The sequence below is a fragment of the Eucalyptus grandis genome, chromosome 10 (assembly GCF_016545825.1).
Source record: "Eucalyptus grandis isolate ANBG69807.140 chromosome 10, ASM1654582v1, whole genome shotgun sequence".
NCBI classification, from domain to species: domain Eukaryota; kingdom Viridiplantae; phylum Streptophyta; class Magnoliopsida; order Myrtales; family Myrtaceae; genus Eucalyptus; species Eucalyptus grandis.
The window spans coordinates 31,066,483-31,175,593 of NC_052621.1; the positions used below are offsets into that span (position 1 = coordinate 31,066,483).

At 40.4% G+C, this 109,111-nt stretch overlaps 6 protein-coding genes and 1 pseudogene across 9 annotated transcripts; all 7 read left to right on the plus strand.

Annotated features, from left to right (window-relative positions):
- Positions 1-2,862: 2,862 nt before the first annotated feature.
- On the plus strand, positions 2,863-4,390 carry LOC104428844 (thiosulfate sulfurtransferase 18). Its single transcript, XM_010041775.3, has 6 exons — positions 2,863-3,056; positions 3,210-3,290; positions 3,413-3,492; positions 3,624-3,694; positions 3,808-3,861; positions 4,066-4,390. Exons 1-6 carry the CDS (start codon positions 3,040-3,042, stop codon positions 4,219-4,221), a joined length of 459 nt encoding a protein of 152 aa, XP_010040077.2. The 5' UTR covers positions 2,863-3,039; the 3' UTR covers positions 4,222-4,390.
- Positions 4,391-8,950: 4,560 nt separating this feature from the next.
- Positions 8,951-15,405, plus strand: LOC104422775 (MLO-like protein 4). The gene is made up of 15 exons (XM_010035201.3): positions 8,951-9,403; positions 9,731-9,788; positions 9,888-10,102; positions 10,679-10,795; positions 10,875-10,935; positions 11,200-11,297; positions 11,651-11,725; positions 12,113-12,198; positions 12,874-12,923; positions 13,393-13,433; positions 13,542-13,712; positions 13,804-13,839; positions 14,438-14,505; positions 14,593-14,653; positions 14,743-15,405. Exons 1-15 carry the CDS (start codon positions 9,287-9,289, stop codon positions 15,151-15,153), a joined length of 1,665 nt encoding a protein of 554 aa, XP_010033503.2. The 5' UTR covers positions 8,951-9,286; the 3' UTR covers positions 15,154-15,405.
- Positions 15,406-16,741: 1,336 nt separating this feature from the next.
- On the plus strand, positions 16,742-21,320 carry LOC104422776 (26S proteasome non-ATPase regulatory subunit 4 homolog). 3 transcript variants are annotated; one of them, XM_010035203.3, is made up of 11 exons: positions 16,742-16,901; positions 17,061-17,174; positions 17,443-17,548; positions 17,980-18,094; positions 18,191-18,400; positions 18,488-18,800; positions 19,703-19,826; positions 20,191-20,294; positions 20,402-20,470; positions 20,835-20,906; positions 21,019-21,320. In XM_010035203.3, exons 1-10 carry the CDS (start codon positions 16,890-16,892, stop codon positions 20,877-20,879), a joined length of 1,212 nt encoding a protein of 403 aa, XP_010033505.1. In that variant the 5' UTR covers positions 16,742-16,889; the 3' UTR covers positions 20,880-20,906; positions 21,019-21,320. The 3 variants fall into 3 exon arrangements, with proteins under 3 accessions (XP_010033505.1, XP_010033507.1, XP_039159662.1); XM_010035205.3 differs by having other exon boundaries at positions 21,024-21,320; XM_039303728.1 differs by lacking the exon at positions 20,835-20,906.
- A 1,838-nt stretch (positions 21,321-23,158) lies between these two features.
- Positions 23,159-33,085, plus strand: LOC104423985 (alpha-mannosidase). The gene is given in 30 exon segments (XM_039303727.1): positions 23,159-23,698; positions 23,816-23,899; positions 24,937-25,025; positions 25,108-25,282; positions 25,585-25,704; positions 25,794-25,877; positions 25,972-26,043; positions 26,180-26,293; positions 26,595-26,695; positions 26,797-26,890; positions 26,998-27,165; positions 27,258-27,347; positions 27,521-27,586; positions 27,660-27,716; positions 27,814-27,933; positions 27,935-28,034; positions 28,366-28,502; positions 29,461-29,529; positions 29,645-29,704; positions 29,854-29,925; positions 30,513-30,560; positions 30,765-30,884; positions 31,275-31,340; positions 31,485-31,597; positions 31,689-31,779; positions 31,864-31,974; positions 32,050-32,145; positions 32,215-32,262; positions 32,604-32,672; positions 32,796-33,085. Coding segments are annotated over 30 exon segments (3,036 nt in total). The 5' UTR covers positions 23,159-23,485; the 3' UTR covers positions 32,985-33,085.
- A 1,491-nt stretch (positions 33,086-34,576) lies between these two features.
- LOC104422779 (alpha-mannosidase) lies at positions 34,577-44,869 on the plus strand. The gene is made up of 29 exons (XM_039303726.1): positions 34,577-35,078; positions 35,198-35,281; positions 36,266-36,354; positions 36,438-36,612; positions 36,875-36,994; positions 37,083-37,166; positions 37,260-37,331; positions 37,465-37,578; positions 37,877-37,977; positions 38,079-38,172; positions 38,507-38,674; positions 38,772-38,861; positions 39,030-39,095; positions 39,162-39,218; positions 39,310-39,529; positions 39,858-39,994; positions 41,003-41,071; positions 41,193-41,252; positions 41,403-41,474; positions 42,152-42,199; positions 42,413-42,532; positions 43,007-43,072; positions 43,220-43,332; positions 43,424-43,514; positions 43,594-43,704; positions 43,780-43,875; positions 43,961-44,008; positions 44,350-44,418; positions 44,529-44,869. The coding sequence occupies exons 1-29, from the start codon at positions 34,866-34,868 to the stop codon at positions 44,715-44,717; spliced, it is 3,036 nt and encodes a 1,011-aa protein (XP_039159660.1). The 5' UTR covers positions 34,577-34,865; the 3' UTR covers positions 44,718-44,869.
- A 1,086-nt stretch (positions 44,870-45,955) lies between these two features.
- Positions 45,956-56,464, plus strand: LOC104422777 (alpha-mannosidase). Of its 2 annotated transcripts, none has more exons than XM_039303724.1 (29): positions 45,956-46,148; positions 46,298-46,465; positions 46,585-46,668; positions 47,760-47,848; positions 47,932-48,106; positions 48,402-48,521; positions 48,607-48,690; positions 48,782-48,853; positions 48,994-49,107; positions 49,421-49,521; positions 49,619-49,712; positions 50,049-50,216; positions 50,315-50,404; positions 50,578-50,772; positions 50,864-51,083; positions 51,498-51,631; positions 52,612-52,680; positions 52,803-52,862; positions 53,013-53,084; positions 53,764-53,811; positions 54,025-54,144; positions 54,561-54,626; positions 54,772-54,884; positions 54,976-55,066; positions 55,146-55,256; positions 55,332-55,427; positions 55,503-55,550; positions 55,902-55,970; positions 56,080-56,464. In XM_039303724.1, the coding sequence occupies exons 1-29, from the start codon at positions 46,104-46,106 to the stop codon at positions 56,266-56,268; spliced, it is 3,105 nt and encodes a 1,034-aa protein (XP_039159658.1). In that variant the 5' UTR covers positions 45,956-46,103; the 3' UTR covers positions 56,269-56,464. The 2 variants fall into 2 exon arrangements, with proteins under 2 accessions (XP_039159658.1, XP_039159659.1); XM_039303725.1 differs by lacking the exon at positions 45,956-46,148 and having other exon boundaries at positions 46,202-46,465; positions 50,578-50,643; positions 50,716-50,772.
- Positions 56,465-56,577: 113 nt separating this feature from the next.
- Positions 56,578-72,982, plus strand: LOC120286391 (annotated as a pseudogene).
- Positions 72,983-109,111: the final 36,129 nt, after the last annotated feature.

A 109,111-nucleotide genomic window follows, 5' to 3' on the forward strand; every position in this document is an offset into this window, starting at 1 on the left:
AAGTCATTTGAAAATTGATATTCCGATATGCAAAAAGCTTGATTTACTGATCACGCTTTCCAAGATACTTACTGTATCATTATATTAAATAAAAAGCACAAGTTGATTGGATAGCCTCGAGAAATCATGAATTATCACGCATTTCTTTTTAAGTTAAAGGAACGGGTCACTGGAACAAAAAATTACACAAGTGAGGAAAAAATATTCGGGACCCATTTTCTTCATGTTCTTCATGACAATTTCGAATGATAATTGAGGATGTGGAAGACTAAGTTTATGTTGAGAAAATAGGACATGACTAATTTCAAGATATTAAATCATCGCAATGTGAATTTATATAATAGAATAGTGTCAATAATCATGATTTATTTCTTCCAACAAAAAGTAAAATGCCTATTTTTTAAAAAAAAAAACAGTTACCCAATACAATAAACAATTAGAACTTGATTGTTGACAAATATATCCGCGAAGTGCGACTATCACTTATTATTACTATTGATAGTATTGTTTTTTGATGGGCCATTTTTGCATCACAAAGCTAAGGTTTTCAAGACATAAATCGGTCGAGGAAGGGGCCAAGATGATCGAGAAGCTTTGAGATGGCTAAGCATTATCATGAGTAGTATAGAATATTCTCAAGAGTACTATAGGTATTGTACACTTGTATTTTAGAGACTTCTCGTAATCAATTAGACCTATCAAAATGTGTCAATTTTTTTCTTAACCCATATTTGATGGGTTGAGTTATTATATGAGTTAGTTATATTCAATAAATGTGTTATAAATTGATTTAAAATGGTAAAGTCCAAAATAATATGTATGTAAAATGGGCTTACAACTTAACCCATCTTTATGATTCTCTCTCGCCCTCACTCGTGTTATATTCTCACCTCGCTTGTTTATGAGTTTTCTTATATTGTGTTAAATATGAAAATGTTTTAGTAAAATAGATTGGATTAGGTATATGTTGGGCATGTGTTAGTAGATTTATATTGCATAAAAATGAGTTAAAACAAACTAAATGCATCAATTTGGGTTAGATCATTTTTGATCCGATCCAAGCCACACTCAACCATAAGTTTGACGAGTGTATAATTGATGGTGTATGTAGTAGACATAGAGGTTGGATGTCTATCGTTGGATCAAGCAGAGATCTACAGATATAACTAGAAGGGTTTTGAAAAAAAGCATATGTAGGCAATCCCATGAGCTACGTTTGGTCGTTCGGATTTCTAAGTAGGATAGAATTGAATAGGATATGATATGAAATTAAGAGATTTTGCTATATCTTATCCACCATTTGATAAATCGTAGTAATGAAATCAAATTTGTTTACATCATATCATTTACATAAAGAACCTAAAATTCTTACCTTTACCAAAAAAAGAAGAAGAAGATGTAAATGAACCTAAAGGTTTACAAAAAGAGGTGATAAAAATTTCTCACGACACTCTTGCCTATTTTATTTTTATTTGATTTTTTATTGGATTATGATCTTTTTAAAATTATTTTATTTTTTATTTAATTTTCCCCTTCCATCATTCTCTAATAAAAGTTAATTAAATAATAAATTGTACTAATATATCTAAAATATGTAATGAATATAAATATAACAAGTCCATAACGATCAAAGTCGAATCGTGAGCCTATTAATGAAGCAAATTCAATGAAACAATAATTGGTACCATAAAGAAACAGCTATAAACTAGAGAGTTATGATCAATTTGAAAGATCATTTAATGTAGTTGAAATAATTGGATTTTGGGTTGTTCAAGCAAGTAAGGGAAATTCTATGGAATTCATAACCGTCTCAATGTCATTTTCTTTTTTACTTTTTTTATTGTCTGAATATTCAAGAACTAAGAACATTCCAATGCTCATTTTCGCCATGCATAAATTAAACCAACAATTTAGTTCTTGTATGGAGGGTTTGTTCAGTGGCCACTCTTTTAATACATGGAAGGGGTTTCAACATGGAAGGGGAATGTTTCGTTTTAGGAGGATATTAGACTTGTAGGAATAAAAGTGAATATTAGTATGATCAATAAAAAAAAAAAACTAAACCAACAATTAGGATAAGCATGAAAATTAAAGCTTCTATAAATACGATACCCAATACATTGAAACTCATTGCCCATGGATAAAGAAAAAGTATATATTTATATATTGAATTTATATTATAATATATAATTCAATTCGAATATATAAATAAAAATAATAATAAATTGAAAAATCATATTATTTTTTTTGTTATTTTGAATTTCTTATATTAGAATTGAAAATTCATTTATATATAAATATAATTTCAATTTTGTTAATTTAAGAAGTTCCTTATTAAAAAAATAACATTCTAATTATTTACATTAAAAAATCTTGTCCACTTTCATTCCACCTCCTCATGGAATAATTTTTATCTTGCATATATCTCTTTTATATACAATTTTTATGTGTCTTGAGTGGAATCAAATGTAAGACAAAATAAATTTTATCATACTCTAAATTTTGTCCTAATCACCAAATGAGTCATAATTCCTACTCCCACACAATAAAAAAAAGATAGAGTAGATCAGGGGGGAAAGCCAAGTCTACGGTAAGGAGCGAATTAGCGGAAGGAAGCTTACGTGGCCCGACGTGGCGATTACGACCGCGCGGCCCGCGAATTGGTCGTGGAATCCACGGCGATTCCCCCACTTCGGTCTGGTCCGGACAACCCGAGTCCGACAAGAAACTGTGTCGTGTCCGGGTTCAGTTGGGACGTCACGTCGGGGGGCCCTCGGTCGTCCCCGGATCCACGTGGCGCGACGCGATTGGCTCCTCGTCCCCCGGAAACCCCCGCCCTCTTCGAAGCCCGAGCCTTATCTCTCTCTTTCTCGCACAACACAACCAGAGCAGCGAGAGCGTCTTTGATCTTGCTCGCGAGCTCCGGCGCGGCGAACGTCTCTCTACGCTGCCGACCCGCAAGCACGCCGCCGGCGACCCGGATCCGGAAACTCTGCCCCGGGGAGTAGAAGAGCGCTCGGGAGCTTCTCGGTCGGGTTCATGGCTTCTCTCGAGAGGTACGAGGCGGGGGCTCGATCTTTCTTGATTTTTGCTCGCGAAGCTCCGTGGAATTCCGAAATTGTCCGACCAACTTCGCCGGAGCTGGTCCTCCTTCATTCTGTTTCTTTCCTAATTTTTGTCCCCGGTTTCTCATCGTGCTTGCCTCGCAGCTCTGGGCCGGAAGTGGTCACCATCGACGTTCTCGCGGCCAGGGATCTGGTCAGCACCGGCCACCGTTTCCTGGACGTGAGGTGAGATAAGAGCCGTCCTGCTCGAGAATTAGTCGGAAATTCCTTCTTGCTTCTGCGCGTCTTCTTATCCACGGACAAAGTTTAACCAGAACGAATTCATCGTCTGAGTGTCGATTTCTCAGGACCGAAGAAGAGTTCAAGGAGGGTCACCCCGAGGCGGAGGACGTCTTGAACATTCCCTACCTCTTCGTTACCCCGGAAGGTGATGGATCATGAGAATTTGTCATCTTCTTTCTGGTTATCGACTGATGCTGAAACTCTCTTGAGAATCTTTAGCGGAGTCACCGTGCTGTTCTTCTTCCTCTTCTTCATCTTCTTGGTGGGGTTTTTTAGGTAGAGTGAACAATCCTCGGTTCCTGGAGCAAGTTTCATCGGCCTATGGATTGGAAGATCGCATTGTGGTGGTAATGTTTCCTTTTTCTGTTCTCCATTTTTATTGGGTCTTTCAAGAAGTTCTGCATATACCCTGAAAATGTAACTTGTCAAGTGATGGGTGGGGGTTCGATCGGCCTGACAGGGATGCCGGAGCGGAGCCCGATCGCTGTCTGCCGGCGCCGACATGCTTAAAGCCGTAAGTTTCCTTCGGCTCGTTCCCTTTAGTTCCTGGAACTCTTAGGTGTCCCGGGAAGCATGACTGTCTTCCTCATCCATCTAAGCAAATATCGCTCGCGCCCGCCCGCTCGGAACTCTTCTCTCTCTAATTTCTTCCATGTATGGATGCGGTTATACTTGATCGGATAAAACCCGGGCCGACGATTGAGTGAATTTTGGGCAGGGATACAAGCATGTGTGGAACATGGGAGGAGGTCACCTGGCTTGGGCTGACAAGGGATTGCCCGTGAAGAAGCCACTCGAGGAGGAGATGAAACTTCACCTTGACCCGAAGGCTGAAGGAGTCACCAAGGAAGAGAAACTTGAAGTGGCTATTTAATTAGTTAATTAAGCAAGCGCTAATGTCAGATTTGGTGCATTGTACAGTACTGTTCGTGTTCATGTGATCAAGCTTGTAGCCACGTTTTCCATTTCTGGCTTCAGTTCGTCTGCTACTAAGAGATATTGCCAGATCTTATTTATCTATAGTGGACTCTGTTCGTGTGATTGCTTAGGGGTGTGACCACGTTCCTTTTAAAAAACTAAAGGAAGAAAGGGCGAAAATGATACTGGTCTCTCGATTATTACCCCATCAACGGAAGGATCGTGCATAGGAGGAAAGAATGCTTAGAGTGCCTTTGGTATTTATGTTATTCCCGAGAACAATTTCTACTAAGAAGTAATTTTTCTGATTTTATTTCTAGACGAGTTTCTAAGTATTTGAATGTGTTTGATAATTGTTCAAAATTAATATTCCCAAAATAGAGAATATAAATGCATTTGATATGACTTTCAATTTTTTTCAACTTAGAATTTCTTTTGTTTTTAATAATTTAATAATTTATTATTTATCTTTTTCCTTTAGTTGGTCGTTGGCCCTTGGAAAGACCAAGCCTCATCGACCCTTGTTTGGCCGGTCACTGGCTATGGCCAAGGCCGACAATTTGTTAAAGGAAGAAGAAGAAGAAAAAAAGAATAGAGAAAAAAACAAAATCGTTTGAGTTTGATTCTTGGGATGTTCTTAGGAACAAAGAAATATATATATATATATATATATATATATTATTTTTTTATTTTTTGGTTTGTTCTAAATTTATTTTTAAGAATAAAAAGTTACTAAATGGATTTCTATATATATATATATTTTATAATAAATAAATGAATAGAATCGGACTTGCCCTTAGTCGATTCTAGCCAGGTTGAATAGTGGACTAGGAAACATTGTCCAAACTGGCGCATGATGCGACGCTAGAATGCTTAGGTTGGACCAAACTCTAGCGACGACCATTTTTCCATACTAGGCTTGTGCCGAGAAGGTTCAAGAAAAACATAATTAATAATTTAATATGTAGGTCTATTCGAGGTATTAATAAGCTGATTAGACTGTTCGGTAATTAGGTCTATCACTCAGCTAAAATCCTCACCGGTTCAAATGCTTCTCCAATTCAAATAATTTATTTGCATCGCGTGCTTTTTACTAGATCGAATGTCCAAACATCTCGTGGTCTTAACGTTCCTTCCTTTTCAGGTGCCTTCTAGTTTGATTTTATCCCTATCATTATGACTACCAAAGAAAAAATTATCAAAAAAATTATAAACTTAGGGTGTGTTTGGGAAAGACTTTCTCAAAGCCCCTTGGGCATGCAAAGTCCTTTAGGGCAAATAGAGTATGTTTGGTAATTTTTTTTTTGAATCCCATTTCTCAAATACAAGCCTTCCAAAAACTAAAAGCTCTGGGCAGGTGAGGGGGTGCCTCGAGCTTTTGTCTTGTGGGCATGTTGAGCTACTGCTCATATTCTCATTCTTCTTCTCCGTTGAATTGGATTGGCATGATTGTGAGTGGTTGCTGATGAATGGCAGGCAGCCGGGTGACCCTCGATGACCTAGCGTGACCTTGCTGTGACCTAGATCTAGGTTGCCGGAGGTCACATGACCTCGCCAAGTCCATCCTAGATTTGGGTCGCCGGGTCGCCAATCATGCAACCCACCTCAGGCGATTAAGATTTGGGTTGCGGCAAGGTCATGCAACCTCCGGCAACCCAGTTCAAGGTCACATTGGGTGGTTGGAGGTCGTGCAACCTTATTGGGTGAATCCCAGATCTAGGTCGTTGGGTTGTCAGTTGTGTGACTCACCTTCGATGACCTAGATCTGGATTGCCAAAGGTTGCACGACCTCCCTGGGCGCGTCCTAGATTTGGGTTGCTAGGTTGCTAGTTGTGCGACCCACCTCCGACGACCTAGATCTAGATCGTCGGAGGTCACGTGACCTGGCCAAGGGCAACCCAGATGTGGGTCGCGGCAAGGTCCCATGGAGATCATGACCACCTATTGGCGTCCTCGTCGGGGGTCTTCAGGGGTTGCTCGACCCCAAGCGGCCCTCGCCCAGTGGTCTCTGGGGGTCACCCAACCTCAGGCGGCCCTCGTTGGTTGTCTTTGGGGGCTACCTAAGTCTTGCAACCTCATTTGTTGGCCACTGACGATGGATTTCGATTGTCGGCCGACTGCTTGCTTTTGTCGGCTAACTTTTTTAATTTTTTTTGGTGATTTTTTTTTTTAATCACAAAAGCCTTTTGTAAATATAATCTTCGCAAACATTATTTTTCTTAAAAATACTTCATAATGGATTTTGATATTACAATTTAACAAACAAAATTTGCATTTTGGAAAACTCCTTTAACTTAAGGTCTTTTGTATTTTGCCAAAAGCTTTTCTCAAAAATCCAAATAAACACACCCTTTATTATACTTGTGCCAATTTACTCTTAAATTTTTTAGACGATTTGTTGATATGGTCCTTTTGGCCAATTTTGACTGAAGAACACCGATAGCGCATTTGATTCAGCATTTTAAAAACCCATTGGGCAAATGTAAAACAATTTTCTCTAAAAGGCTTTGGGTAGATTTGAGAAGTAATTTTGAGATGTTGTTTGATAGAAATCACATTTGAAGAGTCTTGTGGTGATTATTATTAATTTTTTCAATTTTTATTTGTTTAAAATCGAAAAAAAATCATATATACATAATTAAAAAAGAAAAAAAGACCAAACCTTTTGCAAAAATAGCAAAAGGCTATAGCCGGCGGTGAGCCAGATCTGGCATCGGCGATCATCGATCAAGGTTGTCGGATGTCATATGACCTCTAACGAGGGTTGCGCGACCTTGGGCAACCCAAGCGGCAGTCGCTTGGGGTGCGCGTCCCTCACTGAGGGTTGCCCAAGGTCGAGCGACCTCAACCAACAACCAGTGACGCCAAATGTGGCTTGTCGGCAGCCGTGGCCTTTCGTCGAACTAGCGAAGGGTTCTGGCCCTTTTGTAATAAAGAAAAATAATGAGGGACTAAATTAGAAATTTGAAAAATTGGTGAGAGTAGTTTTGGAAAGAAAAATGAGTTCAACATTTGATCAAATCTTTGAAAGTCCAAAGTTAGTCCCTACTAACATTAGGCTTTCACTAGCATTGGGCTTTCAACTTTCTTAATACTAACTTTCAAGTGAAAGCTCATTTAAAATACTTTTCTCTAAGAAGTTTTGAAGGCCGAAAGCCTTTTTGGAATGTTGAACCAAACGCATTAGTAATAGTTCAGTTAGTGTCGGTTATCCTATATAGTATGATCAGTGTTGATGTGAATAATTTTTTGAAATTATTCTCTTTTTTCTTTTTTTTTCTTTTCTTTATCGTCGGTGGTGAGGGATTAGCCACAAGCGATGATCAATGAGGTGTTGCTACCCTTGCCAACAATCAGGTCGCTAAGTCCTTGTTGGCCACAATAAAGAAAAAAAAAGAAAAGAAAGAAATCTAAAAAATTTCAATTTCTTAAAAGAATTGTAACAATTGTCAACATCAAGATTGGCGGTCCCAAACATAATGATTGATGTCTACATCATCAATTTTCGACCAAAATTGTCCAGATAACTACAATAACAAATTGTCAAAAGACTTAAGACTAAATTGACCAAATTTAAATATTTAAGACCAAATTCACACAATCGAATTCAGTGTAGAATACTAACAGTAATTTTTGATACGTTATAAGAATATAATTCGAGTAAAATAAGATTTATCAAGAGTGACCGAACCAATTACACACATTCACAAGTACACGAGTTCACACATTCTTTTTAACTCATTTTTGGGACGTGTTTAACTCAGGGAAACTTTGCGATAAAGGTTTTTCAAAAATTATTTTGAAGGAAAACGCTTTTGATTTCCATGAAATAATTTTCCCTTTTCAAATTAGGGATCTCTCTATCCATGGATCATTTTTTCAGCAAATTAATCACAAGAAAGTCCAATAAGCTAATTCCCGAAAATCACCTTCGCTCAAATGAATGCGCCTCTTAATTGGAAAGACCGGTAGAATTATCGACACTACGGCGTGAATGAATCGTCAACCCTAACTATGAACGCGTGATTTCTGGCATGATCTCGTCTCGAATGAAAGCGGCCTGGAAAATAGAAACCACATGCTCACATATGGCGACCACTGATCTTTTAACTGCTCTTTCGCCAACTTTTTATATAGTCTTAATCCTGATCATACATTTTTGTCTCTTTCCTCCATATTCTTCCGGGGAGGGAATCATCAAAAGACGTGAAATTCCCCCGCCCCTCAGTCAGAAAAACAAGGCCAAAAGCCAAAGACTTCATAACTTATACTTACTGATACAGAGAGAGAGAGAGAGAGAGAGAGAGAGAGAGAGAGAGAGAGAGATAAAGGGTCAAAGCCAAGAACTTTATAGCTTATACTGTCACACTGCTACAGAGAGAGAGAGAGAGAGATAAAGGGTCAGAGCCAAGAACTTTATAGCTTATACTGTCACACTGCTACAGAGAGAGAGAGAGAGAGAGAGAGAGAGAGAGAGAGAGAAGGCCACAGCCAGAAACTTTGTAGTCTATACTGTTACACTTACAAAGAGAGCAAAGCCAAAAGCTTTATAGCTTATACTGTTACAGAGAGAGAGAGAGAGAGAGAGAGGGAGGGATGGAGCGAGGGAGGGTGGGAGCGAGGGAGGGTCGGTCACACACCTAAACCACGAGGTCGGCACGAAGACAAAGTTGAAAGAGAAAGAAAAGAGAAGAGCAGAGTCGCTTTCCGAAAGGCAAACCCGAATTGAACTGGCGGCTGCATGTGGTGGAGTGGAGATCTTCGCCAACGCGTGGGGACCCACCTTTGCCCACTCCGTCCCTAACACCCCATGCACGTCTTCTTAAATGTGTTTTTTCTTTCCCCCGTACTGTTTCACTTCATTGCTCCCACCAAACGACCCGCCATTAACGCGACCCCTCTCAGGAGTTGAGACCTTCCCGCGGGCTGAGTCAAGGAGAGTGGGTGTCTCTTTCTTTGTGTCAGTGGGTTTGGAGATTTAAGAGAAAAGGGAAGAAGGGAGTTCCTGGGTTGGCGTTAGAATGGAAGAAGAAGGGAGATCGCTGGCTGAGACGCCGACGTATTTGGTGGCGACCGTGGTCAGTGTCTTGGTTGCTCTGGGTTTCTTCTTTCAAGGCTCTTTGAAGAGGGTCGGAAAGGTCTGGACTTTGCTTTCTTTTCTGGGCTTTCTCTGTTTATCTTTTGCATCCTTCAAATGTTCGAGAAAGGTTGGAATGAGGAAAAGGAAGGAGAATGATAATGCGTTGTCAGTTGTCACGAGAACCTTTTTAAATATTGAAAGGAGAATCCTTGCATGCGTGCACACGCACACACAAGAAAGAGATGATTTTGCAGTTTGTTTAGTCCCCTTTGCTTGGTTGAAAATTAGAATGATATTTTGCTTTTATGAAGCAAAAGAAAGAGGGAAAGGGATGAAAAGGCTCTTGAGAATTAATGGTCGACGTTTGCGTCGTGTCTCATTGTAGTGGTTAGACAAGACTAAGAGGAAATCTCTCCTTGCTGCTTTGGAGGAGATTAAAGGAGGTAAGAAATTGTGACATTTGGAGAATTAAGTTCTCTTGTTTTTCACCCGGAAGCTGTGAATTTCTGAGTTTAATTGATGTTGCCATCATCTGCGAGCAGAGCTTATGCTTTTTGGGCTCCTGTCGCTGCTGATGGGTCATTGGATGGGACTTGTGACAAAGATCTGCATCAAATCCTCGGCCTTAAGCAGCCGATTTTATCCTTGTGCAAGAGGTGACTTTAGAACCAGGGACCATGTTCTCTTTCCGAATTCAGTTTACCCGAACAACTCGAAGGAGCAGGTGATTGCTCGGGAGAATAATTTCTGTCCTGAGGTAAGGACTAGTTGTTCAACTCCAATTGCCAATGGTAGTTGTGTTAGGGGGTTAAGTTAGGGTGTTTGAGATGCTTAGCCGCAGTCATGTTTCTTCATGCTGTCACTATGTTGACATGAATTGTACTTTACGTACTGCCACATGTAGTGTTAAGAGCAAGCCATTATATAATGTTTATGTTTCTCAGATAGACTGAGTTATTCAAGGTAAGGTCTATTGGTCTTGAAGTTGCCTTTCTAGTCACTAATGGATGGACTTTTAAAGAAAGTCATCTCCTAAGCATCACTTCCTATTGGTTTGGGCAGTTTTGCTTCTGGTATTATATTTGGCTGCCTGTGAGGTATGCAGAATGTTTAGCTGTCGTTGTCATTACCCAGGCAATATGCTCTTATTCTGACAATTTTTTTAGATATTCTAAATCATTCTATGCTTCTTGAATGGCTTATGAGTAGATTTTTCTGCAATGATCTATATGATTTCTTTGGCAAATACTGTTGATGCTCATTGGAAAAGACTCAAGACTGAATGCAATACATTATTTGAGACTCTTTTAACCTACTTTTAACTATTTTTCAGGGTCATGAATCTTTTGCTTCATATGAAAGTCTTGAGCAGCTTCACCGTTTCTTGTTTGTCCTGGCGACCGTCCATGTTTCTTACAGCTTTGCAGCAATTGTGCTTGCTATGATTAAGGTTGTATATCATGCTAGATCACCAACACAGTTTCGTATTTTCCATGAACTCAATGTGCTTGCCTTGTGTTGTCATGTAGATATATAGCTGGAAAGTATGGGAAAACCAAGCAAAGACGATGTCCACCCAGGGATTACGAGGTCCACATATGTATCTTTTATGTCACCATTACTTAAGCAGACTAATGGAGTTGTAGGCAATTCCTTTTGTATTTGTGAGAACCTTTTGAATCAAGTATTTTAGTTGTTCAGATGATTCTGGACAGCTTAGATGAAGTAATTTTATCTTGTGGTTCTACTTATCTTTATTTGGTGTAGTTAACTGTTTAGCCCATTGTATTTTGTCATAGTTTCACCTTGTTACATTTTCCTGACTTTTGTTCGGAACTCATCTTAATTTACCAGGAGAAGCTTCCAAAGATATCAGATTGATGCGGCTATCTACTTTCATTAGTCACCACACATCACATCCATGGAGCCAACACAAGCTTCTGGTTTGGCTGGTATTGTCACATTATTCTAATCCTTGTATTTCTACTTATAGTCATGTGACTTGGCTCAATGTTTGCATATTAGATAGTAGATACGTCCCTTGTACTTCTCGTACTTCAGGAGAGCTTAATTGACACTTTTTACTTGCTAGAAATTCTAGTAAACTCGTATCTTTGAAGTTACTTTAGCTGCATCCTAAATAAACTTCTCTTTCTTTCTAATGTAGATTTAAGAATTATGGCTTTATATACCAGCTTATGCTTCTGAAGGGATTGGTAATGATCCCACGTACTTGTACTCTTATTCGAGAGTTCTAAAAGATTACACTTTAACGAACTCTGATGCGGAATCCTACTGTGGTCAGCTTTGCTTTAGTCGTCAATTCTGGAGTTCGATAAACCGGCCTGACTACCTGGCACTGCGCTTGGGCTTCATCACGGTGATTTCTCTTGAAGGATCTCTACATTCAAATGTATCTTTAAATGGACATGAAATTATCACATGCATCTCTTTTACTTCATTTGCTTTATATCTAGGCGTGTCATGTATACTGATTGATAGGGAGAAAAGTTACAGAATCTCCAGTTAAGTAACATTTAATCATGAAAACGGTGGAATACTTTTGTGTTTGGGTGGCAAAGATTGAGACTGGTTTTGAAAATGTAGTCGTCTGAATTAAGAAGTCGCAGTTTCTAACCACTTAAAAGTGATGCCTAAAATCTTACTAAAGGAGAATGCCTTTGATAATGGAGTAACAGAGCTTGATGTATTCCATCATGATATATTCCTGAATGCTCTTCCATTTTTTGTGTGTTGTGAGTTACAGACTCATGAACTCCCTCTATCATATGACTTCCATAATTATATGCTCCGCAGCATGGAGGAAGAATTTCGCGATATTGTTGGGATTAGGTAATATCTCCTTGCCCTGCCTTGAATTTTGAATTGAAGCGTCTACTCCTACCAAGTCTATTCTATATGATAGTAGAGGTTATAACAGGAAAGGAAGCTGCTTTCTCTTCAGACAGACTTAGTTGGGACAATTTTAGATTGGAACTGTACCTTAAAACCATGTTGAGCCAATGTATTGTCCGTGACCATTGCACATGCTTGAAGATATAGCTTTCCAAGTGTAAGATGTGTAGAGCGTACTTATCTACCATATTTGACCTGATGAAGCATCTCATCGGTCTCGACAAGGAAGCTGCTATGATGAATTTACTAGAAAATTATGGCTTCTCACCCTGGAATCTGGGCTAAATGGTTTCTTTATTCCAAAGTTGGATGATATTTTCGTAATTTGTTTTAGGTGTACCATTGAATGAAACAACTGAAATGTATCCCAAATATCTCATTCACTACATAATACAGTAAAACACTAGAGAGGAGAGACTCACTAAAGTTAATGTGGGTGCACAGGAATCTGTATGTCCAAGAATTATGACTGCTTCTAATGTTGTAAACGAACTAGATATGATTAATAAAAACTGGAGTCTTTCAAAATGTGAAGTTTGGGCTCACAACTCGACTTTTTCGGAGTCTTTTCCAGCTATTCATGCAGCCATTTGTTTTGCTCTTCTTTTGCAGCGTGCCGCTCTGGATATATGCCATTTTCTGCATATTCCTGGACTTCCATGGTAATTCTCTTTAGATCTGGAGTGTAAATTAGAAGCTACATTTTGTTTCGGTAATTCAACACATTTTATCCCATCTGTTGTATTTTCGTTTTTATGGCCTCAGCTAGTACGTTTCTTTTCTAAGACATTATTAGGGCAGTGTCATGTCTGCATCAAATCGGAGGATATGAGTGTCCACTGAAATGCATTTATGTCTCTTCATACCGAGATATGATCCATGTTACATTATTAGAAAGATTTGCGAGATGTTCACTGGTTCATTCTACTGAAGTGCTGAGTCAGTGATGGAGTCTTGGGAGTAAGACATAAAACTAAACTTTCAAAGGAGAAACGTGAGTGCTACTGATGAGTTAAGATTTTGCGCCAATCATTTGATTCTGATCCTTAAATGCATCATTTGGTTGTGGGTTTATCTTAAGGGACAACTCTTATGTTTTTTTTTTTTTTTTTTCGCTATTTTTTCCATCAGGAAGCAACATCTATTTTTGGATTTCCTTCCTTCCATCAATTGTAAGTCGTAGCCTGTCATGTTATTGGTCTATATGTTCTTTTTTTCCCTTCTTTTAGAATTCAGATATCACTGACTGACTTTACTTTCCTCTCTGTCTCTCTCAAAAGTTGATCCTGCTGATGGGTACCAAGCTTCACCATGTTGTTGTGAAGTTGGCTGTTGAAATTATGGATTCATGTCCCCCGACAGAAAATCGTCAATTTAAACTGAGGGATGAGCTCTTCTGGTTTGGGAGGCCACGGCTTCTTTTGTGGCTGATACAGTTCATATCTTTTCAGGTGAGCAATCGGGGAAACCAGCTATCAATTGTTGCAGTTGTTTTATACACCTAATTGCTTATCCATTCAAGAACCCTTCTTTATATTGCAGAATGCGTTTGAGATGACAACTTTTATCTGGTCCCTGGTAAGAAACTGACCCTGGCCATAGTCAGTTCCTGTACATGTCTTTGTTGCATTGCATCTGAGGTGAACTTTCCCATTCTGACATGAGAATCTAAACCAGGAAAGTGTGATGGTGTGAAGCGAAGTTTGACTTACCTCTTGATGTGCCACCAGTGAATTCTTTTCGTGTACTTAGATGACTTTCCCAATGGCATAGTAATCCGCTGACGAATAACCTTAGTTGAGCAATCTGAACTAGCCTAACTCTTTTTTGTCTGTACTGTGAGATAGAGCATCTTCATCATTGATACTACTTACCTCAACAATGCCTTGTTTAGATCAATCATTATAACGGATCATTGTTGGATTGCTGCTATCATCCCTAGAAGTGTATCTGCACAGTTTCTAAGTGTGCTGTCTCCTCATTGCAAATATATCTAGTATTTGTCACTAAGACATGTGGTTGGGGAAATCAAATAGACATGGCTGTGTCATCTCGGAACTTGAATCCAACAAGTTTTTCATTTCTGCGCCAGAACAAAATGCACATCATGTTCTTGTAAGGTTCCTATTCTGCTGATTCGATTGATCATCCAAAATGACACAATCTTTATTTGCAGTGGGAGATAAGGGACACTACTTGTTTCATGAGTAATCGCAGCTTGCTGGTGACCCGATTAACGTTCGGGTGGGTCTTCCTTCACTCACCTCCTACTTCCTCTTATGATTAATCCTGAGATATTAGCTCACACAGACATTTGGTAAATTTATGCAGGGTTGTCTCTCAGTTCTGGTGTAGCTTCATTACTTTCCCTCTATATGTCATTGTTACGCAGGTTTCTCTCTCTCTCTCTCTCTCTCTGAACTGTGATCAGTCTGAGTCTATTCACTTGACACCTCTCAAACTCGAGGTCATATGGTGCAGATGGGTTCCAAATTCAAAAAATCGGTGATCTCCGAAAGCGTGAGGGCATCGCTGCACGGATGGCAGAGGAGGGCCAAGGCCAAGCACAGCTCATCCACTCCGCTCCTTAGTGTGGCGTCAGTCACATCCCTGGATTCCTTGGCAGACGACATGGACAGATTCGATGGTCTAGGCCACCACCAGATCGGCATCGAAGGAAGCTCTCTGGATGCAGGAGATACGTCGTTTTCACATCACAATGAGTCTGAGGGACCGAGTTCCAAACCGGCCCTACAAAATGACTATGCCCTGGGCCGAGTTTGTTCGGGTCCTATTTTTGACATCTGCAGCAGTGATGAGGACCGTGATCTCGATGCATACAATGACACAGAAGACGGGTCACATGGCCCTTCCACCATCCTAACGATCTGAGAGTCATTGTCAACATGGAATCTCCAGAGGAGCAGAGATTGCCATGAGGGAACTCTGGAGGACATTTTTATTTCGACCGTGTGCTCCATTTATGCTCATGATGTTTGGACACATGCTGCGAGCGTCCCTTTCATGCCAGATCGCTACAGCACTAGATGCCGAGAGGATCGTACCATGTATATAATCTATAGCCGCATTATTCGAACAGCTCTAGATGGCTTTTTTCGAGGTGAAATCGAGCCATATTCGCAGCATTCGTTTGCTAATGTGGGAACTCGTTTACTTGATCAAATATAATGCATGAGGTTTTGTCTTTTGTCACGATGAAATAGAATAAATGGATAAGTGTTGTGGATAAAACTTGTCACGAAAATGTAATTGAGTCCTAAAATTTACAGAAAGTGCAATCAAGTCATAAAACTTGTCCAAAATAATTCAAGTGAGTCTTAAAGTTAACAACGTCGTTTATTGAAAAATGATGATGTGGCATTTTAAATTATTTTTTATTTTCCATTTTTTAAAATAATTTTATTCAAAAAAAATTATATTTAAAAACTAAAATTCATTTTTTAAAAAATTGTTAAAAAAGAAAAAAAAAAAAAAAGAAAATGGCAAGAGGAGGTGGCCGCCCATTGCCGGAGGGGTTGGTGACGGTTGCCGCCCGCCGCTGACCAAGGTGAGGGCGCCTAGATCTGGGCACGCCGGCCTTCACGGGGGGCCGGCGACCATCGCTCACCCTAGGCGAGGCCTCGCGACCCTCACTTGGGGCCGGAACCATTGCCGCCCCTTGCCGGCGAGGGCCGACGAGGCCTCATCTTGGTTGGGTTGCCGGCCCCTCCGATGATGGGCGGTCGGCAACTCTTGCTCTTTTTTTTTTTTTAAAAATGAATTTTAAAATATAATTTTTTTAAAAATTGAATAAAAATTATTTTAAATACTACATTAGCGCCACGTCAGCATTTTCTGTTAATAAGACTAACGATATTAATTTTATGACTCAATTGAACCATTTTGACAAGTTTTATGATTTAATTGCACTTTTTACAAATTTTAAGATTCAATTTCCGTAACAAGTTTTATGATTTTTGTAGTCCTTATCCCTAAAATAAAATGACCCTTTTCACTTCCATAGTATCTTCTAAAAAAGAGTTATAATATGCGAGAATTGAAAGTCTCTTTAGACAATAATTTTTCCAAAAAAGGGAAAAATGGCCGTGAAAGGACATTCTCATCATATTCTCTCGAATTTCCATTTCAAAGAACTTTTATGTATTGATTTCAATCACGATCTAAAACTTATAGAAAAAGATGGCATGGAAACCATTTTCACCTTCAAATTTCAGTGAATTTAAAAATTCCTTTCGAAATAAAATGTGATTGAAAACCCAAACGAGGTACAATGCATCGTATGGTGTAAGAAATGATCAAAATCAGGTAAAAGGCGCAAAAGTTCGAAAAGTTTCGGGGGCGGCAACGAAAAACGTTGAAGTTCAGGGATCGAGGGCGATTCTCGCAAAACTCTCCGCACCCAAGATTCAAACGTGGCAACTTCTGATTGGACGGCAGGCGGAGGAGCATCTTTAAAGTGCTGATCGCGACCGTGCAGGATCGCAGCTCCCGCTACCGTCTTAACCAAGCAAGGCCCCTCCCAAGCTCCCTCAAATTTCACCTTCACCTCTTTCGTGCTCTCTGCAAATTCCGATCTTCGCTTTCGGAGCTCAGAAAATCCGTCAATCATGGTGCTCGAGGTCAGCTCTCCGCGATCCTCCTCTCTCCTCTCCCCGAATCCCCCGATGCCCGCGATCCCGATGTGTCCTCGCATTCGCGTCGCGGATTAGGGTTTCGATGTGGCTGCATTTTACGTGGCTGATCAGATTTTGTTTTTGTTTTTGTTTTTGGACGGGCAGGCGACGATGATATGTATCGACAACTCGGAGTGGATGCGCAATGGCGACTACACCCCCAACAGGTTCCAAGCGCAGGCGGACGCCGTCAACCTCATCTGCGGCGCCAAGACGCAGGTGCGGTGATGCGGCCTTCTCGTTCGAGGCGTCGTGTTTCGCTATGTTAGGGGGGGAGGGGATGGGGAGTTTGATTGGGGAACGCGTGAATCCATTCTGAGCGACTTACTCGTGGTTTTGTACGGGGGATGTGCGCTGTAGGGTTTGTGTTTTGTCTGTGGTTTGATCAGTCCTTCGAGAGATCTGCGGTCGGTTCATTTTTAGTTTACTAGGTGCGGCTATGGAGGGGAGAAAGTTTTTTGAGACGTTGTCCTGGTTTTGTGTGCAGTCGAATCCGGAGAACACTGTTGGAGTCCTAACTATGGCGGGGAAAGGAGTTCGAGTCTTGGTTACTCCGACTAGTGACCTTGGCAAGATATTGGCTTGTATGCACGGTGCGTCTCCTTTTGCATTTTCTCAGGTGTTGGGTTTATTTTGGGTCTGTGGTAGAGGAGGGTCGTCTGCTGAAATGCCTCTGGTCTTCCAATAATTTGTCTGCTTGTACAACTGTGTTTGTGTATTTGCTGTGGCTTTGCATGAAGGGTGTCTGTGTCCACAGGTAGAGTTGAGCAATTGTATTCCCAACGAATTTGGCATTGTCAGTAGATTATTTTATTTAATCAAACGGTTTGGAGAGTTGTTCTATGGTTTCTTTTTAATCCTGATATTTTGGGAAATTGGCTTTTGATAGATTGTTGTGGCCGTTGTTTTTTTTTTTTTTTTTGGAAGGGGGGTGAGGTTAGATCATACCCCTGAGAAATTTTGTTGGAATAGCATGAAAATTATGTTAAAGACATTTTATGTCTCATTTATGTGGAGAATTTAGGCCTGGAAATTGGCGGTGAGATGAATCTGGCTGCGGGAATCCAGGTGGCTCAATTGGCACTAAAGCATCGCCAAAATAAAAAGCAGCAACAACGAATTATAGTCTTTGCTGGAAGGTGCTGGGAGTTTTGTTTTTTTTTCCCTCCCTGTTCTCCATTCCTCAATGTCATGCTTTGCTTCTTCAATTGGATATTGATATTGGGTGTTTTCAGTCCCATCAAACATGACAAGAAGTCACTGGAGATGATTGGAAGGAAGTTAAAGAAGAACAGTGTAGCACTTGATATTGTCGACTTTGGGGAAGAAGATGAAGGGAAACCTGAGAAATTGGAGGCTCTGCTTGCTGCTGTGAATAATAACGACACCAGTCACATTGTTCATGTTCCTTCTGGTCCAAATGCTCTTTCTGATGTTCTGATAAGGTAGGCCATTATGATTTCATCCTAGAAATTTCGTTGTCAACGCTAGAACATGTTGTGATTTTCCTAATGTATTTGATTGTGTTGTAGCACTCCTATCTTTACTGGGGATGGGGAAGGTGGAAGTGGTTTTGCGGCATCGGCTGCAGCAGCTGCTGCTGGTGCTGTCGCTGGTTTTGATCTTGGTGTTGATCCCAGTCTGGATCCTGAGCTGGCCCTTGCTCTTAGAGTTTCCATGGAAGAGGAAAGAGCGAGGCAAGAAGCAGCAGCTAAGAAGGCTGCTGAGGATGCTGCTAAGCAGGAGAAAGGAGGAGAACAACAGCCATCATCACAAGATGCAACCATGACTGAAGGTGCCAGTGGTTCAGCTTCTGAAGTGGATAACAAAAAAGATGATTTAATGGTCAGTATCATTGTTAATCCTTTCAAGTTGCCTGGTGTTATCAAGCCCATTTCTCAGTCAATTAAATTTAGAGCCTAGGAAGATCCCAAGCTATCAATTTTGAAGAAAATGTCCAGTTTTTGCGATTTTTTATCCCATATGCCAGGATAAGTATATTCTTGTTTAGAATTTATGCAATTATCAGAGAGAGAGAGAGAGAGAGAGAGAGAGAGAGAGAGAGATCCCCTGATTTTTTATCCCATATGCCAGGATAAGTATATTCTTGTTTAGAATTTATGCAATTATCTGACAGGAGAAAGAGTCTCTGTAGGTGATTGATATCTAGATGATGATTTCATAAGCAAGGGTGCTTTTATTTTCCCATCTGGTTTACATCCTTGACTTTATGTGAGTTTTAAGAATATCACAACTGTCTGCATACATTATGAATATCACTCTTGTCTGTCTGCATACATGATTTAATGCTTTTTAATGTCTACTTATTCTGTGTTGTTAAAAAATGAAGCAGCTGCATTTTAAATTTGATGCCCAATTTGGGCTGCCTATTTTGGGCTGCCTATTTTTGGATTCTCACAAAGTCACAAATGTTTACTGCATGATGGTTAAACTAATTAACCCCATCCTCTATGGTCATGATTGGCCTGTTTTACCTTACTTTTTTGAAGGGTTGCAATGCACCGAACAGTTATCATAATTAAGTGGGGGATGCAATTTGCAAAAAAACGTGTCATCATACTTTTGTCCTCTTTTTGTAATCTGGGATTGCACTTAACGTTATTTTGCCAGCTGCCACTTTTCTTTCAGGGGAAATATTGAATTTTACTTGTAAGATTATTTGTTTGTTGGCCCTGGCTCTGCACTTGTACTGGTTGGACTTGGACTAATATCTGTTTACATGGCAGGATGACGAAAATGCTTTGCTACAGCAGGCCCTTGCTATGTCGATGGATGATACCACCTCTGGCCATGATCTGCGAGACACTGACATGTCAGAGGCAGCTACAGATGATCCGGATTTGGCTCTAGGTTAGATCTTGTGACTAAGTCTTAAGTCTTGTGTCCACCCCCGACAGATGGGTGAATGGTGTTCACCTGTCGTCGTGTGTGCTATTGTATAGAAGGAATACTTTCGGAAACTCACACTGTCTTACGGTATCATATGGAAAAGAGAGAAACTGCACTGCATGTTGACATCTTTCAACACTAGTTATGCCTTCTGTGAATTCCCTTAGAATCGATTTCCTTCCTGGCGGGATCTATTGTGGAGAGAAATATGGATTGGCATGCTATCTCTAACTTTTGTTGCAATGATTGTCAGAAGCATATTAAAGACAATGTTTTTCCTTCTTGCGGGTTGGTGGTTTAATACATTCCTGTGTGGTGCTTGCAGCTCTTCAATTGTCGGTCCAGGACAGTGACAAAGATTCATCAGGCCAGACAGATATGAGCAAGTTGTTGGCGGACCAATCCTTTGTGTCATCTATTATTGCATCGGTACATATGATGCATCTTCCATTCAAACCTTGAATTCTTGGTTTTTAAGATGGAATAGAATTGGTTGCCTAGCTTCCATATATGATGATGATTTGTTGCTCCTGCAGCTTCCTGGAGTGGATCCAAACGATCCTTCTGTCAAGGATTTGCTTGCTTCCATGCAAAACCAATCTCAGGTGCGATTTTGACAGTAATAGAAACCCTGGTGGAAGTAAGATCTTTTGTTGCTTTTGTGTATCTGATATAGTGCATCATAGTGATCCATCAGTCTGGTGCTTCATTCTTGGGTTTTGTGTGCAAGTGAGGATGTAAATTGGCTGGAATTTAATTAAGTTCGACTTGTATTGTCTACATGATTACTTACGGATGTTCCTGAATGAGTATCGTAGAGCATGCTATATTTTTTCCTCAACACTTTGGTTCCTATGTTAGAGCTTCAGCTTATGCAAGGAGTGCATGTTATAGCATATGTGCTATGAGCCTTTGGCTATAGAGTGATTATTTGCTCTTTGACAAACTGCCATGTTCTCTCTACTGCAGAAAAAGGATGAAGACAAGGGGCCAAATGAAGAGGAGAAGCAGTGATTTCTGTAGTTATTATTTTTCTTTCAGGTTATTTTTCTTGTGAAATAGTTGTAGCAACATGCGATCATCTGTGAAATGTGAACTTACAAATGGAATGATTGGTTCTAATGAAAACCTCATTGCTGCGGGTGTTTGGTAGGTTAGTGATCCTTCCTCTGGAGCCATAGAAGTGCATGTTCACATGGGAAGAATTCAAGAGGGCAAAGAGAGCCGAAAAGTAGTTACAAAGTCAAGCTGACAACTTTTATGGGGTTATTGAACATTGAGCTTGGCTCTGTAGTTTGCTAGGGGTTTAAAGCTTTCTGGAACTTTTATGTTGTGCTATTTCACCCCCCTTTTAATCTCTTTACAAAAGCAGTTCATTACAGAAATTGGATGTCAATATTTTAAATGATCATGCTTTGTCTGAGTGCTATTTCATTGATATTTGAGATTTTTTAAGCTCTGTATCGTCTGTGTTGTAACCTGTCTAGATCGGTCGTCCAATAATCTCACGTTGATCCTCAAGAATCCTCTCCCCTGGTCAACATTCCTTCCGAAAAGCTTAAATTGATGAGTGTACACAAGAATGCCATTCGACTTAAGCTTTAATTTTCCTCCAAACTTGCTGGTAGCATGGACCGAGAATTGCAGAGGAGCTGGAAGTTCGTTGGGGATAGACGAATGCTTGCTCAAGCTTTTCTTCAGTAGTTTGGCTGGTGTACTTGTTTTTTGGTGCCAATGTACTAAACCTCTCAGTGCCTCCTGTGCTGTGAGGCTGCTTAATGTCACGCCTCATAAGTCTCTGCAATGGCACCAGCACCCGAAAAGCAATGAATTCACAGGAAACTGAGATGTTAATAGGTCAAAGAGGTCCTGTCGTGGTGTTGAAAGGTTTTCTGTCAATGCTCTATATCAACCACCATACATGACAGCGAGAGAACTTCGTCCATACCGTCGAAAAAGGCTCGTCGGTAATTGCCACAGGCTTTTTAATGTTCTTAGGTTAATTGCCATCATGGGAATGAAGGAGCCTCGTTCCAAAATCTGGGTAGCTTCGAGTTTAGCTTGGGGGGATTAGCTATGGTATCATCTAATGATCAGAGGGGATCATTGGCTGGAGATGAGCTCTGCATCGAATTGGCATATGGATGAGATTGGACAATGGGTTTCATCTATTGATAACTGATTCGATCACACCTCTAAGCATTTTTTCTTAACAAAATTAGGAATATTAAGATCGGCGTGTAAAATTTGATAAATTTAAAAAGATAAGACGGATTATTAGGGAAAAGTAGCATTCTAACAAGGAAGCAATACTTTTCACACCAGTTGAATCCGGCACCGAATAACGTTATCGAAATATTCCTTTTATAAATCAGCTTCAGCCCCACTGCGACAGCGACTAAGCCGGTCGCTGCATGCATAAGACAGCACGTCGTGTTCGGTTTGACGCTTCCAGCTTCCGCATCATGTACCAAGTCTTCCACTTGTCTTTTTGCACGATGAATCAACCATTATCCTCGTCCGGTTCAAAAACGTCTCCCCCGTCTCCTCTCTTTCCGGGCCAGCTTCGTCCGGTCTCTTGGCTCTGGACAAAGTCCCCACAGCTTCTTCTCTATGGAAGTTCATTCGTTGCTTGGTCTTGTGCAAGTCTTTTTGTAACTGCTCTTTTGACGAGATTCAATTTGGCACGTTGCATCTGTCTGTCGTGGGGTTCGTGAGTAAGTTTGTCCTCGCTTTTGGTCAATCTAAGGTCATTCCATTCACGTTCTTGTCAAGAACCGTCGTGTGAATGACGGTAGGTGGTCGGATGACATGGCCTAAAATAAGATGTAACTTCCCACAAACGTCGAACTGGAGTCGAGGGACTTCTGGTGGAATTTACCGAGGATCCGCAGAGGTTGCTCTGAATCAATCATTTCCTCGAGGATACCATGTTGGTTCTCTCCTACAAGGGACGAGGGAACCGGTGATAGGATCTCTTTTGACAAAAAGGAACCAACAGACTGACTTGCATGAAAATAGAGATGAAGTTTGATAAGTACGTATTCAATTCACCCGATTATACTGCTCGCACTGACAACGTAGGCAGATATTGTCAAGGTTGTCTGACTTTTATAGCCGTACGTGATCATTTTATCCAATGCTCTCTACCTGGGTTTTGCATATATCAACTCACAACTCCCATTGCCTGTGCAATGTCTGAGTTTTTTGTTTTCACATAAACAAGTGTATCCACTGCATAGTACTTGCCGCAATTTGCACGCTTGCTTTTGGCCTCACTGGATGGAGTTTAATTAACCAATGTGCCCAAGCATTGAATGATGACGCCCAAACAAAGAAAGTGACTTTGCACTTTCTACTATAGAAAGAAAGAGTGAAGCAAAAACTGTAGGCCTTTAATGATATACCATTTTTGAATCTGTGCCAAAATCACAGTCAAGAGTCAACAGGGCCGGGCAGTAAAATCCAATATAACCAGACGAGCTCCACCTGTCATCACTCCATCACTGGTCCATCTCTTTGGTGATTCCATCATTCATCAACCTTATAAATTCAACAGTTACTGAGCACATTAAACAGAGAGAAAGAGAGATTGCGAGTGTGTCATTGTTGTTGCTGAAATGGGTACTCTTGTGGCTTGTTGGTTTGCAGTCATGATTTTGGTGATTGTGGGTTTGTATGGGGGAGTGGATGGTGCTTACGTGAAGTACAACACTTGTGCTGGGGTTGTGGAAGGAAAGTTGAACGTGCATTTGGTCCCACATTCGCACGATGACGTTGGATGGTTGAAGACCATCGACCAGTACTATGTCGGCTCGAATAACTCTATCCAGGTCCTTAAATATTTGGGATTAAAGAGTGAAATGTAGTTTGGCTATGTCGTTCAGTTGATGAATCATTATGTGTTTAGGTGAATGGAAAAATGTTTTTGTGCGTTATTGGTTTTGCAGGGTGCTTGTGTCGAGAATGTGCTTGATTCTGTCATCGAAGCATTGGCGCGAGATCCCAATAGGAAGTTTGTGTTTGCCGAGATGGTAAATTCTGCCAATTTCAGCCTCTCTCAGTATGTGTGTTTCATAGCGTTATCTTGATTAGAAAGCATATCTCTGAAGGCTCATTTTTGTTTTGATCATCTCCAAACCCTGCTTTTAGGCTCTCTGCAATCAGGCAATTTTTCTATCTCAGGCTTGAATCTAGTCGATCAGCTTGACTCCGCTGGTCTAAAGCATTGTCGTAAAACTTTAATCTAATTTCTACATATCCATTAAGGTTGACACGAAGATACTGATGGATTTGGCCTTTAAGAAGCTAAAACCTTGATGCAATTTTGCAATCCAATTGCATCAGACCAGTAACTGAACTTCCAGCCATGCCACCAAGACACACTAGACAGAAGATATTGAAGTCCAGCATAACAGTCCCAAATAACATCAAAATGGCAGTTGCATGATTCTCATTTTATAATTTCATGACGATGACCAAGGAGTACTTTGGCCAGATGAACCTTTGGGATTATGTGGCTGCATGCTTTCTCTGTCTTTCATGCTTCATGAACAATAAATTCGATAGCACCTGCTACCAATTTTTCCCCATGAAAGATGGTCATTACTCTGCAGTAAGGGCGTCTACCATTTATTAATCTAAAAACAGAAGAAAGATTTGATGCCTCAGAAAATTCAATCTTTAGAATTTCATTCACCTATTCATTTATGTTCTTGTGGACTTGCATACTAGTTCTCTTAGTTTTATCAGCCTGAGATTATCCCCCTTAATTGCTCATTCTCAAAACCCTATTCTATTACCCTCAATCCATGGCTAAAATTCAATGTGCAGAGAAAGTGTAATTTAGCCAAAATAAATTTTAATTATCAAACTTTTGTATTGCAACGTGTACACTTTATCATTGCACTTTGAAGTATTTATTTATCTTGAAGTGTACCTCACACATTGTTTGCTCACAAATTGTTAGACACTCGTGGTTTCTGTGAACTAACAGTTGTTTTTACTCCACTGTCCACTTTCGAACAAGCTTAGCTTGATACGGCCACTAATGAATTTCTGAAAATTATAGGCTTTCTTCCAAAGATGGTGGTTAGAGCAAAGTCCAGAAATGCAAGAACTAGTGAGGAAACTTGTGAATGCTGGCCAATTGGAATTCATGTATGCAGTCAGGAAGCTTGTACTGTGTCTATGGCAATTTCTGCACTATTACTGTCCTGACAATAATATTGGCAATTTGCAGAAATGGTGGATGGTGTATGCACGACGAGGCAACAACTCATTACATTGACATGATTGACCAAACAACTCTGGGTCATGGCCTGATAAAGTCAGAATTCAACAAGGTTCCTCGAGTTGGATGGCAAATTGATCCGTTTGGACATTCTGCTGTGCAAGCTTACCTACTCGGAGCTGAGGTAGAAGATTCTATCTAAGGTTTCCTCAATGTTGTCCTTTTCTTTTTTCACTTTCCAATCAGTCTTAAGAGTATGTGCGGTTGACGTTTGCACACTATGATGCAACTGTTACACATTTACAAGTATCATGTTGTCTAACTTTCTATGTCCTCAATTGGAATGAGTATGACACCCCACCCACCTCCCCCCCCAAAAAAAAAAAACAAAGAAATTGGGATGAGAGTTGCTTAGCATGGTTGTTTTGCCTCATAAATTGTCCATGCTTTGTGTCGTATTTCCTATGACAGTCACAAAATTTGCAGGTTGGATTTAATTCCCTGCATTTTGCGAGAATTGATTATCAAGACAGAGCAAAACGCAAGGATGATAAATCTCTTGAGGTTATATGGCGTGGGTCTAAAACATTTGGTTCTTCATCTCAGGTTTGAATTGAAAGCAGCCTGATTACCTTCATTTTTCTTGGTTACTTAGCTTCAACGATTAACATAATGCACTTGTCTGTGCCCCGCAGATTTTCACAAATGTCTTTCCTGATCACTATGGTCCACCGGAAGGTTTCAGTTTTGAAGTGTTTGATGATTTTGAGCCTGTTCAGGTGCTGAGATTCAACCAAATCAGTCATCTTCAAGTTTTTCATTCTGTTCATTTTTCTAGCAGACGGATTCACAATTGCAATATTTATACTGCAGGATAATACTCTCCTATATGACTATAATGTTGAAATAAGAGTGAATGATTTTATTAGTGCTGCAATGACACAGGTATACTCTTAGCTTTTTGCAGATGGGCTTTGTTGTATCTTGGTTTGTCTCTGACTGAGACAGACAACTATCGAGTAATTAGTTGAGTAAACATCTTTGAGGTACACATTTAGGAGCTCATTTTTCTTGTGAACAGGCGAATGTGACAAGAACAAATCACATTATGTGGACCATGGGTGAAGATTTTACCTACCAATACGCTGAGTCTTGGTTCAAGCAGATGGACAAATTCATTCATTATGTTAACAAGGTCAAACTACATGCTCTATCGTTTGCTTTTATTATGTTAATAAAAGAGTGGTTATGCTTCAAAACACTTAAAGTTTTGCAAGAACTCATTTCCAGTCCCAGATAATTTGGAGACGTCCCTAGGCATGGTACTTTCCCTTGTTTCTTTTTCTTTGGATGTAACCTGAAAGGATCTATAATCAGTTTAGAATAAGACTTTCCTAGCTTACTCTGGAGAGAAGAGATGCTTTTGCCCTTTCCTTTTCTTTCAATGCATTTGACATAATTTTCTTTTCCTGTTCCTGTTATTTCTTCTCTCTCAGGATGGTCGGGTGAATGCATTATACTCTACACCATCTATTTATGTCGATGCCAAAAATGCAGAGAATGTATCATGGCCTTTGAAAACTGATGATTACTTGCCGTAAGTACCACCATTTTACCTTTCCCAGTTGCCTCTATTCAATATTTCTATTTTAATCACCATCACCTAGATATATGATGAGCGCTTTCTTCTGTGTACAGCTATGCAGATCGTGAAGATGCCTATTGGACTGGTTTCTTTACTAGCCGGCCAGCCCTGAAACGATATGTCAGGATGCTAAGTGGATATTATTTGGTATTGTCTCTCTTTTGGAGCTCATACTTTAACACAACACTGTATATCCCTTCCTGTTGTTGGCAAGTAGAATGCCCATGACACTTCAGTGTCGTTTGTCTATATAGGCAGCTCGCCAACTTGAATTTCTTGTGGGGCGAAGGTCCAGTGGTCCTAGCACTTATGGGCTCGGAGATGCCTTAGGAATAGCACAACATCATGATGCACTCACTGGTACTGCTAAACAGCATACGACCAATGATTATGAGAAGCGCCTAGCTATTGGAGCTTCTGAGGTCAGATACTAAATCCCATTGAATTTTCCCTTTTGGGGTTTTTCTCAACTCTTAATTTATTTCAAAATGCTCTTTGTTCTAAAATTGATTAGGCAGAAGCTGTTGTTGATAATGCTCTCTCGTGCCTAGTTAGTAAGAAACCAGGAGGTCAATGCTCATCACCTGCTTTAAACTTTAGCCAGGTAAGTTTTAATTTAATCCCTTCAGTTTCTGACTAAAAGGATTTGAAAATGTTCTTCAAACTATAACATAAGCAAGTCAGTTCATTGGGACTTAAATTTTGTCTGAAGACTAAATGTTTCACTTACTCAAGATGACCTGTATTCATCTCTTGTTTCTGTCACTTCCTTTACAGTGCCAATTGCTCAATATAAGTTTCTGCCCAGCAACGGAGGAAGATATCCTGGATGGAAAGAGTCTGGTAACTTTTTGGTTTTTATGCTGTAATCTCTTTAAATAAATATGTATGTTCTAATAGAAATTTTCTGTATCAGGTTGTGCTAGCATATAATTCACTTGGATGGAATAGAACTGATATTATAAGGATCCCCGTGAGTATTTGCTTCTTTCCTGTTGTGCCAAGAGTTTATGCATCAAGATATTGATAATTGCTCTTCGATATGATTTGGCAATGACAATGTCTACCAGGTTACTGATTCAAATTTTGTTGTCCGTGATTCTTCTGGATATACCGTTGAAGCACAATTTGTTGATTTGGATAACGTTACAATCAACTTGAGGAACTTCTACGTTAAAGCCTACTTGGGACTTGTCGCCAAAGCAGGTCCCAAAGTACTGGCTTCTATTTCAAGTTTCATTACCTCCATTGGGTTGGAACACATACTTCATTTCTAAAACAGCTAAAGAAGGTTGGTATTTACATATTAATTCTCGTTTTCAAGCCTCTGAGATTTATATTTATATCATCTGCCATGACTCAATAGAGTAGATTTCAAGAACAGGAAGTAGAACAAATAACGAGTCAAAATTCAAACCCATAATAATCAGCATTAGGTAAAATGCATTATGTAGGAGTGGAGATGATCCTAGACATGCTCCAAAAGTATTCAGAACCCATTTGTAGTGCATGTGGCCGGAAAACCGGTCAGCACAATTATATTGACACAGCTGCATAGTTGTTAGTGAGCCATGTTGATGTTTAAATCTATCTTGCCTTCTTTGGGCTTCAAAATGATGCAGGGAAAACTAAAACCAGTTTCGTTTCTACACTGGGCAATCCACAGAATGACACCATAGAAGTTGGACCAGGGGATCTGAAGATGCTATTTTCGTCAACCTCTGGGCAACTTGTCCGGATATACAACTCTAAAATGGGGGTGAGTATAGTGAACGTTATTGATTTTTGTATAGCGGCAAGATTTTCTTCCAAAGTGTGTTCACTGTTCTGTTACCATTTCACTATGCATAAATAATTCCGTTGAAATTATCAATCTCATTCACTTCTTTAAAGTTCTTTGGACCAGAACCATACTAGCAACTTTTTTCGTAGAAAGAACTTGCTCTCTTACAAAGATAATTTACAAGCTGAAATACCTGGCTCTAAGAAAAGGGCTTATTTTTTATACTACCAAAAGTATGTTTAAGAACATCTCAGTCACCAGTTTCTCTTGAAATCCAAAAACCATATGTACACTAGTCATGTTGCTCATTGACAGATATATCGGGTATCCAAACAAAAATGGGTTCTGGAATGCAAGTGGCTGTTTCAGTTTTGTAGCTTAGTTCGTGTGTTCCAAATAATAATTTTGGATGCCTATTGATTGATTTACTTGTTCTATCTTCGTTTTCCACTGAGGATCAGTTGAGTCAATCATTTCTGTTATAGGGCACTATCTCATCTCCGCATTCTGCCTTTTCTTTTACTTCTTGGATTGTGTCTCGTGGTTGGCATCTTAATCTACTTTATTAATATGTCTTGGATATAAACGTTTGCAGCACCTCGTTGTCCTCTTAGGACTTGAGACGAATGTGTAATTCCAGTTTGAAGGATCATGGAACAATCTATCAGTAAATAGGAAGCGTCCATTCATAGTAGCAAAAGCAAGATAATGATGAGAACTTGTAAAATCAGACGTTTCAATTCTTGTTTGACAAGAATTCAATGCTCTGCAATATAAAACTTCTTGTCCTTCCTTTACTATTGGATTACCTTCCAGTGGATTCACAAGGGTTTCGTATATGCTACTGCGTGGCTATGCCAAATTCACTGCATAGCATTTTTAGTTTTTTTTTTTTTTGGGATAAATCTTTAGTTGGCTGACTCAAATTTACCAGGTCGATGTACCAGTACAGCAAAGCTATCTCTACTATGCCTCAAGTGTCGGAGATGCAGATAATCCTCAGGTAACTCTTTCTATGCTTGGTTTGTGATGTGATGCAGTCTAGGCCTATTCACAACACAAATCAAGGAGGGGTAGACAGATAAGTGCAAGTGCTCAGCAGAGTTCTTTTGTCACAGGCTTCTGGTGCATACATCTTCCGTCCAGATGAATTGCGTCCAACTATTGTTTCAAGAAAAGTAAGCAGCTTGCCATTACTCAGCTGTGCATGCTCCAACTGACTCTTGGAACATTAGAATACTACCTATTCGGCAATGTTCTCTATTAAATCTTTTCTAACAAAAAGATTGGACACATAAAAGTTCATGACCTATTTCAACTCTCACAGGTGCCCATGAAGGTTGTTCGTGGACCACTAGTCGATGAAGTGCATCAACAGTTCAGTTCATGGATCTATCAGGTCATTTGTTTGATAAATAATGTCCAAGCCCAGATTGTTCTTGCTTATCCCAATAATTTGCTTTGCTGTCTCTCTAATTTTCTTTTCAAGAACCTATGGGTTTTACTTTTCATGGGCTTACAAATCTCAAGATACTTGAAGGACCAAAAAATGTCCAGAATGTAGATGTTTCAGCAAAGAGTTGAACTGAAGCATAGTAGCATTTGGCTTGAATAGCTAAGCTACTGATCAGAAATGTCAGTGAACACAAAAGTAATTAAGTTTTTTTGTACTCAAACAACCTTGCTACCTTAGCAAACAAAAAAGTTTAAGGATTTTGATTTGATGGTAGAGAAGTAGAAGTTAATTTACTTCTATTATGCCCCATTTTTCATAGCTAATTCAGATCCACTATGTCAACTTACAATATTCATTCCAGAACACTCAAAGCAAGAAATCAGGACATTCTTGAAAAACCCTTTTTGCCCCTTTGGGTATGAATTGCTGCTATGAAGTGCTTCTTATGAAGTTTTGAACCGGCATAATGTTATCATGAGTCAAATGGCTTGATTCTCTGACATCTGATTTTACTTTTTTCACTTAATTAGGTCACGAGATTACACAAGGACAAAGAGCATGCTGATGTTGAATTTACAGTGAGTTGCACTTTTCTATTTTTGTTGTTTGTAAACTATGATTTTCTACATATGAGAGAGTTATGCAACGAAACAGTTGATGAATTTTCAATGCTTTGCATGCAAAGTCAATGGATTTATTGTCACTGAAGTCTACGTTTGAAAGATTTAGCCTCTTCAGTCTACAAGAAATCCTCCTAAGATTCTTGCTTTGAAACTTTGAAGATTGGACCAATTCCAACAGATGATGGAGTTGGGAAGGAGGTGATAACACAAATGACAGCGAATATGGCAACGGAGAAGACTTTCTACACTGATTCTAATGGAAGGGATTTCATAAAACGGGTAAACTCTGAATCTACATTTCCTGTAGATGCCGCCTTTGAAATAATTGACATTCTCAACAGATAATCTGCATATCAGTACTGGCAGATGGTACGCAATGTTTGCTACACTTGTTATTGTATTCAAACTCACTCCATTAAGCATTTTCCTAGTTTTAGATTTATTAATTATGATGTTCTCTGAGCATTTCAAATTCCAAATGTTGTTTAAAAGAAAAGTGAGTTCACTTATCATTGAAAGACATGAGCTGGAATCTGCATTTTCCTACTTGCTGAAAAAAAGAAATGGTGTGCAGCGTATCATTCTCTTCCAGTCACGGTGATTCATCCAACGGCCATCTTGCTTGATTGTCATAGGCTGATGCGAAAAGGCTTACTATGATTCGTGCAGGTGCGAGATTATAGACCAGATTGGTCCCTCACTGTTACTGAACCTGTTGCAGGAAATTACTATCCAGTAAGTTCTTTCATTAAACAATTTAGAAAATGATTTTTAGTGATGTTTGTCCTTCAATAGATGAAATTTTATCTACCGACATCATAGAATCATAAATATGTTTTTCCCTAGAAATGATCCTCTCCTTTACACCTATGCCCTCAGATTAATCTCGGAATTTTCACCATGGACAACAAAACTGAATTCTCGGTCTTAGTGGACCGTGCCGCTGGAGGAGCCAGTATCAAAGATGGGCAAATAGAGTTGATGCTTCACAGGTTCGACATGCTATTTCCATGCTTTGCCCCATACGAGTACTTCCTTTCTTCAAATTAAAAATCTTTTACCTTCTCTTGCTTTGTGCACCAGGCGAATACTCGCTGATGACAGCAGAGGAGTGGGTGAACCTCTCGATGAGATAGTGTGCATTGCAAATAATAGTACGTGCGAAGGACTAACGGTACGTTATGTCGTATAGAAGTTATCTGTGGACGAACAATTCTTTCTCCTTGTTTGTTTTTCCTAGGTGAAGTTGTATTTCCAGGTACGAGGACACTACTACATAGGCATCAACAAACCCGGGACAGGAGCTCGCTGGCGTCGGACTACCGGCCAAGAAGTGTACTCACCTTTAGTTTTGGCTTTTGCACATGAGGTAGGGATTATATGAATTAGCTTTTTTTGGTCCATGCTTAAGCCTTTACCTGAGCAAAAGATAATGATCCTGCAGAAGATGGAGGACTGGACAGCATCTCATGTTACCACAGCGACTACTATGGATTCGAGTTACAGTTTACCTCAGAATGTCGCATTAATCACTCTGCAGGTAATTGAGTGTTAACTCAAATACTCTCTCTCACTCTCTCTGAGATTAATTGACCTTTCTGTTTCGCAGGAGTTGGATGATGGAAGTGCACTTCTACGTCTTGCCCATCTTTATGAGGTGAGAAAACTACTTAGTGTACCCTTTTAGCCTGCAAAGAAGGAGCTTCGTCGACCTATTTCATTCGAATGCAATGTCATTTGGGCTATGATATGAAAATCCATGTGAGATCTAGAATCAACAGAACTGCGAATCTTCGCAAACCCACAAGGAGAGAGTAGTCCAACTATGGAGGCATCGCCTCTTGGATCAACTACACCGACTCTTTTAGGCTATTCACTCACTACACTTTCCATCAATTCGACACACTCATTAGTCATTTGGTCCAACTTCAATCAAAGAGAGGTGATTGACAGATACCACACTGTATTCACTTCCATCTTTCTTGTGAATATATGTAGCCTGGTGAAGATGCCGAATATTCGACCTTGACTAAAGTCGAGCTGAAGAAGATGTTTGCCGGAAGGACGGTACGTTAAGCCTTTACAGCTCTGTTCCAATTATTCTTTCTTAGTATCTGCATACCACACTAAAGTAGTTTCTCATACTGATGGACATAATTTGGTCATTGATATGTATGGTCGTGAGTTCAGATAAAAGAAGTAAAAGAAATGAGCCTGTCTGCGAACCAAGAGAAGTCTGAAATGAAGCGGATGACATGGAAAGTCGAAGGGGAAGTCGTGGCAGAACCAACGCCCCTGAGAGGCGGCCCTGTCGCCATGTCGGATCTTGTCGTCGAGCTCGGTCCCATGGAAATTCGCACTTTCTTGCTGAAATTCTAAGCATTGCAATACTGTCTCTTTTCATGGAATCAATCAAACTTTCGATGTCTCTTTCAAGCATCTTATAGTAAAGAGATCAACCAGTGCCCGAAAGGGTCCGATTTAGCGTAAGAGCACTCATAGTACAAACGGAGAAAAAACTAATTTAAGCTTTGTTTGTTTTGGAAAAAATTAATATTTCTTGAAAATCTTTTCCAAGAAGAAATTTTCTAGAAAAATGATAATACTTTTTGGTGTTCAACTAAAATCTAAAGGTAATTTGGACATGAGCACTCGGGAAATTGGGCATGACATTTGGGTCCTTGGCATAAGACCCTGCCACTTGTGCGTAGGTCCTAATTGCTTGAGCCCTAATTTTGGGAGACCAGGCCTGGGACCTTGGTGCCTATGCTTGAGTCCCTAGTGACTAAGCCTATGTCCATCGTGGTAAGGCCCAAGTGCATGGAGGCTAGACCTAGGACCCTAGTGCTCGTGTTTGGATCTTGGCGCTCAAGTCCGAGTCCATAAAGGTAGGGCTCAGTCCATATAGGCCAAGCCAAGAAACCAGCGCTTGTGTTTAGATTCCCGGCACTTGACCTCGAGTCCATCGAGGAAGGGCTTGGGTCCATAGAGGTCGGCCTAGTGCATCCAAGCTTTGCCCAAGTCCTTTAGAGAGTTCCATGCTTGGGCTCGATGGCCCCGACTCGAGCATCAACGATCCAAGCAGGGGTGTCGATGTCTCGGGCTTGGCCTAAATGGATTCGAGCCAAGGCTTGGCCTCAATGGACTAAGATCCTACCTCGATGGGCCCATGCCCAAGTGCCAAGGAGTCGGGCCAGGCAAGTTTCCATCTAATGATGTTGCTAAAGATATAGTGTTATTCCATGTTGTTTCTCTATTTTGTTACTAATTTATCTTTACCTTATTTTATTTCATCTTCTTCATTACGACAGCTGCAATTCCTCAAACTCATAAAGAGAGATATAGATGTACATGTGAAATGACATGTCGGAACTTTTAATAGCATTAGCGGATGGAGAAACTTGATGGGGATCGGAATTTGACGACTGAGATGGGTAACTTTATACGAGAAGAAAAGCAATATAGGCCAAAATTTAGACTTGACTTAAAATGAGCGCTTTTAAAGTATTTGATTCAAGCACAGCATGAAAAAGCTATCATTTTTAACTTGAATTTGCTCATGTAATTACAGATGCTTCAAATGTCGTGGTGCTAAACATTGAAATATATATAGATAAGGCTCATTGAGACAAAAAGTTAATTTTTTGTCCTTAGTGACACGAGATAATACCAAAAATAATGAAGAAACATTTAGTTTTTCGAACGGTTCGAGGAATATCGATTTTTATATACACGTGATAATTGTCTTGTCGACTTATCTGTTACGTCACCAATGGATCAATCACTGATCTCGTCCGGTCCCAAAAACAAACGACAAAAGATCTCGACGAACGTGCCTCGCGATTCGTCCCCCTTGTTTTCTCTTCCTCGGCCGTCTCCTTTGACTTCCTGGGATGAAAAGTCCCGGCGACTTCCTTCCATTGGAAATACTCAGTTTTTTTTTTTATTTTTTTTTTATCACTCTTACTCTGGTTCTTGTCAGATTACGGTCTGCATATTTCCTTTTGTAATATGCCATTCATGGAGGTCCCTCGTACGAGTGACCCGTGTCGTGAATCAATCGTTTTTGTCCTCACAACCCCCGACGAATTACAGGCTGTCCACTAAAGCCCAATATAACTGGCGGGGATCCACAGGTCACTCAATCAAGTCCAGCTCTTTGGTGAGTTCACCACCTACAAATTCCTAATAATACAGTCCCTAGCCGCTGAGAGAGAGAGAGAGAGAGTTTGTCAGCGCGCACGCGCTGCTGTTGCTGAAATGGGTACTCTTGTGGCTTCCTGTTTCGTGGTTGTGATTTTGGAGACTGTATGGTTGTATGGAGGAGTGGCTGGAGCTTACGTGAAGTACAACACTAGTGGTGCGGTTGTGGAAGGGAAGTTGAACGTCCACTTGGTCCCGCATTCCCACGACGACGTCGGATGGTTGAAGACCATTGATCAGTACTATGTCGGCTCGAACAACTCCATCCAGGTCCTTAAACTTTCAAGTTCGAAGAGCATAGTGAAGTTTGGTTATATTATACTGTTGATGTATAATTATGCGGTAACGTGGATGGGAGAATGTTCTTATGTGTGCTATTGTTAGTGCAGGGTGCTTGTGTCGAGAATGTGCTTGATTCTGTTGTCGAAGCATTGTCGCGAGATCCCAATAGGAAGTTTATATTCGCCGAGATGGTAAGTTCTGTTAATTTTAGATTCTCTCTGATGCATACCTCTGAAGGCTCATTATTGTTTTGATCATCTTCAAACCTTGTTTTTGAGTTCACTGCAATCGGTCAAATTTTCTATGTCAGGCTTGAATCTAGTTGATCAGTTTGACTCTATAGCATTGTGGTAAAATTCAATCCAAATGACCGTCGTGATATTAATCCTTTTCATATTTATAGCTAGCAAATCTGCAAATCCATAATGGCTGACATGAAGACACCGATGGTTTTGGCCTTTAAAGAAGTTATAATCTTTGTGCAATTTTTCAATCCAATTGCATCAGAAGGGTAACTGAACTTCCAGGCATGCTGCCAAGACAAACTAGACCGAAGATATTTAAGTTCAGCATTACTTTCCACATGAAAATTGCCATTACATGATTCTCATTTTTAATTTCATGTTGATAACAAAGACTACTTTTGAAAGATGAACCTTTGGGATTATAAACCTGCATGCTTTCTGTCTTTTGTGCTTCAGGAACACTACATCTGATAGTACCTGTTACCATTTTTTCCTGCGAGTATTGGTCATTACTCTGCAGTAAAGACGTCTAGCATTTAATAATTAAACTTTGATGCTGCAGTAAAGACAAACTTTAGCATTTAATAATCTGAATATTTATAATGGAGAGAGATAGAAGAGACAGACATTTAACCAAGATAAATTTAAGTTATCAAACATTTATGCTGGAAATTGTTTACTTTGTTGTGCTTGTAAGATGGTGCACTTTGTAAGATCAGTTTATCTTGATAGATGGATCATAGTCAACTTCTGCTTCCTTTGAAGTGTACCTTTGCTCGCGATTGTTCAATAATCATGGTTTGTGTGAACAAACAGTTTGTTCTTAGGCTATAGCTTCTTCACATCAGGCCTTCCATCATCCCCTCCACTGTTCACTTACAAACGAGCTTAGCTTGATACAGTCACTAACGAATTTCATGAAAATGATAGGCTTTCTTCCAAAGATGGTGGTTAGAGCAAAGTCCAGAAACAAAAGAACAAATGAGGAAACTTGTAAATGCTGGCCAATTGGAATTCATGTATGCAGTCAGTAAGCATTTAAATTGGTCTATGGCGATTTCTGCACTACTACTGTGCTGACGGCAATGTTGGAAATTTGCAGAAATGGCGGATGGTGTATGCACGATGAGGCAACAACTCATTACATCGACATGATTGACCAAACAACTCTGGGTCATGGCCTGATAAAGTCACAGTTCAACAAAGTTCCTCGAGTTGGATGGCAAATTGATCCGTTTGGACATTCTGCTGTGCAAGCTTACCTGCTTGGAGCTGAGGTAGTAGATTCTATCTAAGGTTTTCTCAATGTCGACCTTCTCTGTTTTCACCTTCCAATCAGTCTTGAGTGCAGCTCTGAGTTATTTTTTGGTATGATCTCTGCAAACTATGATGCGACCATTAGACTTTGAGAAGTATCATTTTGTCCAACTTTCTCTGTCCTCAAATGAAAAAGGACTTGCCCAGCATGGTTGTTTTTCCCAATAAATTTCCATGCTTTGCGTTGTATTTCCTATGAAAGGACCATCACCATTTTTGCAGGTTGGATTTGATTCCCTGCATTTTGCCAGGATCGACTATCAAGACAGAGCGAATCGCAAGAATGATAAATCTCTTGAGGTCATATGGCGTGGCTCTAAAACATTTGGTTCCTCATCTCAGGTTTGAAATAGAAGAGAACTCATTACCTTCATTTTCTTGGTTACTTTGCCTCAGGATTAATATCATGCACTTGTCTTGACCCTTGCAGATTTTCACAAATGCATTTCCTGTTCATTATAGTCCGCCGGATGGTTTCGATTTTGAAATGTCTAATGATTTTGAGCCTGTTCAGGTGTGTGCTGTTATTCAACCAAATTAATCACTTTCAATTTTCTTTTTTTTTCTTCTGGCAGACGCATTCACAATTGAGATATTCAATCTGCAGGATAATATTCTCCTCTATGACTATAATGTCGAAAAAAGAGTGAATGATTTTATTAGTGCTGCAATGACACAGGTATACTCTTAGCTTTTTGCAGGCAACAGCTTTGTTATGTCTTGGTTTGTCTCTGACTGAGACTGACTATTGTCAAGTACGTGTGAACGTTATTGAGGTACACATTTAGGAACTCATTTTTCCCAATGAACAGGCAAATGTGACAAGAACAAATCACATTATGTGGACCATGGGTGATGATTTTCAGTACCAATACGCTGAGTCTTGGTTCAAGGAGATGGACAAATTCGTTCATTATGTTAACAAGGTAAAACCACCTGCTCTGCTATTTGCTTTTATAATTGTAATATGTGAGTGTTTATGCTTCAAAACACTTGAAGTTTTGCAAAAACTCATTTTTGGTCATGCATAATTTGGAGATTTCCCTAAGCATCAAGGTTATGATACTTTCACCAGTATCTTTTTATTGAGAAGTAACCCAAAAATCTATAATTAGTTTAGATGAAGACTTTCTAAGCTTACTCTGGAGAGGAGAGTTTTTCCTTTTCTTTCAATGCATTTGCCATAATTTTCTTTTCCCATTCCTGGTATTTCTTCTCCCTCAGGATGGTCGGGTGAATGCATTATACTCTACGCCATCTATTTACGTTGATGCCAAAAATGCAGAAAATGGATCATGGCCTTTGAAAACCGATGATTACTTTCCGTGAGTACTGCTTTTTCACCCATCTCAGTTGCCTCTATGTGATATATCTCTTTTAATCACCATCAACTAGATATATGACCAGCACTTGCTTCTGTGTACAGGTACGCAGATAGTAAAGATGCCTATTGGACTGGTTACTTTACCAGCCGGCCAGCCCTGAAACGATATGTTAGGATGCTAAGTGGATATTATTTGGTATTGTTTCCCTTTCTTGGAGTTCATACTGTTTCAGAACACAGGATATCTCTTCCTGTAGTTGCCTATTTCAAGCCAAGGGGAACACCTGCGACTTGAATGATTTTGTCTTCATTGTGTTTACATCTTTGTGACTTAAGTTTCTGGAGGGATGAGTTGTGATAATTTTTAATTTTCTTGGTGCCATGGGCAGGGTTAAATCTTAAAATGACTATCTGAGGAGATAATGTGTTTTTCCCCCTTGCTTCGATGATTAATATCATCTAATCCACATATATACTATGTATAGCACCATTAAACATTGCCATGACTGTGCTCTCTTTTGTCTATATAGGCAGCACGCCAACTTGAATTTCTTGTGGGGCGAAGGTCCAGCGGTCCTAGCACTTATGGGCTTGGAGATGCCTTAGGAATAGCACAACATCACGATGCTGTCAGTGGTACAGCTAAACAGCACACGACAAATGATTATGAGAAGCGCCTAGCTGTTGGAGCTTCTGAGGTTGGAAACTGAAATCCTGTTGAATTTTCCTTTTAGGGTTTTTCGCTCTCAACTCTCAATTTGATCTCTAAATGCTCTTTGTTTTAAAATTGATTAGGCAGAAGCTGTCGTCAATAATGCTCTCTCGTGCCTAGTTAGTAAGAAACCAGGTGGTCAGTGTTCATCATCTGCTTTGAACTTTAGCCAGGTAAGTTTTAATCTAATTCCTACAGTTTCCAACCATAAAGATTTGTGATGTTCTTCAAACTATCATATAAGCAAGTCAGTTCATTGGGGCTTAAATTTTGTGTAAAGACCAAATGTTTCCATTACTCAAGATGACCTGTATTCATCTTGTGTTTACATTTTTTTACAGTGCCAATTACTCAACATAAGTTTCTGCCCAGCAACAGAGGAAGATATTCCAGATGGAAAGAGTCTGGTAACTTTTTAATGCTATGAGTTCTTTAAAGAAATGTGTATATTCTCATTGAAATTTCTTTATCAGGTTGTGGTAGCATATAATTCCCTTGGATGGAATCGAACGGATGTCATAAGGATCCCAGTGAGTATATACTTCTTTGCACCAATAGTTTATGCATCAAGAGATTGACAATTGCTCCTAGATATAATTTGGCAAAGAAAATGTCCACCAGGTCACTGATTCAAATTTTGTCGTCCGTGACTCTTCTGGAAATACCATTGAAGCACAATTCATCGATTTGGATAGTGCTACAATCAACTTGAGGAACTTCTACGTGAAAGCCCATTTGGGATTGTTGCCACAGCAGGTCCCAAAGTACTGGCTAATATTTCAAGTTTCAATACCGCCATTGGGTTGGAGCACATACTTCATTTCTAAAGCAGCTACAGAAGGTTGGTACTTACATACTTGATTCTCGTGTTCAAGCCTCTGAGAATGATATTTATATCATCTGCCATGGCTTGTCAGAGTAGATTTCACGAACATGAAATAAAACAAATAACAAGTCAAAATTCAAACCCATAACAATCAGCATGATGTAAAATGTATGCAGATGAGCCTAGACATGCTCCAAAACTATTCAGAGTCCATTTGAAGTGCATGTGTCTGAGGCCATAAAACTGATCAGCACAATTAATTCAACACAGCCTCATGGTTGTTAGTAAGCCATGCTGACTCCTTTAAATCTATTTTCCTTATCTGGGCTTCAAAATTATGCAGGGGAAAGTAAAAGTACCGTTCTCTCTACACTGAGCAATCCACAGAATGATACCATAGAAGTTGGACCAGGGGATCTGAAGATGCTATTTTCATCAACCTCGGGGCAACTTGTCCGGATATTAAACTCTAAAACTGGGGTGAGTCAAGTTAGTGTCATTGATTTTTGTTTAGCAATGAGATTTTCTTCCAAAGTGTGTTCACTGTTCTGTTACCATTTCACTGTACATGGATAAATCCATTGAAATTGACAATCTCATCTTATTCACTTCTTCAAAGTTCTTTGGATTAAAATCGTACTCGTGAATTTTTTGTAGAAAAAAGGTGCCCTCTACATAGTTCTTCTACAATTTGATAAAACTTTCTCTAAGGAAAGGGCTATTTTTGTACTGCCAAAATAGATAACTGCAAGTGTTCAGCTGGAATGCTTGATAGATAAAATTAGATTGTAACTGCAAAAAGACAACTGAAAGTGTTGAGCTCTTGAACTTCCATGAACTTCTGTGTTGAAATATTTCAATTTTCAATCAACAGTTCCTCTTGAAATGCGTTGCTCCTTGACAAACACATTGATTACCAACAAGTGACCACTATGAAAATGGGTTCTGGAATGGAACTTGGCTGCTTCTGCTTTCTAGCTTCAATCATGTCTTCTAAATAATAATTTTGGACGCTTAATTGATTGATGTACCTGTTATATCTTCACTGTTAATTGAGGATGAGCGTAATCAATCTTTTCTGTATAAAGCACTATCTCATCTCTATATTCTGCCTTTTCTTTGGCTACTTGGATTGGGTCTTATGTGGTTGGCATCTTAACCTACTTTATTAGTGTGTCTCTTACTCCAGTGTTTACAGCACCTCTTTGTCCTCTTAGGACTTGAGATGAATGTGTAATTCTAGTTTGATCAGAACAACAATGAGAACTTCTCCTAAAATTAAGACGTTTCCATTAATACAATAACATTAGCTTTTCTTCAGGTTTGACGAGAATTCAATGTTCTACTTTTATAACACTTTTTGTCATTCTGTTACTTTATTTATTGGATTATCTTCCAGTGCATTCACAAGGGTATCTTATATGCTACTGTGAAGCTCTGCCAAATTCACTGCATAGCCTCTTTAGTTGACTGACTCAAATTTACCAGGTTGATGTACCAGTACAGCAAAGCTATCTCTACTATGCCTCAAGTATCGGTGACCCAGTTGATTCTCAGGTAACTCTTTCTGTGCTTGATTTTGACACGATGTAGACCAGTATCTAGACCTATTTACAGCACATACCCAGGAATGGTAGATAGATGACTGCAAGTGCTCAGCAGAGTTCTTTCATTGCAGGCTTCTGGTGCATACATCTTCCGCCCAGATGGTGCTCGTCCAACTATTGTTTCAAGAGAAGTAAGTGGCCTCTATTACTCAGCTGTGCATGCTTTAACTAACTCTCGGAACATTGATTAATACTATCCATTCAGCGATGCCGAATATTAAATCTTTCCTAACAGCAAGATTGGACAGATAAGAGTTCATGACCTATTTCAACTCTCACAGGTACCCCTGAAGGTTGTTCGGGGACCACTAGTTGATGAAGTGCATCAACAGTTCAGTTCATGGATCTACCAGGTCATTTGTTTAATAAATTAACTCCAAGCACACATAGCTCTTGCTCATCCCTATGATTTGCTTGGCTGTTTCTCTTTCTTTTCAACAACCTATGGATTTTAGTTCCTGTGGGCTTACAGAACTCAAGATACTCGAAGGACCCAAAGATGTCCAGAACGTAGATATTTCAGCAAAGAGTTTGACTGAAGCATTGTAGCTAACATTGGGCTTGAATAGCTAAACTACTAATTAGAAGTGTCATTCATTTAACCAGAATCCTTGACCCAGAAAAAGAATGACGCTTGTTCATTGTACATTGGGCATTAACATTAAAAGCTTAAGTTTTCAAGTTCGATCCAAGTTTAAGTTTGCTTTTGTACTCTGAACCACATTGCTACCTTAGTAAACAAGCAATCATAAGGATCTTGATTTGATTGAGAGAACAGGTGGGTAATTTACTTCTATAATGCCCCTTTTTGATTGCTAATTTAGATCAAGTATGTCAATCAACCAACTTCATCCCAAAACACTTGGAGCAAGAAATCATGAGATTCTCAAAAAAACCCTTTTTTCCCCATCTGGTATGAATTGCTGCTATAAGTGCTATATCTTATGTTGTTTTGGACCGGCACAAAGGGAACACACGAGACAAATGGCTTGATTCTCAGACATCTCATTTCTCTTTTCCACTTAATCAGGTCACGAGATTATACAAGGACAAAGAGCAGGCTGATGTCGAATTCACAGTGAGTTGCCCTTTTCTATATTTGTTGCTAAGCAAACTATTATTTTTTACATATGATAGAATTAGTAAATTTATTAACAAAACAGTTCATTGAATTTTCAATGCTTTGCATGCAAAGTCGATCGATTTATTGTCACTAATGTCTACGTAGTAAAGAATTAACCTCAAGTCTCCAAGAAAATCCTCCTAAGACTTCGTCCTTCAAACTTTGAAGATCGGACCAATTCCAACAGATGATGGAGTTGGAAAGGAGGTGATAACACAAATGACGGCAAATATGGCCACGGAGAAGACCTTCTACACTGATTCTAATGGAAGAGATTTCATAAAACGGGTAAACTTTAAAACCTACATTTCCCTCAGATGCCATCTTTGCTTATTTTTGAAATTATCGATGTTCTCAACAGATGATCTCAATATTAGTACCAGCAGATGGAGAGCGAGGTTTGCTAGACTTATTATTGTATTCAAACTCTCTCTACTGAGCAACATCTATCCAAGTGTTAAGTTATAGCTTGTGATGTTCTTTGAATATTTCACATTTCAAAGGTCGTTTCAAAGAAAAATTGGTTCACTTAACATCAAAAGACATTAGCTGGAATTCACATTTTCATTATCAACTGAACTACATCTTCAGCTTGTTACTAAAAAAAAAAAAAAAAAAAAAAAAAAAAAAAGAACTACATCTTCAGCGAAATTATGTGCAACATTGTCTTTCCAGTCACAGCGTTAAGTCAGACAAAAGCCATCTTACTCATTCATCACTTGTCCTAGGCTGACGCAAAATAACTTATTATGGTTCATGCAGGTGCGAGATTATAGATCAGATTGGTCCCTCACTGTTACACAACCTGTTGCAGGAAATTACTATCCAGTAAGTTCTTTAAATTTAACGATTTACCAAATGACTGTGAGTAACAACATGGTGCTTGAACATATGAAATTCTATCAACCTGTAACACAGACTCCTGAATATATTTTTCCCCTAAAAATGATCCTCTCTCCTACGCTATGCTGTCAGATTAATCTCGGAATTTTCACCAAAGACAACAAAACTGAATTCTCTGTCTTAGTGGATCGTGCCGTTGGGGGAGCTAGTATCAAAGACGGGCAAATAGAGTTGATGCTTCACAGGTTCGGCGTGTCCTTTCTGTGCTCTGCCCCATATGAGTCCTTCCTTTCTTCACATTAGAAATCTTGTACCTTCTATTGCTTCATGCACCAGGCGAATACTTAAAGATGACAGAAGAGGAGTGGGGGAAGCTCTTGACGAGATGGTGTGCATTGCAAATAACAGAACGTGCAAAGGACTAACGGTGTGTTACATCACCAGAAGTTATCTGTGGACGACCAATTGTTTCTCCTTGTTCGTATTCCAAGTGATTGTATTTCCAGGTACGAGGACACTACCACATAGGCATCAGCAAAGCAGGAGAGGGAGCTCGCTGGCGACGGACGACTGGCCAAGAAGTGTACTCGCCTTTAGTTCTGGCTTTTGCACATGAGGTAGGGATTGAATGCATTAGTTTATCGTGGCCTATGCTTAAGCCTTTTAACTGAGCAATAGATAATGACCTGCAGAAGATGGAGGACTGGACAGCTTCTCATGTTACCATTGCGACTACTATGGATTCAAGTTACAGTTTACCTCAGAATGTCGCTTTAATCACTCTGCAGGTTATTCAGATTTGTCTCAAATACTCTCTCTCTCCCTTCCTCCCTCCCTTCCTCTGTGAGATTAATTGACCTTTCTCTTTTGCAGGAGTTGGATGATGGAAGTGCACTACTACGTCTTGCACATCTTTATGAGGTGAGAAAAGAACTTCATTTACCCTTTTAGCGCAAAAAGAAAGAGCTTTGTCAATCCATGTCATTTGAATGTGATTGGGGCTGTGATGAAAACTCCATGTGAGATCTAGAATCAACAGAACTATGAATCTTCGCAAACCCAGGAGAGACTGTAATTTAACTATGGAGGCATTGCTTCTTGAATTGACTAAACTCACTCTATCAGGCTATTCACTTACTGCCGCACTTTCCATCAATTTGACACTCTCATGAGTCATTTTTTCATATTTCAATCAAAAAAGAGGTGATTGATATATATCATATCGTATTCATTTCCATCTTTCTTGTTGTGAATATATCTAGTCTGGTGAAGATGCCGAGTATTCAACCGTGGCTAAAGTCGAGCTGAAGAAGATGTTTGCGGGAAGAATGGTATGTAAAGCTTTTACTGCACTAATGCCAAGGCTCTTCTTAGTGTCTGCCAACCGCACGAAGTACTGTCTCATACTGATGGACATTGATATGTATGGTTATGACTACAGATAAAGGAAGTAAAGGAAATGAGCTTGTCTGCAAACCAAGAGAAGTCTGAAATGAAGCAGATGACGTGGAAAGTCGAAGTGGAAGTCGTGGCGGAACCTATGCCTTTAAGAGGGGGCCCTGTCAATGTCTCGGATCTTGTTGTCGAGCTTGGTCCCATGGAAATTCGTACTTTCTTGCTCAAATTCTAAGCATTGTACGTAATGTCTCTTTTCACGTAATCAATTAACTTCCAGAGTCTCTTTCATACATTTTTTTCATAAAGATGTTAACCAGTGCCCAAAAAGGGTACCATTTAGCTCAATATGAAACCAATAAGTGCAGGTTTTTTTGGCTTTCCTAACAAGTGCACTTCCAGCATCAATAAAGGAGAACGGTAGTTTAATTACTTGCTTAGTTTATTAAAGCAAACAGACAACGGCCTTCACAAGTTTTCTCGGTGAGTATCGTAAAAAATTAATTGTTAACAACTACTCACCCGGATGATCGCCAGTTCAAATGTACAGAACTGTGTCCTTCAGTGGCAGTCCTCTTCTCTGCTTTGGACCACGCGAAGAGTGCCCATCTCCAGGTTGCATCAGTTATGAGAGATTAAGAAAAGGAACATATAAACTTACCTAGGAACATCTCACGTTCGATGTCAGCGTGTGTTCAAGCTGAAAAATTACAGCGATGTTGCCTAGGTAAGGGTTCTATTCATCTTTTTCTTTTTAATAAACAAAACTAGAGATGCCGAAATCAGTGAAGAAAATTCATATTGGAGACGACCGAATCATTAGTGAAAAACAAAATTCAGATAAGTGAGCAATGTTCACTAGTGTGACCATGGAGAAAAATCTCAACGAGTGTCAGTCAGTATCCTCGTCCCGATCCGGAAAGAAACAGACAAATGTCTCAATGAACTTCACTCGCGATTTGTCTCTTTCCTCTTCTCTTCCTTGGCCACGCTTCGTCCGTTTTCTTGGCCTCGGATGAAGTCCCCACAACCACTTCTTTTCAATGAGATGCTCGTCTTATTACTGTTATTCTTGTTTTTGTCAGAATAAACTTCCGCATATTCAACACCCTCTTGTCCGAAAATTATTGAAGATCCCCTTAGGATCACATCGAATCCCACGAGCCCTTTATCCATTACCCGGGACGATTGCTTTCTTTCTTTCTTTTATTTTTTAAAAGTGCGGTCTGACTTGCATATAGATAGAAATGAAGTTCGATGAGTACATGTTCGATCTTTGCCGGGGTTGATAAAGAAGAAGCCTGACCATCATAACCGGACACAAACATTTAATCGAAAAAGATTGATTTTTTTTTTTTTTCCGTTTACATAAACAAGTGAAACCGCTGCATAATTCCTACTTTGGCCTCACTGGGTTTTAGTTACCCAATGTGCTCAACTATGGAATGATTGCACCAACACAAAGGACGAATGTTTGCACTTCTAACTAATAGGAAGAGAGAATGAAGCAAAGACTGTGGACTTTGATGGAGTTCCATGGCAGCATCTGTGCTAAATCACAGTCAAGAGTCGATATCCTACACACACCCCACAAATTACAGGCCGTCCACTAACGTCCGATATGGCTAAGATCCGCGCACCACTCAATCATTGGTCCAACTTTTCGGTGAGTTCACCATTTATCAGTTGCATCAACTCAACAGTCACTCTATGTGTGTGTGAGAGAGAGAGGGGGATTGTGAGGGTGTGTGCATAGTTTTTGCTGCTGAAATGGGTACTCTTGTGGCTTCTCTTTTTGTGATTGTGATTTTGGAGATCGTATGGTTGTATGGAGGAGTGGATGGAGCCTACATGAAGTACAATACTGGTGCCGGGGTTGTGGAAGGGAAGTTGAATGTGCATTTGGTCCCGCATTCCCATGATGATGTCGGATGGTTGAAGACCGTCGACCAGTACTATGTTGGCTCAAACAACTCCATCCAGGTCCTTAAATATTTGGGATCGAAGAGCATAGTGAATTTTCACTATACTGTTTGGTTGATATATAATTCTGCAGTTATGTAAATGGGAAAATGTTTTTATGTGCGTTATTGGTTGTTCAGGGCGCTTGCATTGAGAATGTGCTTGATTCCGTTGTCAAAGCATTGGCGCGAGATCCCAACAGGAAGTTTGTGTTTGCCGAGATGGTAAATTCTGTCAATTTTAGACTCTCTGATGCATATCTCTGAAGGCTTCTTTTTGTTTTGATCATCTTCAAACCATGTTTTTGAGTTTTCTGCAATCAGTCAATTTTGCTATCTCAGGCTTGAATCTAGTTGATCAGCTTGACTCTGCCGGTCTAAAGCATTGTGTTCTAACTTCAATCCAATTGACCATCACGATATTAATCCTATTCATATCTGTAATCAGCAAATCTGCAAATCCATTATGGTTGACAAGAAGATACCGACCAGTTTGGCCTTTATCGAAGTTAAAATCTTTGGGCCATGGTGCAATAAAATTGCATTAGAAGAGTAACTGAACTTCCAGGCATGCCACCAAGATGTCAGCATTACAGTCGCACTTAACATGAAAATGGCCATTACATGATTCTCATTTTTCGTTTAATGTCATTACAAAGACGTATTTTGGCAAGATGAACCTTTGGGATTATATAGCCGCATGCTTCCCGTCTTCTATGCTTCATGAATACTACATTTGATAGTAACTGTTACCATTTTTTTCCCGTGAATATTGGTTGTTATTCTGCAGTAAAGACATCTGGTATTCAGTAATCTAAACAAAGAAGAAAAATTTGATGCCTCGGACTCTACAGTCATTACTCACCTTTTGCATTTATATTTTCATGGACTTGCATACTGGTTCTCTTAATATCAGCGTCAGTTTATTCCCCTTATTTGCTTATTCTCAGAGCCCTCTTCTGTTGCCCTCAATTGAGGCATAAAATGAAAAAAAAGAGAGCAGATAAACTGTGATTTAACCAAAATAAATGTAAATTATCAAATATTTATGTTGGAAATTGTATGCTTTGGTATGCTTGTAAGACAACACACTTTGTGATACTTGTTTATCTTGATAGATACAGATCATAGCCAACTTCTGCTTCTTTTGAAGTGTACCTCGCAAATTTTTTGTTCACAATTGTTAATTTCTGTGTACAAACAGTTGTTCTTATGCTATAGCTTCTTCACTTCAGGCCTTTGCTCATTCCCCCCGCTGTCCACTTCTAAACAAGCTTAGCTTGATCCAGTAACTAACGAATTTCATGAAATGATAGGCTTTCTTCCAAAGGTGGTGGTTAGAGCAAAGTCCAGAAACACAAGAACAAGTGAGGAAACTTGTGGATGCTGGCCAATTTGAATTCATGTATGCAGTCAGCAAGCATTTAAATGGGTCTATGGCAATTTCTGTGCTATTACTGTCCTGACAGTAATTTTGGCAATTTGCAGAAATGGCGGATGGTGTATGCATGATGAGGCAACAGCTCATTACATCGACATGATTGACCAAACAACTCTTGGTCATGGCTTGATAAAATCACAATTCAACAAAGTTCCTCGAGTTGGATGGCAAATTGATCCGTTTGGACATTCTGCTGTGCAAGCTTACCTTCTGGGAGCTGAGGTAGAAGATTCTATCTAAGGTTTTCTCAATGTCGACCTTTTCTGTTATCACCTTCCAATCAGTCTAAAGTGTAGCTCTGAGTTATTTTTTGTTTTGATGTCTGCACACTATGATACAACCATTAGACTTTGAGAAATATCATGTTGTCCGACTTTCTTTGTCCATAAATTATATATATATATATATATACATACAAAACACACACACACAAGTTTCTCCCTATGGTTTTTTTCCTAATAAATTTTCTATGCTTCGTGTTGTATTTCCTATAAAAGGACCACCACCATTTTTGCAGGTTGGATTTGATTCCTTGCATTTTGCGAGGATTGATTATCAAGACAGAGCAACTCGCAAAAATGATAAATCTCTTGAGGTTATATGGCGTGGGTCTAAAACGTTTGGTTCCTCATCTCAGGTTTGAAATAGAAGCAACCTTATTACCTTCATTTTCTTGGTTACTTCACCTCATTAATATCATGCACTTGTCTGTGCCCTTGTAGATTTTCACAAATGCATTTCCCATTCACTATAGTCCACCGGAAGGTTTTAATTTTGAAGTGTCTAATGATTTTGAGCCTGTTCAGGTGCGTTCTGTTATTCAACCAAATTGACCACTTTCAAGCTTTTCTTTTTCTTCTGGCAGACAGATTCACGATTGAGATATTCAAACTGCAGGATAATACTCTCCTATATGACTACAATGTCGAAAAAAGAGTGAATGATTTTATTAGTGCTGCAATGACACAGGTATGCTCTTAGCTTTTCGCAGACAACAGCTCTGTTGTATCTTGGATTGTCTCAGACCAAGACTGACCATCGTCAAGTAATTATATGTGAATAAACATCACTGAGGTACACATATAGGAACTCATTTTCCCAATGAACAGGCAAATGTTACAAGAACAAATCACATTATGTGGACCATGGGTGATGATTTTGTGTACCAGTATGCTGAGTCTTGGTTCAAGCAGATGGACAAACTCATTCATTATGTTAACAAGGTAAAACTACCTAATCTACTATTTGCTTTTATGATTGCAGTATGTGAGTGTTTATGCTTCAAAACACTTGAAGTTTTGCAAATATCATTTCCAGTCACCAATAATCTGGAGACTTCCCTATGTGTCAAGGCTGTGGTACTTTCACCAGTATCTTTTTCTTTGAGATGCAACACCAAAGGATCTACAGTTAGTTTAGAATAACACTTTCTAAGCTTACTCTGGAGAGGAGAGATATGCTTTTTCCCTTTCTTTTTTCTCTCAATGCACTTGCCATAATTTTCTTTTCCTGTTCCTGATATTTCTTCTCTCTCAGGATGGTCGGGTGAATGCATTATACTCTACACCATCTATTTACGTCGATGCCAAAAATGCAGCAAATGTATCATGGCCTTTGAAAACTGATGATTACTTACCGTAACTATCTCTCTTTTACCCATCTCAGTTGCCTCTATGTGATATATCTTTTCCAATCACCATCGACAAGATATATGACAGACGCTTCTTTGTACAGGTATGCAGATAGAAAAGATGCCTACTGGACTGGTTACTTTACTAGCCGGCCAGCCCTGAAACGATATGCTAGGATGCTTAGTGGATACTATCTGGTATTGTTTTTCTTTAGTGGTGATCATACTATATCAGAACACAGTATTTCTCTTCCTGTTGCTGTGTTATTGTAAGCTGAGTAGAATACTCACAACTTAAATTATTTTGTCTTCAGTGTTTTCTTACATCTATGTAATTTAGGTTTCTGGAGGGATGAGTAGCGATATCTTCGAATTGCTTATGTGCCATGGGCAGGGTTGATTTTTCAATTGAACATCTGAGGAGATATTGTGTTTCCCCCCTTCCTTTTATGATAAATATCATCTATCCCACAAATGTACTAAGTATAGCACCATTAAACATTGCCATGATTGTGCTCTCTTTTGTCAATTTAGGCAGCCCGCCAGCTCGAATTTCTTGTGGGGCGCAGGTCCAGTGGTCCTAGCACTTCCAGGCTTGGAGATGCCTTAGGATTAGTGCAACATCATGATGCTCTCACTGGTACTGCTAAACAGCACACAACCAATGATTATGAGAAGCGCCTAGCTATTGGAGCTTTTGAGGTCGGAAAATAAAGTCCCGTTAAATTTTCCCTTTTGGGGTTCCTTGTTCTCAATTCTCAATTTAATCTCTGAATGCTCTTTCTTCTAAAATCAATTAGGCAGCAGCTGTTGTCGATAATGCTCTCTCCTGCCTAGTTGGTAAGAAACCAGGAGGTCAGTGCTCATCACCTGCTTTGACCTTTAGCCAGGTACGTTTTAATCTAATTCCTACAGGTTCCAGCCAGAAGGATTTAGAGATGTCCTTCAAACTATCATATAAGCGAGTCAGTTCATTGGAGCTTAAATTTTGTCTAGAGACCAAATGTTTCCCTTACTCAAGATGACCTGTATTCATCTTTGGTTTACATCACTGTTTTTACAGTGCCAATTACTCAATATAAGTTTCTGCCCAGCAACAGAGGAAGATATTCCAGACGGAAAGAGTCTGGTAACTTTTTGGGTTATATGCTATGAATTCTTTAAAGAAACGTGTATATTCTCATTGAAATTTCTTTATCAGGTTGTGGTAGCATATAATTCGCTTGGATGGAATCGAACTGATATCGTAAGGATCCCAGTGAGTATTTACTTCTTTGCACCAATAGTTTAAGCATTAGGAGATTGATAATTGCTTCTGGATATAATTTGGCAAAGAAAATGTCTACCAGGTTACTGATTCAGATTTGGTCGTCCATGACTCTTCTGGAAATACCATTGAAGCGCAATTTATCAATTTGGATAGTGTTACAATCAACTTGAGGAACTTCTATGTGAAAGCCTACTTGGGATTATCACCACAGCAGGTCCCAAAGTACTGGCTTATATTTCAAGTTTCATTACCGCCATTGGGTTGGAGCACATACTTCATTTCTAAAGCAGCTACAGAAGGTTGGCATTTACATACTTGATTCTCGTATTCAAGCCTCTGAGATTGATACTTATGTCACCTGATGTGGCTTGCTAGAGTAGATTTCACAAACAGGAAGTAGAACAAATAATGAGTCAAAGTTCAAACCCATAACAATCAGCATGAGGTAATATGCATCATGGAGGAGTGGCAATGAGCCTGGACTCGCTCCAAAATTCAAACCCATAACAATCAGCATGAGGTCAAATGCGTCATGTAGGAGTGTCGATGAGCCTAGACAAGCTCCAAAACTATTCCAAGTCAATTAGAAGTGCATGTGTCTGAGGCCGTAAAACCGATCAGCACAATCAATTCGACACAGCTTCATAGTTGTTAGTAAGCCATGCAGACACGTTTAAATCTACTTTCCTTAGCTGGGCTTCAAAATGATGCAGGGCATGAAACTACTGTCCTTTCTACACTGAGCAATCCACAGAATGATACCTTAGAAGTTGGACCAGGGGATCTGAAGATGCTATTTTCGTCAACCTCGGGGCAACTTGTCCGGATATTAAACTCTAAAACTGGGGTGAGTCAAGTCAGTGTCATTGATTTTTGTTTAGCAATGAGATTTTCTTCCAAAGTGTGTTCACTGTTCCGTTATCATTTCACCATGCATGGATAATTCCATTGAAATTGTCAATCTCATCTTATTCACTTCTTCAAAGTTCTTTTGACCAAATCCAAATTAGTGACATTTTTGTAGAAAAAAAGTGCTCTTTCCAAATTACTTGTACAACCCCAATAAAACTTTGTCTAAGAAAAGGGCCATTTTCGTATTGCCAAAATAGATGACTGTGCTCAGTAGGATTGCTAGATAGATAAAATTGATTGTAACTGCAAAAGGATAACTGAAAGTGCTGAGCTCTTGAAATTCTACAAACTTCTATGTTGAATATTTCAACTTTCATTCACCAATTTCTCTTGAAATGTGTTGCTCCTTGATGAACACATCGATTACCAAACAAGTTACAACGATTAAAATGAGTTCTGGAATGCAACTTGGCTGCTTCAGCTTCCTAGCTTCGATCACGTCTTCCTAATAATAATTTTGGATGCTCAATTGAATGATGTACCTGTAATATCTTCAATGTCAAGTAAGGATCAGCTGAATCAATCTTCTCTGTTTACAGCACTCTCATCTCCACTTTCTGCCTTTTCTTTTGCTTCTTGGATTGGGTCTTGTGGTTGGCATCTTAACCTACTTTGTGAGTATGTCTCAAGTTGTAAGAGCACCTCAAGGCCCTCCTACGATTTGAGATGAATGTGTAATTCTAGTTTGATGAGGATTTCTCCTAAAACTTAGACGTTTCCATTAATAAAATATCATTAGCTTTTCTTCAGGATTTGACAAGAATTGAATGTTCTACTATGTAAGACTTCTTGTCCTTCCGTTACTTGACCTATTGGATAACCTTCTAGTGCAATCACAAGGGTTTCTTATATGCTACTATGAAGCTATGCCAAATTCACTGCACAGCATTTAGTTGACTGACTCACATTTACCAGGTTGATGTACCAGTACAGCAAAGCTATCTCTACTATGCCTCAAGTATTGGCGATACAGATGATTCTCAGGTAGCTCTTTCTGCGGTTGATTTGTGACACAATGTAGACGGGTATCTAGACCTATTCACAGCACAAGCCCAGGAATGGTAGATAGATGACTGCAAGTGCTCAGCAGAGTTTTTTTATTGCAGGCTTCTGGTGCGTACATCTTCCGCCCAGATAGGGCTCTTCCAACAATTGTTTCGAGAGAAGTAAGCAGCCTGTATTACTCAGCTGTGCATGCTCTAAGTAACTCTTGGAACATTAACTAATACTATCCATTCGATGATGTCATATATTAGATCTTTCCTAACAACAAGATAGGACAGATAAGAGTTCATGACCTATTTCAACTCTCACAGGTACCCCTGAAGGTTGTTCGGGGTCCACTAGTTGATGAAGTGCATCAACAGTTCAGTTCATGGATCTACCAGGTCACTTGTTTGATAAATTAACAACAAGCACACATTGTTCTTGCTTATTCCTATGATTTGCTTGGCTGTTTCTCTTTCTTTTCAAGAACCTATGGGTTTTAGTTGCCATGGGCTTACGGAACTCAAGATACTTGAAGGACCCAAAGAAGTCCAGAATGTAGATATTTCAACAAAGACCTAGACTGAAGCGTTGTAGTTAACATTTGGCTTGAATAGCTAACCTACTGATCAGAAGAGTCATTCATTTAACCAGAATCCTTGACACAGAAAAAATGCTACTTGCTTATTGTATGTTGGACATTCATATTAATTGCTTAAGTTTTCAAGTTCGATCCGAGTTTAAGTTTGCTTTTGTACTCTGAACAAGGTTGCTACCTTAGTAAACAAGCAATTATGAGGATTTTGATTTTGATGGTAGAGAACAGGATGGTAATTTACTTCTATAATATCCCCTTCTTGATTGCTAATTTAGATCAAGTATGTCAATTGACCAACTTCATTCCAAAACACTTCAAGCAAGCTATCATGACCTTCTCGAGAAACCCTTTTTGCCTCATCTGGTGTGCATTGCTGCTAATGAAGTGCTATATCTTATGATGTTTTGGCCTGGCTCAAAGGGAACACATGAGACAAATGACTTGATTCTCATACATCTCATTTTTCCTTTTTACTTAATCAGGTCACGAGATTATACAAGGACAAAGAGCAGGCTGATGTCGAATTCACAGTGAGTCACACTTCTCTATATTCGTTGCCTTGTAAACTAAGATTTTTAACGTACGACAGAATTAATAGATTTAGCAACAAAACAGTTGATTGGATTTCCAATGCTTTGCATGCAAAGTCCATTGATTTACCGTCACTAATGTCTACATATTAAATATTTAACCTTCAGTCTCCAAGAAAATCCTCCTAAGACTTCTTCCTTCGAACTTTAAAGATAGGACCAATTCCAACAGATGATGGAGTTGGAAAGGAGGTGATAACACAAATGACGGCAAATATGGCCACGGAGAAGACCTTCTACACTGATTCTAATGGAAGGGATTTCATAAAACGGGTAAACTCTGAAACCTACATTTCCTTTAGATGCCGCCTTTGTTTCTCTCTCAAAATTATCAACATTCTCAACAGATGATCTCAATACTAGTACTAGCAGATGGAGAGCGAGATTTGCTAGACTTATTATCATATGCGAACTCTCTCTACTAAGCACCATCTATCCGAGTGTTTAGTTATAGCTTGTGATGTTCTTCAGAAATTTCACATTTCAAAGGTCGTTTCAAAGAAAATTGGTTCATAACATCAAATGACATTAGCTGGAATTTTCATTTTCATCATCAACTGAACTGCATCTTCAGCGAAATGATGTGCAACTATTCTTCCAGTCATGGCGTAAAGTCAGACAACAGCCATCTTGCTAAATTCATCGCTTGTCCTACTCTGACCCGAAATAGCTTACTATGGTTCAAGCAGGTGCGAGATTATAGACCAGATTGGTCCCTCACTGTTACGCAACCTGTTGCAGGAAATTACTATCCAGTAAGTTCTTTAAATATAACGATTTACTAAATGACTGAGTAACAATACGGTGCTTGAACATATGAAATTATATCAACCTATAGCATAGACTCCTGAATATATTTTTCCCCTAAAAATGATCCTGTCTCCTACACTATGCTGTCAGATTAATCTTGGAATTTTCACCACGGACAACAAAACTGAATTATCGGTCTTAGTGGATCGTGCAGTTGGGGGAGCCAGTATCAAAGACGGGCAAATAGAGTTGATGCTTCACAGGTTCAGCACGTCCTTTCTGTGCTCCGCCCCATATGAGTCCTTCCTTTCTTTGCATTAGAAATCTTTTACCTTCTCTTGCTTCATGCACCAGGCGAATACTTAAAGATGACAGCAGAGGAGTGGAGGAAGCTCTCGACGAGAGGGTGTGCATTGCAAATAACAGTACGTGCAAAGGACTGACGGTGCGTTACGTCGCCAGAAGTTCTCTGTGGACAACCAATTGTTTCTCTTCGTTCATTTTTCCAAGTGATGTATTTTCAGATACGAGGACACTACTACATAGGCATCAACAAAAGAGGGACAGGAGCTCGCTGGCGACGGACAACTGGCCAACAAGTGTACTCACCTTTAGTTCTGGCTTTTGCACATGAGGTGGGGATTGAATGCCTTAGTTTTTTGAGGTCTATGCTTAAGCCTTTACCTGAGCAAAAGATAATGACCCTGCAGAAGATGGAGGACTGGACAGCTTCTCATGTTACCATTGCGACTACTATGGATTCAAGTTACAGTTTACCTCAGAATGTTGCTTTGATCACTCTGCAGGTTATTCAGATTTGTCTCAAATACTCTCTCCCTCCCTCCCCCCCTGTGAGATTAATCGACCTTTCTCTTTTGCAGGAGTTGGATGATGGAAGTGCACTACTACGTCTTGCACATCTTTATGAGGTGAGAATCATTTTCCCTTTTAGCACAAAAAAAAGAAAAAAAAAAAAGAGATTTGTCAATCCACTTCATTTGAATCCAATGTCGTTGGTGCTGTGATAAAAACTCCATGTGAGACCTAGAATCAACAGAAATATGAATCTTTGCAAACCCACGAGAGACTGTAATCTAACTATGGAGGCATTGCTTCTTGGATTGACTAAACTAACTCTATCAGGCTATTCACTTACTGCCGCACTTTCCATCAATTCGACACTCTCACAAGTCATTTTTTCCTACTTCAATCAAAAGAGAGGTGATTGATATATACCATATTGTATTCATTTCCATCTTTCTTATTGTGAATATATCTAGCCTGGTGAAGATGCTGAATATTCAACCTTGGCTAAAGTCGATCTGAAGAAGATGTTTGCCAGAAGAACGGTATGTAAAGCTTTTACTGCACTAATGCCGAGGCTCTTCTTAGTGTCTGCAACCGCATGAATTACTGTCTCATACTGATGGACATTGATAAATATGGTCATGACTACAGATCAAGGAAGTAAAGGAAATGAGCCTGTCTGCGAACCAAGAGAAGTCTGAAATGAAGCGGATGACATGGAAAGTTGAAGGGGAAGCCACAGCGGAACCGACCCCTTTAAGAGGGGGCCCAGTCAATGTGTCAGATCTCGTTGTTGAGCTCGGTCCCATGGAAATTCGTACTTTCTTGCTCATATTCTAGGCATTGTCCGTTATGCCTCGTTTTATGTAATCAATTAACTTCCAAAGTCTCTTTCAAACACTTTTTTCATAAAGATGTTTATCCAGTGCCCCAAAAGGGTACCATTTAGCTCAAGATAAAACCAATAAGTGCAGGTTTTTTTTGGCTTTCCTTACTGGTGCACTTACAGTATCAATGAAGAAGAATGGTAGTTCAATTACTTGCTTAGTTTATTAAAGCAATCGGACAACGGCCTTCACAAGTTTCTCAGCGAGCACTCGTCCAACGTTAATCTTTAATGAGTACTCGCCCAGATGATTGCCAGTTCAAATGTACAGAACTGTGTCCTTCCTGGTAGTTCTCTTCTCTGCTTTGGACTACCCTAGGAGTGCCCATCTCCAGGTTGCATTAGTTGTGAGAGATTAAGAAAATGAACATATTAACTTACCTAGGAACATCTCAGGTTCGATGTCAGTGTGTTCAAGCTGAAGAATTACAGCGATGTTGCCAAGGTAAGGGTTCTATTCATCTTTTTAAAAATAATAATAATATGAAACAAAACTAGAGAGGCTAAAATCAGTGAAGAAAAGTAATATAATGGACAGATTGATTATCAGTGAAAAAAAAAATATTCAAGATCAGCGAGCAACGTTCACAAGTGACCATGGCGAAAAATCTCAACGAGCGTCAGTCAGTATCCTCGTCCCGCTCCGAAAAGAAACAGACAAATGTCTCAACGGACGTCCCTTGCCAGTTGTCTCTTTCGTTTTGTCTTCCTTGGCCTGCTTCGTCCCGTCTCTTGGCCTTGGACGAAGTCCCCACAGCGACCACTTCTTTTCAATGGAGATGCTTGCTTTAGTACTGTTATACTGGTTTTTGTCAGATCGCACTTCGCATATCTCAACACCCCTTGTCTGAAATTATAGAAGATCACCTTTACGAGCATGTCGAATACCCGGGACGATTGCTTTTTCTTTCGTTGAAAAGTGCGGTCCGACTTGCATATAGATAGAGATGAAGTTCGATGAGTACGTGTTCGATCTTTGCCGAGGTTTATAAAGAGGAAGTCTGACCATCATAACTGGACCGGACACAATCATTTTTATCGAAAAAGATCGTTTTTTCTTCTTTTTTTTGTTTCGTTTGCGTAAACAAGTGAATCTGGGGCATAATTCTTACTTTGGCCTCACTGGATTTTAATTACCCGATGTGCTGAATTATTGAATTATTGCACCAACACAAAGGAAGTATCTTTGCACTTCTAACTAATAGAAAGAGAGAATGAAGCAAAAAGACTTGGTCAGAATCTGTGCCAAATCACAGTCAAGAGTCAATATCCTACACACACCGCTATGAATTACAGGCCGTCCATTAAAGTCCAATATAACCGGCGGAGATCCACCCATCACTCAATCATTGGTCCAACCTTTTGGTGAGTTCACCATTTATCAATCGTATCAAGTCAACAGTCACTGAGAGAGAAAAGAGAGAGTAGTTGGGGTTGCTGAAATGGGTACTCTTGTGGCTTCTTGTTTTGTGATTGTGATTTTGGAGGTCGCATGGTTGTATGGAGGAGTGGATGGAGCTTACGTGAAGTACAACACTGTTGCTGGGGTTGTGGAAGGGAAGTTGAACGTGCACTTGGTCCCACACTCCACGATGACGTCGGATGGTTGAAGACCATCGATCAGTACTATGTTGGCTCAAATAACTCCATCCAGGTCCTTAAATTTTTGGGTTCGAACAGCAGAGTGAAATTCGGCTATACTGTTCAGTTGATATATAATGATGCAGTGATGTGAATGGCAAAATGTTCTTATGTGTGTTACTGGTTGTTCAGGGTGCTTGCGTTGAGAATGTGCTTGATTCCGTCATCAAAGCGTTGGCGCGAGATCCCAACAGGAAGTTTGTGTTCGCCGAGATGGTATATTCTGTTAATTTTAGACTGTCTCTGATGCATATATCTGAAGGCTCGTTTCTGTTTTGATCAGCTTCAAACCATGTTTTTGAGTTCTCTGCAATCAGTCAATTTCTCAGGTTTGAATCTAGTTGATCAGCTCGACTCCGCTGGTCTAAAGCATTGTGGTCAAACTTCAATCCAATTGGCATCGTGATATTAATCCTTTTCATAGTTATGATTGACAAATCCGCAAATCCATTATGCATGACCTGAAGACACTGACCGGTTTGGCCTATAACGAAGTCAAAATCTTTGTGCAATGGTGCAATACAATTGCATTAGAAGAGCAACTGAACCTCCAGGCATGCCACCAAGACACACTGGACAGAAGATATTGAAGTTCAGCATTACAGTCCCACTTAACTTGAAAATGGCCATTACATGATTCTAGTTTTTAATTTCATGTTGCAAAATGAAGACGTACTTCGGCAAGATGAACCTTTGAGATTATGTAGCCACATGCTTCCTGTCTTTTATGCTTCGTGAACACTACATTTGATAGTACCTGTTACCATTTTTTCCCCGTGAATATTGATTGTTATTCTGCAGTAAAGACAACTGGCATTCAATAATCTGAACACAGAAGAAAAATTTGATGCCTAAGACTATGCAATCTTTACACAACTTTTGCATTCATCTTCTCGTGGACTTGCATACTGGTTCTCTTAATCTTATCAGCGTCAGTTCATGCACCTTAATTGCTTATTCTCAGAGTCCTCTTCTATTACCCTCAATTGAGGCCAAAAAGGAAAAAGAGAGTAGAGAAAACTGTGATTTAACCAAAATAGATTTAACTTATCAAGAAATTGTATACTTTGCTATGCTTGTAAGATAATGCACTTTGTAATACTTGTTTATCTTGATAGATGCAGATCATAGCCAACTTCTACTTCTTTTAAAGTGTACCTCACTAATTTTTGCTCACGATTGTTAAACAATCGTAATTTCAGTGAACAAACAGTTGTTCTTATGCTGTTGCTTCTTCACGTCAGGCCTTCACTCATTCCCTCCACTGTCCACTTACAAACGAGTTTAACTTGATAGAGTAACTAACGAATTTCATGACTTAATAGGCTTTCTTCCAAAGATGGTGGTTAGAGCAAAGTCCAGAAACACAAGAGCAAATGAGGAAACTTGTGAATGCTGGCCAATTTGAATTCATGTATGCAGTCAGTAAGCATTTAACGGGGTCTATGGCAATTTCTGCACCATTACTGCCCTGACAGTAATGTTGGCAATTTGCAGAAATGGCGGATGGTGTATGCATGACGAGGCAACAACTCATTACATCGACATTGTCACAAAACTGATTAGAGAACCCGCAGCAAGTAGAAAGAGAGAAAGAAGGAAGAGAGAAGGAGGAGAAAGAGAATGTAAAGAAAGAAAGAGAGGGCTGTAGTTTTCTGTAATCACAGAAACCCTACACCCATTGTATTTATATTGAATATAAATTGTATATAACAATAATATCCTTATGTAAGTAAAAAGGAAATAAAACTCTGATAATAAAGGAAACTCAATTAAAGTAACTTAACACTCCCCCTCAAGCTGGAGCATATAGGTCACTCATGCCTAGCTTGGAACAACTAGCAACAAAAGCAGGACGAAATAATGCTTTGGTAAACATATCAGCAAATTGATCTCTAGAGGCAACGTAAGGAGTAGCAACCAACTTCTGCTTCACAGCATCACGAACAAAGTGACAGTCAACTTCTATATGCTTAGTTCGTTCTTGAAAAACAGGATTCCCAGCAATATAAATGGCTGCTTGATTATCACACATCATGTCAATAGGTTGATTAATAGAAAATCCAAGCTCCTGGAGAAGAGATTTCAACCACAACAATTCAGCCACAGTATGCCATAGCACGATATTCAGCCTCTGCACTAGACCTGGCAATGGTAGTTTGTTTCTTACTTCTCCAAGTAACCAAATTACCACCAATAAAAGTGCAATACCCAGTTGTAGACCGTCGATCATATGTTGACCCAGCCCAATCAGCATCAATAACCAACCAAAGTAGAAGAACCATTAGATTTATAAATGAGTCCCTTACCAGGAGAGCTTTTAAGATATCGAAGAATGCGACATACAGCATCCCAATGAACTTTCTTAGGTGACTCCATAAACCGACTCACCACGCCAACAGCAAAAGAAATATCGGGACGTGTAACAGTAAGATAAATTAGTTTCCCAACTAGACGCCGATATTGATGCTTGTCTTCAATTTCTTTTCCATCATCAACTCCAAACTTTTGATTTGGATCCATAGGAGTATCAACTGGCTTGGAAGCTAGTGTACCTGTCTCAGACAAAAGATCAAGAACATACTTTCGCTGAGACAAATTAATACCTTTTTTACTTCGTAAAACTTCAATTCCCAGAAAATATCTAAGAGTTCCCAAGTCCTTAATCTGAAATTGCTGCTGAAGAAAGGACTTAATCTCAAAATGCCAGTCACATCACTACCGAGACAATTATATCATCCACATATACCACAAGAATGACTACCCCGATTCCTTCTTGCGAACAAAAATAGAATGATCAGAATAACATTGGTGGAAACCACATCTGAAATCACCGAACTGAATTTTTCAAACCATGCTCTTGGAGACTGTTTCAACCCATAAATTGCCTTATGTAACCATGCTCTTGGAGACTGTTTCAACCCATAAATTGCCTTATGTAGCCGACATACTTTACTATGATTCTCCCCCTGAGCAACATACCCAGGAGGTTGCTCCATATATACTTCTTCAGACAAATCACCATAAAGAAAAGCATTTTTGACATCTAATTGATATAATGGCCAATCGAAATTCACAGCAAGAGAAATAACAACACGAACAGAGTTTAGACGTGCCACAGGGGAAAAAGTCTCAAAATAATCCACTCCATAAGTTTGAGTAAAACCTTTAGCAACGAGTCGAGCTTTAAGACGCTCGATTGAGCCATCCGGATTGTACTTGATAGTGTACACCCAACGACACTTCATCACATCTTTCCCAAGGGAAGATCAACCAATGACCACGTTTGGCGAGAGACTAGAGCTTCCATTTCCACATCCATAGCTTTCTTCCACTCAAGGCGAGACAAAGCCTCAGTGGTAGAAGTAGGAATTGTGTGAGTTTGTAATGATAAAGCAAAGTCATGTAATGGAGAAGGAAGATGTGAGAGAGACACATAACGCTCAATAGGGTAAGCCAAAGAGGATTTTTGTGTGCAAGACCGAGTACCTTTGCGAAGGGCAATAGGAAGATCGTCCTGGACCCGGAGACAAGGAGGAAGATTGATTGGAGGGCATTGAAGAGCTGGAGACGGTGGTGCCGTAGATCGCGCCGCCGATACACCCGCAAGGGAGGAGATACTAGAGACGGACTAACAGAATCTAAGGGGATTTGTTGTGGGATAGGAGGATCAGCTACAATGTCGCTGAAAACTCTTTACCCTCGCAGAATAGTATGGTGTGCCCTCGAAAAAAGTAACATCAGCACTAACATATTGAGTATAAGTTGTAGGATCATAACACCGATATCCCTTTTGTGAACGTGAATACCCGAGAAAAATACATTTAGTAGCACGAGGAGATAGTTTATCAGAACCGGGACGTAGGTTATGAACAAAACAGACACACCCAAAGACGCGCGGGGTAAGAGAGAATAACAGCTTATCAGGAAATGCAACACTGATTGGTGACTGATGATTGAGGACAGTGGAAGGCATACGATTTATGAGGTAACATGCGGTAAGGACAGCATCACTCCAAAAAGATTTTGGCACATTCATATGAAATAAGAGTGAACGAGCAACTTCTAGAAGGTGACGGTATTTTCTCTCGGCCACACCATTCTGCTGAGGGGTATAAGTACAACTTGTTTGATGTATAATGCCAAGATTAGAACAAAACAAAGAAATTGATTTCTGTGTATATTCTAGAGCATTATCTGTTCGCAAAATTTTCAGAGATGTATTAAACTGATTAGTAACCTCATGATGAAATAATTGAAAAACATGTAAAAAATCAGAGCGGTCATGAAGCATATAGAGCCATGTTAAACGAGAATAATCATCCACAAAAGTAACAAAGTACTTAAAACCATTTCTACTAGCAATACGGGAAGGTCCCCGATGTCCGAATGAACAAGTTCAAGTAAAGTAGATGCACGAGAATCATTACGATTAGGAAAGGAACTACGATGATGTTTCCCAAGTTCACAAGCCTCACACTCAAGAGTAGAAATTGATTTACACTCGGGAATTATTTGTTGTAACTTAAATAAAGATAAATGCCCTAAACGAGAATGCCATAATAGGGGGTAATAGAACTAGCAGCTAGACCATTGGCGTCGGCAAAGGGAGACACCATTGAGATAGTAGAGTCCATCACATTCATGCCCTCCACCAATCATCTTCTTTGTCGAAGGTCCTGAAAAATGCAATGAGATGGATAAAATGTAACCGAACAACTAAGAGCTTTAGTTAACCGACTAACAGATAACAAATTTAAAGGAAGTTGGGGAACATGTAAAACAGAGGACAAAGATAAGGAAGATGTAAGTGGAACAGTCCCTGATCCAACCACTTGAGTCGATGAACCATTAGCTAAAATAACTTCGGATGAAGGACTAGAATTAGTGTGGGAAGAAAATAGTTCTTGCTTACCCGTCATATGACTAGAAGCCCCCGAGTCAATGACCCAAGAGGCGTTAGGAGACAAAGTAGAGAAAGAGCCATGTTACCTGTACGTGCAAGAGTAGCAGTGGATGAGAAATTGGAAGCCTCTAGTTGTTGGACACGTTTGATGAGTTGTGCAACCATATCATCTCGAGCCGTAGACTCAGAAGAACTACCCCCAGGTGGGAGAGATGGGTTCATGTCGTAAGACACATTTCGAGCACTCCCTTCAGACATAGCAGTATTTGCAATAACTGATCGTTGAGCCCACTCAGGCTTGCCATGCTTGGCCCAACAAGTGTCAACAATATGACCGAATTTGCCACAGTGTATACACTGACGGCTGTCTCGATCAGAACTTTGTCCATTACGTCCACCACCACGACTACGATTTCCCCCGAAACCACGACCTCTATTGGAAAATCCACCACGACCACGACCACCACTACCAGCCACAAATGCTGAATTGTCTTTAGATGAAGTAGAAGACGGAGGGACAATGCGCTGAATTCGACAAAATGCTTCATTCATAGAAGGAACTCTCTCTCCAGAAGAAGCTGACTCTTCACAGTGTAAGTCAGCATTCAAGCCGATAAAAATTTGGCCACTTGAAATTCAGATCGTTGTGTCTTTAGTCTCTCAAGATCGGTAGTGATGGGCTGATAAAGATTGAGTTCTTCCCACATACCTTTCAAAGCACTATAATATTCTCCAAGAGACTTGTCTTCCTATTTAAAATTAAAGATCTTCTCATGTAGTTTATAGACTCTAGACATATTTTTGTCTTGTGAGTAGCTCTCCATAAGATCATCCCACAATCCTTGAGCAGTTGTGTGGAACATGACATTAGCAACGATGGATGGTTCCATGCTATTCCATAACCACACCAAAAGTGTATCATTCTCTCTCATCCAATCAGTATAGTCTTTAGAATTTTCAGCAGGAGGGTCTATAGTAAGATAATGAAGTTTCCCTTTGGCATTAATATAGACCTTCACAGCTTGGGCCCACAACAAGTAATTGGAGGATCCATTTAATTTAATAGTGGTAATTTGAACGTTGACACTATCTGTAGAAGCCTTAGTATCACTCATGATGATAATCTCAATATAAGTATATCTACCACTAATCAAGGAGGCTACTTTAGTGCAAGTAACAAAGCAGCAACGCTAATGTATAATCAGATGTAATTGGCTCCATCAATTAACCAAAGGGATATGCTGAAAACTCATAAATAGAGACTGCTGTATAGAAGAAAATATCTGACCAGAAATCTCGATTCAAATAATTATATGTTTGACGGAAAGCCAGCAAGACTAGTCAACCATAATCAATAGAATACTCTGATTCTTGAATCCGCTGATCAGCAAGTGTTGTAATCCATGTTCATAAACCGAACTTGATGAATCCGATATCTTCTGATCTCATATGTATCGAGACTTGAAGAGAAAACAGATAAAAATTGCAGCTTTAGGTGGCTACGCACCAGAGAAGAAGTAGAGTTACTAGGGGACTCTCAAACCAGCAATATGATTAAGTAATCAGATAGTTAGACCCGCTCTGATACCATGTCACAAAACTGATTAGAGAACCCGCAGCAAGTAGAAAGAGAGAAAGAAGGAAGAGAGAAGGAGGAGAAAGAGAATGTAAAAGAAAGAAAGAGAGGGCTGTAGTTTTCTGTAATCACAGAAACCCTACACCCATTGTATTTATATTGAATATAAATTGTATATAACAATAATATCCTTATGTAAGTAAAAAGGAAATAAAACTCTGATAATAAAGGAAACTCAATTAAAGTAACTTAACAGACATGATTGACCAAACAACTCTGGGTCATGGCCTGATAAAGTCACAATTCAACAAAGTTCCTCGAGTTGGATGGCAAATTGATCCATTTGGACATTCTGCTGTGCAAGCTTACCTACTTGGAGCTGAGGTAGAAGATTCTATCTAAGGTTTTCTCGATGTCAACCTTTTCTGTTTTCACCTTCCAATCAGTCTTAAGTGTAGCTCTGAGTTATTATTTTTTTTTTTTGTTTCGATGTCTGCACACTATGATGCAACCATTAGACTTTGAGAAGTATCATGTTGTCTAACTTTCTATGTCATTAAATGAAAAAAGTTGCTCAGCATGGTATTTTTCCCAATAAATTTTCCATGCTTTGAGTTGTATTTCCTATTAAAGGATCATCACCATTTTTGCAGATTGGATTTGATTCAATGCATTTTGCGAGGATTGACTATCAAGACAGAGCGAATCGCAAGAATGATAAATCTCTAGAGGTTATATGGCGTGGGTCTAGAACATTTGGTTCCTCATCTCAGGTTTGAAACAGAAGCAACCTCATTACCTTCATTTTCCTTGGTTACTTCACCCCAAAGATTAATATCATGTGCTTGTCTGTGCCTTTGTAGATTTTCGCAAATGCATTTCCCGTTCACTATAGTCCACCGGAAGGTTTTAATTTTGAAGTGTCTAATGATTTTGAGCCTGTTCAGGTGTGTGCTGTTATTCAACCAAATTAATCACTTTCAAGCTTCTTTTTGTGGCAGACAGATTCACATTTGAGATATTCAAACTGCAGGATAATAATCTCCTGTATGACTACAATGTCGAAAAAAAAGAGTGAATGATTTTATTGGTGCTGCAATGACACAGGTATATTCTTAGCTTTTTGCAGACAACAGGTTTGTTGTATCTTGGTTTGTCTCAGACGGAAACTGACCATTATCAAATAATTATATTTGAATAAACATCATTGAGGTACATATACAGGAACTCATTTTTCCCAATGAACAGGCAAATGTTACAAGAACAAATCACATTATGTGGACCATGGGTGATGATTTTGTGTACCAGTACGCTGAGTCTTGGTTCAAGCAGATGGACAAATTCATTCATTATGTTAACAAGGTAAAACTGCCTGCTTTACTATTTGCTTTTATGATTGTGAAATGCGAGTGTTTATGCATCAAAACACTTGAAGTTTGGCAAAGCTCATTTCCAGTCACAGATAATCTGGAGACTTCCACCAGTATCTTTTTCTCTGAGATGTAACATAAAAGGATCTACAATTAGTCTGAAATAACACTTAGTTTAAAATGACACTTTCTAAGCTTACTCTGGAGAGTAGAGATATGTTTTTGCCCCTCTCTTCTCCTTTTTTTTTCCAATGCACTTGCCATAATTTTCTTTTCCTGTTCCTGATATTTCTTCTCTCTCAGGATGGCCGGGTGAATGCATTATACTCTACACCATCTATTTACATGGATGCCAAAAATGCAGCAAATGTATCATGGCCTTTGAAAACTGACGATTACTTACCGTAACTATCTCTTTTTACCCATCTCAGTTGCCTTTATGTGATATATCTATTTCAAACACCATCGACTTGATATATGACTGACACTTGCCCCTGTGTACAGGTATGCAGATAGAAAAGATGCCTACTGGACTGGCTTTTTTACTAGCCGGCCAGCCCTGAAAGGATATGTTAGGATGCTTAGTGGATACCATTTGGTATTGTTTCTCTTTATTGAAGCTCATACCATAACAGAACACAGTATATCTCTTCATGTTGTTGCGCTTTTGTAAGCCAAGTAGAATGCTCAGGACTTAAATTATTTTGTATTCAATGCGTGCTTACAACTATGTAAGTTAAGTTTCTAAAGGGATGAACTGTGATGTCTTGGAATTATTTATGTGCCATGGGCAGGGTTAATTCTTCAAACGAACGTCTGAGAAGATATTGTGTTTTCCCCCCTTCCTTCTATGATAAATATCATCTATCCCACATATGTACTAAGTATAGCACCATTAAACATCACCATGACTGTGCTCTCTTTTGTCTATATAGGCAGCGCGCCAACTTGAATTTCTTGTGGGGCGCAGGTCCAGTGGTCCTAGCACTTACAGGCTCGGAGATGCCCTAGGATTAGTGCAACATCACGATGCTCTCACCGGTACTGCCAAACAGCACACAACCAATGATTATGAGAAGCGCCTAGCTATTGGAGCTTCTGAGGTCGGAAAATGAAGTCCCATTGAATTTTCCCTTTCAGGATTCTTTGTTCCGAACTCTCATTTAATCTCTATATGCCTTTGTTCTAAAATCAATTAGGCAGAAGCTGTGGTTGATAATGCTCTCTCCTGCCTAGTTAGTAAGAAACCAGGAGGTCAGTGCTCATTGCCTGTTTTGAACTTTAACCAGGTAAGTTTTAACTCAATTCCCACAATTTCCGACAAAAAAGGATTTGTAAACATTCTTCAAACTATCATATAAGCTAGTCGGTTCATCGGGACTTAAATTTTGTCCAAAGACTAAAGATGACCTGTATTCATCTCTTGCTTACGTCACGTTTTTTACAGTGCCCTTTACTCAATATAAGTTTCTGCCCAGCAACAGAGGAAGATATTCCAGACGGAAAGAGTCTGGTAAGTTTTTGGGTTTTATGCTGTATATTCTTCAAAGAAATATGCACGTTCTAATAAAAAATTTCTTTATCAGGTTGTGCTAGCATATAATTCGCTTGGATGGAATCGAACTGATATTTAAAGGATTTCCGTGAGTATTTTACTTCTTTCCTGTTGTGCCAATAGTTTATGCATCGACAGAATAATAATTGCCCCTCGATATAATGTGGCAATGACAATGTCCACTAGGTTACTGATTCAAATTTCGTCATCCATGACTCTTCTGGACATACCGTCGAAGCACAACTTATCGATTTGGATAATGTCACAATCAACTTGAGGAACTTCTATGTGAAAGCCTACTTGGGATTATCGCCACAGCAGATCCCTAAGTACTGGCTTGTATTTCAAGTTTCATTACCACCGCTGGGTTGGAACACATACTTCATTTCTAAAGCAGCTACAGAAGGTTGGTATTTGACATACTTGATTCTCGACAACAATCATTCAAGCCTCTGAGATTGATATTTATATCATCTGCCAAGGCTTGCTAGAGTAGATTACGTGAACAGGAAGCACAATGAATAATGAGTCAAAATTCAAAACCTTAAGAATCTGCATGGCCCGAACTGCATCATGGAGGAATGGAGATGAGCCTAGACGTTCTCCAAAACTATTCAGAATCCATTCGGAGTGCATGGTTCTGAGGCCGTAAAACCAATCAGCACGATTAATTTGACACAGCTTTGAAGTCGTCAGAGGGCCACGTCGACTCAGTTAATTTTACTTTCCTCATTTGGGCTTCAAAATGATGCAGGGAAAGTAAAACTAGTTTCCTTTCAACACTGGGCGATCCACAGAATGATACCATAGAAGTTGGACCAGGTGATCTGAAGATGCTATTTTCGTCAACCTCCGGGCAACTTGTCCGGATGTTCAATTCTAAAACTGGGGTGAGTCTAGAGAAAGCTACAAATTTTTGTTTAGCAACGAGATTTTGTTCCAGAGTGTGTTCACTGTTCTATTACCTTTTCACTGTGCATGCATAAAATCCATTGAAATTATCAATCTCATCCACTTCTTCAAAGTTCTTTGGACCAGAATCATACTCGAGACTTTTCTGTAGCAAAAACTTGTTCTTTACAAAGATTTTGTACAAGCCAAAGTAACTGGCTCTAAGAAAAGGCCTATTTTGTGTACTGCGAAAAGTATGTTTATGAATATCTCACTCACCAGTTTCTCTGAAATCTAAAATTTACATGCACACCACTTTCGTTGCTTATTGACAAACACATCTTCTGGTATCCAAACAAGTTATTATGATGAAATGGATTCTGGAATGCAACTTGGCTGTTTCAGCTCTCTAGCTTCAATCACGTCTTCCAAATAATAACTTTTGGACGCTTGATGTACCTATTATATCTTCATTTTCCATTGAGGATCAGCGGTATCCGTCTTTTCTGTTTAGAGCACTATCTCATCTCAATATTCTGCCTTTCTTTTGCTTCTTGGATTGGATCTCATTTGGTTGGCATCTGAACCTACTTTCTTAATATCTCTCATATTACAATGTTCCCAGCACCTCTTTGTCCTCTGAGGACTTAAGAAGAAAGTGTAATTCTAGGTTGAAGGGTCATGTAATCTATCAGCAAATAGAAAGTGCCCATTTATAGTGGCTAAAGCGAAACAATGATAACTTCTCCTAAAATTTAAATGTTTTGATTCATATAATGACATTAGCTTTTCTTCAGGGTTTGACAAGGATTCAATGTCCTGCGTTATATAACACTCTGTCTCCTTCATCACTTTTACTTATTTGATTGCGTTACAGAGCATTCACAATGGTTTCTTACATGCTACTGTGTGGCTATGCCAAATTCACTACATAGAATGTCTAGTTATTCAACTCAAATTTACCAGGTTGATGTACCAGTACAGCAAAGCTATCTCTACTATTCCTCAAGCATCGGCGGTACAGATGATTCTCCGGTAAATCTTTCTGTGCTTGATTTATGATACTATGCAGACCGGAATGTGGACCTTTTCACAGCACAAACCAAGGAATGGTAGATAAATAGCTGCAAATGATCAGCAGAATTTTTTTATTGCAGGCTTCTAATTTGTATATCTTCCGTCCAAATGGGGCTCATCCAACTATTGTTTCAAGAAAAGTAAGCAGCCTGTCATTACTCGGCTGTGCCTACTCCAGCTCACTCTTGGAACATTAAATAATACCTTGCATTCAGTGATATTGTACATTAAATCTATTTTAACAACAAGATTGGACACATAAAGTTTGTCCCCCATTTCAACCCTTGCAGGTGCCCCTGAAGGTTGTTCGGGGACCACTAGTTGATGAAGTGCATCAGCAGTTCAGTTCATGGATCTATCAGGTTATTTGTCTGATAAATTAAGTCCAAGCACATTTACTTCTTATCCTGATGATTTGCTCACCTGTTTCCCTTACTGTCTTTTTTAGAACCTATGGGTTTTGGTTCCCGTCAGCTTACAGAACTCAAGATACTTGAAGGACCCAAAACTGTCCAGAATGTAGATATTTTAACATAGGGTTAGACTGAAGCATAGTAGTTAACATTTGGCTTGATTAGCTAAGCTACTAATCGGAAATGTTGTTCATTTAACCAGAATCCTAGAACTAGAAAAAAAAAAAAAAAAAAAAAAAAAAAAGAGGACCTGTTCATTGCATGTTGGACATTCCCATTAGTAGCTTAAGTTTTTAAGTTTGATCCAAGTGATGATATCCAGTAATTAAGTTTGGTCTTGTACTCGAACATTGTTGCTCCCTTAGCAAACAAACTATTATAAGGGTTTTGATTTGATGTCAGAGAACTGGAAATTAATTTACTTCTATTATGCCCTGTTTTTATTTCAAATTTAGATTCAGTATGTCAAATAACTAATTTCATTCCAGAACAGTTGGTGCAAGAAACCATGACACTATTGATATACTCTTTTGGCCCACTGGGTATGAACTGCCGCTAATGAAGTGCTTCTTATGAAGATCTGGACCAGCATAATGGCATCACATGAGTCAACTGGCTTGATTTTTAGACATCTGACTTTACCTTGATTTACCTTACTAGGTCACAAGATTACACAAGGATAAAGAGCATGCTGATGTTGAATTTACAGTGAGCTGCCCTTCCCTATTTTTCTTTCTTTGTAAACTGTGATATTCTACAGATGACGGAGTAATGCAACAAAACATTTGATTGGATTTTCCATGCTTTGCATGCAAAGTCAATGGATTTATTGTCACTACTGTCTCCGTAGTATCAGCCTCTTCAAACTCCAAGAAATTCTCCTAAGACTTCTTGCTTTGAACTTTGAAGATTGGACCAATTCCAACAGATGATGGAGTTGGGAAGGAGGTGATAACACAAATGACGGCAAATATGGCCACAGAGAAGACCTTCTAAACCGATTCTAATGGAAGGGATTTCATAAAACGGGTAAATTCCGAAACCCTAGATTTTCATTGGATGCCACCTTTCCTTATAACATTCATGACTGATAATCTGAATATTGGTATAAGCAGGGGGAGTGCAAAGTTTGCTAGACTTACTATTGTTTTTCAACTCGCTCCCCTAAGAAACACTACCCTAGTGTTATAAATTTATGATGTTCTTCGAGTATTTCAAATTTCAGATGTCATTTAAAAGAAAAGTTGGTTTGAAAGATGGTCCCTGGAATCTGCATTCTCATTATCCACTAAGTTACATCTTAGTCGAAATGATGTACCACATATTATTCTCTTCTAGTCACAGTGTTTATTCATACAACAGCCATCTTGCTTGCTCGTCAATGGTCCCAGGCTGATGTAGAAAGCTTGCAATCGTTATTGTAGGTGCGAGATTATAGACCAGATTGGTCCTCACTGTTACCCAACCTGTTTCAGGAAACTACTATCCAGTAAGTTCCTTAATTTAATGATATAGCAAATGCTTGCGAGTGATAATATGGTCCTTGAATAGATGAAACGTCATCAACCTATAGCCTGGACTCATGAATATGTTTGTCCCCTAAACATGATCTTCTCCTCCAACACTATGCCATCAGATTAATCTTGGGATTTTCACCATGGACAACAAAACCGAATTCTCGGTCTTAGTGGATCGTGCTGCTGGAGGAGCCAGTATCGAAGATGGGCAAATAGAGTTGATGCTTCACAGGTGTGGCACCTCATTTCTGTGTTCCACCCCATATCATTACTTCCTCTCTTCGTGTTACAAATCTTTTAACTTCTCTTGCTTTGTGCACCAGGAAAATACCCTATAACACAGGTGTGGTTGGACCTCCCAACGAGACGGTGTGCATTTCAAATAGCACATGCAAAGGACTAACGGTACATTGCATTTATCTGTGGACGAAGAACTGTTTTTCCTCGTTCATTTTTCCCAAGCGATGTTGTATGACCAGGTACGAGGACACTACTACATAGGCATCAACAAACCCGGGCCGGAGCTCACTGGCGTCGGACTATTGGCCAAGAAGTGTACTCGCCTTTAGTTTTGACTTTTGCACATGAGGTAGGGATTGAGTGCATTAGCTTTTTTGGGTCCATGCTTAAGCCTTTACCTGAGCTTTGAATGACCCTGCAGAAGATGGAGGAATGGACAGGTTCTTATGTTACCAGTGCGACTGCGATGGATTCGAGTTACAGTTTACCTCAGAATGTCGCTTTGATCACTCTGCAGGTAATTGAGTGTTATCTCAGATACTCTCCCTCTCTCTTCCTCTCCCCTTCCTTTTGGGATTAACTGACCTCTCTGTTTCGCAGGAATTGGATGATGGAAGTGCACTTCTACGTCTCGCACATCTTTATGAGGTGAGAAAAGAACTTCATTTGCCCTTTTGCCCAAAAAGAAAGAGCTTCGTCAGTCTATTTCATTTGAATGCGATGTCACTGGGGCTATTATATGAATGTCCACGCGTGATCTGGAATCAACAGAATTAAGGATCTTCACAAACCCACAGGAGACTGTAGTCCAACAATGCAGGCATCGCCTCTTGGATTGACAAAACCATTTCTTTTAGGCTATTCACTCACTACCACACTTTCCATCAATTTGACACACTCATAATTGATTTTGTCCGTCTTCACTCAAAGAGAGGCGATTGATGTATACTACAGTATTATTCATTTCCATCGTTATGCTTGTGAAAATATCTAGGCTGGTGAAGATGCAGAATATTCGACCTTGGCTAAAGTCGAGCTGAAGAGGATGTTCGCAGGAAGAACGGTACGTAAAGCTTTTACTGCTCCAATGTCGTTGCTCTTCTTAGTATGTGCCAACCAGACGAAGTAGTTTTGTCACACTGATGACATGATTTGGAAATTGATATATGTGATCACTGACTTCAGATAAGGGAAGTAAAAGAAATGAGCCTGTCTGCAAACCAAGAGAAGTCTGAAATGAAGCGGATGACGTGGAAAGTCGAAGGGGAAGCAGCAGCAGAACCGACGCCCTTAAGAGGCGGCCCAGTGGACGTCTTAGATCTCATTGTCGAGCTTGGTCCCATGGAAATTCGCACTTTCTTGCTGAAATTCTAGGCATTGTACATAATGTCACTTTTTATCTAATCGATTAACTTCATACATGCCCAGAGGGTAACCATTTAGCTCAAGAGGAGACCATTAAGTGCAGTTTTCTTGGCTTTCCTTAACAAGTGCACTTATAGTATTAATGAAGAAGAACGGTCACCACCAGCTGCCTCCCTCCTCCTCCTCCTCTCCCCTCCCCTTTTTAAAGTTAATTAATTAATTAATTATTATATTAATTATTTACCACGTCACCACCAAAACGACGTCATTTTGACATTGTTTAGCCGCATTGGCATGCAAAACAACGTCGTTTTCACTAAGGACGTTGTTTTGCACTTACTTTGCCAGAAATTGCTCACGCTTAGCACTTAAGTGTCACTTGTCCCGATTGACACTTAAGTGATCCATTTTATTCCGATTTTAGCACTTAAGTGTCACTTGTCCTTTTGTGCCAACTTTTAGCACTCCATAGGTCCGGGTGTCCCAATTTGTAACACAATAATAAAGATACTCTTTTCACAATATTTTTCTCAAAAGCATTCTCAAACCATTCTAAAGTTCTAATAGGTAGTAAATACTCGATCTGACTTTTTATGCAATAATAATGTCATTTTGTAATTCATAATATATATAATCCATAGTATTTCAGATAATAAGTTTTACAAACTCAAAAAGAGATTACACCATTCACTTGGAGATGTCCCAAACCAAACAATAAAACTCACTTGAATCAACATACTTATGGTCTTATCTTATAAGCAAGAAGGAGCATCGAAACCAAGCAAAATGCTATCTTAACTACTGCTCATCTAAACTAAGCTTCAATGCTAACAAAATAACTCCCACGCGATAACAAATTGTTGATCCAAAGCGATTATTCAAACCTAAACACAACCCGAACTCGCACACGAAATGCTAAAATTTTGCTCCAACCAAACCATTAATTCAAATCAATGATTGCCAAACCCCGTGACCCTAGAGAGAATTACCAAAAAAATCCTAAACCTATTGTAATTGTGCCAATTCAATCATAAACTTTTTTTTTGGCCAATTTAATCCTAAACCTTTTATAATTGTGTCAATTCAGTCCATTCAACTAAAATTGGCTGGCCGGCATTGATGTGGACGTCGGCGAGGGACAATCGACCGGCGAGGCAATTTTTCAATATTTTTACGAAATTTTAAATATTTTTTTAGATTTTTGGCGAGGCGAGGGCAAGGCCCCACCAGATCCGGCAAGTCGGCCCTCGCCAAGGCTGGGCAAGGCTGCCGTCACCAAGGGCTGCGGCGGAGGCAAGGAGGGAGAGGATGAGGAGGAGGAGGAGGAGGAGGAGAAGGCGGCGAAGCAGCTACGGAGATGGGGGCATTGCTCCAACGCCAGAGAAACCCGACATCCCCGTTGTTGTCGTCGCCGTCGCCATCGTCCCCACACTCGTACACAGATCTCCGCCCCCACCTCGCTCTCCCCGCCACCGCCACCACAACCGCATCGCCCCTTTGCCTCTTCGCAGCCGCTCCGCCACCTCCGCCGCCTCCTCATCGTCTCCCTCTCCGCCTCCACCACAACCCTTGGCGACAACAGCCTCGCCCAGCCTTGGCGAGGGCCGACTCGTCGGATCCGGCGGGTCCTCGTGTGACATCCAGATTTTCGGGTTTTAATTTGACTGGATAAATAGGGCGTTTTCGTTCGGTTGAAGCCGGGATTGTGAAATTGAGAAGCATGAGAGATTCTTGGATGAAGAAAATAATCAATTTGATAATGGAGAAATCAATTGATTTTTGTGAGAGTTATTTGAGAGAAATTAAGAGAGAAATTGAATGCAGATATGCAAGTGGGGATCAAGAACTCTAAATTGGAAAATCCTTTTGAGAGTCTATGAGCTTATTTAAAAGAAATTGGGATTAGGCTTTTCTATTTGAGGAAATCATTTTATTTTGTGATCTTCCTATTTCTTTTCCATTTTTAGCCAAACACTCTCTTTTTCCTTTTCTCTCTCTCTCTCTCTCTCTCTCTCTCTCTCTCTCTCTTTCTTTCTTCTTTTTCTTTTTCTCTCCCTCCCCTCTCTTTTTCCCTCGTGCGTGAGCCTCTCCACCGAATGCCCCCTTGCTGTCTTCCACTTTGCTTCCTCCACTTTTGCTTTTTGACTTTTCAAACTTATCTACCCTCTCTCTTATCCTTATCTCTCTCCCTCGGTACTCTCTCTCTCGGCACTCTCTCTTCCTCCTCCTGCTCGGCCTGTTCGAAGACAGCAGAAGCAGAACGGAAGCAGCAACCAGCGTCGGTTGAAGGAGCAGCGGGACGGCTGCCGTCACCGTCGTGCTGGAGTATCGCTGCCGTCCGTCTCCCTCTCGCTCGCTTGAACGCCCTCCGCCCCAGCCTCTCTCTTCCTCTCCCTCTCGGCCATTCGAACACAGCAGAACAGGAGCAGAGACTGTCACGCCCCGATCCTCGAGCACGCACATCCTTCTCCCTTGGTCGATTTTATAATGCGATATCCCGGACAATGTATCGCCGACCCTTTCATTTATTAAGCATATGCGGAAGCGATTAAAATCCCAGCACAATAAAACAATGGGATAGAAAAAGCGGGGCCATATTTTTCATATTGAAACTTATAACCAAACTTTTATACAAACCACAAACTAGAGCACTTCACAACTTTTTACTTTAAACTCTATACACATGAAAAAAGGAGATCTCAAAATAAGATAAACTCTCACCATCCGGACCGTACTCAAGGCCCTTCTTGGGATTATCTTCTTCTCCCAAAAATCCTTCTCAAACTCCTCCTCCTCATCTCCTCAGCGGGGTCCTAAAATGATTTCCCCAAACCGGGATGAGACTACGTCTCAGCGAGTTCTACCCCACTAAGGCCAGATTAGTAAACTATTATACTACGAGGCTGCCTAAACACACACGGGGCGAGGACTTACCTTGGCCTCGGATCCCACCCGCAAGTCGGTACAATTCATAATAGGCACCCAAGCAATCATATCACCGATCGAAGCATCGATCAAATCGATCTAGTCGATTACAAGCCAACAAGACCACTCACGGTCATTTCCATCCAATCAACCAATTCACAACATCATATCAAAGCAATGATCAATCGATCTAATCGATTATATGACATCACGACCCATCCTCAGTCGGCATATTCAATACTATCTGTAAAGTCCTATCAAATCAGGACTGCTCACCCAAAGCTGATAAATAGATAGCATAGCTCGCTCAAAGCTGATAATAAGGTATACTGCTCACCCAAAGCTGGCATATCGCCCGAAAGCCGATATAGTATACCGGTATACTGCTCACCCAAAGCTGACATATTGCTCGAAGGCCAATATAGTATACCATATGCTCACCAAAAGCTGATAATAAAGTATACTGCTCACCCAAAGCTGACATATCGCCTGAAGGCCGATATAATATACCATATGCTCACCCAAAGCTGATAATAAAGTATACTGCTCACCTAAAGCTGACATATCGCCCGTAGGTCGATATAGTATACTGGTATACTGCTCACCCAAAGCTGACATATCGCCCGAAGGCCGATATAGTATACCATATGCTCACCCAAAGCTGATAATAAAGTATACTGCTCACCCAAAGCTGACATATCGCCCGTAGGTCGATATAGTATACTGGTATACTGCTCACCCAAATCTGACATATCGCCCGAAGATCGATATAGTATACCATATGCTCACCCAAAGCTGATAATAAATTGCTATTCAGTCCTAACTGATAGAACCAATCACCGAGCCACATGCATTCTCCAAGGCGACATACTTCGTCACCGAGCCATGCGCATTATTTGAGGTGACATATCTAATCGTCAAGCCACGTGCATTCTCCAAGGCAACGTACTAATCATCAAGCCACGTGCATTCTCTGAAGCGATATACCAAATCACCGAGCCACGTGCATTCTTCGAGATGATGTACTATTCACCGAGCCACGTGCCTTTCATGATAATTCATTCCATTTCTAAAGTAATTATCCACAACCTTAATTCGTACTCAATTTACCCAAATAATCAATTTAGGAACATATCCTAAAAATCCACAATTAAATCAATTTGGCACAATTCAAAGCTCAAATAAATAAACGGACCGCGCCACGACAATCGGCACGAGATTTCGGTCGTCGGCCATCTCAATCTTAATTTCCGAAAAATAAATAAATAAATAATAAATATTAAAAATTCAATTTAACACAAAATAAAGCCCAATTAAATAAACGGACTTCACCATGGTCATCAGCATAATTTTCCGGTCACAGGCCATCTCGGTTGAATTTCCGGAAAATAATTAATTAATTAATTAATTTCAAGAATTAATAATTAATTATAATAAATCCAATTTAGCTCAAATTGGTGCTCAATTAAATAAACGGACTTCACCACAGTCACCAGCATAAAATTCCGGTTCCGGACCATCTTAGTTGAATTTTCGGAAAATAAATAATTATTTAATTTAATTCCGAAAATTAATATTTAAATACTAAAAAATCCACTTAGGCCCGAAAAGCCTAATTGAGCCCACCAAGGGTCGGGAAAATCCCGAGGCACTTCCAATAATTAGTAGACCACGTCTACTTGTTAATTGCGCAATCAATTTATCTAAATCGCATCACAATTGACTAATAATTGCTAATTTATTCTAATATAACAACCTAAACATAATTAATTAAAACTAAACCAAACTTAAGCATAATTAGCCAACTAATCTGGGATTGGTGAGATTACTCACCAAATCGCGCGCAAATCGGATCAACCGACGGGGACAACGCGAGGAATGATAAACTCCAAAGCGGGTCTCGGGTCCGAGGCCCGGAAATGGCCCAAAAACGGGCCCGAACCAGCTGGAAACCCATTTCGTGGGTTGCTGGACGGGGCTGGGGGTTGCTCCGCGGCCAAAACGGCGAGGGAGGCCGGCGGAGGACGAGGGGGACGCCGGGGAAGTCCGGCGAGGTTGAACGGCGGCCGGAGGTGGCCGGACAGGGCTGGACGGAGGCTGGGTAGCGACTGGGTCGCGCGGGGGAACGCCTGGCGCAAGGGACGGTTGGCGGCGCACGGCGGCGAGCAGCGAGCGCACGGGCGCGGGCACGGGCGTGTGGTGCGGCGGCGGGATGAGCGGCGATGGAGCAGCGACGGCGAGCTGCAGCTTCTGGTCTTCGGTGTTCCGCTTATGCTCGAACAGTGAGGGAGAGAGAGAGCGTCGAGCGTGAGAGAGAAAAAGAGATAAGAGAGAGAAGAGAGAGAGAAGATAAGGGTTTGGGAGTTTGACTAGTCAAAAGGGAGAAGAGAAAGCCAATTTGAATTTGGCAAGAGTGTTCGGTGGGGAGGGAAATCGCACGAGAGAAAAGAGGGAAGGAGAGAGAGAGAGAGAGAGAAAGAAAAGAAGAGAAAAGGGAGAGAGAGAAAAGAAATTAAATAATAACATTATTCCTATTTTTCTTTTCTCTTTCCCTTTCTATTTTCTTCCGGTCTTCGATTTTTCCTCCGATAATTTCTTTCTTGAAATTCCGGACTCGTCAATAATTTGACACGATGAGACAGGGTCCTAAAAATGAATCGTGACACACTCGAATATTCGATTCCAAAACCAAATTAAATTTCATGGTTAGAATCAATCAAACTTGATTTTAGTCCAATCCAACCAATTGAGTAGCTTTTAGGGATTTTACCGGATACATCCCTTAACGGCTTCACCCAATAGGTTAGTTAACTCGTGAGTGATCAGCTCGAGAGAAAAGGATCATAGGCACGTTGACGACATGCCCATTTTACTTTATTGAAACGGGGTCGAATTTCGGATGTCACGAGACAAAGATCACCGAGGGGAAGACCGGAGCAGCTCGCCGTCGCGCCGGGGCACCGTCGTCGCCCGTGCACTCCGCCACTGCCTGAAAACCTTCCGCCTCTCTTTCATCTCTTCAGCCGCTATTGACGTTCCCCTCCGTTCGCTGCTTGGGGTCCCAGATCTGGGAGGACACCGGAGTTGGGGCAGCAGCTGGCGTTGCTGGACCGGAGCTGCCGTTGTCGTCGGTCGCCCGTCCCCGCGCGAGCGCACGTGCAGCCGTGCTTGGCCGCGCCTCTCACCGCCCCGCCGTGTGACCCCAGCTCCCAACCGCCTCTGTTTAGCTCCATTTTGGCCAGCTCAGGCCACGATTCGGCCACCTCCAGCCACCGTGTGCCGCCACCTTGACCCGTCGGAGTCCCCTCGCCCTCCACCGGCCTTGTCTAGCTTGAATCAGCCCCGGAATCGCCCCTTCCAGCAGCGATCAGAGATGAAGAAAATGGGTATCGCAGTGGGGTTTTGGCCCGTTTTGGCCGCCTTCCCGAGCCCGGATGCTTGGCCCGCTTTGAGGAAAGTCGATCCTCGCATCGAGCCCGTCGTTTTGAGTGAGTTTTACTCACTAATGCCTTCTTAGTTTGCTAATTATACTTAAAGGTTCATTAGTGTTAATTAAGTGTAATTAAGTAGTTAGATTAGAATTGATTAGTGATTATTAGTTAATTTTTTTGCATATTAGTTATGTGATTAGTGTAATTAGATAGAGAATTGCCTATAGTATTTATTGGATACTTCATGGGATTTTTCCCGACCCTTATCAGGTGTTAATTAGGCAATTCGGGCATAAGTGAGATTTTGGTATTTTAATATTATTTTTCGGAATTAAATTAATTAATTATTTATTTTCCGAAAATTCAACTGGGATGGCTAGTGACCGGAATATTATGCTGATGACCGTGGTGAAGTCCATTTATTTAATCGGGCTTTATTTTGAGCTAAATTGAGTTTTTAATATTAATTATTTAATTCTCGAAATTAATTAATTATTTATTTATTTTCGGAAATTAAGGTTGAGATGGCCACTGACCGAAATTCTATGCTGATGATCGTGGTGCAGTCCATTTATTTAATTGAGCTTTATATTGTGCTAAATCAAATTTATTGTATGTATTTATTTAATTTTCGAAATTAATTGTTTAATTATTTATTTTCCGAAAATTCAACTGGGATGGCCAGCGACCGGAATTTGGTGTTGATTGTCGTGGCGCAGTTCATTTATTTAATTGAGCTTTATTTTGTGCTGAATTGAATTATTTGTGAAATTGAGAATTATTCTTTAATGGAATATTCTTTGATTAATAATTGGAAAATAACCTAGGTGTCGGTTGACAAAGACAAAAGTGTTTTGGTGGACTACAGAAAATGTGGGAGTTATGGAAAGGAAAATATTATATTTTGGCTAAGGCCGACCGTGTCCCCACACACGGCTATTTTATCGAGAAGGATAACAGATGGAATGGATTGAATGGTCGGATAGTATACTATATCATCCTACGGGCTCTGATATGTCAATTTAGCGAGAGCAGTATATTGGTGTACTATATCAGCCTACGGGCGATATGTTAGCTTACCGCGAGCAGTACACTTTATCAGCTTAGTGTGAGTATCGGGGGTATACTATATCAGTCCGCGGGCGATATGTCAGCTTAGCGAGAGCAGTATACCGGGTATACTATATCAGCCTACGGGCGATATGTCGGCTAGCGAGAGCGATACCTTAACCCTATTAGCTTAGTGCGAGCTATACAATCTATATATCAGCTTAGAGTGAGCAGTCCTGGACTATGGTCGGACTTATAGATAGTATTGAATGTGCCGACCAAGCATGGGTCGTGATGACATGTAATCGACTAGGTCGATTGATCATTGCTTGATCTGATGTTGTGAATTGACCGATTGATTGGAAATGACCATGAGATGGTCTGATTGACTTGTAATCGACTATGTCGATTGATCGATGATTCGATCTGAGTGTGACTTGATGTGATTCATTGCCTTGGTTGGATGTTGTGAATTGAATGATTGAATGGAGATGACCGTGAGTGGTCTTCCTGATATGAAATCGACTAAGTCGATTAGATCGATGCTTCGATCTATAATATGATTGCTTGGGTGCCTATATGATCTGTGCTAATATGCAGGTGGAATCTGAGGCCAAGGTAAGTCCTCGACTCATGTTGTGCATAGGCAGCCCTAAGGTGTATTAGTTTACTAATCGGGTCTTAAGGGGTAGAACTTGCTGAGACGTTGTCTCAGTGGTTATTGAATAACCATTTCAGGACCCGGATGAGGAGCTTAAGGAGAAGGAACTTGACGAGGAAAACCCCGATGAGGAATTCGAAGAGGAGTTCGTGGAGGAGGACATCGAGTACGACCCGGATGAGGACCGAGATCCTGTCCTGTCTTGTCAGACCTTGTTTGCATGTGAATAGACGTTAGACCAGAGTTGCATATATATAGTATTGTAGAATACTATGAGATGCATGTAAAAAGGTGTGGTTGTAAATTTTCAGTAAGAAAATATATGGCATGCTTTTCTATCCCATTGTTTTATTGTCTGGGGATTTATAAGTGCTTCCGCATGTGCATATTTAAAATGAAAGGGTCGGCGATACTTAGTCCCGGGATATCGCATTTTAAAATCAACCAAATGTAAGGGATGTGCACATACCCGGGGTTCGGGCGTGACACCTCGCCCTTGCTAGTGGCCAGCGAGGCTGACCTCACCAGATTTGGCGGGGCCTCGCCCTCGCGGCCCTCGCCTCTAGCTGGCGGGGGTAAGCCTCGCTAGTGGCTGGCGAGGTCAGCCTCGCCGGCCAAAGGAAGAAGAAGGTTAAAAAAAGAATTAAAATTTTTTAAAAATATTTAAAATGTTTAAAAATTCAAAAAAATATTAAAAAATTGTCGGCTGGCTGTCTCTCGCCGGCATCCACATCAGCCTTTGGCCAATTTTGGCCAAATAGACTGAATTGATACAATTATAAAAGATTTAGGACTAAATTGGCAAAAAAAAATTTATGACCGAATTGGCACAATTGTAATAGGTTTAAGACTTTTTTGATAATGCGACACTACAATTCAACATTCCCAAGAAATTTCATAACTTAACAATTAAAAAATCAAACTTCACGCTCGATTTTCACAAAACTTCGTATATGCAACCTAATTCAAAAGACTACCCGATTAGACACAAACGCATATCAAAGCAATGCGAAGTTGAATCAACTTGACGAGGGACCCATAATGGCACATGTAAAAGCCCCACGACCATCCCTCCCCCTAGGCCCGCGGGGCCCCAAATCCCCTTCTTCACCTTTCTTCTTCTTCTTCTTCCCTTCTTTCCCTTTCTTTCCCGAGTTGCTCTCCGTCTTCTCTCTTTCTTTCTTTTATCTCGGTGGTCTCTTCTATATTTTTCTTTTGACTTTTCAAACTTCTTTTATTTATGTTTTCTTTCCACCTTTGACTTTTCAAGACCCTTATCTTGCACTCAGTCATTAATTGATCAGATTTATTACTTAGGTGTCTTTGATCCGATCGTTTTTTTTTTTTTTTTTTGGTCTTTGCTAACAGGGATTTTTCACCTTACAGTGACAAGGGAAAGTTTGGGTGATGCTTGGAAGTCTATTATTAAATATAAGGGCTCAATTCCTCTAAAAAGCATCGATATTAGGTTGTATCCCAATTCTTATTCGAACTTTATTTGTTTGTGTTGTGCTAGTCAATATCACAGCAAATGCCAGTTGCTTGGTTAGATACACAATGCAAATCTTGGGTTCTTGATGAATGAAGAATGATATAGACATTCTAGAATAACTCTTGATGATCTAGAGTTTACATTCACAGGGCGAGGTTTTCTACTCTTGCACAAGTTCTCTCTTTGCGAGGAGGGCATCCCGTCCTTTGGAGTCAAGTCAATGTAGCCTGTAATTTAGGGAGTTTGAGAGTGCAGCAGCATCCTTTAATGCTATAGTAGGTCTAATTGCTCCGATAGCACAATCAAATTTGTTTGCAAATTCCTATGATATTCGTATCTTTGAATTTGGTAGTGGACCTCATTGAAAGCGGATCATAAAGCTAACATTTCTATGCTCTCAGACATGTGCACATCAGTTTCGCACAAATGTTTGTCCATGTTCCTTTTGAACCATGACGAGGTTACTTCCATAAATGGCTCAGATGATGCAAGGGTGTTGAGTAGGTCACTTTCAATTGGAGAGGCCAATGCAATTATGTATATTTGTAGTAAAATATGTATGGTAGTAAGTGTGTAAAAGTTATAAAAAAAATAGCAAAAAAAAAGAAAAAAATCAAAAGAGATCATAAGATTAATTAACATGATCTTCCACATCCAAAAAAACAAGGGACATTGAAAAATAAATCAAAGTGATTTTCTCATAAATACAAAATCACGAGAGATTAGGAGATAAATCTACATCATTTTCATATCGTACAATTTCAATTGGAATTGCATTTGCTCCTATAAATAGGAGTCCTCCTCAACGGAAAAAAATATACAAAAAGCAAGAATATCAGAGCAGCGTAGCGAAAAAAATAGTTGGAAGGGCGAAGCTTTAAGGCGAAATGAATCGACATGCGCCGAACCGTGTAGTGCATGCTTGTCGTCTGCGGCGAACGAATCAACACACACTAAAGTCGCGACGTGATCAAAGTCACCGGAGACCCCACAAATCGAGAATTATAAACCCGAGTAAATGTGGTGATAGTTGATATTTAGAGGTGACTTATCGCCTCGTTAATGTGACAAATCAGTTCTTGCGGGTCGAGGCATTTGCTCATCATTGGCAGTGCTCCGTTGATCCGGTTTTCAAATTTAGGTCTCGCTTTCGGGGTTGTGTTTTGTATTGAAGCCTCTATGTAGGCCATACTTGGATAATTTTGACTAATGAATGAAATGTCTGTTTGACAAGAAAAGAAGGATCCGGAGCCCTAGAACCAGAGATCAGCACAAGAAACAATCCGGGGTAAAACCCAAATGACCGAAAACCACAAAGACAAAAGAAAGAAGAGAGAGACTAGCGATGGAGGCTCTCAAAGGAGGAGGCGACAAGATGAACGGCGTTGTGGCGGGCCAAGACCAAGACGCCCGCGACGGCATGCAGTGTGTTGTCCACCCCTTCGGTGCCAACCTCGGAGAGTCCGCCCGTCGGAGCCATGACCTCGGTGGACATGATCTCGTTCAAGTGGAGCAAGTCCGCGGTGACCCAAGGCGGGGCATCAGGCAATTTCTGGACAAGGAGGCAGGCAATTGCTAGACAAGGAGGCGGGCAATGACGACTTTAGCCTTAAGTGGCGAGTTGGCAGCTGCCGCCAACAGAAGTCCAAGATCTTCGCCATGCTAGGCAACCGAGAGGGTGCACAGAGAAACCAAAGAAAGACGGAAAGAAAGGAAGTAGGAAAAAATTGCCCCCATGGTCGGGGAGTGACATGTGAGATGCTAAGTGGTCGCCATCCGGCCCCGGTGAGTGGGGACCCTATTTAAGACAGACAAATCGACGACTTCAAAGACCATTTTATTCGAAGAATGATCCTTACATAGCACTTGGATGGTTACATGAAATCCCACTGTAGAGACAATCGAATAATATTGTCTTGACAGCATTTCGCTTCAAATCGAAAGACAGAAATTAGATTTCTAATGCGAAATGAAAGGCATACAATCTCTCCGGTACCGGAGAGAATCCCTGGCCAGACCATCAAGCTGCACAAGTTGACCTGTATGGTTAACCTTGCTGAATTTACACCTGCAAATTCAAGAAACAAGCATGAGATCAAAACCCGAGCTGAAAGCACCTAAAATTTTTGAAAACTGAAATTTATGTGATTTTGAGAGGAAAACAAAAAGACCATGACAAAAGAAGGCTCTTTTAACACTCGAACGCATACCGGTGACCAAGAAGATGAACAACAGCAAAGCAATTGTCGAGATTCTGGGTGAAGCCATCCAGATAACAAAGCCAAGAATGAGCTCGCTAGCAAAATGCTTGTTTCACAAGCAGAGAGGGAAAGAGAGAAGCGGGGAGAGAAAGAAAGAGTGCGAGGACTCGGAGTGGATGTCACGCCCCGGACCCCGAGCGCGTACCCATCCCTATCTGGTCGATAATAATTTGCGACTTCCCAGGACAAGTCGCCGACCCTTTCCATTTTATTGCACATGCGGAAGCGAAAAGAAATCCCTTGACAGTAATCATCTCGGGATAGAAAAGTAGGATAATAGATTCACAAACAAACATGCTTTTATATATACACTGAGTCATGTACACAGGTCTATGGCCAAAAGACTACAAAAGACTGGCCTTCCAAAAAGAAACGGTCCTAACTGACCTACGCTTCCGATCACCTCCTCTCAGCTCCAGGTCCTCCACTCGACGACCCTGAAAATGTTGTCCCACAACGGGGTGAGATATCATCTTAGCGAGTCTAAGTTCTAAACCCCAATTAGGAGGGAAATATGCCTAGAAGCGTCCTAAGCACGCAATCACACAATCAAGGAGACTTACCTCGTCTCAGGTCCACCCTGCAGGTCAGTACAATTTATCTCACAAACAACATGAGAGCATGAGCAACAAATAAGCTCCAATAACTGAAACGCCACACTCAATTAATCATGCGTTCCTAGATTTGATCTCGGCATATAGCACGGCCTACTCTCAGTTCGGCGGTCTTCTGGCATTGCCAGGCTTCGTCTCACCCCATTGAGCACGGCACGTCTCTTTTATCATACGGCTTTCCCGAAGGAGCATAGGGTCCAGAATCAATCGACCGGCTTCCATTGTCCGGGGTATCCTAAATAGGGATAACGTCCAGCTCAACAACCCGGGACGATTTCTCATAACCATCACACGATCACTCAAATATGGCCCCGGGACACCGTGCATTGCACTCAAATGCTTCAATTAAAATGGTGAGCACAGCCTTTTCTTTGTATTAGAAATTCACATGAAATTACTCGTGTGTGGGTACACAGTCAACTTGATCCAGAAAAATTGATATTCATCCTTTTTGAAAATCCCACTATTTCATATAGTACTAAAAACCATTTTCGGTGTCAAAACCCGACACACAGGATTTTCGAATAAATATTGGAAATTCATAATTTTGGAATTAAATACCAAAATCCAATCAGCGCTCAATTTGCATAATGTAACACTCAATTGCAGAAATTAACCACACCATTGCAATCGGCACGAAATTCCGGTCCACCGGCTATCCCGGCCTAATTTCCGGAAAAATAATTAATAATTAAATAATTACTGAAATTAATTAAATAAATCAATTTAAATTCTAAAAATACTAACGTAGGCCAGAATCATTAAATTAATAACCAATACGGACTCGGAAAATTCTCGAACCCTTCTAGATAAATAGTACATTATTTAGGCCTTAACTAAACCATGCTAACCACCTAACATGCTCAATTAAATAATTCAATTTCTAATTTAATCTAACTAACCACCTAATTCCTAATAAAATAAATCTAACACCCCTTAAACGTTATTAGCCTACTAAGCAGAGTTTAGAGTATAAACTCACCGGTGTATCACGAAAACCGGTTCACCGCGACGACGACGCGACGGCGGCCGAAATCTTAATTTTCGGCAGCGTCGGCAGACTTGGGCCGGGCCTAAAACGGGCCCAACACAACTCAGCAAGGCTGAGTTTAGGTCTTGGGCTTCTGCAGGCTGCTGGACTTGGGCTTAAAGGAGCTGCTAGGCCTTGCTGGACCAAGCTTCAAATGGGCTGAATTTGCTGGACTGACTTAATGGACTGAGATGGTTTGGCTATTTGGGCCGAAATGCTGCAATTTACGTGGGCCTGGAGACTACTGGATTGGGCCAGTTTTGGCCTGACTTGCGTTGAAGAAGCTGGGCTGAATTGCTGGCTCGAGGACTGGAATTGCTGGGCTGCTCGGTGGGCTTACGGCTTCGGACGAGGATGCTGATTCACTGATGGGGTGTTGTGAACGAAGGAGAAGATCGTGGCTTGGCTGGCTGCTTCAGTTGGCGAGATGGAGATGCTTTGAGTCGGTGGTAGAAGACAAACGACCATGGAGCGGCGGGGTTTTGTCGGCCGGCTTCGTGAGGACAAGACGAAAACGCTGTGAAGATGGGCCTCCTATTGGAGGCTTTGACCTCGTGCCGTCCAAGTAAGGACACGAAGAAGGTGGGGGCAGGCGCGCAGCTTGCGGAGTCCACAAATGTGCTGAGGTTGACCGGTTGGAGGGAGATCTCGGTGGACTTGCTTCGTGGCAACTAATGGGGCGGAAATGGAGCTGGATCCGTGAAGCAACGAGATGGATCCGAGGCAGGTGCGTCGTGGGCGTGAAGCAGGCTGCGGGGACACCTCGGCGGGCAAGACGCGCGGCAAGGAGTCAGCAAATTTTGAGGAGCTCGTTGGTTGGAGGGGATTTCGGTGGGATGAGTGGCCTCGGTGAAAAGAGTTGAAGAAGAAAAATGAAACACGAAATATGAACAAAGAAGTTGAGGCCGAATGAAGATAGGGATTCGAAGAAGAGAGGGGGAGGCTTCGGGAATCGGTGGTATAAAAATAAAATAGAAAGAAGCGAAGCGGAAGAGATAAGAATGGAGAGGGATCGTGGAGATGGGACCGGTGAAGCAAGCTTGTCCAAGAAGCTTGAACAAGAAAGGAAAATAGTCAACAAGCCTTAGCCCTTGCATTAATCACTTGTCCCCTAATTCTTTCTAGCCAAATAAATCCCACAATTATCCAAATTTTGCTGCAAAGGTTGCTGCTCTTCCATAATTCAATTTCATTCAAAAAGTCTCCAATTTCTTCATGAAATTCCCCAATCGACATCCAATTTCAATGAAGAAAAAGCCCCGTAAAACTTCTACAGGTGCCCCTCATCATAGAGCTCGGCTTGGAATCCCAAATTTCCTTCAAATGAGTCCATCTGAATTTCCGTTAATTTTCCGCAACGTCCGATTCGATTTTCCGCAAAAATCCCGGAATCTCTGAAAATTCTTCGGAGAATGAGTCGACGTTCCTCAAATAGCTCGTGACACCACAGAACTTTCAATTTTTGAAATCGGGTTCAAATTCACGGTTATTTTCAATCCGGCGTGCTTTTAGCGTGACCTTGTCTATCGGGTATCTTTTAGGAATTTTTAGTGCCATTGACCCGTGATCGATTATCTCGAGTCACAAAGTACATCTTCGACACATTAGCGACTCTCAGTTGTCGTGAAAATCTCAAGGTTTCAAATACGGACACAGGGTACCCAAAACGATAGAAATCAATTTAGTGTCGATTGATGAGAATTTTGCAATCAGGTGGAATCACCCACATTTTGATCACTCATCTCAATCGAAACGACCTATCTCTGATCTCTGATCGATTTTTAAGTGTGCCGTAATGACCATTGCAAATTAGCACGATCGAGCAGTTGATTCCTGGTCGAATTCTCAAGTATTTTGCGTTAAAATCCCTTAATAATTTTCCCAGATAGTCTAGTTATCTCATGAGTGATCGGCTCAGAGAATAACACTATAGACGTGTCGACGAAATGCCCGATTTATTCAATTTAAATCAGATTTGAAAAATCAGAATGTCACAACTCTTCCCCTCTTATAAAAATTTCGTCCTCGAAATTTAAACTATTACAAGACTTGATCAAAAAGATGGGGGTACAATTCTCTCATTGACTCCTCAATCTCCCATGTTGCTCCTTCAGTACCGTGGTGTTGCCAAACCACTTTGACCAATGGAATGGTCTTTGTACGCAGAACTTGCTCCTTGCGATCGACAATCTGAACCGGGCTTTCCACATATGACACACGGTCATCCACGTCCAATTCCTCAAAATTGAGCACGTGGGTCGGGTCGACTCGTACTTCCTTAACATCGACACGTGAAAACGTCATGCACTTGCGCCAATCTTGGCGGCAATGCAAGACGATACGCTAGGTTCCCGATTCTTTCAAGAATCTTAAACGGACCTACGTACCTCGGACTTAGTTTGCCTTTCTTACCAAAGCGCGAAGTTCCTCTCATTGGTGACACTTTCAGAAAAACGTGATCACCAACTTGGAACTCTAAAGACCTTCGACGCTTATCTGCATAACTTTTCTGCCTGCTCTGCGCTGTCTTTAATCTGCCTCTGATCACTGCCACGGCATCTACTGACTGCTGAATCAACTCTGGGCCTGTTATCTTCCTTTCCCCAACTTCATCCCAACACACTGGTGTTCTGCATGCTTGGCCATACAACGCTTCAAATGGAGCCATCTGGATGCTCTGTTGATAACTGTTGTTGTAGGCAAACTCCACCAAGTGAAGCTGATCTTCCCAACTTCTTTTGGAGTTTATTACGCAAGCTCTCAGCATGTCCTCGAGAGTTTGAATAGTCCTCTCAGACTGGCCATCCGTCTGTGGATGATAGGCCGTACTGTACTGCAGCTTTGTACCTAAAGCACTCGCAAGCTCTTCCAAAAGCAGCAAGAAACCTCGGGTCTCTATCTGAAGTTATCGTAACTGGCACTCCATGCATACGAACCACCTGACGCACATATAGGTCTGCGTGTCTATCCAGACTCAGGTCCTTTCGTACTGCAATGAAGTGAGCCGACTTTGTCAACCTGTCAACCACTACCCAAATTGAATCATTTCCTCTTTGACTCCTTGGTAGTCTAGTCACGAAGTCCATCGTGATGTGCTCCCATTTCCATTCTGGGATCGCGAGAGGTTGCAGAAATCCTCCCGGCTTGCAATGCTGGGCTTTTACTTGCTGACATGTCAAACACTTGGCCACATGCTTGGCGATGTCCGCTTTCATACCAGACCACCAATAATGTTGACGCAGATTCTGATACATCTTTGTACTGCCAGGATGAATGCTGTAACTGCTATGATGAGCCTCTGATAAAATCTCCTCTCTGAGCTCTACATCGTTGGGTACACACAATCGTCCTTGGAACCTCAGTGTTCTATCCTCAGCAATCTGAAAGTTAGCATTCTTCTTTTATATATTCTCTTGCAGAATCTTCTGAATCTCTGGATCTGTCCACTGAAGCGTCTTGATTCTGATATGAACTTCCGGCTCAATTCTGAGGGTGGCCATAAGGTTCGAAAGGTGGCCTACCTCAAATTTGAAACCCGAATCTCGAACTTTCTCGATCAATCTCCATTCCTTGAGTACCATCTGAGCAATTGAAGATTTCCGACTTAGAGTATCAGCGACCTTATTTGCTTTTCCAGGGTTATACAGAATATCACAGTCATAGTCCTTCAGGAGTTCCATCCAGCGACGCTGTCTCATATTCAACTCTTTCTGAGAGAATAAATACTTGAGACTCTGATGGTCAGTGAAGATCTGGAACCTTTCTCCACACAAATAATGTCTCCAAATCTTCAATGCAAATATGATTGCTGCGAGTTCTAAGTCATGCGTTGGATAATTTAGCTCATGAGCTCTCAATTGACGGGACGCGTATGCAACAACTCTGCCATGTTGCATTAGTACGCAACCCAATCCTCTGAAAGACGCATCACTATAGATCTCGAATCCTCCAGGACCAGATGGAATCATCAGTATCGGTGCAGTAGTCAACTTTTCTTTCAGCTCTTGAAAACTACGCTCGCACTTGTCTGTCCATATGAACTTCTCGTTTTTCTTTGTGAGCTTTGTCAGAGGCAATGCTAACGATGAGAAACCTTCCACAAACCGTCTGTAATACCCTGCCAAACCCAAAAAACTTCTGATTTCTGTCACTGTTGTCGGTCTTGGCCAATTGATCACTGCTTCTATCTTGCTTGGGTCCACGGAGATTCCTTCTCCTGAAATCACGTGACCCAAGAAAGCAACACGAGTCAACCAAAACTCGCACTTGCTGAATTTAGCATACAACTCATGAGTCCTTAGAGTATGCAATACCAATCTCAAATGTCCTTCATGCTCCTCTGGACTTCTAGAGTACACCAGAATATCATCAATGAACACGATCACGAACTGATCCAAGTATTCCTTGAAAACTCGATTCATCAAATCCATAAAAGCAGCTGGGGCGTTCGTCAATCCAAATGGCATGACTATGAATTCATAATGGCCGTACCGAGTACGAAATGCTGACTTTGGAATGTCTTCTTTTCTGATTCTCAACTGATGATATGCCGTCCTCAGGTCGATTTTCGAAAATATCGACGCTCCTTGCAGTTGATCAAACAAGTCATCAATCCTCGGAAGTGGATACTTGTTCTTGATCGTCACTTGATTGAGTTGTCGATAGTCAATGCACAGGCGCAATGAGCCATCTTTCTTTTTCACGAACAGAACTGGTGCTCCCTAAGGTGATGCACTGGGACGTATGAATCCCTTATCCAATAATTCCTGCATCTGCACCTTCAGTTCTTTCAATTCCGATAAGGCCATCCGGTAAGGAGCCTTAGAGATTGGCTCTGTCCCGGGGGCTAACTCAATCACAAACTCTATTTCTCTTTCTGGCGGTAGACCTGGCAATTCTTTCGGGAATACATCTGGAAATTCTTGAACCACTGCAATGTCTTTGATTTTCAGCTCCTCAACTGTCGTGTCCACGACAGTCGCCAGATAACCTTGACAACCCTCATCTAACAACCGGGTTGCCTCTAGTGACGAGATTAGGGAAATTGAGGGTCCTCCTCGACTCCCAATAAACTCGAAACTTTCACCCTCTAACGGGTTAAACTGGATCGTCTTGCGATAACAATCTAGCTTAGCTCGTTGCTTGATGAGCCAGTCCATGCCAATTATTAGAGGACTGGACAGTTTTTTGAGGTCTATGCTTAAGTTTTTACCTGAGCAAAAGATAATGACCCTGCAGAAGATGGAGGACTGGACAGCTTCTCATGTTACTATTGCGATTACTATGAATTCAAGTTACAATTTACCTCAGAATGTTGCTTTGATCACTCTGCAGGTTATTTAGATTTGTCTCAAATAATCTCTCCCTCCCTCCTTTCCCCTGTGAGATTAATCGACCTTTCTCTTTTGCAGGAGTTGGATGATGGAAGTGCACTACTACGTCTTGCACATCTTTATGAGGTGAGAATCATTTTCCCTTTTAGCCCAAAAAAAAAGAGCTTTGTCAATCCACTTCATTTGAATCCAATGTCGTTGGTGCTGTGATAAAAACTCCATGTGAGACCTAGAATCAACAGAAATATGAATCTTTGCAAATCCACGACTGTAATCTAACTATGGAGGCATTGCTTCTTGGATTGACTAAACTAACTCCATCAGGCTATTCACTTACTGCCGCACTTTCCATCAATTCGACACTCTCACAAGTCATTTTTTCCTACTCCAATCAAAAGAGAGGTGATTGATATATACCATATCATGTTCATTTCCATCTTTCTTTTTGTGAAAAATATCTAGCCTAGTGAAGATGCTGAATATTCGACCTTGGCTAAAGTCGATCTGAAGTAGATGTTCGCCAGAAGAACGGTACATAAAGCTTTTACTACACTAATGCCGAGGCTCTCCTTAGTGCCTGCCAACCACGAAGTACTTTCTCATACTGATGAACATTGATATATATGGTCATGACTACAGATAAAGGAACTAAAGGAAATGAGTCTGTCTGCGAACCAAGAGAAGTCTGAAATGAAGCGGATGACATGGAAAGTTGAAGGGAAGCCACAGCGGAACCGACCACTTTAAGAGGGGGCCCTGTCAATGTCTTAGATCTCGTTGTTGAGCTCAGTCCGATGGGAATTTTACTTCCTTGCCCATATTCTAGGCATTGTCCATTATGCCTCATTCTATGTAATAAATTAACTTTCAAAGTCTCCTTCAAACATTTTTTTTTCATAAAGATGTTTATCCAGTGCCCCAAATCGGTACGATTTAGCTCAAGATGAAACCAATAAGTGCAGTTTTTTTTTGGCTTTCCTTACTGGTGCACTTACAGTATCAATGAAGAAGAATGGTAGTTCAATTACTTGCTTAGTTTATTAAAGCAATCTGACAACGGCCTTCACAAGTTTCTCAGTGAGCACTCGTCCAACATTAATCTTTAATGAGTACTCGCCCAGATGATCGCCAGTTCAAATGTACAGAACTGTGTCCTTCCTGGCAGTTCTCTTCTCTGCTTTGGACTACCCAAAGAGTGCCCATCTCCAGGTTGCATTAATTGCGAGAGATCAAGAAAATGAACATTTTAACTTACCTAGGAACATCTCATGTTTGATGGTGTGAGTGTCAAAATCTTTCTGACCCAGGGCAGGGGGCAATAGAAAACTCCAAATGTTTGCATGACTCTGGTCATCATCAAGGTGACAAAATTCGTTCATAATCTATTCAGGAACGTGATTTCCATCTTGATTGGCATTATCAGAAACCATCTTTTAGCTTCTGAGGAAGAGGAAGATGATCGCTCGTACTTTCTGCCGTGAAAGAAGAGTGTCATTTTACTAATTACTCAGTTCTTCTCTTAATCTCATGTGATTGTCCCTTCGTTTTATGTTGCAAATGCAAGCGTAATTTGTATTCCTCTCCTTTTCTTTGCCCTTTCAATGTTGTCTGCAAGTCGTTCGACCAAGCACTGCAAATTCGATATCAGTGTGTGTTCAAGCTGAAAAATTACGGCGATGTTGCCTAGGTAAGGGGCTGTTTCCTGGATTTCAGGGTTCTATTCATCTTGAGGGGTTTTAGGCCTTGTCCAATCAAAAGGTCTCGTCTTGTTCTCCCGACGTCATAGCACATGCGAAACCCAGAAAAGATATCAGGTCGAAGAGAAGAAGCAGGCGGCTGCAAATGTGCTCGATCAGTACTCATAAGTCCGTCATGGCCTGCGCCAGGAAACTATCCGACCTTGTGATTTGAGGCTGCATCTGATGAAGGTACCATAGATTCTAGAGTGTAGTGCGACTGACTGCTTCTCCACCATAAGATTTTTGCCTGGACCCGGAACAGGGACATGGTCAATTTGCTTCTGGAACGGCGAATTTCCATCTCATTCTTATCTTTCTATTTGTTGGAATTGTTCAGACATTTCTGAACTGCCTGCGTCTGTAAAGAAAGAGCCCTTTCATTCTCTAGCAAACACCGACGCCACGGGTGAAATCGTTGAGCTCCAGTACAGCTAGACTTGACAAGCAAGATGTTTCCAAGCTCTATAGTCCATGGTCATCTGAAGCAGAGTTTCTGGATATATTGCCATATAAGATGGAGGTTGTATCTTAATTATTCTAACATATACTCTTTTACTAAGTTGCTCATCCAGCAAGTCGTAATGTATTAAATTTGTCACACCCTAAAACTACAAAGAATGGGAATGACATGGCCGTCCTTCCACACGAAGGACGCAGCCTCAAACACAACCAATAACCTAATATCAATTTATATATATCTCAACCATATATATACATATCAGATAAGCCAACAGAGTGTTTACAACATAAGAGTTTCTATGATCCACCAAAAAGAAATTTACATTTAGAACTCAACCAGTCCAACCAATAGCAAGGATTATGTGCACCACTTCCTTAAACCATACCCAAAAATAGAACTCCCAAAAGTTCTATAGCAGCGCTCTCGTCCTACTAGTTGCTAACTCTAGGAGCTGAAAACATGAAAGATGAATGGAATGAGCAACCACAACTCAGTGAGTAGTACATACCATTAAAGCATATCAAACTTCCACATTACATACTTAAAACTCAAGACATGGCTCATTATCGCCAAACAAAAATATAATAACTTGCTTGAACAAAATGTGTTATATGTTACCTCAACTTAGCTATATCAAATAGCAAAATTTCTCATTCATCCATAATAACAAAACAAGCATCACCAATTTTGATTCTATAATTAGACTCATTCTATCTCATATTGATGGTTCATTCCACGCTTAATATCCAAACTCAAGGCCCTAGAGGTGGCTCCCATAAAATTACGTTATCGTGTAGTACTTAGCCTTTTACTATGCATGTCAATAGTGCAAGGCCCTAGAGGTGGCTCGCATGTGACTCGAGTCATCATGTAACACTTAGCCCTTAACTTCAAGGTCTAGAGGTGACTCACATGAAATTTCGTTATCGTGTAGCACGTCATTTACATGTTCACAACTTATTTGATTTCCTTAGCACAACACATATCATCTTTCAATAGTCATCACATAATCACATAAATCAATTATACCAAAACATCATACATAACCCTTCAAGAGAGATTTTGTCACGCCCCGATCCTCGGGCATGAACACATCTTTCTCTTGGTTGATTTTAATATGCGATATCCCAGAACTATATATCGCTGACCCTTTCATTTATTAAGCACATGCGGAAGCAATTATAAATCCCCAGACAATAAAATAATGGGATAGAAAAGCAGGGCCATATTTTTCAGATTGAAACTTATAACCAAACTTTTATACAAAACACAAACCATAATACTTCACAACTTTTTACTCTATCTCTATTTACATCAAAATGGAGATCTCAAAAGAAGATAGAATCTCAGCACATCAAGGGCGTACTTAAGATCTCTCTCGGTATTATCTTCTTCTTCCAAAAATCCTCCTCCTCAAGTTCCTCCTCCTCGGCTCCTCATCGAGATCTTGAAATGTTGTCCCCAAACCGGGATGAGACTACGTCTCAGCGAGTTCTACCCCACTAAGCCCGATTAGTAAACCATTATACTATAGGCTGCCTATACACGCACAGGGCATAGGACTTACCTTGGCCTCAGATTCCACCTGCATATTAGCACAGTTCAAATAGACACCCAAGCAATCACATCACTGATCAAAGCATCGATCAAATCGACCCAGTCAATTACACGTCGACAAGACCACTCATGGTTATTTCCATTCAATCAAGCAATTCACAACATCAGATCAAAACAATGATCAATCGACCTAGTCGATTACATGTCAACGATGACCCTTCCCCGGCCAATTCAGTTCAATCAGTCAATTCATGACAAACAAATCAAATCATATCCGTGATTCCATCTATACTCGATAATTAGACTCAACATACCGATTCAACATTCTCACTCATATATAGGCTCAAGGCGCTAGAGGTGACCCCAACACAAAGTCTCGTCATCGTGCGGCACTTAGTCCTTGACCACAAATAACAATAGTATAAGGCGCTAGAGGTAACTCACACGAAGTCTCGCTATCGTGTAGTACTTAATCCTTCACTACAAAAACAATAGTATAAGGCGCTAGAGGTAACTCACACGAGACGTAGCACTTAGCCCTTCACTATCCATTACAATACTGCAAGGCGCTAGAGGTAATTCCCATGCAGCTCAGGTCGCCATGTAATACTTAGCCCTTGACTACAATAAGTAATGGTATAAGACGCTAGAGGTAACTCACATGAAATCTCGCTATCATGTAGTTCTTAGTCCTTTACCTGCTTATGACTCATTGGCTTCCCTTAACACAACACACATCACATCCAGTTCCAATAATCATCTTGCTTCAACGATAAACCAACACACGATTAATCCCTCACGGCCCAATGACATTGCCTCGCATTTAAATTCCTCAATTCAAATAATGTCTTGGCCAAATTTCTTTGTATTAAAAATACCTCATAAAATATCATGCGTGAGCACACGGCTGGCTTTAGCCAAAATATAATATTTTCATTTTTCATAACTCCCACATTTTCTGCAGTCCGCTCAAATAGTTTTGATATTATCAACCGATGCCCGGTTATTTTTCAATTAATAACTAATGATTTTCCAATTAAAGAATAATTTCCATCCTTCGCAAATAATTCAATTCAACACAAAATAAAGCTCTATTAAAAAAATGGACTTCACCACGATGATCATCACGAAATTTCGGTCGTCGACTAACCCAACTTTAATTTCTGAAAAATAAATAAATAAATAATTAATTTCGAAAATTAATAATTAATTACAATAAATCCAATTTAGCTCAAATTAAAGCCCAATTAAATAAACAGGCTGCACCACGATCATCAGCATAAAAATTCGGCCACTAGCCATCCAAGTTGAATTTCCGAAAATAAATAATTAAATAATTAATTTCGAAAAATAATATTTAAATACAAGAAATTCAATTTAGCTTAAAATAAAGCCCAATTAAATAAACGGACTTTGCCACGGTCATCAGCATAGCATTCCGGTCATTGGCCATCACTATTGAATTTTCGAAAAATAAATAATTAATTAATTTAATTCCCAAAATTAATATTTAAATACCAAAAATTCCACTTAGGCCCGAAAAGCCTAATTGAAACCCATTAAGGGTCGGGAAAATCCCGAGGCACTTCCAATAATTAGTAGACCACGTCTACTTGCTAATTGCACAATCAATTTATCTAAATCGCATCACAATTGACTAATAATTGCTAATTTATTCTAATCTAACAACCTAAACATAATTAATTAAAACTAAACCAACCTTAAGCATAATTAGCCAACTAATCATGGATTAGTGAGATTACTCACCGAATCGCGTGTAAATCGGATCAATCCGACGGGGACGGCGCGAGGAACGATAAACCCCACAGCACAGCTCGGGTTCGGGGCCCGGAAACGGCCCAAAATGGCCTTGAACAGGGCTGGAAACCCATTTTTCCAGCCACTGTTCTTGGCTGGACGAAGCTCGTCCGGCGGCTAGGGCGGCGAGGGGAGGCCGGCGGAGGGCAAGGGGGACGCCGGGTGGTGGCCGGAGGTGGCTGGATCGGGCGGGACAGAGGCGGAGTAGGGGTGAGGTCGCACGAGGGAGGACGCCTGGGTGGTGGCGGAGCGCGCGGCGCACGGCGGCGAGCGGTGGACGTGTGGGCGTGCTAGACGAGTGGCGAGCGAGCGGCGGTCTTCGGCGAGCTGCGGCCGTCTGCTCTTCTTCAACTTCTGGTTCTCTTCGCACGAACGCACGGAAAGGAGAAGAAGAAGAGGGAGAGAGAGAGAGAGAAGATAAGGGTTGACTAGTCAAAGAAGAAAAAGAAGAAGGAAGACAGCAGGGCATTCGGTCGGTGGGGTGGGGGGGAAAGAACCGCACGAGGGAAAAGAAAAAGAGAGAGAAGGAGAGAGAAAAAAAAAAGAAAGGGGAGAAAAAGGAAAATAAAAAAGTAATCAAATAGTAAAAATCCTACTATTCAAATTACTTATATTATTTTCCCTTTCTCTTTTAATTTCTTCCGGTCTTCAATTTTTCCTCCGATAATTTCTTTCCTAAAATTTCGAACTCGTCAATAATTTGACAGATGATGAGACAGGATCCTAAAAATGAATTGTGACACGTTCGAATATTCAATTCCCAAAATCGAATTCAATTTCTTAGTTATAATCGATCATACGCCATTTTAGTCCAATCCAACCAATTAGGTAGCTTTTAGGGATTTTACCGTGGATACATCCCTTAACGGCTTCACCCAATAGGTTAGTTAACTCGTGAGTGATCAGCTCGGAGAAAAGGACCATAGGCACATTGTGAAATGCCCATTTCACTTTATCGAAATGAGGTCAAATTTCAAGATGTCACAGATTTGTCGAATCATCCCACAATAACTCAAAATTACCGAGTAATATATCCGTCTTTATACAATAAATAGATCATCACTTCCCTACACAAGTATATGTTTATTAATCTTACCTTAGTACTTGAATTTCACAAAACCAAAGAAGACCTTAGTACTACTCATCCTTCAATCTCATGATCCGGGTGCTGCGTTATAAAGTTGAGTCGTCTGGGTGAGGCATCCGTGGCATGCACGTGCCAAAACCCCTTTCCTCTTTTCCCCTTCTTCTTCTTCTTCTTCTTCTTCTTCTTCTTCTTCTTTTTTTTTTGGTCGAGGGAGCTCTCACTGCCTTTTTAGCCGAGTTCCCCCTCCCCTCTCCTTTTTACTTTATTGACTTTTCAACTTATCTTTCTTTTTCTTCTTTTGGGCCCCACCAACCAAATATTACAAAATTTCTCCAGATAGAGAAGTATGAGGCTGCTGAAATCTTATGGAACATGATCTCCGCCCGGTTCCCTAATTTCTGGTTTAGCCCTAAATCAGTTTTATAAGAAGTGGAATTTCGCCGCCATCTATGGGATATAGGCACTGTTTGGTTCAGTTTTGCTCTAGGTCTTTGGGGGAAATATGTTTGGTAAAACACTTTTGGGAGATGCGTTGCATTTTCGTTTTTCTCAAGGGCCTCGGCATTGTAAAAAACGACCTATATAGTACTCTAGGGTTGCAGCCTGTAATGTGCATATGGAGCTAGTTGAAATTACTCTAGGAGCATGGTCATTGCCGTCCACAGTACTTTCCGGGCTGATTGTCTGAACCTTATTTTACAAAATGATCTAATTTACTATGGTAAAAGTCCTACAACGGGTCTCGATGATTTTCTCGTATGTTGCAGAGGTGACAGGCAGAGTAGAGGATCATCTGGTACTCATTTTTGTTTCTGCTAGGAGAAAATTCCTTGATGTCTTTCTCCTGACCTAATTAAGCTCAAAATCTATGCGAGTTGCCATGAGATGTGTCCACTGATATCTTGTGAAGATAATGAAGGCTTAGACTCTTTGTCACACCCTAAATCCTGTAGGGATTGGGTAATGACATGGCCGTCCTTCCACTTAAAGGACGGAATCTCAAACTACCCAAAGACTAGCTTCCAAAAATTTAGATATTCCACCAATCTTTTAGGTTTCTAGTAAATCTGGCCATTATGGCCACTAAACAAGGAACCTGAGAAGATAGGCAAAAAGAGAGGTGAGCAACCACAACTCAGTGAGTAGTATGCATATCTTCTAAACAGATCAAGCATCCACATGCACTTTACAAATTAATAGCAAAACTCATTTATCTCAATTTTAGTATATAATACATGTATAAAATATAAATGAGTTATATTGCTTTAACATAACTATATACATAGCAGAAAACACTAGGTGCATATAACTGGAATATCAAAACTGCTTAGGATGAGAGGACACTTAGGTAGTGCATGACAAACCAAAATTTTTGTTCCAGAAATAATTTTTCTATTCTAGATTTGTTTTTGGAATAGAATTCCATTTGATAAAACTATTTCATTTTTTTTGAAATAGATTTATATTCCAGAATTAGGTTTGAAATAGAAATTAGAAGTAATTTTTTTTTATTTCTCTATTTCTGGAATATAAGTAAGAAATAAAAAAAAAACTATTTTCATCGCTTGTCCTCTCTACTAGTCGGTCACCCACCGTCGTCGATTGTCGGCCGCTGCACCTAAGAGAGAAATTTTGTGTTGTTATCAAATAAAGTTCTATCCCAAGAAGAAAAATTTTGCATTGTTATTGAACATGAATTTTTCTCAGAAACTCATCTAGAAATAGAAAGAAAATATATTTCTCTTACATAAATCAATTTGAACACGTTTGATAATCATTCTATTCACAAAAATATTTTTTTATCAGAAATAATCTTTTCTAATTCTGTTCTTGAGAACAATTTATGAGTAAAAAAAACGTATTTGGTAACTGCACAAAATTTCTATTTCCGATATAGAAATACATTTGGTAGGATTTTTAATTTTTTTCTTCTTAGTTTTTAAATATTTTTATTACATTTTTCTTATTTTTCTCCTTTTCCGTTTACATTTTCTCTTCTTCTTCCTCCTTCTTTATGGCTGGTCGCTAGCCATGGCGGTGATCGATGACAGTTGGGCAAGGTTCGGCGAACTCGCCGAAGGCTCACCTGGCCACCGCGAGGCTCGGTCTCGCCAAATCTAAATGAGGTCAAGCCTCACCGATGGCCAGGCGAGGCTAAACCCCGTGTCAGTAGGCAAGGTTGACCCTCACCAAGGCAAGGCTGAGCCTTGCCGATGGCTAGGTGAGCTTAGCCTCGCCAGATATAGGCAAGGTTGACCTTGCCCAGCCCTTGGTCGACGATCCTCGTCGTGGCTTGGCATCACTGAGGGCTAGCGATGCTTCGACGAGGTCGTCAGCCCTTATTTGCTCAGTCGCTAGCCACGTCCATTGTCGATGATCGGCCAAAAGAAAGAAGAAGAAAAGGAAAGAGAAGAAAATAGAAGGGAAAAAAAAAAAAGACTTGATATTAGGAATTATTTTCGAAAGTAAGAAGTGATTTTTTCTGCTTCTTAATTCTATTCCAAATCTATTCCTAAGAATAAAAAAAATGGATTTTTATTCTCTAGAACAAAATAATATAATCATTGTTCTCAGAAGTATTACCAAACAGGTCCTTTCTAGCAAATTTTTTTATCATTCGCACCTTTAAGTGTCAAAAGTTTGGAAATATAAACTTAAATGTCAAAATCAGAGCAAAATAGATTAGTTAAGTGCCAATGATTAGAAAATCCAGTCAAAAAAATAAATAAATAACCACTAGCCATGGTGGCTCCACTGGATAAGAGCTCTATTGATCATTCTCCAAAGGTGAGGGGTTCAAACCCAGTGGAGGCATTTGGTATCTTACACGAATGTCGGGGTGGTGGGTCCTCCACTAGTGTCCTCCCGGGTTTATCTCGCCGGCTGCCAGCTGTATGGGGGTTCTCGAGTCATAAAAAAAAAAAAAAAAATCCGGTCGAAATAGTGATGTAGCATTTTTCCAACGAGACAAGTACAAAACGACGTTGTTTTGCATGCCTAGCTAGATAAACTGAAAATCGCATTTTTGCAGACTAATGTGACTAGATAAGCAAAAAAACAACGTTGTTTTTCTCGGATTTGAATTTTAATAAAAATGTTAATTAAATTAAATTTAAAACTAAATATAAAAAGGGGACCCTTGCCATTATGCAATCTCCCCTTTTCTTAATTTCATTTTATTTTTAATTTAATTAATAATTATATCACAATTCAAATAAGAGGCAGAACGGTGTTATTTTAGGTTTTCTTTGCTCAGCTCTTTGGCAAGTCATGTAGGTGAGTTATATTATTAAAAAAATACCATGTGGGATTTTCGACATCCTTCACCAAAGTTAGTACTTAAATATTCCATTTTTCAAAGAAAGTGGCATTTATATGTATCTTTCATAACTTTTGACACTTAAGTGTCCTCAAATGTCAAGTTTTGGCACTTGCACTGTACTTCTACCCAAAACACGTGTTAAATCAATAATACCATAACATATATCAATAATAAAATCCATTCATCAATCTCATCAAGTCACATACCAATTGTCTATTTCATTGGTTAATCTCATATTATACATTAATAATCTATTCCATTGGTCCATCTCATATGAAAATGCACATCAATGTTACATCCATCGATCAATCTTTGCTCAATATCAAATTATGATCACGACACAATGCTTGGTGACAAAATAACCAAGATTCCCTCTAGCAAAATCTCTACTTACAAAGTTAGTGGCTTGGTCTAAAAGGAGATTCTAAACTTGGTATACATACACATAAGTTCCTCAATAGGTTCACAATGATATTGAGTACCAAACTCACATCCTCTAATATCTAGAAATTCAGGGCGCGTTTGGTAACGATTCTTTCCTGGAGCTGATTCGATAAGAACCGATTCTTTTTGATTCTGTTCCCGAACGATTCTCGAGTAAAAACACGTGTTTGGTAACTGTTCAAAATTTTTTATTCTGGAATAGAATTGCGTTTGGTACCGTATTAATTGATTCTGTTCCAAATTAATTTCTTTTGATTTTTAAATAAATTTTAAATAATTTCTTTTGATTTTTAAATAAATTTTAAATAATTTCTTTACTTTTTTACTTTTTTCTTTTTTTTCTTTTTTTTTCTTTTTTTCTTTTTCTTTTTTTTTTTTTTTCCCCTTTTTCCTATTCTTCTTCTTCTTCATTTGGCCGGTCGCCGGACCGGCGATCGGCCAGACGAGGGCTCGGGCGCGCCACGGAGCGCCGCCCGGCCTGGCGAGGTCGGGCTCGTCGGCCGAGCCTCGCCGGGCAGCCGGGCGAGGCTCGCCCGGCCCGGCGAGGCTCGGCCTCGCCCAGATCCGGGCGAGGCCGAGCCTCGCCGGTGGCCGGGCCTCGCCCGGCCTCGGCGAGGCCGGCTTGGCCACCTGGCGGGCCGGGCGAGCCTCGCCGATGGCCAGCGAGCCTCATCGGCAGGCGGGCGAGGCTCGACCTCGCCCGATCTGGCGAGGCCGAGCCTCGCCCGGCCTGCCGGCGAGGCTCGCCCGGCCACGGCGAGGCTTGCCTGGGCCGTCGGTGGCCAGGTCGGCCTCGCCGGTCTTTGGGCGAGGCCGGCTCGCCACCGGCGAGGCCGGGCCTCGCGGATCCGCGAGGCCGAGCCTCGCCGGTGGGGGCTTGCCTCCGGCGAGCTCGCCGGACCTCGCCCGGCTCGGCGAGCCTCCGGCGATCTCGCCGGACCGGCGGCCGGGCGGACCGGCGACCGCGGCGGCGGCGGGCGCGCGGCGGCGGACGGCGGCGGGCAATGGCGAATGGCAACCGAGATGATAAAAGAGAAGAACAATGTTTTACCGTTTTGATTCTCTTTTCTGATTCTCTTCCGAGAATCAAATTTTTTTAGATTCTCAAACCTTGTCCGAAACTGTTCCCGGGAACAAATTTGTTCCCGGGAACAAAAATTTTACCAAACGCGTTTCTCGTCCCAAACTGATTCTGGGAACAAAAAATCAGAAATTGTTACTGTTGGGCAAGTTGCCAAACAGAGCCTCAATCCATAATCAATCTTATTATTCACAATGTATTTCATAAACCAATCATATAACTTTTCATTATTCATTTAATCAAATAAAATACACTTCACAAGACATTTTTCATAACGTTTCGAAGTTCATTTTATAAACTCTCAACATTTCAAAATGCCTTTGTAAAAGGTTTCTCAAATCATTATTAACTAATTGTGTAGACCAATTTGTAGGCAAAAGAATGCCCCAAGTGTCAAGAGTTAGCACAAAGGAATACTTAAATGCCAAAATTTACGAAAGGGACACTCAAGTGCCACATTTTATGAAAAATGTGACACTTGAGTGCCACATCCGGTAAACCTCGACAGAATCCTACGTGGCAATTTTTTATTAATTTTTTCGCTTATGTGGCTTGCCGAGAAGGCTAACTTGGCAAACCCCACACAAAAATGATGTCGTTTTAGTATAATTCGAATTTTAATATAATAATTAATTAAATTAAATTTTAAAAATTAATTAATTATTTTAGAAAAGGGGGAGGGACAGGGAGGAGGGAGGCATTGCCAAAAAGGTGGCGAAGTGTTGGCCGAGGCTACCGAGCCCGGGCCGACGGCCGACGACCCCAGCCAACCGGCAGCGAGGGCCTACATGCCTCGCCTAGATCTAGGGCGAAGGTCACGACCCTCCCTAGATTTGGCGACGGTCGCCGGTCCTCGCCCCAACGGGCGACGGCCCCGGCCGACACTCCCCCACCTTCCGACGAGTCCTCACCGCGGCTACCTCCCTCCTCCTCCCCCTCCAAACACTTTTTAAAGTTAATTTTTTATTTAATTTAATTTAATTAATTATTATATTAATTATTTACCACGTCACCACCAAAACGACATCATTTTGACATTGTTTAGCCGCATCGTATGCAAAACGATGTTGTTTTGCACTAATGATGCCGTTTTGCACTTACTTCGTCGAAAATTGCGCACGTTAGCATTTTGGCCGAATTGGCATTTAAATAATCCATTTTATTCTGATTTTGGCACTTAAGTATCACTTTCGTAACTTTTGGCACTTATGTGTCCCTTTGTGCTAACTTTTAGCACTTCGGAGGTCTAGGTGTCCTAATTCGTAACACAATAATAAAGATACTCCTTTCACAATATTTTTCTTAAAAGCATTCTCAAACCATTCACAAGTTCTAATAGGTAGTAACTACTCAATCCGACTTTTTATGCAATAATAATGTCATTTTATAATTCATAATATATATATATATATATATATATATATATATATATATATATATATATAATCCATAGTATTTTCAGATGATAATTTTTACAAACTCAAAAAAGAAATTACACCATTCACTTGGATATGTCCCAAACCAAACAATAAAACTCACTTGAATCAACATACTTATGGTCTTATCTTATAAGCAAGAAGTAGCATCAAAACAATAAGCAAAACACTATCTTAACTACAGCTCATCTAAACTAAGCTTAAACACTAACAAAATTTTGCTCCAACCAAACCATTGCTTCAAATCAACAACCGCCAAACCCCATGACTTTGCAACACCACAATTCACCATTCCCAAGAAATTTCATAACTTAACAATTAAAAAATCAAACTTCACGCTTGATTTTCACAAAACTTCATATATGCAACCTAATTCCAAAGACTACCCGATTAGACACAAACGCTTATCAAAGCGATGTGAAGTTGAATCAACTTGACAAGGTCCCCATGGTGTGCACATGTAAAAACCCCCCAACCGTCCCTCCCCCAGGCTCGTGGAGGCCCCCCAAATCCCCTTCATTCACCTTTCTTCTTCTTCTTCCCTTCTTTCCCTTTTCTTTCCCGAGTTGCTCTCCGTCTTCTCTCTTTCTTTCTTTTATCTCGGTGGTCTCTTCTATATTTTTTCTTTGACTTTTCAAACTTCTTTTATTTATGTTTTCTTTCCACCTTTGACTTTTCAAGACCCTTATCTTGCACTCAGTCATTAATCGATCAGATTTATTACTTAGGTGTATTTGATCTGATCGGTTTTTTTTTTCTTTTTTTGTCTTTGCTAACAGGGATTTTTCACCTTACATTGACAAGGGAAAAGTTTGGGTGATGCTCGGAAGTCCATTATTAAATATAAGGGCTCAATTCCTCTAAAAAACATCGATATTAGGTTGTATCCCAATTCTGATTCGAACTTTGTTTGTTCGTGTTGTGCTTGTCAATATCAAGGCGAATGCCAGTTGCTTGGTTAGATACACAAATGCAAATCTCGGGTTCTTGATGAATGAAGAATGATATAGACATTCTGGAATAACTCTTGATGATCTAGAGTTTACATTCACGGGGCGAGCTTTTCTACTCTTGCACAAGTCCTCTCTTTGCGAGGAGGGCATCCCATCCTTTGGAGTCAAGTCAATGTAGCCTGTAATTTAGGGAGTTTGAGAGTGCAGCAGCATCCTTTAATGCTATAGTAGGTCTAATTGCTCCGATAGCACAATCAAATTTGTTTGCAAATTCCTGTGATATTCGTATCTTTGAATTTGGTAGTAGACCTCATTGAAAGCGGATCATAAAGCTAACATTTATGTGCTCTCTGCACATTAGTTTCGCGCAAAGGTTTGTCCATGTTCTTTTTGAACCATGACAAGGTTACTTCCATAAATGGCTTAGATGCAGGGGTGTTGAGTAGGTCAATTTCAATTGGAGAGGCCAACACAATCATGTATATTTGTAGTAAAATATGTATGGTAGTAAGTGTGTACAAGTTATAATAATAATAAAAAAGAGCAAAAAAAGAAAAAAAAAATATCAAAAGAGATCGGAAGATTAATTAACATGATCTTCCACATCCAAAAAATTAAGGGACATTGAAAAAGAAATCAAAGTGATTTTCTCATAAATACAAAATCACGAGAGATTAGGAGATAAATCTACATGATTTTCATATCGTACAATTTCAATTGGAATTGCATTTGCTCCTATAAATAGGAGTCCTCCTCAACGGAAAAGAATATACAAAAAGCAAGAATATCAGAGCACGTAGCGAAAAAAACAGTTTTTTTTTCTTCTGGTGAAGTTGTATTCCTTGAAGTGGACTACGATCTCGTGATTTTTCCTTTCACCCTGAAGGTTTTTCCCTTGACTTGGTTTTTCCCTTCACCCTGGAGGTTTTTCCATGATCTCGTGGCTTTTCCCTTCACCTTGGAGGTTTTTCTCTTCACCTTAGAGGGTTTTTCACGTTAAAAATTCTAGTGTTATTTACTATTCATCTTTACTGCTTTCATTTAATATTTTATCCTATTTAATTTTCACAGTAGTAACAGGAAAAATTATCCGGGCCTTCTCCACGAATATTCTTTTCTTTTTCCCAACAAGGGGTTGTCCTGCGACGGGACAATCTGGCAGGGCAGGAGAGGCCGTGCAATGCCAATCTCTGCATGGTTGGGACAGGAGGCGGCATCTCTCAGAGGTAAAAAGTCGGGATCGCCTTTGGCCATGTTCTCTGGAATAACAGAGGTTTAGGGAGTGAAACCACCGATTTGTTCCTTGGTCTTGGGAGAAGTTTGGTTCTCCCAACAATTTGAGCTTCTAGTGAAAAGAATAGTCTCAAAGTATCTTATTCTCTGTCCAATAACATGGCTAATGCTTTTTGGGCTAAAGACGGACAATAAGGCAGCAGAAGGAGATCGATTAGAAGCAAACGACCACTTGTCAAAGAAAAGTTACAAGATCAACGGCGTTATGGCGGGCCAAGACGCAGGGTGTCGACCACCCCTTATGTGGCAACCTTGGAGATTCCACCTGTTGGGGCCATGACCGCGGTGGATATGATCTCGTTCAAGCGGAGCAAGTCCACGGTGACCAAGGCAGGGCATCGAGCAATTGCTGGACAAGGAGGCGGGCAATGGCGACTTTAGCCTGAGGCGGCGAGGTGGCAGCTGCCGCCGACAGAAGTCCAAGATCTCCGCCATGCTAGGCAACCAGAGGGTGCACAGAGAAACCAAAGAAAGACGGAAACAAAGGAAGTAGGAAAAAAATTGCCCCCATCTTGGTGGGGGAGTGACATTTGAGATGCTAAGTGGTTGCCGTCCGGTCATTGGGACCTATTTAAGATAGATAGTCGACGACTTCAAAGACCATTTTTTTCGAAGAATAACTCCACACATAGCACTTGGATGGTTACATGAAATCCCATTGTAGAAACAATCGAATAATATTGTCTTGAAAGCATTCCGCACTAAAACGAAAGACAGAAATTTGATTTCTAATGCGAAATGAAAGACATACAATCTCTCCGGCACGGAGAGAATCCCTGGCCAGACCGTGAAGCTGCACAAGTTGACTCGTATGGTCAACGTCGTTGAATGAGGAATCGAATCGAAATTCTGGATGTCACGCTCGAGTATCCAAGTGCAGGTGCAAATTCAGTGACGTTGACCATACGAGTCAACTTGTGCAGCTTCACAGTTTGGCCAGGGATTCTCTCCGGTGCCAGAGAGATTGTATGTCTTTCATTTCGCTTTAGAAATCAAATTTCTGTCTTTCGTTTCGGTGTGGAATGCTTTCAAGACAATATTATTCGATTGTTTCTACAATGGGATTTCATGTAACAATCCAAGTGCTATGTGGGGATTTCAAGTGGAGTCATTCTTCGAAAAAAATGGTCTTTGAAGTTGTCGACTGTCTGTCTTAAATAGAGTCCCAACTTGTTGGCCGGACGGCGACCACTTAGCATCTCACATGTCATTCCCCAACCAAAAATGATGGGGGCAATTTTTTTTCCTACTTCATATTGAATCATATTGTATGTCTTTCATTTCGCATTGGAAATCAAATTTCTGTCTTTTATGTCGGTGCGGAATGCTGTCAAGACAATATGATTCAATTGTATCTACAGTGGGATTTCATGTAATCAATTAACTTCATTCATGCCCAGAGGGTAACCATTCAGCTCAAGAGGAAACCATTAAGTGCAGTTTTCTTGGCTTTCCTTAACAAGTGCACTTATAGTATTAATGAAGAAGAACGGTACTTCAATTGCTTCCTAGCTTACAAAAGTAATCGGACAACAGCCTTCGCAAGTTTCTTAGCGAGTACTCTTTGAAGATTATTTACTTGGTCAGCAGCAAATAACCTTCAGCGATTACTTGCCCACGTGATCGCCAGTTCAAATGTACATAATCGTGTTCTTCAACTGCAGTTTTCTTCTCTGCTTTAAGGCCGCACAAAGGGTGCCCATCTCCAGGTTTCATCATATGCTAGACATTAAGTAATGTACCTAACGACCCCTAAAACTAACGCGAGCGCGGAAGCTAAGCTTTGTTTGAACCGGTCACGCTAGACTAATGATCTCTCCACTGACCATTTCCACAACCTGTCCTTAAAACCCGCCTGCGCGATCATTCAATATGATTGCTTTCCGAGATCAGAATATGAACAGAGCGCATCATGGCTCTTGGAACTTTAGGAACAGCTCAAGTTTGACAGTGAGAATGCTGTCAAAAAGCTTTCAACGCAGGTAGGGGCAATAAAAACTCCAGATGTCTGCATTAAAAAGAAAAATTTAATAATTATAGTTATTAGCACAACGCTCTAACCAACTGAGCTAATAGGCCAATACGCTGTTGAGGTGTATCTTTATCAGTATATTAAAGTAAGAAGCATGAATTTACTTAGAACGCCGCGATTAGATTTTGGCGCTGGTCACACGCAGAGCAGAGGATCGGGGAAGCCATCGTTTTAGCTCCTGAGGAAGAGGAAGAGTGAGGTAATGCTTTTTGGGCCAAAGACAGATA

What these genes read in the sequence shown, in the direction of transcription:
- LOC104428844 (XM_010041775.3), top strand. An exon ending in CCTCTTCGTTACCCCGGAAG is followed by an intron (nt 3,493 to 3,623) that starts GTGATGGATCAT and finishes GGGGTTTTTTAG; the next exon opens with GTAGAGTGAACAATCCTCGG. An exon ending in GCGCCGACATGCTTAAAGCC is followed by an intron (nt 3,862 to 4,065) that starts GTAAGTTTCCTT and finishes AATTTTGGGCAG; the next exon opens with GGATACAAGCATGTGTGGAA.
- LOC104422775 (XM_010035201.3), top strand. Translation starts at nt 9,287, where the DNA reads ATGGAAGAAGAAGGGAGATCGCTGGCTGAGACGCCGACGTATTTGGTG. An exon ending in CATATTCCTGGACTTCCATG is followed by an intron (nt 12,924 to 13,392) that starts GTAATTCTCTTT and finishes TTTTTCCATCAG; the next exon opens with GAAGCAACATCTATTTTTGG. An exon ending in GTGACCCGATTAACGTTCGG is followed by an intron (nt 14,506 to 14,592) that starts GTGGGTCTTCCT and finishes AAATTTATGCAG; the next exon opens with GGTTGTCTCTCAGTTCTGGT.
- LOC104422776 (XM_039303728.1), top strand. An exon ending in ACAAAAAAGATGATTTAATG is followed by an intron (nt 18,801 to 19,702) that starts GTCAGTATCATT and finishes TTTACATGGCAG; the next exon opens with GATGACGAAAATGCTTTGCT. An exon ending in TGTCATCTATTATTGCATCG is followed by an intron (nt 20,295 to 20,401) that starts GTACATATGATG and finishes TTGCTCCTGCAG; the next exon opens with CTTCCTGGAGTGGATCCAAA.
- LOC104422779 (XM_039303726.1), top strand. Translation starts at nt 34,866, where the DNA reads ATGGGTACTCTTGTGGCTTCCTGTTTCGTGGTTGTGATTTTGGAGACT. An exon ending in TAGCTGTTGGAGCTTCTGAG is followed by an intron (nt 38,675 to 38,771) that starts GTTGGAAACTGA and finishes AAAATTGATTAG; the next exon opens with GCAGAAGCTGTCGTCAATAA. An exon ending in CGGATGTCATAAGGATCCCA is followed by an intron (nt 39,219 to 39,309) that starts GTGAGTATATAC and finishes AATGTCCACCAG; the next exon opens with GTCACTGATTCAAATTTTGT.
- LOC104422777 (XM_039303724.1), top strand. Translation starts at nt 46,104, where the DNA reads ATGGCTAAGATCCGCGCACCACTCAATCATTGGTCCAACTTTTCG. An exon ending in GCGATACAGATGATTCTCAG is followed by an intron (nt 52,681 to 52,802) that starts GTAGCTCTTTCT and finishes TTTTTATTGCAG; the next exon opens with GCTTCTGGTGCGTACATCTT. An exon ending in GTACGTGCAAAGGACTGACG is followed by an intron (nt 55,067 to 55,145) that starts GTGCGTTACGTC and finishes ATGTATTTTCAG; the next exon opens with ATACGAGGACACTACTACAT.